This window comes from Carex rostrata, chromosome 9, assembly GCF_964058835.1.
Source record: "Carex rostrata chromosome 9, lpCarRost1.2, whole genome shotgun sequence".
NCBI lineage: Eukaryota > Viridiplantae > Streptophyta > Magnoliopsida > Poales > Cyperaceae > Carex > Carex rostrata.
Window position 1 is genome coordinate 8,026,286 of NC_135926.1, and position 144,179 is coordinate 8,170,464.

At 33.9% G+C, this 144,179-nt stretch overlaps 9 protein-coding genes and 1 non-coding gene across 21 annotated transcripts in view; 3 read left to right on the top strand and 7 right to left on the bottom strand.

Annotated features, from left to right (window-relative positions):
• The first annotated feature begins 12,499 nt into the window (after nucleotides 1–12,499).
• LOC144559935 (uncharacterized) lies at nucleotides 12,500–15,780 on the top strand. The gene is made up of 5 exons (XM_078309103.1): nucleotides 12,500–12,762; nucleotides 12,884–13,135; nucleotides 14,085–14,172; nucleotides 14,757–14,856; nucleotides 15,523–15,780. Exons 1-5 carry the CDS (start codon nucleotides 12,500–12,502, stop codon nucleotides 15,648–15,650), a joined length of 831 nt encoding a protein of 276 aa, XP_078165229.1. The 3' UTR covers nucleotides 15,651–15,780.
• A 25,948-nt stretch (nucleotides 15,781–41,728) lies between these two features.
• On the bottom strand, nucleotides 41,729–46,117 carry LOC144559904 (Serine/Threonine-kinase, putative (DUF1639)). 5 transcript variants are annotated; one of them, XR_013513286.1, is made up of 6 exons: nucleotides 45,828–46,117; nucleotides 44,620–45,072; nucleotides 42,899–43,223; nucleotides 42,735–42,812; nucleotides 42,356–42,488; nucleotides 41,729–42,202 (listed from the first exon to the last, which is right to left on the bottom strand). XR_013513286.1 is itself a non-coding variant. In XM_078309072.1 (6 exons), the coding sequence occupies exons 1-5, from the start codon at nucleotides 45,833–45,835 to the stop codon at nucleotides 42,450–42,452; spliced, it is 903 nt and encodes a 300-aa protein (XP_078165198.1). In that variant the 5' UTR covers nucleotides 45,836–46,117; the 3' UTR covers nucleotides 41,729–42,202; nucleotides 42,404–42,449. The 5 variants fall into 5 exon arrangements, 3 of the variants coding, with proteins under 3 accessions (XP_078165198.1, XP_078165199.1, XP_078165197.1); XR_013513285.1 differs by having other exon boundaries at nucleotides 42,351–42,488; nucleotides 45,828–46,116; XM_078309072.1 differs by having other exon boundaries at nucleotides 42,404–42,488.
• A 19,368-nt stretch (nucleotides 46,118–65,485) lies between these two features.
• LOC144559083 (Cytochrome b561/ferric reductase transmembrane with DOMON related domain-containing protein) lies at nucleotides 65,486–68,991 on the bottom strand. Of its 2 annotated transcripts, none has more exons than XM_078308019.1 (4): nucleotides 68,499–68,991; nucleotides 66,968–67,367; nucleotides 66,263–66,546; nucleotides 65,486–66,123 (listed from the first exon to the last, which is right to left on the bottom strand). In XM_078308019.1, the coding sequence occupies exons 1-4, from the start codon at nucleotides 68,667–68,669 to the stop codon at nucleotides 65,863–65,865; spliced, it is 1,116 nt and encodes a 371-aa protein (XP_078164145.1). In that variant the 5' UTR covers nucleotides 68,670–68,991; the 3' UTR covers nucleotides 65,486–65,862. The 2 variants fall into 2 exon arrangements, with proteins under 2 accessions (XP_078164145.1, XP_078164146.1); XM_078308020.1 differs by lacking the exon at nucleotides 68,499–68,991 and adding an exon at nucleotides 67,680–67,805.
• A 2,781-nt stretch (nucleotides 68,992–71,772) lies between these two features.
• TAF11 (TBP-associated factor 11) lies at nucleotides 71,773–75,231 on the bottom strand. Of its 3 annotated transcripts, none has more exons than XM_078308694.1 (5): nucleotides 74,857–75,231; nucleotides 74,155–74,242; nucleotides 73,575–73,674; nucleotides 72,641–72,779; nucleotides 71,773–72,195 (listed from the first exon to the last, which is right to left on the bottom strand). In XM_078308694.1, the coding sequence occupies exons 1-4, from the start codon at nucleotides 75,153–75,155 to the stop codon at nucleotides 72,652–72,654; spliced, it is 615 nt and encodes a 204-aa protein (XP_078164820.1). In that variant the 5' UTR covers nucleotides 75,156–75,231; the 3' UTR covers nucleotides 71,773–72,195; nucleotides 72,641–72,651. The 3 variants fall into 3 exon arrangements, with proteins under 3 accessions (XP_078164820.1, XP_078164822.1, XP_078164821.1); XM_078308696.1 differs by having other exon boundaries at nucleotides 71,773–72,176; nucleotides 74,857–75,223; XM_078308695.1 differs by having other exon boundaries at nucleotides 71,773–72,211; nucleotides 74,857–75,223.
• A 3,486-nt stretch (nucleotides 75,232–78,717) lies between these two features.
• Nucleotides 78,718–87,983, bottom strand: LOC144559902 (wax ester synthase/diacylglycerol acyltransferase 11-like). 3 transcript variants are annotated; one of them, XM_078309065.1, is made up of 7 exons: nucleotides 87,617–87,983; nucleotides 81,860–82,459; nucleotides 80,995–81,061; nucleotides 80,552–80,640; nucleotides 79,960–80,172; nucleotides 79,200–79,337; nucleotides 78,718–79,086 (listed from the first exon to the last, which is right to left on the bottom strand). In XM_078309065.1, the coding sequence occupies exons 1-7, from the start codon at nucleotides 87,881–87,883 to the stop codon at nucleotides 78,928–78,930; spliced, it is 1,533 nt and encodes a 510-aa protein (XP_078165191.1). In that variant the 5' UTR covers nucleotides 87,884–87,983; the 3' UTR covers nucleotides 78,718–78,927. The 3 variants fall into 3 exon arrangements, with proteins under 3 accessions (XP_078165191.1, XP_078165192.1, XP_078165194.1); XM_078309066.1 differs by having other exon boundaries at nucleotides 81,860–82,435; nucleotides 87,602–87,921; XM_078309068.1 differs by lacking the exon at nucleotides 79,200–79,337 and having other exon boundaries at nucleotides 78,830–79,086; nucleotides 87,617–87,930.
• LOC144559903 (wax ester synthase/diacylglycerol acyltransferase 11-like) lies at nucleotides 78,718–119,124 on the bottom strand. 3 transcript variants are annotated; one of them, XR_013513284.1, is made up of 8 exons: nucleotides 118,777–119,124; nucleotides 112,965–113,564; nucleotides 112,338–112,404; nucleotides 111,898–111,986; nucleotides 111,329–111,541; nucleotides 110,672–110,809; nucleotides 110,274–110,548; nucleotides 78,718–78,823 (listed from the first exon to the last, which is right to left on the bottom strand). XR_013513284.1 is itself a non-coding variant. In XM_078309069.1 (7 exons), the coding sequence occupies exons 1-7, from the start codon at nucleotides 119,038–119,040 to the stop codon at nucleotides 110,405–110,407; spliced, it is 1,515 nt and encodes a 504-aa protein (XP_078165195.1). In that variant the 5' UTR covers nucleotides 119,041–119,124; the 3' UTR covers nucleotides 110,232–110,404. The 3 variants fall into 3 exon arrangements, 2 of the variants coding, with proteins under 2 accessions (XP_078165195.1, XP_078165196.1); XM_078309069.1 differs by lacking the exon at nucleotides 78,718–78,823 and having other exon boundaries at nucleotides 110,232–110,548; XM_078309070.1 differs by lacking the exons at nucleotides 78,718–78,823; nucleotides 110,672–110,809 and having other exon boundaries at nucleotides 110,232–110,548.
• Nucleotides 88,858–91,883, bottom strand: LOC144560001 (uncharacterized). The gene is made up of 2 exons (XM_078309166.1): nucleotides 91,698–91,883; nucleotides 88,858–90,779 (listed from the first exon to the last, which is right to left on the bottom strand). Exon 2 carries the CDS (start codon nucleotides 90,754–90,756, stop codon nucleotides 89,179–89,181), a length of 1,578 nt encoding a protein of 525 aa, XP_078165292.1. The 5' UTR covers nucleotides 90,757–90,779; nucleotides 91,698–91,883; the 3' UTR covers nucleotides 88,858–89,178.
• Nucleotides 119,125–127,461: 8,337 nt separating the features above from the next.
• TRNAR-ACG (transfer RNA arginine (anticodon ACG)) lies at nucleotides 127,462–127,534 on the top strand. Its single transcript has one exon. It is a non-coding gene; the product is annotated as a tRNA-Arg (tRNA).
• A 6,072-nt stretch (nucleotides 127,535–133,606) lies between these two features.
• Nucleotides 133,607–141,527, top strand: LOC144558992 (dynamin-related protein 5A). The gene is made up of 16 exons (XM_078307879.1): nucleotides 133,607–133,955; nucleotides 134,391–134,454; nucleotides 134,760–134,864; nucleotides 135,258–135,359; nucleotides 135,716–135,766; nucleotides 136,150–136,211; nucleotides 136,497–136,587; nucleotides 137,089–137,153; nucleotides 137,467–137,661; nucleotides 138,109–138,228; nucleotides 138,575–138,645; nucleotides 139,064–139,289; nucleotides 139,830–139,880; nucleotides 140,143–140,371; nucleotides 140,489–140,628; nucleotides 141,139–141,527. The coding sequence occupies exons 1-16, from the start codon at nucleotides 133,827–133,829 to the stop codon at nucleotides 141,265–141,267; spliced, it is 1,830 nt and encodes a 609-aa protein (XP_078164005.1). The 5' UTR covers nucleotides 133,607–133,826; the 3' UTR covers nucleotides 141,268–141,527.
• Nucleotides 141,528–141,961: 434 nt separating this feature from the next.
• The window catches only part of LOC144558993 (uncharacterized), a 3,615-nt gene continuing 1,397 nt past the window's right edge, over nucleotides 141,962–144,179 (bottom strand). The window contains exons 3-5 of the mRNA XM_078307880.1: nucleotides 143,611–144,006; nucleotides 142,357–143,360; nucleotides 141,962–142,019 (exon numbers count right to left, since the gene is read on the bottom strand). Of these exons, the coding sequence (XP_078164006.1) occupies nucleotides 142,516–143,360; nucleotides 143,611–144,006 (1,241 nt within the window). The 3' untranslated portion in view covers nucleotides 141,962–142,019; nucleotides 142,357–142,515. The remainder of the gene's footprint in view (nucleotides 142,020–142,356; nucleotides 143,361–143,610; nucleotides 144,007–144,179) is intronic.

The following is a 144,179-nucleotide window of genomic DNA, read 5'->3' on the forward strand; positions in this document are numbered from 1 at the left end:
CAAAAATTATGTTTAACCGTACGGATTGAATATTGAATTTTTAAAATAAAGATATAGATTCGTTTTGATCCGTAATATGCATATTACGGTAGTCTCACTCTAATAAGAATAATTGTTTTTTAGTCCGGATTGATTACAATTTTTTAAGCTATATTTTAATCCAATACAAAATCTTATAAAAATATATTTTTGTTAATATTGTTTTACTGGAAATAAAATTCAAAATTTTCCCATATAATAATTATTAGCAGGCTCCGATATTAATTTATCTTTTGAACAAAAAATAATATCAATGTATCTTAAATTCTTGGTTCTTTCTCACGACACAAATAGAACAAACTCCCCAGTGGCATCTCTGGAAAAGTAACCTCCCAGGTACCGTAAAAGATTCCCCTCACTTTACAGTCTGAAATTAACTCCCAGGCACTTTGAGATTCGGGCTACCTGAAGGGGCAGTATTATTGAGCTTTGGGATTTGTGCCAAGTTAAAATAACGGTCCAGATCCAATAGTTATAAAAGATTCCGTATTACGGTACCGGGGAGGATCTGAATTCGGCATGTCTCGCTTACAAAAACAACAAAAAGCAAACTCAGTAACTCAGTCGCTCTACCTCGATCAGACGTCGAGAGAGCTTTAAGCGAACAATGTCGACATTCAAGGACCCCTTCGAGGAGGCCTTGCTGAAGGATCAGACGGTGGAGGTGGAGGCGGCGGCGGAAGAGTCGTTGCTGGTCTCTCCACGGCGACCTCACGATGCCCCACCTTCGATTCCCTCCTCCGCCCTACCATCTCCACCATCCGCCACCAATGCAGCATGATGGTTTTTTGATGATTAATTCGGACGAGGTTGCCAGGCTACGGTAAGAATAGTCCAGCTTAATTTCTTATAATGATTAATTAATAAAGCATTAAAGTATTATTGCTAATTATGACAGTCTAATATGCCAAGAATATGGTATGTTATTTTATTTCTAAGACACCCAACTGTTTATGTGTATTATTTTGACAGTTATTAGCTCTTTTATATAAAGGCCAGGAATCGTTTGCTATTATACAAATATTAAGTCTTCTAACAATGTTTAAAACACTTGTTGAACTGATCAAAATACATTTATTTTAGAATATTTCTTAATTGTGGAAAAGGATTTAGAGCTTTCCATTATAAATTTATAGATTTAGTCTCAAATTTACCATACTAGCAATTCAATTCCGCCGTATATTATATTGACTAGGTTGAGAGTAAAGATTTTAACATAACAGATTTGGCTTCAGAACCATATGCAGCGTTGTTTTAATTCTACAGTGATGCATTGCGTGAAGAAATAATTGATCTGTTAAAATCTTGAGAACATATCTAGTGTGCCCATAAAAAAAAAAATTCAAAATAGCTAATATCCATGAAAAAACCATAATATCTAATTTCCCCCACAAAAAAATGGCATTCTTTTTATTCTATCACCTTTTATATATCTAACTGTTTATTTAATTATTTTAAAAATTAAATAAACAAATATACCTATTCATTTCAAATCCTCCTCTCTTTCTCTTATTCACTGTATGCGCCACTTCATTTAAAAATTGATGCTTCTCGCATTATATATTTATTCTTTTAAAATTTGGCTCATTCCGGTGCCATCTAAAAAATTTTTATTAACTAGAATTTCAGGGTCACAGTCTGGATTGTCCAATTCATATTTTTTTTTTTTTTGTACATTTTTTTTCTTCATCTGGACTTCGTCAAGAAATTTGTAAAACTTTAGAAGAAGTAAGCGTTTCATATTTTAGATCATTCATCTCTATACTATCATTGCTGCAACCGTTATTCTTACATTGCTCACTTTCGGGCCTGTTCGGCAGTAACTCTGAGAGTTACTGTTCACGTGGGAAAAAAAAAATTCAATCAAACTGAATTTTTTTTTCCCACGTAAACAGTAACAAGCAGTGCAAAATTCGGCCCAACCCATACCCATTCCCATTCCTGCATTACTGCCGAACAGGCCCTAAATCTAAACAAGCCAAGAATAGAGAAAGTGGCCATCACCACAAAATTAAAAAAAAAAGGCTGAAAGGGAACAGTGAAGGAGACTGGAGAGATGAGGATTTGAAATTATAGGTATATTTATTAATTTAATTTTGAAAATAATTAAACAAACAATTAAATAAATAAAAATGATAAAAGAGAGAATATTAAATTTTTGCAGAGGTATTGAATTTTATGATGTTGTTATGGAAATATTAACGTACTATTTTAAATATGAAAACTTTTTCCGTATGCCCATAAAAACTTTTAAAATAGCCAATATCAATACTTCAAATTATTTCTTTTATTCTCTTTCTATTATTTCACTTTTTATTTAATTATTTTTAAAAACTAAATAGACAAATATATCCTACAATCTTTCATCCTCCCCTCTCTCCCATGTTTCTTCACAAATTTGCTATGGAAGATAAAACTTATTTTCTAAAACAGGGTCAAGACTTAGAGAGAGACAAACTTTGCTACCTACTTACCTCTAAGGTTACTATTATTGACCAAAGTTAACCATTTCTTACGATGATAATCATGATGACGTTTTCTATTATATCAGTACAAATCACTAGCGTTAGACAACCTCAAAATAAAAACCATTTGAGATTAGAACTGATGGGTTTGAAAATTATCAAAGCTTAAACCACTTAAACTGCCGCAAAGAAGAAAAGAAACTAATTTAGTTAGGGATTTACTCCAAATAAGGGATACAAGTTTATCGCAAAGAAGAGGATTTGCAACATAAATCCAGAGAGAGATAGAGAGCGAGAGGAAGACAAATAGACAGAGTAGTACAGTTGGGGTGAATATTATTGTTTATTTTGTGATGTTGCTAGTTTAACCATTTTGCACAATGAACTCGTGAAGAAACACTGGGAGAGAGGGGAGGAAGAAAGATTGAAGGGTATATTGGTCTATTCATTTTGTAAAATAATTAAATAAAAAGTGAAGTAATAGAAAGTGCATAGAAGAAAGAATTTGAAGTTTTGATGAGGATTTTGAATATTATAGTATTTTTATGAAAAAATTGGCTATTTTAAAAGTTTCTATGAGCACACTAGAAATAAATTTTTCCTTTAAATATTTGTATGGTACATTAGAAATTATCTCTAAAATCTTTATCCTAGATTGTGAGATTAAAACTTTTCATATATGGGATCTTTTACTGAAGGGCAATTGCTGCATATTTGATTAGCGTAAGATACTCTCGATTTAAAGTTGTAAATTTTTTTTTGTGGAGATAATGAAAGATACATTCCAAAGTTCAATTTGAAAGGCATAAGAAAATAAAATTGTATCATTATCGCAAACTTCCTTGACATCCCTGTCAAGATTTTTTTAAAAAATCATTATCGCAAACTTTGTTATTTTAATTAAATTGGCTACCCAAAATATCTTTTCTAAATTCTGTTACGAATGTTTGTGTTTCTTGTTTTTGTTCTTTTACTTTTCTTGGTCTCTTGGACTTATTACAATGCAGTTTACTTTAGATGTAGATTAACCTTAAAATTCGGTTAAATATCAAAAGAAATCATTTTTTTAATAAGAAGGGTTCAAATGTTTTTATTTTTTTATCTTTATCATGCCTCTATCTTTTTAATTTTCTAATAACAAAAAATTCTAAAATTTATATGTCAAAATAAAACCGTTAAATGTGATATATATTATTTTCTCTACATGTACATAAAATATTCTTATTTTTCAATTTTAATTTGATATGAATCAATAATTTGAAAATTTTATATTTAAAATTTATCCATATCAATATGCTCTTGATACTAATTAAAACAAAATCAAAATGTTTACAACCCAACACCTATTAACTCATCCCTTTCAGAAGCAATGATTTTGTTCTTTCACAAAATATCACTAGAAATTCAACAAAACAAAACTATCCTCATCAAATTTAAAGCAGATTCTTTAAAGTAAAGGCATAAAACTATGAAAGTGTTGCTTGTTAATTTAATTACGTTCTTATACTAAATTTAGTACTTAGATTTAGCGCCTTTAAAATTAGACCAAACTTATTCAAGAGTCTCAAGCAAATTTAGACGGACTATTTTAAATAAAATATATTTTGAATTTAAAATAAAAAAGTATCGTCCTACCAGTTCAAATTAATAATAAGGAATCGTAATGATAAGCTTAGTTGGAGATGGAAAACACATGAGAAGTTTACAATTAGCTTCATGTACAAAATTCTTAACTTTAGAGGCATTTTTCCTAGAAATGCAAAGATATGGTGGCAGATTCCAATACCTCTTAAGATTCAAATCTTTACGAGGCATTTGTCATATGCTCTTACACCAAAAAAAATGGTTCTATATGGGATCTTGCCAAAATGAAAGTATAAATTGGACTAGATTTGTAGATGTGATTAATTTTGCTAACCAATTACCTAATAAACATAGAACTGCTTTTCTATTAGTTTGCAGTGCCATATGCTGGACTATTTGAAAGCATCGTAACGAACTTTGCTTTGAAGAAGGTAAACAGAAATCAATCAGATAGCTAACTTTTCTAATCATCTCTCTTGTACGCTATTGAACAGGTCGGGTGACACAGCAGGTGGCTACTTCTACAGCACTTTGGCTCCCCTCTGACATGGATGTTCTTCCATTGGCAAGCTAGCATTCAGATGATGCGGTTGACTTATCCACTGCGGCTGAAGACCAAGGGAATCAGATGGTGATTTATGAAGAATAGATATTTATGAATAATAGATATCTCAACATGACTTTGGCTTTCATGCCTAATTTTGTAGTTGAATTTACTTTCCTCAGCCCCTTTGAGTGGCTTAGTAATATCCTTGTTTTGTGCTGTGCCTTGGGACCACAACCTAGCATAAGTACTAGACGGCTACTGTATGTTCTAGTTTTCTATAATAGTTGTGATTGTCCTGCAGAAATATTACTTTATTTTGTATTTTGTAAGGGTCTAATGTTGTGGAACTAGATAAATGAACTACTGTTAAAGGATGTAAGTTAACTATTTTTTTCAATGGAAGATGAGCTTTGATCTTTTTAATCAAAAAAAATTAGGAATTGTACATCATGTGTATCATAAGATTTAAAATTAATAGTTCAAATCTGTCTAAAGGGTTTAGAATAATTTTTATATACACTCATGAAACATTTAAATTATTTAAATGATACATTATTTATAATTTGCATAATTGGAAACGTATTATGTTCGATCTTGGTCAACTAATATTACATATTTTCATTTTTAATTTAATTACCGTTTTTTCATTAAATATTTTCATTATTTAATTTGAACTCTTAACAAGCCTCTTCCATTTTTTGCATTCTACAGCATTTCGTAATTTATTTTACAATATTTTTTGTGTGGTTACGACTCACGACGGATTTAAATACGGTAGACCTTTCTTAAAAGAATAAAGCGAACAATTCTAGAGGACTACCGTAGTATAATTTTATTGACTGTGACGTGAACTGTGTTGGTTCTGGACTTCTGGGGAGGTTTTACAAAGCAAATTTGATGTGAAATAAAGTGACCATTTAAAAGTTTGGGCAGAATAACCGTTGTTTGCTTGGATGAATTCGATTGCTTCAAGTAATGATAATGAAAGAGGCCATTATATGCCGACATTTTTATTTATATCTATTTTTTAATATATTTTATTAAAAATAATTAAGGTTTTAAATTTTTTTTTTTAAATACCCAAGCACAGGAAGAATAAGAGCCAAGTCGCAGAAAATTTCTGTGACTTAAATTTTTTTTTTTTACTTATTTTTTTGAAAACCTCAAATAAAAATAGAACATTTTTTAATTTAACAGCACAAAATCACCTTAATCTTATTATAAGTTTGCTTGAATGCATCAAACTCGGCCTTTCTCCGTACCAACGAGGTTCCTTCTTGTGATGTGTGCAATGAGACTGGTGTGAAGATACACCATTTTAGCTAATCTGCTATGTATTTATTGATTTTTTGTCATATTAGCATGAAAACCTTACTCTAATATCGGAAACATCAGTAAGCTACTAAAACCCAGGCAGAGCCAAGTGAATATAACTTAACTGCACCTGATCTTTTAAGTGAATGAGTATCTCTAATAACTCAACTAAATATGCATCAAAAATCCAGAATTCATTCAGGTTTAACAGTTGAGATCTTTCATTTTTCATTTCATACTTTTTTTTCCTCTTTTATTTTACAGGCCTCTGTTTGTCCAAAGGAAGGTTGTCTCGTCATAATACACGATTATTGTCTGCAGAAGAAATTTTCTAATAAAACGGAACCCGTTTTTTCATTCTAATTTTTTGTACCAAAATCATATTGCCAGATTATACTTTTATCTCTCAAATTGGCTAACTATTTTTGTGCTTGATCCTTCTTTTTACCCCGAATACCCATTTTAAGATTAACTTAGAGGAGACGGTTTCGATGAAATTGCTAAGTTCTCAAACTTGTATCTAATCAAAATAGTTCTCAACGCAAATTATCAAATAAAAGTTCTCAAACATTTATCTAATCAAAATAGTTCTCAACACATACAAATAAAGTTCATACAAACCTCAAATAAAAATAGTTCACAAACCTTCATCTAATTAAATAAGTTCTCAACACATAAAAATAGTAAAAAATATCTGCTTCTCGAAAAGCAGATGTGCCATTAAAGTTTACGAACGGGTGAGTCGCAGAATGGTCACTTGACAGCATATTTATTTCTTGCCTCAAATTGGGATGTGTATCATCTTCTTCATCATCAGGGTCCTAGGCTTCTTCCGCCCATTCATCCCCAGTTTGTAGAGTCTCCTTCGGAATTTCGTTAATATATTCAAAATCTGACTCGGTTGGATCTTCCTGTACTGGTGGCGGTCTAGGGTGAGGATTTGGTTCAGGCATAGGTAAGGATAAAAGACCCCCATACACGGATATAGGTGGGATAAAAGGTGGAGATTGTGATTGGGGTGAATTACTACATATTTTTTATTCTAATACGAAAAAAGGAGGGTGTGGTTCATATTTTTGTTGATTATTTGCCGCAACTTAATTTTGGGCTAAACTTCTAGCCCCTGGCTCTCTACGGCTTTTGCGGGCAAAAACTTCGAAGCCATCACCGCCGGACCTCACAACCCGCGCGATTTGGCCTCTCAATGCCCTATCATCTCTCAATACCTTCCTGCTTGGATATTTCGGCTTATTATTTCTAAGTCCCAATGATTTCTATTATAACCGCTCGCTTCGTAAATAAGCAATTTTAACTCCTCAAATGAGAAATTTTCCTCAACACAATAGATTTTTACTAGAGGTTTGGAGTAATGTACCACATACTTGTCTGTTATGAACTTCCCTCCAAAATATACTGAAATGGCAATAGATATAGCCAATAAACTACATTCGTAAATGGTAAATATTTTGTTAGTTTACTAATTTCAATTGTAACAGTTGCAAGAAAAAAATACCCGAAAATCGCCTCAGAAATCGCCTTCTCCTTCTCTCTTTCTCTTCCTATCTTTCTCCGAATGTTGAGTTCTGCTGAATTTGTGAGGGAGGAGAGAGAAACAACATTTTTATAGTGCAAAAAAGGAAAAAATAAAAATAAAAAAATACCCAAGTCATAGGAATTTCCTGCGACTTGGGGCTCTTATGCCAAGTCGCAGGAAATTCCTGTGACTTGAGTATTTTTTTTTTTTTTAAAACTCAAAACCTGATTATTTTTAATAAAATATATTAAAAAATGAATATAAATAATAATGCCGGCATTATATGCTTTTGCTATAAATCTCTAGATTGAAATAAAAAAAAATTCCATCTAAAATTCTAATGAGATACGAAATTCGTTATTTAACCAATCATTTGATCGGAATGATTAATAGAACGATTAATGATTTCATTAGCGCGATTTGAAGGAAATTTTACGATAAATTGGGATTGAAATTGAAAATTATTGAATATTTTTTTTAGAAGGTTGATAGAATGATAGTGGCTATCAAGAGTGCAAAATTTCCTTCTTTTTTTTTGGGCTGTGATTGTTAGATGTGTTTCATTTGAAAATAATTGAATATTTAGCAACGGGGTACAAGGGTTAGGGATAGGGGTGTAAACGGTAGCCTTACTCTCTCTCTCTCTATATATAGATGTGTGTGTGTGCAGAGTTTAAAAAATCATTAGCATGTATATATAATTTAATAATATATAGTACATTTGTTGTTGTTTAGGGATGTAAATAGTCAGATACAGATAGTTACGGATAGTTAAAAATCTTATCGTATTCTTATCCGTTCTAATTTTTCAAATACGGATCGAATAATTTAAGTAATTTTTCGAATTTAGATTCTGACGAAATCGGATAATATATGATCCATTTACACCTCTAGTCAGGGAGGTTCAATCATGCAATAACATAGGTGTTTCTTGTAATTTTAATTTTTTTTTAATTGTTTTAGAGTTGTGGAGTTGTAAGCACATTTAATTTCTTCAATCTGTCATTACCAAGTCTTTCAAAAAAAAATTTAATTGAATATTTAAACAAATTTACTATTGTTATCCCGACGTTTTTTGCTTTTTGTCACCGTAGTTTTAGAAATAGATGAAAAAAAAGGTATAAATGGTTTTTAAAAAACTATTCTTCCTTGCGAACTAATCATCCAATAAAAAAACTCGTAAAATAATCACTTTTAAGCTCTTGACAAATGAAAACAGTTGAACTCCTTGCAAAAAAACATGATTTGGATCATAGTGTAAAATTCTTAATTTTATCAGTATTTAAAACGTAACCCATTGTGTAAGCAAATATTGACAAATTGGCAATGAAATACAAAGTACATCGTGCCGTGTCGTGCTGTGATTAGATCTCTTGCGTGATGCATGTGTCGTGTTGTGCTAAGTTTTCAAAAGATAGTCACAGTACGCGAATAGTCACAGTACGAAACACGCGAGTCACAGTACGTAACCGACACGGATGCCCTACCGTTCTGTGACGGAGCAGACTCCAATGTGCTATTTTTTCCGGAACCAAATCTCCTGCACTCCTGGGGCAGGAAATTCCTGTCCCTAGAGTCACTGTCAATGGATCCGAAGTGAACCCCAGAACAAATATTTAAATGTTAACAGTGATCTCGGCTCCACCTGACAATAACTGTAGGAACACCCCGGAAGACAGGTGATCTCATTCCATTTTTTCCACTCTACCAGCACGAACTATATGTGAAGCCTTCTCTAACGTTACAAAATTAAAATCGGTCAAAGATACTTTATTAATGTGAAATGAATTTGGTGTAACCGCCATGACTTGAATGGCGCCATTTCCGCCTGTAACGCTTGCCATTTAAGTACTGCCTTAATTTCTGTTTTGACTGTACCACCATATAGAAGTGGAGAAAGGAATGTGGGTGAATAGCAAAATAGAGAAGAAGAAATCTTTAATTTTAGGAAATTAAATTGTAAGAAAGATTGCTTAAAAATCAAATAAACTATTCCACAGAGAGCAAAAGAGTCTGATGGACGTCGAACCAAATTCAGTTCACATTGGATCTGAACTCGAAAACGGTTGACGGAGGAGTTCCGTTACACATAACCCCATTATATTGCACATGAAAGAACCGCCATCTTCTCCCCCATTTAATCAGGTGAAAAGAATGCATCCTTGGCACTATAAAAGTAATAAAATAAAAAATTAGAAGCATGTCCATGGCAACTTCTTAAATTAGATATTTTCTCATTCAAATTTGAAAATTAAATTAATTGTTTCTCATCTAAACACACCAATTTTATTATTATTTCCATTTTCTAATTTAATCACTTAAAAATGAAAATTCATATTAATAAAAAATTAATTGGACAATTTTGCCCTAACTTGAAACTATAATGTATTACCAACCTCTCATTCTTTTTCCTTTTCTTTTTCTTTATCGGTATTATGTTGGAGGCACCATATTTGAGTACGCTTGACAAAACACATGCACGCGTAGATTTCGGAGATTTGATCGTTTTCTCTGTGTTTTATTCACTACACATGACCATCTAGTGAACCTTTCAAATAAGTCAAGATCTAAAATGAGGACCTGTTTTTGTAGGGCTTAAATAGCTCACAATTGTTTCCAATAAAATAGAATAAAAAGCTAAAAAGCATGTCACATAATATTGCTCTCACTATTTGCACGTGTTAAATTCTAAGTAGGTAGTTGAGCCATATCTTCGAACTATATGAGTCAAGCATAAATTGAGATCCAATCATGTAAAAAGTTTTATGGAGAATGAGAATCAATTTTATAATACCAAAATATTCTACTTAAAAATTATATTAAAAATCATACATAAATTTAATTTTTTTAAAAAAAATAGAATCAATTGACCCCTATTGCTCATAAGTCCGCTCTAGATAGTCTTCTTGATTGTGAATAGGTAGCTCCAAATCAAATTTTACTAATTTTCATACCTTAAACAATCGATCATCACATCTTTTCTCTTACTTATTGAGTCCAACTTTTTATGGGTCGTTATGTCTTCGTCTCTCAAAACATTTTCATCCAGATTAGTTTGTTAAGAACTGATTATCAATGAAGAAAATAGATTGATATTGTTTAAATCATCTTCCATGATATATAATTTTTGTGAGAGAAAGAAGAGAGGTAGAACTAGACGGAAGGGGAGGGATGGCACATGAGAAGGGGGCGAGTCGTGCGGAATGGAAGACATAGCGATACATAATTTTAAAAGGGTGCAAAATTGTCAATATAACTTTTAATCATTAATAATCTGTATTTAAAGAAAAAATTAGAAATAAACATTAATAAAATAAGTGAGTTTAAATGAAAAAATAACTCTTTAATTTGGATGGAGAAATATCTAAATTTCTCGAGAAAAAAAAAAATCTGTTCCTTGTTCCATTATTATGATATCATTATTTAGATTGGGAATATTTTAAATTGAATCGCAAATTATGAGTCGAAATAAAATCAGTGGCATTGCCAACCTTCCAAGGTTTCATCCTTCCCATGACACTAATTTAGTGGCAGCAATTTCATGTAAAAATTCCCCCAATTCTTATTAGGCCCATATAATTTTATATTGGAATCATAAGCGTGTAGATGTATACTATGAATAAGGTCAATTCCGCCTACTGGGCTTTTTTATGGAAACATCTATTTTGCTAGGACATAAGAAATGCTTGGTTTTGGGTCTTTGGGATCAATACTCATATATTGTTTGGATTCGACATGTATGGTTTTTGGGCCTATGGGTCAACCTCTCCTTGCGGTCCATAATATTTTACGCCGTCCGATCAGCATCATACGGCTGAAGCTGTCTGGAACCTCCCAATTGACCGGTCAATTGGCGGGGAACCGAACGGCCTAAGCAGGATAGTTTTTTTTTTTTTTTTAAATATATATTTTTACAAGAATGAGATTATAAGATGATTTACATATTAGAGTAGAACTAGGGCGTTCTTAAGCTCACCAAAGTGTTTGGTGAGCTTAACTTCAAAACTTATCAAATCAGTTTCAAATTATGAATTCGAACCGTTAGAATCCGCCTACTTTACGAATGATGCGTCTAGATGTGAAAATTTTAAACATTAGAATTAATTTAGTATAAAGTCAATCGGTCAAAAATAGAAGATTAATAAATTAATTTTAGTGCATTAATTTTTTGAACGTTTTTTTATCGCTTGACTTTATACTAAATTAATTCGAATGTTTAAAATTTTCACATGTAGACGCATCACTCGTAAGGTAGACGGATTTCAACGGTTCAGATTCGCCATTTGAAATCGATTTAATGAATTTTAGAGTTAAGCTCACCAAACACTTTGGTGAGCTTAAGAACACCCTAATTCTACTCTACATATTATATAGATTAATCTTTTTTTTTCTAATTTTAAAGTGTAAAACATGATTTTTGTATGAAAATATATTTACCAATCAAATTTTATATTTTAAAAAATATTTTACTATCTTTTAAATAGAAAATTATTAAATCGCTACTTTCATACTGTCGAGAAAGATGAGATAAATTGATTTTCTACCTATTTAAAAAATATGAAATTTAATTTCTAAGAATTTTCATACAAAAATTATGTTTAACCGGATCGAATATTTAAATTTTTAAAATAAAGATATGATCCGTAATACGCATAGTCTCACTCTAATAAGAATAATTGTTTTAGTCCGGATTGATTACAATTTTTTTACGCTATATTTTAATCCAATACAATTTCAATAAATATAAAATCTTCTATAATATATTTTTGTTAATATTGTTTTACTGGAAACTAAAGTCAAAATTTTCCGATGTAATAATTATTAGCAGGCTCCGATATTAATTTATCTTTTGAACCAAAAATAATATCAATGTATATTGAATTCTTGATTCTTTCTCACGACACAAATAGAACGAACTCGCCAGCGGCATCTCTCGCTTACAAAAACAACAAAAAGCGAACTCAGTAACTCAGTCGCTCTACCTCGATCAGACGTCGAGAGGGCTTTAAGCGAACAATGTCGACATTCAAGGACCCCTTCGAGGAGGCCTTGCTGAAGGATCAGACGGTGGAGGCGGAGGTGGTGGCGGAAGAATCGTCGCTGGCCTCTCCACGGCGACCTCACGATGCTCCACCTTCGATTCCCTCCTCCGCCGTACCATCTCCACCATCCGCCACCAATGGGGGTGGCGGAGATGACGATGAGGACAAGGAGCGCACGGAGGTGCAGCCTGATGGTTTTCCTTCTAGCGATGATTCGGACGAGCTTGCCAGGCTACGGTAAGTTACATGAAAAATAAAATATGTAGCTCCTTTTGTTCAGATATATCCCTGCAATAGTTAGATTTTACGATTGGATACATTATTAAATGGAATGTCTTCCTACTCACTGTAACCGAAGAATGATATTCAAGGACCCCTTTGAGGAGGCCTGGCTGAAGGATCAGACGGCGGAGGCGGAAGAGACGTTGCTGGGCTCTCCACGGCGACCTCGCGATGCTCCACCTTTTATTCCCTCCGCCGTACCGCCTCCGCCATCCGCTGCCAATGGGGGTGGCGGAGATGACGATGATCAGGAGGAGGAACGCACGGAGGTGAAGCATGCAGATTTTCCTTCCAGCAATCATTCGGACGAGTATTATGCCTGGCAACAGTAAGTTCCATGAAAAATAAAATATGGAGTTCCTTTTGTTCAGATATACCCCTGCAATAGTTAGGTTTTACGATTGGATACATTATTAAATGGAATTCTACCCACACACTTTAAACTTACCTTTTATAGAAACAATTTCAATATTAATAAAGGCGAAATTTGTATGTCATTGCACAAAGGGTCCTCACATTGTCAATAATTGCAAAGATCTGTTTTTTCATTAAACATATTGAAAGAAGTTTCTCTACTATAATATAGTTTTTGAGTACAGCTATTATTGCATAAATGGAATAGAGAAAAGGGTGGATTTTATTATCACTTATTGATACTTCTATAATATTGCAAAAATTGCAAGGCATGCCTAATTGCATTTGTGGATTTTAATGAAAAGCTCGGTTTACTTTAGGAGCTGTTGTCTGTTGCTAAAAATTAACAAAAAGATGGATTTAAATATCATGTATTACTTTTGTGGAATATTGCACAGAATTGTATAGTTTTCATAACTGCTTTAGTGGATTTTGATTAAAAGCTTTGTTTACTTCTAAAAGAGCTGTTGTCTTAGCTAACAACACTCTTGAAGTGATGTTGTGGCATTCTAAGCAAAAAAAAAAAAGAGAGAGAGACCTCTGTTTGAGACTTTCTAGAATGACTATTTTGCAATTATGGAAAAAGGAGGACCTTTCTGATTTTCAAAATGAGAAGGGGCTTTTATGCTCTCTGATAATTAGAAGGTCATTTTGTGCATGCAATTGTAAATCTCAAAATATCCTTATGTAGTTCTACTTTAATTTTTTTTTTTTTTTTGAAACACTGATAGAAGTACTTTAATTTTTTTTATGCAACATTTATCTAGTACTGGATTGATTTCTTTAACATGTGCTTATAGTAGAACACAAGCAATTTCCAACTTCAGTTTTGCTTGTTAACTTTTTTTTTTGTCTTTTGACAGAACAATTTTATCAAGTTTCACTAAGGAACAGATGAGCCGTTATGAAGCATTCAGGAGATCTGCTATCCCAAAAACTGAAATAAAAAAAGTAAGCACGTTAGCACCTACTGTATTATTTCGGCTTTTGTTAATGAGGAGGGATCACTTAACAATGGTTCTTTTGACAATCTTGATAATGATTTTTTCAAAAAAATAGCAAATAATATTGAAATTTTAAAAGTAAATTTATCGGTATGTTAATTTAGGACCGATATTTCAAGTCGCTTGATAAAGGATGAAATAATGGCATTATTTTTTATAGGCATGATATACGAATAATATAGATTGTGCATGTAATATTGGATTTCAAGTTTGAGCTTTATTTTTTAAGATTGTCAAAATAAATAATTGTCTGTTAATCCCCCATCTTTGTTATTATGTGCTAAAATATGTATGGGAACAGAGAGAGAAAATATGCACCCATGAGAGAAGAGGAAAATAAAAATAAATGTGCTTTGGGGTATCAGTATCTTGCCAGTGTAATTAATCCATAAGGTACAGTATGAGGTACTGTTACAAAACTCAAATGTTGCATTATTTCCAGCGACAATAGTTCAATGGGTGTTAACTTAGATTTAACTTTGTACTTCTCTCCTTATTTTTCATTATTTTTTATTTTTTTACAAATGACAGATATTGACAAGAATTATAGGAGTTCAGCAAGGAAATGCAGACATAAATATTGTGGTGTCTGCACTTGCTAAAATGTTTGTTGGAGACCTTGTTGAGACGGGTAAGTCTAAATAACATCTACTTTGTTTGAAATTTTATGCCTCTGATCCTCCTGCACATTTTTTATCAGACAAAAGCTTAGTTTTCCTGAAGTTTTATTTCAACTCAAAGCTTTCCCAGGTCAAAGCATTAGAAAAAAAAAATAACCATGCTGTATTGGTGTTCGTGACTGTGCTTAAAAAGACCTTGCAAGTTGCAATGCAGTTCATAAATGTGACCCTGATAAAAAATTGGTACAGTTCTATCAGATAAATGCATATTTGGATTATTATACTTGTTTTACTTTGCAACTAAATTATTCCCAAATTTATGGTTCAAAATTAATTTTAGATGAATTAAATTATGTGCAAATTTTGGATTCTTGAGCATTGTGTGATCTTTCTTAACCAAGGGTTGACTGTGAAAGTTGAGTGGATCAAGTTGTTTCGCTATTTTTTTATAGAACAGGTTGTTATTGTATAAATTTAATCAAGAAAACATGTAATTTAACTTGTATATTTTATTATTTTATTTCGACATTATCGTTATGTAAACCATTATCATCTTTTATGCTTCTGTGATCAATAAATTTCTGTTTGCATCACTTTTGTCAGGAATGTTGTTCCTTGTTGGTGGTTAGATCTTTCACATTTTTAATTTAAATTTGATAATGCAATCTCAAATGCAGCTAGAGTAGTTATGGCAGAGAGGAAAGATAGTGGGCCAATCAGACCTTGCCACATTAGAGAGTCATACAGACGCTTGAAGCTAGAGGGAAAGACATTCAAACGTACAGTTCCTAGGCTTTTCCACTAATCTTGTTTCCAAACATAATCAATCTAACTCGGGTTTAAAACACGGATGGGTATAGCTTTTGGTTTTGAATTGTGTCTGAGGCGAGAGGAGCTTCGGTTTTGCAGATAAGGCACTTGTTCATGACTTTTGTGCCATTGACCTCCTCTTTTTTTTCTTTTTCTCTGACATGTGGTTTTCTAAAGGACTGCTGTGCATCAAGTGATCTGGAAATACAGTTGCCTTCTTTGTGGTTCGATTGTCGTAATACTGGTGCCTGAAGAGTTTGGACTCAAATGAGACCCAAAATTAGGTTTCTGGCTAGTTTCCCTATATAATTGTTTGGATTTGCCAAATGATGCCCAATAGTGTTGGCCTGGAATGGTAGACGGGAATCGGTGTCAAGTGGATTGATTCGTATCGCATTCTCTTAAACTGAGTCCATGGAATTGTTAACGGACTTCAGATACCGATCCCTGGAAATTATCTATATGGGCCTTTAAAAGGGTCTAAATTAAGCCTAAATTGTACAATGTAAATTGCTATGCTAAATTTAACTAAATTAGGTTTTTCTAATTTGAATAACAAACCTGCCATACTTAAACTAACAGTGAAGAGCATCAGAAAAATATTCGGGCTATAACGACTAACGAGGTAGGTTTAAATGCCACTACTTAGTTTAATTATTTTTCTAATATCATGATTTACTATTTAAAATGGTAAAAATGCAGCAGGCCAAGTGGCCAAGTGCTAAATGGCTGATGGTCATTGAATATTTAATTTGCCATGCGGCGTGCATACAAACGCAGATCCCAAAGACATCCTGATAGTTTCAAATTGGAGTTCAATAAAGCAATAATGAAAAATTTGCTCATCTAAAGATAAACGTTGACCAACGTTTCTCCCAAACCTCATAATCCAAAAAGGGTGGCAAAATTTAGTGGAGGGGTGTTTCACCTCTTCAACGCTATAAGACGCGAATCCGCATCCTCTGCATTAATATACTGTTTGAGTTTTTTTCCTTTTAAACAATTTGAGTTAATGTAGAGGATACGGATCAGAAAAAAAAAAAAAAACATGATGAATATGTGGGCCCACGCCACATAGGTCATTTCTTAGACCAGAACCATATAATGAATGTTGAATACTTGAATTACATTTATTGCTAAACTTACCGAATTTATTATATAGTTACTTTGCAGCACCTAAGAGCAGGGTCAAGCTGTGTAAATCAATATTTACGAACGAACCATCCCGACCGTCCAGACAATTTATAGAGGAACTGAGGAAGGGATACGTAATAATAATAATAATAAAGTACAAATTGATAAGTCTATGCAAAATCTCAACCGTTCAAATACGTTCTGCACAAATCTCAAAGCTCAAATAATACTGGCACCCTACCTATCCCCGAATAGGCACCGGACACGTCGGTCATGCAAAATATGAGATATCTCAGGGGATACCCACTCGGTGTAGCATGCAGCACGTACTATCAGAGAATTTTACAAACTGTCCATCCTTCATAAAAGATCAAACAAAATACCCTCTTCATAAATTTCTTGATAAAATGCCCCTGGACTTCAAACTTCCCTTCCCTTCCTCTCCCTCTTCTCTCTCTCCACATTATTCTCATGTAGGTTTTTTAATTTGAATTTTTTTTCCTTTTAGAAAGTGTCAAATAAAGAAGGCTCCATTATTGTTAACTTTCTTATACAGCATTTAATTTCTTACACCATGTTTGGTTGTGGCCTAAAGGGTGGAATAAAGAGTTTAGACCTCGTTATTTCATCAAACGTGCCTTAATTGAGCCGGACTAAGATGGCATAAGTCGATCTTTAGGACGGCCTAAATTAAACCACCTCACATGGTGGTTTAATTTTTATTCCACCTCGTGGCCTAACTTGAATGATTATAATAATATTGTATTTGTATATAATTATTATATTATTGTTAATAATTATTATTAGTATATAATTATTTAATTAATATATTAAATAATAATTATTATAATATTATATAATTAATATCCTTTTATTAATAATTATTATTAATAAATAATTATGTAATAATTATGTTATATTGTTAATATATTAAATAATTATTATATAATATTGTAATATATTATAGTTATTATTAATATATTAATATTGTGTAATTAGTATTTTATTAACGATATATAACTATATAATTAATATGTTATATTGTTAATATATTAAATAATTATTATAATAATATTATAATATTTTATAGTCATTATTAATATATTAATATTATATAATTAGTATCTTATTATTAATAATTATTCTTAATATATAATTATATAATTAATATCCTATATTGTTAATATATTAAATAAATATTATAATAATATTATAATATATTAATATTATATAATTAATATTTTCTTATTCATAATTACTATTAATATGTAATTATATAATTAATATATTATATTGTTAATATATTAAATAATTATTATAATAATATTACAATATATTATAGTTGTTATTAATATATTAATATTATATAATTAGTATCTTATTATTAATCATTATTAATTTATAATTATATAATTAATAATTACTATTGTTAATATAGTAAATCATTATTATAATAATATTATAATATATTATAGCTGTTATTGATATATTAATATTATATAATTAGTATCTTTTTATTAATAATTATTATTAATTTATAATTATATAATTAGTATTTTATTATTAATATATAATTAATATTATATATTATTAACATATTAAATAAATTTTATAATAATATATAATATATTACAGTTATTATTAATATATTAATATTATATAATTAGTATCTTATTATAAATAATTAACCAATTTAGGCTTTCAAAACTTTAGTCCTCCACCAACTCTAACCAAATAAGGAATAGTTTAAGCTATGATTTAATTTTAGGCCTCAACCAAACATGAATAATTTAGACCGGCCTAAGTTGGAATAACCAATTTAGGCCTCCTTAGCTGTAGGCCACAACCAAACATGGGGTTAGGCATCATTTATTTTTAATAATATCAAATGAGTGTAATATTAGGCATATAATTCATTTTTATTATTTTAATTATATTATTAATTCATGTAGAAACCATAGGATAGTTGAATCAGTGGGTAGACTTTAATTTATAGAATAAATAATTTTTAGTTATTATAATAATTTAAATAAACTATTCCATTAGGTACTGGTTATTTTGGTATTGTACCAGTACCATCAGGTTTAATTACAAAAATAATAATGAAATATGTGAAAAAATAATGCACTGTTGTACTGAATTTTACTACATGTCATTTTTCTAATAGTGTATACTTGTATTTTCTTTTGTTATATTTATTGTTTCGACTTGTATGCACCTGCAAATGTAACTGGTAGTCGTGAGGACTTCATTTGCAACATTGTAGAAAATAATTTTATATGAAATTGTGGTCTATTATACGAATATATATGGAGTAGTTGTATATCGAGTGGTCTTATAAAAGTGGTATTCTGGTTTTTTGCTCTGTTAGCCCTTACGACTAAATTGGGTCAAAGTTAAACTAATTAAGCATAATTGTATCATATCAGATTAAGCCAACACCTACATTTACCTTGTTGGTACATTTATGCTAAGAACTTCTATCAGATCGAATATGGTTTCTGATATCTTATTAGATTAAAATTATATATAACTGATATTAAAACTACAGGAATGTAGCAAGGTCCACAGGATGAGAGAAATTATATTTCTAAAAAAAAAAAAAAAATTGCTTGTCCATATGAGGAAATATTTTTATCAGTTGAAGTTTCTATGCTCGATATGAGGGCTTGATGTTTTCATTTTTAGTCAGACATATGTAGGAATGTTGATGTGGTATATGTGCCTTTTGGTACAATGTTGTCTTCTTAGATTTCAATGTTTTTTCTAATTTGTTATGGTATGTTTTTATGTCGTTGACTTGCTGGTGATATAAAGGAATTTAGATAATTTCATAACTCAATTTAAATCTGCATGTAATTATGAGGCAATTGGTTTCCACATGAATTAATAATATAATTAAAATAATAAAAATGAATTATATGTTTAATATTAGACTCATTTGATGTTATTAAAAAAAAAATTCAAATTAAAGAGTCTACAGGAGAGTAACATGGGGAGAGAGAGAGAGAAGGGGAAAGAGGATTAGAGGAAGGGAAGGGAGGCAGGACATTTTGACAAAAAATTTATGGAAGGATTATTTTGTTTGATCTTTTATGAAGAATGGGCATTCCCCCGTACTATCCTTCTCTTAAGCCAATAAATCTTAACCATCATATTACATTAAGATTCGTACCGGATCAGGTCACAAAGAGAATCAAACGGCTGTGTTACATCGGGGAGACTGGAGATCCAACAATTCCAGGTACTGATTTGCCAGGTTCTACACCCACCATTCTAAAAAAGCAGAATCCTAGGCAAATAATTACAAGAGTTATACTCCTATAAAAAAAGAATGCAGCTTCCTGCGACCTGCGCCATTGAATTCTCAATTTCTCATGTATTTTTTTTTTCCTTCTTTATCACTCATCGTCTTCGATTTTCGTCGAGTGTATCTTTTTTTGTGTTTGCTGCTTGCTGTTTACATTATCGCCGTACTATTCGGATGAGGAAGGAAAATAGGTTATAATCTGAGGCTTCTGTTGTGATCCAATCGGAAAATTGAACAAGGTACAGGTGAATACCAACCAGATCTTATCTCTTCCATTAGGACCATTACACTATCACAGTACCTGCCGGGCACTATTTGGTATCTATTTTAGTAGTTAGGCCTTAGGCGTATTATCGGATCTGGATCTCGCAAATTGAGTTCGGTTTGGATTTTACTTGTATCAGTTCTTCAAAGGCTTACAACTTGCAAGTTGCAAATTACTTTTCATAGTTCGGCTGCTCTACAATTTTCTTTTTCTGGAATCTGGAATTAGTTCAGCCCGGCTTGAGCCAGTGTTGTAAAAAATGATCTTAACAGCCGACTAAACGCTCATTTAATCGTTAACGGTGGTTAAACCGTTACGAATACACTAATCGGAGGTCTATTTGTGGATTTTTTTGATTAATTGGCCGATTATTTCCGATTATTCTGTTTATTCCCGTTTAATCGTCTATTTATTTCTGTTTATTTCAATGAATGTTTTTTTTTCATATTGTTATTTTTTTCTGTGACTGCGTGTCAATAAATTTTATAAATTCTATATTGTAGTTTTATTTTGCTTGGACACACATCCAGTATTTTTTATATATGTTTTTTTTTCATTTTACTTATTTTGAAACTGATTGATTCTTCTATTATTTATATAATATTTATTTTTTTAATTACTGATGTATTTTTTTTCAATTAGTATGCCATGTTTGTATGTGAAATTAAGTTGTTATCATAAATTAATTTAGTAATTTTATATTGGAATGCTTCATTTCTTTCAAATAATATTTTATTAGTATTTAAAAAAAAATTCTCGAATTTATTTTTGCATTATAAATGTGTACTTGCGCATGTAAAGTACGTATGTGTTGTTAAAAAGAAATAAGGATAGTGTCATGTTATAATAATAGAATTAAGTTAAATTAAGTTTATTTGGTTAGTTTGATGAGTTAGATAAATCATTTATAATAAATTTTGAATATGTAGAAGTAATTTTAATAAAAATGATTAATCATCTACATAATTCTGATTAATTAGCTGTACACCAATTATTCGCTTAACAGTACCCATCTGTCCGACTGCATATCGTTATTTACAACACTGTTTTGAGCACAAGTTGGAAAGCCTGAGTCAAATTAATTGGAGGATCGGAGGCGACAGAAAACAACTGAGGCTCAATTAATTCAATAATTTATGTTTTATGTGCTGAATTTATATGGATATTATCCTCCCTCTTTATACATCAAACTGGATTATTGGATTCATAATTCCACAAGACACGTTGCATTCAATGTTAGTCACCATCGTTAAATCAACAAATTGTAACAATGCCGACCGACGAAATTTTTTTATAAACAATAAATAAAAAACTGAAATTTAAGGAACCAAATTGATTGATTGGTTTTTTTTTAAAAAAAAAGTATAAATTGTTGCATTCTGAAATTTTAAAACTTGATTAAATTGATAAATCGATCAATTGGCTTAAAAAAAAAAAAAAAAAAAGTTAATTAACTTAACGATCGTGCAGAAATTTTCTGACCGACTAAAACGAAACTAAAATTTCGAAATATAAAGGAAGTATGAAATTATGTATATTAAAATTTAGAGTTAAACATAAAACTGAAATTTAAGGAACCAAATTGATTGATTGGTTTTTTTTAAAAAAAAAATTATAAATACTTAATAGATTATTCAGTACCAACTATTTTTTTTTCCGGTGCCGAATAACCTATTCGGCAGTCGGCACTGAAGATTTTTACAAATTTTTACCACAAAATATGACACAAATAGTAAATAGTTTATATAACTAATCTATAGTTTGTGTAGAATAGATTATTCGGTACCGAAAAAAAAATAGTTGATGTCGAATAATTTATTCAGCATTTGTATTTTTGTAAAACAATCAAAATCAATTGGTTCTCTAAAATTTTATTTTTTTATTTATGATTTATAAAAAAATAATCCCGACACACCGTAAACCTATGAAAAGCTTTTTCGTTTTTTAATGAAATTTTAGTAGACACGTTGCCTACTACTACTAAAAAAAGAAATGGCAGCACGGTACGGATTTTGTTCTGAGAACAGTAGCTGTATGTTTAGAAATTAGAAGCCATGTTATGAGATATATTTGATAGATTTCGATGGCGGATTGGAATTAAGAGCATTCTACATTTCTACGGATACGAATATGCTGAAATCCGAGGTCGGTACTGTTCACCGTGAAATCCCTGCAATCCGAAACCAGTCATTGAACTGTTCCAAGATACGTGCAAGAAAAAATCAGCTGTTTTGAGATGCGTTCTTGAAAAAATTCGATAGCTGAATTTCAAATTGCAAGAATCTCAACGGGTAAGAAATGATTTGGATGAAAACATTTTCATACTATTATTTGTTATGTTAACAAATAAAAACTTTACTTTTATTTTTATTCGATAAGTTAAATGAAAATACAAAAGAATATTGTATCCGTCTTATCGGATATATATAAACCATACACTATGAAAAAAAACTATATCATATCATTCACTATCTCTATATAAATATATATAATTTTATAATTGTTATTTTTAAGTATTACCATATAGAATAACGGATATGGAATAATCTTCACCCGTACTTTTAATAATTATGTTAACGAAAAAACTGACAGGTTAGACGAAATAAAAACCATACACATACTCCCGATTTTTTTATTTATATCCAAAATTAAAATTAAATTTCAAAACATATGCGTTTCTTCCGTTTTTTTCCAAAAATACCCAATCTTGAAAAAAAATTTCCGGACTTAACCCCTGAAACCGGAAAAAAAAATTCCGGACTCTCTATTTTGTTTCCGGAAAAAAAATTCTGGTTTTAGAATCCGGAAATTTTTTTTTCGGAAACAGCAATTAAAAGTCCCGAAATTTTTTTTCGAAATCGCAGTGAATTCATTTATAAAAACCACGGAGTGTCGTCTCTCGCTTTCACTCAGCGTGTTTTCAGAGCTCTCTCACAGTAAGTTATTTAATTTATAATTTATAATTTAAATATATAATTATTTAAATTTTATATATTTAATTTTAGAAGTATTTAATTTTTAATTATTTAAATTTTGAATATTGCCATATTAATTAAAAAAATTCAAAATGGTGTAGAATAATTCAAAAATTTTAAAAATAGTCTAAAATAATTTCATTAATTCTAAAATGATTTAGAATTGTTTTAGGAACCTTTTTCCTTTTCGGATCCCTTACAGAGTTCTAACTGCCTGATCGATCGGTTCTTCGATTGAGGTAATTTTATTTTCTTTATGTTATTTTTCATTTAATTTATAATTAATAAGTTCATTCCAAATGATTTTTTTTTATAATATTGTCCAGAAAATTTATAATTTTTTACAACCTTCCAAAATGGTTTAGAATAATTAAAAAAAATTCTAAAATAGTTTAGAATGTTGCCCTATTAATTTATGAAATTCCAAAATAGTGTAGAATAATTATATAATATCCAAAATTGTCTAGAATATTTTTTAGAGGCAACACAATTTTTAATTACTTATATGCTGTTATTTTTGAAATTGCCAGACCAATCATAATTAAAAATGACAACTATTTATGTGAAAATTTATATTGGAGGGGAAATCCAATACAATGATGACGGGGTCTATTACAGTACTCGAGCTAAATACTCATTACCGCTAACCGTGAACCACAGTTTTAATTATCTTCTGAATGAGATTTATAAATTAGTTGGGTACAATTCTAGCCATGCAAATTTGGAGATCCAGGCCAGGTTTAACATGTCCACCGATGGCCAACGTGACTACCAATTAGTACCGGTAATTTAATTGACTTGTCAGTAAGAAATAAATATATATATATTTGAATTAGTTAATACGTGTCATCTCTCCGAAGGGAAGATGAAAAGTGTGCGTCTCCGGACGCCACCGCTCGACAATTCCGTGAATGAGGGCCGCATCGAGGGCGATATCGGACAATGTCGCGATCTGATATAAGCTCATTCTAATTAAAAACGGTACGTACTTCTCGTCATACTCGCATTTGTGCCGGTAGTGTCTCACGGTTAAAATATCCTTACTCTAAAGTAGGAAAAAAAGTCAATTACAATATAATTTGATTACTTACAGAGTTATGAAAAATGAAATAAGTAAATGTTTACCTCCTTAGACGCCTCAGATACCCTATGATTGCCGTGAGCTATCCACAACAAGGGGCTAAATTTATGCTTAAGTACTTCGTCTGCCATACTACAAAATTCGAACAATATTGTAAATCATCTTAAATTTTTCTATATTATTCTATAATATTTTGGTATTTTCTAAATTATTGTAGACCATTTTGATATTTTCTAAATTATTCTACACCATTTTGTTATTAATCAAATAATTTTTCTAAATTAATAGGGCAATTTTTTGGACCATTTTGGTATTTTCTAAATTATTGTAGACTATTTTGGTATTTTCTAAATTATTATACACATTTTATTATTTTCTAAATTATTCTACACCATTTGAGAATTTTCTAAATTATTATACACCATTTTGGTATTTTCTACATTATTCTACACTATTTTGGTATTTTCTAAATTATTCTACACCATTTTAGTATTTTCTAAATTAATAAGACAATATTCTAAACCATTTGAAATGAACTAATTAATTATATTTTAAATTAAAATTAAAACAATACAAATATAAAAACCTGAATCGCAGATCCGATCGATCAAACAGTCAGAGCTCCAAAAGGGACCCGAAAAGAAAAGAGATTCCTAAAAAAATTCTAAATTAATCGAATAATTTTCTACATTAATAACATAATTTTCTACACCATTTGGTATTTTCTAAACTGTTCTAGGCCATTTTGGTATTTTCTAAATTATTGTAGACTATTTTGTTATTTTTCTAAATTATTCTAGACTATTTGGTATTTTCTAAACTATTCTAGATCATTTTGGTATTTTCTAAATTATTCTTCACTATTTTGATATTTTCTAAATTATTCTACACCATTTTGGTATTTTCTACATTATTCTACACCATTTCGGTATTTTCTAAATTATTGTAAATCATTTTGGTATTTTCTAAATTATTGTAGACTATTTTGATATTTTGTAAATTATTCTACACCATTTGGTATTTTCTAAACTATTCTAGACCATTTGATATGTTCTAAACTATTCTGCACTATTTCGGTATTTTCTAAATTATTGTACATCATTTTGGTATTTTCCAAATTATTTTAAACCATTTTGGTATTTTCTAAATTATTCTACACCATTTTTGTATTTTTGAAAATTTTTGAAACAATTATTCTACACCATTTTGGTATTTTCCAAAAAAAAATTCGGTTTTAGGAGTTTATTCCGGAAAAAAAAAAATTCAGATTGGGTATTTTTGAAAAAAAAAAACGGAAGAAACAGATATGTTTGAAATTTTATTTTAATTTTGAATATAAATAAAAAAATCGGCACATACTCATCTCATCGAATATTGTATATATCAGATAAACAGATCATAAACATGTGTCATTGACACCTATCTACGCCCCCACGGTTAAACAGATAAAAGTGTGTCATTGACACCTATCTACGGCCCACATCACAAATATCCCATGACACAATTTTTAATAAATGATGTATCATAAATATGTCATGTTGAAAAAATGTAATTTATGCCAACCGATAGATAAAATGGAATCGTTCAAAATACGAATCAAATTTAAAAAAAAAAAAAATTCTGAAAAATTAAGGCGCAATTTTGAGTCGTCAAAACAGCATCTTCGTGTTTGCAATCCATTATAGTATTAATCATGATATGACCTCAATATCTTAAAAAAAAAAAATTGAATAGGTAATTTTATAATAGTAAATTATACATCCTACAATTGATGTTGTAATTGGCATGTTGTACTTGATATTTAGTTGTGACATGAGATGTTCTAAAAGATAATTAAATTATTTTTTATGGCATCAAATGTGATTATGTTTATATATACAAATGTGATTATGTCAGTGGTAGAGTGTATGTTTCATTTTAAATTTAACTTTTACATTTGTTTTTATTCTTGTATTTTGAGACTTTGTAACCAATGACATCTCTGATGTCCTTATTAATTAAATTTGAAGGCGTGATCTTCATTTAAAAAAAAAAATAGAAGTGTTTCACACTTTTGTTCATAAGTGCAAAATCTTAGCAAATTCAAATTTAAACAGGATTATTGTAACACTGTGAACTTTTAAAATTCAGATTTAATTAAAATAATAAGTGGTTAAATCGAATTATATATATATATACGTATATACGAAATTAGTGACGTGGATGGTGAACAATAATTATACGATTAATTGTGTTAAGAAAGAGGAACAATAGGTGTTATATAAATCATTTAAACAATATCGAACAAGTGGAGGGTTTATTTTGCAAAAAGACCACTTACAAGTGGGGGCCCCTTGTCATTCTTCTCTCTTCCCCTCCTTCCTTTCTTTTCCTGCGCCCCCCCCCCCTTTTCCTTTGCTTCCGCCAAGAGAGACAGAGAACGAGAGAGTGAGAGACAGATCTAAACCCCCCGGTGACCGTATTTCACGAAAACGGAGATTTAGGAAGAGGAGCTCAAATCTCGTACATCCATCCGTTCCATCGGTAATTCCCCTTTCTATTTCTCTCTCATTTCGTGATTCCTTGTTTTTAGGGTTTCGGTGAAAACCCGTAGAATCATACCAAATTGATTATTCCGTGTCTTTGTTGTTTCTAAAGTGTAAATTGATTGATTTCGTGTTCCAAAGTGCAACCAAATTTCCAAATTACGGATTTTCCCAAAAATTGATTAGGGTTTAAATTGTAAAAGTGCCGGAATTTAATAAATTGACCTATGGATAGATCCTAACGAGCACGGCTAGCGGGATTGACGAGCTTACCGAGTCACGAGATCACGGACCCTCTACGTGCCCTACATAACCAGGTGCGGGGGTTCACGGGATCTGTTTTGGGGTTTATTCGTAGAACTAAATAACGGTGCATATTATTATATTTATGTTGATTGCTTGATTTAAATAAACTGTGCATAGCATGTTGAATCTCTGATTGAAAGCATTTGTTGCCGCATTGCATTAATTGTGATATTAGGGTAATTGAATTGTATAACTGTTATGATTCTCATGTTGGTACGGTTTATCGATTGTTGATCTGTCGTTTTGAATAAGTGAGTGGAACCACAGTATGACTTGGATTGATTGTGTGAAGTGAACAGTGTATCATAGTGGAAAGTCTAGCTAGCTACTAGACTTTCATCCAGGACCCTTATGCGCATCTGGAGAATGGCCCTAGTGAACCCAGTACCGGTTGGGTAAGGGAAGTGCAGTGTAATTTTAGGTAGAACTGTGATTCAGTGGTTCAGTGACTCAGTGAAAGTGTCAGTGATTTCTTTTTGAGAAAAGTGATATTCTGTTGCATATTCGCGGAATATGCTCGTGTATATTTTAAGTGATGAATTGATGAGATTGTATGACTTGAAACCAGAAAATAGAACTGTTAAGCCGGAGGTGATCGATAGTTGATATCTGTACCTCATAACCAGACTTATATATATATTATATCTGTGAAACCAAATCTTTCTGGAAATTCGTTGATTGATGTTGATTTTTGTGAATTGAAATCCGTTTGAATCTATTCCCGGTACATGTGCATTTATTATTGGTGAATAAGTAAATAGATGCCTTATCGCTAGTGTATTTAGTTCTGGTGATGGATTTCTCACAAATCCAGTAGCCCTTTTAAATTCCGCACTGAGAAAATGGATGACAGGTTTTCTCACCCCCTCCCTTCGGGGAATTTTTCCCTTTGAACTGATATGTGCAGGTAAACGCGAGTGAAGTGGGACTCGGGCTCGACACGTGAGTATAGGCCGAGCTAATAGGTTATGCCAAACCCCTTTTATGCCCATTTTGAATGTGTAGTTGAACCCGTAGTCGGTTATTTTGATGTATAGGTTATTATCGAACCGTATTATGTTATAAAACCCTAACGGTGTGTTTGAAATTGTTATTATGACTTAAATCTTGAAATTGCATGTTAAATGTCATTAAAATTTCTAGTGAATGGGGAATAATTGTATAATTATACGGGGATTTGATCGGGTTTGAAAACGGGGTGAAATTTCACGAAAATGGGCAAAGGAATGAAAAACAGTACCCTTATTGCGGGCCGCAATGAGAGTAGACAGAGAAAAATTCGCAGCCTAAAAATCCAACCAGGTCATTGTGGGCCGCAATGAATGGAGGCAGAAGCGCTTTGCAGAGGCTGGGAATTTTGGAATTTGTTGCGGGCCGCAATAAATTCATTGCGGGCCGCAATGAATGGAGGCAGAAGCGCTTTGCAGAGGCTGGGAATTTTGGAATTTGTTGCGGGCCGCAATGAATGGAGACAGAGGCAAATTTCAAAGGCTGGAAATTTTGGGAAGTGTTGCGGGCCGCAACAGCCCTATTGCGGGCCGCAATGGGGATTCTGAAAAATGCTGTTTTGAGTATAACTTAGCCAAATTAAATCGGATTTGAACCAAACTTGTTTTAAATCAAATCATATGATAATTTGACTAATCTGGACCGTCGGTTAAAGGATTTTCATGCAATTTGACTTCTCCAAAATAAAATTTTCCGGGCTCTATTGAGCGGTGCTTCGTAACCTCAGACAACGCTCGCAGGGGGCTGCCGCCCCCCTGCCACCCCCCGCATACTCCTAGAAGCGGGCCCACACACATAAACATAACAATTTATTTATGTATATATAAATCTACATGAACAAAACCGCATTTTAAAACAAAACTGCGCGACCCCCTGTTCCGGGGTGTGACAATTATACTTGATATAAAGTTTGTACATCTACTGGTAGCTGAATAAATTTGATAACCGTTTGCTAATTTTTATAAAGTTTGTTCGTAAATTTGATAATTATGACATGCCATGAAATCCCATATATAAGTTAAATTTAGAGAAATTGACGAATTCTAACCTATGCTTTTGGATTGGATAATTTTAACGTACATTCAATTTTTATGGTATATTCAATTTCAAAGGTACATATTTTAAAAAAATATTTAAATTACAAAATTATAATTGTAAATTCTTTCCAATTGAAATTCAGATGTGTGCCCTTAAAAACTGAAAAAAATTAATTGTTTGATATATATATAATGAATATTGAATGTACCAATATACATCAGAATTAATTAACCAATCAAAGATAAACAAAGTTACACGAAAGAATGTAAAAAAAAAAAAAAGTTGCTCATATTTAGAAGTAACGTTGACATTGAAATTTACTATCTTTTGTTTGATACACCAGGTAAATTATAACTTTGCTGGTAAAGTGGTAAACCTTTATTTACCAGTACAGACGGTATTGCGTCTCCGAATCAAGAAAAATCAAGAAAAATGTGGGTTTGAGGAAAAAGAAAATTTCTTATCAAATTATTTTTGCTGAATTCATAGTTCGGATTTAATCCAAACGGACAGCTCATGTGATAAGTTCAGCCATTATAATTTTAGATCTACCCTTGTTTCGACCGTTACTGATTTAGATTCAAATTGGCTTCAGGCGAGATATTTATTCATTGACCCCTATATAATTTTCATTTGATTTTCAACGCAATTAAACTACGCATTCGATCAATTCGAGGTGTATTTTTTGCTCTTCAAAAAATAGGATTGAATAAAATGATTGCATAATTAATTAATTAGTCATTCATTTTCTAGGTTACATTACCGTAAAAAAAACTTTTTAAGTTGCCAAGCTGATTAAAGCACACTACACAAAACATGATTTATTTATTTTTTCTTAATATTTGATTTTTCTATATAAAACACAACATCACAGAATATATTTCAGAAGAACTTAACAATGGAAGTAGGGACCACTATCAAGTATCAACCACCTTGTTCATGAAAATTGCATTTTTTACTGAGTATTAAAATTTCCTTACGATCACCTATGAATCGATTCGTGTAAAAATTATCGGAGGTTTGACATCCTTAAGATATGATTGTACCAGATCAGATGATTCCGAGGATAGATTAACCAAATGAGGGTATGGTCAATATTTTGTTTTTTTAGAGAATCTGTTTTTTTTTCTAGTTGCAAAGAAAATGTTTTTCGAGAAAAAGATAACAGGTTTAGCATGATCTTCAAATAAAAATGTATTTGGATATCAATTTGTTTTTTAAATAAATAAAAAGTAACTACTTTGCAGATGCTCAAAATTTATAGATCAGCTGATTTTCTATCTATCTACAAAATATAAAAAAAATTCTAAAAAAAAATGTAATATTTAGTCTTCAAGTGCTTTTCTATATGAATTATGATGAATATTTTGGATCAATTGTCTAATCTTTGTAGACGGAGATACTAATTCATAGCACGGACCGTTTCAAATTTTACAAGAAATGTAGCCTCAATCTTAAAGTTATTGAACGCAATAATTAGGACGAAATTCATAGAAAATTAATTATGATGCATCAAACTACTTCGTAATTGCAACAAATTAATATCAATAGTTAACGATGAATTCCCTTGGAAATAATCTAAATTGGCTAACTTATGATCGTTAAAAATGATAGAATTTGTAGCGAATTTTATTAGTTCACACACCATGACAAAATAGAATTACATATAGCCCGTTTTTTTATTAACGGAAACCAACATTTGGCTTATAATTAGGAAAAAAAACAAATTATAGACCATCCACATTCCAACAACTCAAATAAATTTTTAAATGACTGTTAATTACTTTTTAAAAATTAAGGCCTTTAAAGTTTTTAACCCTCGCATTTCTGAAATTAATTTTAGAGTTTCTATTGAGCTACATCAGCAATAAATTAAAAGAGAATAAATAATTTGAGCTAATCGTTTGATCAATATAGAGTTATAAATAGTTTGTAATAAAAAACTTTACTGTATAAGTTTTAAATAAAAAAAGCATTACATATTTCTGAAACTAAATTAAAAAATATTATATCAGATTAAAAACTCTAACAAACAATATTAGAGACGTAGATGCCCGATTTTTTTAAAAATACCCAAATAATAAATAAAATTAATAAAAATAACCAGAATATCAAGAAATTTCTAAAACCCGCGGATAATATCCGCGCCCCGGAATATTAATTCCCCCCCGCGGATATTATCCGCGCCCCGGACTGTAAATTACCCCCCGCGGCACACGAATCTTGAAGCAAACCCGCGGCTCCGAATTTTTGCTTCCAAGCGCGGATATTATCCGCGGGCCGACCCCTTTATTTTCAGATCCGAAACACAGATCTTGAAGCACTCTTTCTTCTCCAAACCCTGACCTGACCTCTGTCCGCGCGTTGGCCCCTTGCTCCGCCGAATCCCACCCGCCAGCACTCCCTTCCTCCGCCAAAACCTACCTGTTGCTCTCTTCTTGCTCCGCCCTACTCCATTGTTGGTCCGGCCCGATCGATTCTTCCCTTCCTCTCTACATTGCAAGGTGGCAGTGGTGGCCGGTGAACCAGCAGAGGCGGCTGATCAGAGTCTCGATTTTCGATTGTTAATTTGTTAGTTTCCTCTTTCAATTAGTTTAGTTTGATTTTCCTCTTAATTAGTTAGTTTAGTTTGAATTTTGATTGCAATAAAAAAATTAGTGGTTTGAGGTTGAAAATATTGTAGAATTAGATGTAGGAGGTATTGCATTTTTGTATAGTTTGTAGGAATTTAAATGACCAAGGTTTAATTTATGAGAAATTTTAGAATGTAGGTGTTCGGTAAATTTATGAAAAATTTGTTAGGAGGTATGTTTTTTTTTTTTTTTTTTAAAAGACGTAATATTACAAGTAAACTATATTAAGTATATGAATACTAATAATTGATTATGATTAATATAATTTTTTTTGGAGAGAAGAAGCATATTATATTATTGATGTTTTTGGAGTCTTTTGAAATGCAAGTGACTTTATTTGAAAATTGTTTTTGGAGAAAAGAAGCATAGAATCCGAAATTATTTTTTAGTGTCATGATAAGTTTCTTGATGTTTATGATGTGTTCATGTGACATATTATATATTATTTAATCATTTATTAAACATATGTAGGTTTTAATAAATTTAGTTTTTAGTTGTTTTGAAATAAACAATCAAATAAAATTAAGGACTAATGCTATAATTAATGATGTACCTTGTACAATTTACAATTTTAGATCACTTATTATGTAGACCAAAAATTTAGAGCACTTGCTATAAATATCAAAGGAAGTTGGAAAAGTAATTATTCAAATATTCAATTTTTGTCCAATACAGAGTTTTTTTTAACTAGGAAAAAAAATCAATTATGTATATTTGAAAAGTGAATCCAGCATAAATTTGGAGTATGTTAGAATAAGAAATAGATGTATGTAAGAATTTTTAAAAGAATGCAATGGTTGGAGACTTGGAGATTAAATTTGGAGTTATGTGCATAATGTAAAACCATAATTTGTTTGTATTTTAGGGAACATGAGTATGTAATTTTTTTTTTTAATAGCTTCTTATATTAGAGAATTTTTAAACTTGTGTAATTATAAGATTCGTATCTATTGCTCTGCAGCATTATTTGTTTGTTTGTGAAGAATTACAATGTTGTATTTGTCCATTTCTGTTATGAATCTCCTTTGTTAGTTAAACACTAGTACACTACCAAAATTGTAGTTATTGTTTGCATAGAGTAATTTCAATAGGACAAAAGGTTGGTTTTTGCTAATGAGCAAAAGGAAAAAAAATGATACTTTCTTACCTTTTACAGAGTATCTTTTTTCCTTGTCTTGGTAAAGTTTTAGTAAATATTCTTGTACAACAATATTAGATCTTTTTTAAAATTAGGACCATGATTTTTTTTTACGTTTTGGGTATTTTTAAAATTAGTTGAATTGTTTGCATTAGTTGAATTGTATATATAATATAATGTAATATATGTATTGTGATTAATTAGTTGAATTGTTTGCATTGGTCCAATTTCATGAATTGTGAGAATTGTGATTAATTAGTTGAATTTCTTTATTTCTTACATGTTACGGTAAAATACTAAAATTATGTTGTTGAGTAATTATTTTTAAGAGAATTTGTTGTGATCTTATTAAGTGTAAGATTAATTAAAATGACTTCTAATTTATTATATAGTTACAAATATTTATATCCTAACCGTGTGACTGTATATATATAAACCATTGTAATAGTTAACTAATAAATTAAAATACAATAACAAATACAATAACTCTTTAACATTTTATTTAATAATAGTTAGGAATAAAATGACCCATATTAAATGGCAACACATATTTCAGTGATAAAGCATTTCTATTAGTTATGTAATTATACTAGATTTAATTATTTTATTATAAATAATGAATTAATGTAGCTTTCACTTTCATATAGAAAATTCATTTGAGTTTATTTTACCCGAATAATCCAATTTTTTGCATATTAGTCTAATTTAGCAAATTTTTACCGCAATTAGTGAATTGTACCCAATTGTAGCATGTCTAATTTTTTTTTAACGTAGGATGGCGGCTAGGGGACGGGGACGGCCTAGGAGAGTACCACCACCGGACCCTGATCTTGAGCCAATTCCCGATAACAGCACGGAACATTTCAGTCCTCTGTTATGGATGACTCACGCAGAGCACCGAGTTTCACTGGCGTCTATTGAGGTACTTGATTACTTTTTTAAGTTTAAATTTTGTGGAGTTGTCGTATTTTCAGTTTTTTATGTTATTTACTTCTTTCAACACAGAGTGAGGACACTGTAGATGCCAGGAGTCGGCATCCTAGTATACAGTACCACCCGTTGATGGACCAGTATCTGCAGAATTTGGGATTGCATCATTTGGTCGATATTATGGAGACGGAGACTAAGGCCATTAATGGGTCCCTCATTGCAGGACTAGTAGAGCGATGGCGCCCTGAGACTCAGACGTTCCACCTACCGTTCGGAGAGATGACAGTGACTCTCCAGGACGTTAGTGTCCTATGGGGGCTGCCCATCCAGGGTGAGCCTGTTGGTGGCATATCTGACCCCCTTGAGCAGGATGATGACATGATCAATGTCAGACTCGCAGAGCTGTTGGGAGCTGAAGGAGATATACGGGATTATAATGGGAAGTCGAGATACGCTATCAAGAAGACGAAGCTGCGAGCTCTGTTTGCGGGAGGTCTGGATCGGCATGCCACGGAGCTCGAGATTCAGAGGTACTCAAAAAACTATCAGGAAATAAATTTAAATTGTACTATAATTAATGTCGAAAAATGAGTTGCCTTCTAATTTTAATATTACAGATATACACGGGCCTTCCTGATGGACCTATTTGGTTGTATTATGTTCCCTGATTCGAGCGGTGATACTGTCCCGCTGATGTATCTGGAGCTGGTGCGGGACCTTGAGCCGGATAAAAAGTACAACTGGGGTGGGGCAGTCCTGGCACATCTTTACTTCAACTTGTACCAAAGTTGTCAGGTCAGTAAGTTCTTCTTATCTTATTTTAAATTTTTGAACATCTATGTGATGGCTAATATTCTTCAAATTACAGAAGAAACAGAAGGTTATGTACGGGCCAGTAATTTTACTGCAGCACTGGGCATGGTCACGGATACCGGTGGGGGTACCTGTGCTGAATGAATCGCCAGAATGGGGAGTTCCCACGAATGAAGACTGTCATGCATTTGGCAAGAAATTTTATGGACATCACCTGTACAAGAACCAGCCTCACGGAAAACCAGTAGGTATCAGGCTGGTCCGAGGACAGATTCAGAGCCTGGGTGACACGCAGGTGACCTGGACTCCGTACCAGGAGCTATACAGTGAGGGGAGGCTGCCGCAGACTGTAGCAGATGATTCGGCGGTGTGGCTATACAGGGGTCCACTGGTGTGCTTCTGGATAGTGGAGTTCCACTATCCGGACCGGGTGCTCCGTCAGTTTGGATATCCTCCACTCATCCCCACAGATCCAGACGTCCCGAGATCTGAGATCAGGAGGCTACACGGGTAAGTTATGTTATTCTATTATTTAGTAGTGAATATTGGTTACTGACTTTGCAACTAACATATTAATTACAGGATGACGCACGGCAATCACCCCGGCAGAGATTGGAGTATGTTTTACGAAATACACTACGGAATGGCCAGAAATATGATTGCCAACTTGTGGCACATGCCGGAGGATGGGGTGCAGTTCCAGGGAGATCCTCTACTGAGATACGAGGCTTGGTACGTACGTGTCTGCATGGCCTCGGTTTATCTAGAGGGAGATTACGGCAATTTTCTTCGCGGGAAGATATTCTCAGATGATGGTTATACCCCCACTGGCCGGAAAGGTGCTCGTCAGGTAATGCATAATTTTGAGAAATATGAACTATTTTGCTTAATTTTTACTAAATCTAGCCTTGTTTTTTTTTAGCTGCTGGTAGCGCTTAAAGGTGCCGCGCGTTCAATCGTCTGTCTTGGAAAAGTAGGCTACAGAGCAGTCGGGCATGCGATGTTGAACTTGGTTGCCCCTTGTATTGAGGACAACGGCCACGAGGCAAAGCTGGTCACTATGCTACGAGACGCTGGAGAGAATATTGATTGGCGCAAGATAAAATCGGATGAGCCTGATGCGCCACCTGTTCAAACCAGTGAGATGCCACCGACCCCGACAGAGCAGCCAGGGTGGGACTATCATCATTTCGTACTTATTATGACCGGTTGGCACGCCTACCGTGACGAGCATGGACGTCCAGTTCTTCCCCCGGTATATGATACTTTATTTTATTTATTTCTTTATTTTAGGTAAAGATTCAGTAAAATTTTACTATGTTATTGGTATCCTTGTACCATGCGTCCTTCCCACAGGCCTGGACAAGGTTATCAGCAACGTGTTGGATACAATACCTGTGCACAAAATTATCACTGTCCCATCCGTATTCAGGTTTCAATGCAGCTTTTATCCCCTTGTGTTGGTCTGATATAACACATACGAATCTATTAACACCAATCACATTAATCCTAAGCCAATGTAAGAGCCATCCCCAATTATCTTCATTCTCCTTTTGCACAATTGCAAATGCTAGGGGTAGCAATTGGTTCTCGGCATCATAGCCGCAAGCCATCAAAAGTCTTCCCTCATACCGCCCAGAAAGGAAGGCTGCATCTATACTGATCACCGGCCTTAGGTAACCAAATGCGGTGATGCATGGTCCGTAAGCCCATGCCACGGCCACGAATTCCACAACACCTTGCTTGACCAGTCCTGTATCTTTATCGAAGCTCGGCTTGGTCCGAAATAGGTGCCTCGAGCCAGGATTCTTGTCACATATCCCGAGAAGTAATAGTTTCATAAAGTTGTACGACTCCTCCCAACTCCCAAATTGCCGGGCTACTGCAAGCTCGCGACCTCTCCAAAGTTTGTTGTACTTCGGGGTTATACTGCCAAACCTAACTTTCACGCAGTGTGCCACACTCCGGATGCTCATAGTGGGGTTTTCCTTAATGTTAGGCCCGATGATATCTGCGATAATTGATGCCGTCAATTGTGCATGGTCGATCCTGGTGTACTCAGATGTGCATGTGTGAGCCGTGTCTTGCTCAGTTATCTTCCATGTATCTCCAATTTTTGTTGCTCTTGCCTTCAGTTTAAAACGACAACCCGAAGTGCGGCATCTAATTTCTAGCTTGGATGTGTCACTTCTCTTCGTATATATCTCTTGGTTCTTGTCAACATGGTACTCTCTGATCTTTTTCGTCAGTTGCTTTTTGTTGGCGAAGAATTGGCCTGCTGCGAGCTCACTCTTGTATTCAATCCGATGACCGTAGTAAGAAACATCTGCTTCTTGAAAAGCAGATGTGTCATTGAAGTTTAGGAACGGGTGAGTCTCAAAACGGCCACATAACGGCATATCTCTATTTTGCCTCACAGTTGGCTGTGTGTATTCTTCTTCATCTTCTTCATCTTCCTCATCTACCTCATCATCCAAGTCTCCTTCCCCCCATTCATCCCCAGTTTGCAGATTCTCATCCGGTACCTCGTTCATAAATTCAAATTCTGACTCGTTTGGATCTTCATGTACTGGTGGCGGTCTGGGGTGAGGATTTGGTTCAGGTCCAGGTAAGGATGGAGAACCTACGGATATAGGTGGGATAAAAGGTGGACATTGTGGTTGGGGTTGGATAAAAGGTGGAGATTGGGGTGAATTACTGTATATTTCTGGTTCTGGTTCTAGTACTGGCATTGGTTCGGGTACGAATAGAGGAGTGTGTGGTTCATAATTTGGTTGATAATTTTCTACAGCCAAATTTTGGGATGAACATCTAGCTCCTGACTCTCTGTTAATTCGGCATGCAAAAACTTCCAACAGAGGATCACCGGACCTCACAACCTTCCTAAGCAGGCCTCTAAATGCTCCTTCATCTCGCAATGTGATTCTGAGATACTTTCCTGCTTGGAGCATACGGGCCTGTATTTCTAATTTCCAGTGATTCCTATTGTAGCCGCTCGCTTCATAAATAAGCGAATGCAACTCCTCGAATGAGAAATTTTCTTCAACCCAATACGTATTTACTGGAGGTTTGGAGTAACGTACACCATACTGATCATTTATGAATTTCCCTCCAAAATGTAATGAAATTCCAATAGACATTGCCAATGAACTACATTCGTAAATGTCAAATATTTGGTCAGTTTACTAATTTCAATTGTCAACAGTATTTAGGAACGGTATATATGAACAGTATTTAAACAGTGATTGAACAGTGCATATGAACAGTAACTCTACAGTACATATGAACAGTATTTGGGAACAGTAATTCTACAGTGTTTGCACAGTACATATGAACAGTAATTCTACAGTGTTTGAACAGTACATATGAACAGTGAACAAACAGGTGTGAATAGTGCATAAACAGTGCGTGAACAGTAAATACGTATACGTACATTATAAAAACAGTGCATGAAAAGAAAATACACATAAATAGTAAATACGTGAACAGTGCATACCTGAGTTACGATGCCTTTTCCTTCTCTCCCTCTTCTTCTCCTCTCTTTCTCTTTCTGAAATCTTTCTCCTTCTCCTTCTCTCTCTCTCTCTAAGGAGAGAATTTATAAGAAAAAATTGCAGCAAAAAAAAAAAAAATATTAAACGGCCCGGAGCGCGGATATTATCCGCGGGGGGGAATTAATATTCCGGGGCGCGGATATTATCCGCGGGGGGGGGGTATTTTTAGAAATTTCTTGATATTCTGGTTATTTTTATTAATTTTATTTATTAAATGGGTATTTTTAAAAAAATCGGCGTAGATGCTCTCGCTGACTCCAATATATCCATTCGATATTGTCTTCATTTGTTGGCGATGTGGAATGTGGAAGCAAATCAATCAACCATATCAAGTAGAGGTTTGCCTTATTTGAGCCTCAACCAAGCAAGCTTATTTTATTTTATTTTTCCTAAAGTCAAATATCTATTTTTAAAATAATATTAAAAATCTCTCCTTGGTTCAATTTTGAATTCTAATTTGGATTTTAAGAAACAAACTATATAATTTAAGGGTCTGTTCGGCTGCACAGTGGGAATGAGAATGGAAATAGGAATAGGAAATTTTTGAACTGAAATTTACTGTTCACGTGGGAAAAAAAAATTCAGTCTGAGTGAATTTTATTTTTCCCACGTGAACAGTATTTTGTGGGAAGCAGCCGAACAGGCTCTAAAAGAGTTCATAATTTTTTATATTCAGTCCATAAGATTCTATTTAGAATCTCCTCTACTTAAAATTATTTACATTAATGAAATAAAAAAAAATCAAATCTTATAAAATTTCGACTCCGATCATAGTATCCGTATTAAGATTGATGATTCGTTCGAAATATGTATTGATGTGATTACAAATAAATAACCATTAGAACATCTTTATTGACTTCATTGATATTGCTAGGTAATTTTTTTAGTAAAAGTTGGAAATCAAATCATCTAATTATTTAATATTTATAAGAAAAAGTTCATTCGAATTTCAAATTTGCAACCTTCTACATGGAGATGATTTTTTTTATTGCTAGATCAAATGTTGGTTTTCTATTACTTCGACTGAAAGCTTAATGTGGTAATTATGATTTAAATTTTCAATTTCAAGGTTTGTGACACGGACGACGCGAGGCTGTTATTATTCGTACAACAATGCCTTTTTCTTATTGGAGGAATTTTATGTATATGTCACAAAAAAATTCGAAATTATGTATTTTCCACTTTAAAATTCATAATATCATATTTAGCCTTCAAAATTTCAAACAACTCGCAAATTTATTCAATATGCTGACTTTTCTATTCAAACTCGTTTTAAATTTATAAAATACATGTTTTTATTATTTATTAAAAAAAACATGTAGTTTTTTTAAGAAAAATATTGTTTTCTAATTGGTCGGTTATGAGAGCAAATGGTTCACGTTTTTACTTGTGACATACACACAAAAGTATATGCCAAAATGACATTTGTATGTATCACAAGTAAAAGAAATGAACTATTTGTCTTACAACCGATCGGTTAGAATATGGAATATGTTTTCTTACACGAACTACATTTTTTTTAATGAAGAGAAAAATAAATACTTTATAAATTTAAAATTAGTTTATTTAATTGAGTGAAATTGAGAGTTTTTTATTTTAATTTAGAAGGATAAATAAGATATTAACTAATTTTAGAGAAGAAAATACGTAATTTTGAGATATGTGAGGGATATACATGGAAATTCCTCTTTTCTTATTAATATTTATGTGTATAATCAAAATTATTATTATCTCGCAAACAATTTAATTTTAAACACCTCACTATCGTAACTGTACTATCGGCGAAACCGACAAAATATAGAAACTCATTGAATTTACGAATTCGCATTCTCTGAGATATCTAATATATTGCGTGACTTATTGAAAAATCTGAACCGTTTAAATACGTTCTGCACGAATCTTGAAGCTCAAATAATACTGGGCCCCTGCGCTACCCCCAAATAGGCACTGGACATGTCGGTCACGCAAAAGTTGAGATATCTCAGAGGACACGTACTCTTGAATTACCTCTTCAAATGCAAGGAAACACAATACACCTACGGGTCTTTCCTTAAAAAAAAAAAAAAGACACACAATAAATTAATTTAGATTAGTTTGAAATGCACGACCAAGATCTTGCCACGTAAGTCGGCAGACTTATAGATGTTCCGTAAGTTACTGGTCAAGATTGATAGACTTGATTTCTACTTGATTCATTTATTAAATGATTCAAATCAGTTCGAGATTTTGTTAGGATTTTTAAGAGTTAACTCTGTGTAAGTTCTCAATTTGTGTTCGGAACCTTTCATATTTGCTCAACACAACACAATTCGGTCCACAGAGAAACACCACAAAAGATCGGCGTTATCTTTCAGCAGGTGTCCAGGTCCAGGTCCAGGACTCCTGGTTTCTAGCAACAAAACCGCCGACAAAACCGTCTTAACGAAAACCAGGGGCGCCCCTGGTTTTTGGAGATGCAAAGGTACGTAACCACGCATCTTCCCTCACATAAACAATAAGAAAAATCTTTCTAAAATGATGAAACCCTTGCGTACCTCTCCCCACCAATACCTCCTGAATCCAGATCTGAGCTCCTTGCCTCTCCACCCCCTCTCTTTTTATCTTCTCCTCTTCGATGCTGTTCAGATCTGACGATGGCTGTTCCAAGAACAAGATTTTGAAGGAAACCGGTAGATCTGGCCCCACAGTTCAGCGGCCCGGCCAATTAAGCTTGCTTCTTACGGAAGTTATTATGGAGCAAGAGACGTCGTTGCTGTTCCTTGCTTCTGAGATTATGTTTCACAACTTGTGAAGAGTTTAGAAACAAACGCCGAGATTTCAAGATTCTTTTCTGAGCGTTTAGCCGTTGATTTCACTAGCAGACAAATATGGTAGTAGATATTCTTCAATCTGGACAGAAATTATAAAAATCAAAAAGAAAATTCCTGTTGCAAATATTGCAATGTGTAAAACCAAAATTGCAAATATTTACGGGTCAGACGCCATGCCAATTGCCAACTTGGCACTATGTCAGGCATCGGGGCAGGCGCAACTGGACAACAATACTCTCGGTGTATTAAGTTCAGCATATACGCCAATCTGAAATGTGGGGTCTTACATTCTGATTTAGTGAATACGTGGGTATCCCGAATCGTACGTGATACATTAATGGCGCAATAAAGGTCTATATTAAATACCAATTACTTGAAATTGCGCGGTAATTCAGTTCAAAGAGAGAATATCAGAATAATTTGTTGCTTGTACACGAAGGAAAATTGCCAACTTGGCATTGATTGCTTTGTTAGCAAAGAAAAAAAAATAAATCATCATCATATACAATTTGCATCCCTTCATTGGTCTGTTGCTTAATATAAAGGAAAAGTCTTTGCTTAAAAAATAATTAAATAAAAGCATCATCAGAGTCCTGATAATTTTCACATATCATCGGTGTTTTTACTAACAAAAAGAACAGAAGTCAAAAACAAAGAAAAAAAAATGGAGAAGCAAAGACGGCCAAGGCAGTGTTGTCCCAATCCCTATCCTTATCCCTATCCCAACCAACCAATGCCAAAATACAAGAGGCCCGAAGCCGGAGGAGAGAAACCCCAGCAAACCAAAAACAGAAATCCCTTCTCTTCCACAAGAGGGCCTGGTTAGATATCCTTTCTACAAGGAGCAAAAGAAACTGTCATCCATCTCTGATCTTTCTTTCTTCTCCAAGGAGAACTTCAAAATGACCTCTTTGATTTCCTCCTGCCGTTCGGCCTAAAGCTCTGCTGCGGCGATCTTTCCTTCAGTACCAGCAAATTACTCTGAATCACTGTCCATGCTTTCCATTCCTTTCAAGCCTCTCCTCTTCTGCAACCATAGAAAACACCAACATATTATAATTAGGAGCTTTGAATAGATGCACTTATCAAATGTAAGATGCAACTACTATGCCGCAGATAAACTCAAAACTTCAAAAAAATAAGGATTGAGCGAATTGATAACGTCCATCAATAACCTCACCACATATCACGGAGCAGCGGGGCCCACATTTGAATAAGAAAAGCCAACCTGTTACTTTCACTCCTATCTTTAAATCAAAGACATCTCTCCATTTTTAGCTATACTGGAGATTTCCTTTTCTTTGCCACATCAGCTGAAGATATACCCAGTATAAATCATAACTTCACAAGATACAACAGCTTATTCCAGCTTCCATAAAAAAATGGAGAGGAATCAAACATTGTTTTCTATATCAATTTTGAATGTGAATTATCCGTGGTCTGTTTTTTCGAGTGGTTCCGCATGAATTATTAAAAAAAACAAATATGATAATGCATTTTAATAATTAAAGATATAAAAAAAATCTAAGAATGAACAAGATATATTTTCTTCAAATTACCTTCTTCACACATTTCTTCTCCCTCACTTCATACCGTCCCTTGGTCAGATCAGAGAGCCACATCCCAGGAAAAACATACTGAAATATACAATAATTAATCAGAATTAAAACAACCAATTTTAGACCAGAAAAATTATTTGGCCTTAGATTAGAGAAGTATATACCTGGAGGGTCTTGTCGACATTTTTTGCTCTCTTCTTCGGCCGCTGCGGGAGCTTTGTACCTTTCATGGCAAGAAAATCATCCTCTTTTTCCTTCCGGGACAGGGAGATGTAGATCCGCGGCCACTCAAAGTGCTCCAGCCCACCCTTATCTCCTCCAGTCCCGTTGCTGGTGGCCATCAGATCGTGATCTGACGGCTGGTGCTGCTTAGCGTCGGTCAGTATCGTGCCTGCCTCGGAGTGGTGGTGACCATTTGACTTGTGGTGGTTCTTCTCGGACTGCTGGGATCTCTTCTCACCCCGGGATCGGTGGTGCTCTTCAACGGCCCTGATCATTTTAGATTGACACGTGGCAGATTAGAATTGGAGGTGGAGTAGTTGAGGGGAGGAAAAAGGAAAAGTGTTGAGAGAACAATAACAAGGGACCCCAAGAGAGGCGAGATGGTAGTGCTTGTACCACACTAAACAAAAGATAATTAAAGAGAAAGTGGCTCTCTACTTATAAAAGCCCCCCACACTTGTACCTTACAGCTATGTAAATATGCCTATAGGAAAACAGAGGGGGAAGAGAGTGGTACAAAGATGGGTGTGTACATATCAAGACGGATAAAGTATTGCCATGTCAAAGGTTATTTAAGATTTTCTACCAAAAAATTCTTTTTTTTCCCAAATAACTATAATATTTTTTTAAATATTACGGAAATAAATAACGAGGTGATTTTTTTGAGAATCTTCTGAGTTAACACAGATCTAAAAAAAGAGAAAATAATTATCAATTCTCAGAGAATTTTCAAGAACAGGAACAGCAGGGAAATTTTCTACAATCGACTCCTTGCTTAAGAATCACATAGAAATAGCACATTTTTCAAATAAAAAAAAGGTTGAAATGTCAATAATAATGAACACAACTGGTTAATACTCATCATATACACGTGTATGCAAGAACCAACATTTAAAACTACATAATAGAGAAATCGAAAACCGGATATACCTGATTCTGACTACAATCCAACTACCAAAAATAACAACAGCTTAAAAATAGAATATAGGACCAATAATACAATATTGTCGTATTGACAAATATTTCGAAGTATATATTTTTTTTAAATAACAGAAAATTAATTGAAGGAAAAAGAATAAAGAAGAGAAGAGGAAGAAGAGAGGATCTTATCTAACCCCATCAATTTCCACAAGGACAAACCCCTGGCAGCTCACCAGAGAAACAAAAGCAAATAAAAAATATCAATAGCTGCTCCCACCACCATCACACCCCATCCAAACGACTAAACCAAATGACCAAGGGCATAAAAGTCAAATCACTGTAAGACCAATCTATAAGAATTTTAGGGCACACTAAAATGACCAATGCAAGGGCTTTTCTTACGAAATTTGAAATTACATACTGAAGCTCTATCGGTATAAAAAGAGATTTTGAATTTCAAACTGGAACGAACACGATTAGCTGTTCAGAAAGGTAAAGGCGAATCCCGGTAATTTTTAATAAAAAAATAAAGAAAGAGACTAAACAACCTAAAAGGACTTCAATAAAAAGAAAAGAGCACTGGGGACTGATCCGAAAATATTGACGCAACCCTCGAAAGAAATTAGGACCAAAACAACCTACCTTCCCCCAAATTCTAAACAGACTAACGGAGGTAAGCATCTCTCCCAAAAATAAAAAAAATAAAAAGGCAAAAAAAAAAGACGAAACAAAGAGAAATTACCTATGATGGTTAGGCAAAGAGACAGCGGACCTGAGATTGGCGCCTCTGGTGTAGGATCCGACAGGAAGTTGTGGCGGAGGCATCAATTTCTCTGCAGCGGTGGTACTCCCAGAAGATCGGCGCTGGATCTTAGCTGACCGCATGTGGGATGACGCTGAATCATCCCCGGCTTGGCCAGTCCGGGGACCACGTGTCCGCTTGTTGTGGCCCCACTGGAGCAGTAGATCCCCGCCACTGATTTCCCCATGATTTGCTGAAGTGGAAGTAGATGGAGCATCCGATGTCAATCTACCACCGCGTGACTTGGCATCTGAGTTGGGAGAGACCCGACCTTGGTTAGCGTTTGGGTTGGAGTTTGAAACAGGTGTTGGGTTCAGATTGGGAGTAAGTTCGGATTTTCTTCCTGTGGTTGCTGTGGGAAGCGGAAGGCAATCCGGGCTTAGTCTCTGGTATCTGCGAGAAAACAAAAATAAGCACAATGAGTTCAAAATTCATGCGAATCGTGCTGAATTTCAGGACAATTTTGACACATAAAGTTGCATTTTGTGAAAATTTCAAGAAAAAAGAATTCAGGTCGACCGGATTCAATCCACACAAAATTGTGACAGGAAATCAGGTAAACATATGAATCCATTAAATTTATCTGTTTGACTGAACACATGAGAAATCAGTCTGGGAGAAATTTTGTAGCCAAACCAAAAACAATCGGTAGATAAGATATGCTGCTTTATAAAATTTCTAGGAGATATCGAGAATGAATGTAAAAACCACAACGATATTGAAAGTAACGAAGAAAATAACTTGAACAACGCTTTCTCCTTTGCTAGATGAAAATCCAAAAAAGTAGGCTGAACAACTAAAGTAGACACAATACATATATAATGCAGGCAATCGAAGCTCCACGGATAACACTTTTGAGAACACAATTGATCAAAAACCAATTAAAATCGGAATTAGTACAAAACACTTGCATCTTCTAAAAAGGTTGAAAACATGTGTTTAGTTAAGTCCGATCAAATAGGAGTCCAAAAATCCACAAATAACTAAATCGACACTGAGATATCAGAAATAAACAATTTCAGCAGCCAAGATCAAAAAGGGAGAAAGAAACTACAAACACACTCGATCTGAGATAAATCAAACAAATCCAGGTAAAGAAAACAACATAGTGGTGTAGAGAGTGAGTTTAGCAGGGATCTGAAAGAAACCTCATCATATCAAATGCTGTGGAGATTGAAGGAACGCCTTCTTCAAATTGCAACCGTCAGACAAGCTCGCATCAATGGCGCTTTGGCGGCTCCAAAAGTGGATGAACTGGGACGTTCTTTGTTTTTCTCGCTAATACGAACTGAGCAAGAAACTTAATCGTTTAATTTCTCAAGAATGTCTAGAGAAATTGAAAGTAAGAGATGAAAGAAAGAAACAGAGAGGAGAGAGCCAGCAGCAGCAATGGCGATTGAAGCAAAACGAGAGAGAGAGGGGGAGAGAAGGGAGGTCCTAATAAGCGCTTTATCGCACGCGTTATTCCTATACTACCCCCGCAACTCTGCTTTATTACGGCAAATACCTTATCATTTATTTTCCCAAACTGCTCCTCCTGCGGGTCTTCTAGCAAAAAAATGCAATTCTTGGGTCTGTTTTCCAAAATCTAGCAGAGCCAAGCCCGAGTGCCTTCATGCGTCCTGATTCTATCAATGCATCTACATCCACACCGTCCATTTTCAATCAAAGAATTAATATTTCAAGTAAAAATTGTTCGTACGTACGGCCGGATTCATCCAATCTAACCAGCGCGCAGCGGTCCAGATGTTGCTGGATTATCAAATTCTATCCGTTCATTTTCCTAAATAAAAATAATTTTGTTTGTAAACTGGACACGTGTCACGTAGTTACAGGTCACCGGCTGCCTTACGCTCCAAGCACAGCTTCGGGTCCCACGAGTCATGCTTTCTTCCGCTCTTAACTTGAGCAACACCGGGTGTATACAGGGTAGCAACAACACCGGTCCTCAATTTGACTAGATTTGCACGGACTTGGTACATTGATGCGTGTCTAGAACGCTTTTCTTATGTTGAAGAGTTAATTAGGAGGTATGGATTTGAATGATTAAATCTCTTGAGCCAAGATCAAAAGGATATATGCGTTCGTGACGCTGTTATGGTCACGTCTCGGGGATTCAGATTCCAGATCAACGGATGCCATTTGATCTAGAAAATTTCAACCGTAGATTTGAGTTTTCGGTGTGCGCAACTAAATTTACAAGGCAGACACGCAGACGCAGGTGGTTATTATTATACACGGCTCCTCGAGTGAGTCTAGTTTCTCTGAGGATGCTAATTCTGTAGATTTTGTGTAGCGAGTAGATACCCTCTAAGAAGGTACATTTGCAACATCCAACAGTTTTGCACATAATGCCCATTGGGTTCGAATAAAAATAATCTTGTTGCTATTAGCTCCTACCGTTAAATTGGGTCTCCCGTATCGATTTCTATAATTTGGTGTGTTCGTGAGTTTTAACGACAATCTCTTTGAGAATTTAGTCGGCTTGACTGTAATTCGGGATCTGAACAACAACTCTGCGAGGCGGTTTGAGCGCGTGACTCGCTATACGGGGTACTTTTATGTAAGGCCTTTCTGAACAGCTTTTTATTATTAAAATCTAAATTTTGAAGGTGCATCCAGTCCGTTTCTTCCCAAAACTTCCAAGTGGTTCATGAGAAGAGTAGTTCCGAATTTCCGACCATCTCCTGTTTGCCAAAGCCGGACACATCCATTGACTGCCTATCGGTTGAGGATACAACATACCAAAGTAAAGAGGCTATTAATGGAAAAAAAAAAATTGTGAAAGTTCCATGGTGAGTAATTTTTTTTTTTTTTTTTGCTTCTAGTACTTCAATTTTTAATGCTCGTTTTAACTCGTCGCTTAATTGCACTGGAGCTGTCATATATGTTTAAATTCATTCATGTTTAATTTTCAAATGTTACCTTTACCTTTTTGCACCAAATAGAACCGTTTTATTTTTGTTGACATTTTAATTGGCAGCGCTTTGAAAAAAAAATATTAATACTGCTCAAGACTGATACACATGCTAAAATCTGCACATTTTTATATTATTTTAATATGTAAAAAGGGAAAAAAATATACGTTTATTAGAAATTGAACCCAAGACTGCACAAATACAAACTAAAACTCTAATCACTAGACTAAAACTACATATTTGTAATTTTATGAGGAGGACTAAACTAGGACTGGCAAAAAAACTCGTGGCTCGTGGCCCGCTTGGTATTCGCTCGTGACTCGATCGGTAACAACTCGTTCGTTAGTGGATCGAGTTAAAATTAGCTCGCTCGCTACATACTCGAGCCAGAATTAATGAGTTTGAGTTTGGCCTGGCTCGGCACGAGCCAGCTCGGTCGTTAACGAGCTATATATTTAATATACATAATTTAATAGTTTAATCGGATCCGTTCACATCAGATTGGGGATATTATGGTCTATGAATATTATAGCCAGTGTTATGGCAATTGCACTTTGGACTGTGGTTAAGTTGATTGGTAATTTTATATGGAATATGTGTGAATTAATTATAAGCAATTAAGTTAATTTGTATGAATTTGTTTGATTTGGTATGCATTAATTTATTCTGTGAATATATTTGTATGAATTTAGAATTTTGATATATTTGTATGTATGAATTTAGCTGTAAACTTAATTTATAGTAGTTGATTTGCTTAATTACAATTGAATTAAGAGCATTCTTCGGTAATTAGTCATATAAATATTATTTTGTTTTAGCCATAATTAATAAGATGTGTTATGAAAATTTAAGATATAGCAGGAAAGAAAATATACAAATTTATAAATTTGTCAAGCTAATCACGAGCTAGCTCGGCTCGCTCGGACAAGCCACGAATTGGTCTTGAGCAATAGTTTTAGCTCGGGACCTAAAATCTAAACTCGCTCACTCAGCTTGATACACTAACAAGCCGAGTACGAGTGTGACCTAGCTCGCTCTTTAACAGCTCGTTGCCACCCCTAGACTAAACTATATAAAATCTTTAAACAAAATAAATTTAATTAAATTTCAATATACATAATTAAAATTTTAAAATAATAAGGATGACTTAATCACCTTTGACTAAACTTTAGATCCGCCTCTACAAGTAGAGACTAAGTATGTTTTCCAAATCAAGATTTTTCTACAAGTGTATAAAGTATTGCTACGTCAGTGCTATTTTGTGATGATACATCAATGCATCACTAACGAGATTAATCGTGACACAAAACATTGGCGTGTCATCGAAGTTTTTGCAGGAAAATGCTTATGTATTGTTTGAATAAAACATCGCTAATGGGTCTATATTGTTTTTGAAATTTTAAACAGACGTAACTTTTGATAAGAAAATATGATTTCAGAGTATGACTACTTTTTAAAAAGACCGTGAAGAGATCTACAATCAATTTTTTTATTCCACTCAAAAAAAATTTCACCGCCAAAAAATGTCATTTAGTGTTTCAAAACTTGACTTTAATTTCTAATCATTGACAATTGTGTAATTTTTTATTTCAAATAGAAATTTTCGAGAAAATTTAATTTGAAAATAAATAACATTCTAAAATTGAGTAATAATATCATAAAAAAAATTCTTATGTCTACACAGACCTTGTCTGGTGGCACGCAGAGTTAGTTTACGTATGCTCCGTGAGGGGTGCGCACACAAGGTCTGCTTTTTAGGTAACATGGAATTTTTTTCTCGAAGTGTTGCTAATTTTGAATTTTGATTATTTAAAATGCTAATTAAAAAAATGACAAATAGAATTGCAGATTATCGAATATAGTGAACATATTATACCAAATAAGTTGGACATGATTTTTAGTTGGAAAAATGAAATTTTCTTTATTATTTTTAGCTGGGAGTGGGGAAGTAAATGAATTCGTTCAAACAAGCAAACTTTTCTGTTTATTAAATATGTACATCTCAATATTTTTTATATATTTTTTTACGAAAATTGAATTTACAACTCACTGTACTAAGTTCGTAGTTCTCAAATAAGTAAACTTATGAAATTAGATAGATATTGGATAGATACGCAACTTTTTTTTCTTTCCGAGGAATAGAAACTAGGTTTTGACCTATGCTATGTACTTTTTATGTTGTTTGAAATTTATAAATTTTATTCTGATTGAAAATTTATCATGCGAAATCTTGTAGTTTAAACATTTTATTATTTTTTAATAAGGATTCATGTTAATCCCGGCATTCATTTTTTTAGGTATCTCTTACATGAGTTTTCTCCGGATAGAAGTCAAACTCATCATTTTGAGAGGCCTATAATCCATTAATATATTGATTTTTTTCTTACTTTTGTGTTTTTCTTTATTGACATTTTCAATTAGTATATATATATAACTAATTTTGTTCTACCTGTACAGGATTGCATAAATAAACTATAATAATAAATCAACAAGGAAGCTGTATTGGTAATTGCCTACAGTTCCTAACATTAATTAGACTTTTACATCTAGCACTACTCAATTTATATTTCAGTGATGTTGACGAACAAATTAAAATAGACAGACAATAATTACTTTTTCTCTATTTGGATACTATGCTATTTTAATTTCACTTACTGCCAAACATGCATCCCTTTGTATGCATTTTTATCCAGGTCTCTCTCCAATAAAAGTTAAATAATACTATTAGAAGATGTATATTTTGGCACATATTTGTTGTCTAATCTAGATGTGTCGAAATTTTTATTTATACTATATTATTAAAAAGGAAGCAGCTAACAGTTTCCGGCCCTCAGTCCTCCGAAAATCTCCGGACTTTTTACACTAATCCTGTAAACATGTTCATTAGATCCTGTAATACTATGAAAACAATCATATAAACAAGTTCAATGGATGTTCTGCAGATGAAACCGCGTGGTCCCAGATGAAAACGCGTGAAAGTTGTTAAAAACGCGTGACAGTTGTTGAAAACGCGTGACAGTTGTTGAAAACGCGTGACAGCTGTTGGGGACCACCTTCTGTGAACATACACATAGTATCCTGTGAACATACACATATTATCCTGTGAACATACACATATTATCCTGTAAACATACACATATTATCCTGTGAACATACATATTGTACTTGAAATTATGGCAGTTGAAAGCGCGTCGGAACTAAGCTAAAAAGGAAGGCTTTTATACACAGAGATTTTTGAGAAACTGTAGCCCGGGGAACGTTACCTTTTCTCTATTAAAAATAAATAAAACACTTCAAGTTAGGGGGATTTCCATTAATATTCAGTCCGCCAAACTGTTTTGTAGCCCCATTCTTGAGGGGTTGCATATTGGTTTGGAGGTCCCTCAAAAACCTAAATATATTAAATATCACAGTGTTCTTTTGGATTTTTAGGGGTCTCCAAACTAGTATGCGGCCCTCCAATAATAGAGCTGCATAATGATTTGGCGGCCTGTCACACCCCGATCCGGAGGTGCAACAGTTCTATTGCGTCTATTTACCATTCAATATACGCAACATAAGGCATGAATTTTTTTATGCATTGCCAATAGCATTCATTATTTTTGCCACATCCCGAATTGATTAACAAGGATTACCTGACATTTATAGTGGATGATGCTAGAGATATACTCTCTACACCCTATCAGATATAATAAACTCAAATCCTGTACCTTTAGGTGACTCTATTGTCAATAATAACCTGGAAGAGTTTCTCTGACTTCGCATAATGAACTTGTAACCCACAAGAGAAAATGAGTGAGAAATAATTTATTATTTCTTAGTGTTGATTGCCACTCAGATTATTGGATTCCAAGAAAATCCATATTCAGAATGAAATCACCGCACGAGAAACAAACAGTTCATTTCATAATGACGAATGCAAATGCTCAATGACAATATCCAATTGAACAACAAAAATTACATAAATAAATCATAACTCTAGGAATCTTATCAGAAAAATGGTTTGGGTCAAAATGTTTAAACCATAAAGTCTGATAACGTTTGCGACCTAATCTTTACAATCGCTAAGTTTGATAACGTTTGATTTCTTAACTTTATAATTTCTAGTTTGTAACACTGACAGATACCATAACTTGTATCTGTCGTGTCAGGGCGTATACCGTTCTAACTATCCTGACAATTTGTTAGCACAACCAATACAAAAATAATATTACAATACTATCATTATCGGAAAGAAAATCAATGATAAAATAGTTATCACAGTTCATTAGTCTTACAGTCACAATTCACATTTACTTAGTATCCCCTACCCAACTGGTATTGGGTTCAGTTGGGCCATTCACGATATGAAATATCACATTTACTTAGTATCCCCTACCCAATTGGTATTGGGTTCAGTTCAGTTGCTAGCAAGACTTTACGATATATTAATCTTTTTTCTCCACTATATGAAGATTCAATAATTATAGTATTCAATATTCAATCAATTCAAACACTATGATTTCAAGCAATCATTTACAATAAGAATCAACAAATCGATAAGCAATATCAATATGACAGTCAATAAACTTACCTGTAATTCAGTTACAATTGTATTGGGCTATTCATATGATGCAACAGTTCAATTAATGCAGTTAATCAAATATTCAAAATGCACAGCGAGTTACGATTTAATTCCTAGTCATGAATCTCAGACTAATCCAATAATCTCGCACCTGATATCGTAGGGCAACAGGTGAGGTTGCTAACAGTATATTCTTCATGATCATGCTGTCTCATCAATCTTTCTCATAATTATGCTTACGTTAACAATAATATATACATTTTAATTAATAATATATACATTTTAATCACATCGTGTTATTCTTCAATTTTATTTCTTCTTTATAATTTACAAGTGCACACCTTTTAACCCAAAGCCTATTTAAATTCCTATAGTTCTTTATTTTTGCAATTTAGGCCCTCTAACAAGGAGATATTACCAAAGCATTCATATTTAACATATTTGACCTTTATTTATTTATGTTATTACAAATAAATTCCTAGAACAATCAACAGTAAGCACAATAAATTTGTATCACTATTTAGGAGGGTAAAGGATCTAATACCATCTCGGTATATCACTATAAAGGTGGTCAGTAGCAAGATATGTCAATCATGGTTAACGAATTCATACCCAATAAAGAAAATAAAGGAAAACGGAAGAAGATTATTCAATCAAACAACTCGTTTACCTCGATTCATAATATAGTAAGCCTTGCTTACTTGTTTATCAGAAGTTACCAAGCTCTAATCGAATCGGAGATCAAACAGACAAGAGGAAACAAATATACCTCATAGCTGCACAATACAGGCTGAGGAAGAAAGAGGCACATACAACCATCGATTCAATCACATCAGTCAACAAGAGAGAGAGAAAAACTCTTATATTTTTATTTTATTTATTTTCCTCTTTTTTTTACTTTTCTTTTTTTCTTTTCTCGTTTTATCCGGTTCTCTATTTTCTTCTTGTTTCTTATTTTTGTTTTCTTTCATTTACGGGAGAGAGAGTGTGGCCCCTATTTAGGAGAAAATAAGGTGAGGTGTAACACCATAATGGACCACGTGGCCTTAGTGCCATGGTGGTCATGTTTTTTTTTTTTTCTTTCTTTTTTTCTTAACTCTGCACTTTTATAAACTAACCTTTAAATTTTCAAAAATTGCATCTTAGTTCCAAAATCAATTATAAAAGAATAACATATTATCAAGTATTACTTTTTATTATTTATTATATATTTACTAAAAAATGTATAATTATCTCAATTGATATATTGCTATCTCTTAAATCTTTCAGTTAGATTTTGTGGAACTTAATATGTTTCAAAGCATCAAGTTATTATTTCGATTAAATATAGTTTCAAATGATTTGTTTGTTCCACTTAAAATGATATTAACACAAGTATATTTTTCATCCTTTCAGACAATTACTATTTGCCCCTTAAATATTACCTAATTTTATTGAAAAATATCTTCAAGCATTTTGTATATTAACTTCAGTCATTAATTTCATTTATATATTTTGCATAGTGTTACACGGCCTGAATATTTCTAAAAATCTCCAATAATCATAGTTTATTGGTATAAATAAAAATTTCCTATATATTAGATGTGCAGCCATAATTAATATTACATTTCAAGTCGAGTAATTATTCTTTCAAATTTTATGAAATCGTCCAATCAAAACCAAATGGTCAAGTTTTGACAACTATGTTATCAATTCTGTTTGAAATAAATCTTACATGTTATTCGGATCCCAACCGTTTGATCTTCATTGAAATTTCTGCATGAAAAAATTTGAACGGTTAGAACCGGAATAATAGGTTCTTGTAATTCCTTTAGAATAACAGCAGCTTTATTTCCATTATGTTTATAAATGGAGTTTAAGTCCAAATAACGTAATGCTAGTTAGGGTATGTTCGGCCGTTTAAAGAGAACAGAAATGAAAATTTTTGAATGGCCGAAATACTATGCGTGTAGGCTGATTTTCGCGAAGTCTAAGTAAATATTTTTTTACCACGCGCACAGTAAACGACCGAACAGGCCCTTGTTCTCTGACGATTTTGAGAACCGCAAGTCCACAATAAGGGCATATTTTTTATTTATAGAAATTACATTAATTATATATGATTTTAGAAATTTTAATCTTGTAGAAGGAATCATTTTTTTTAATTCCTTTTAAAGAGAATTTGGACTTCTTTCAGTTCTTTTAAGAACCGTATATCATTTTTTTTTCTGCGCAGTAGAAGATCTTGTCCTTTAAGAGAAGCACGGAGTGTGTGGATCTGAATTAGCTCAAAGGAACAAAAATAAAATTTTGGGTACATGCTCTTTTATGGTATGTGAGAAAGTGATATACTGTACGGTTTCTAAGGGCGTGTTCAGAATTTACTATTCACCTGAGAAAAAAAAAATTCACTCAAACTGAATTTTTTTTTCTCACATGAACAGTAAAAATTAGTTTAAAAATTTCACAATCTCATTCTTATTCTTATTCCTCTCCGTCTGCTGAACACGCCTTAAGGTTATGCTCCACAAACACAAGGTAAAACCTCATTAATGTAAGGAGAAGGGAGGAGACAGGGAATAGAAGCCCCCCTCTACACAATAATCTCACATTCTGAATTGGGAGTGAAGATTTTCATTAAAAATCAACACAATGCTAACCTTACCTTCCCTCTGCACATTATTTGTTCACCTCTGCCCCCTCTCTGCTTTTTCTCTTCTGGAGTAGGTGAAATCGTCATTCAACTTCGGTCCTAGGTGAGGCTCATCTCCGCACAATGTTTTTCTCTTCTTCTCCCTAAGAATTCTCCTAATTGAAGCAGAGTCTAAAGGGACCGAGAAAAAAATATTGCGTAGCTTTTTGAAGGGATCGATTTTTTTTTTTTCAGTTCCTTGTAAGGAATCAAAATTTTAAAAACAGTCTGTCTAATATCTTATATTATTTTAATATAATTTCTACAAATAAAAAATTCTTATTGCAATAAGGCCACAAGGAACCTCCATTTCTCACATGGATACCCTTTTCCATTTGTATGATTGATACAAGTTTTAGCATTGTTTTGGTAATTCTAAAATTTTCCTATATTTGAAAGGCCGTTGCCAAACATTGCCTTTTAGCATGAATTGGGACCAGTGTAACAAAATGCGGTCTATGCGGTTCCGAACCGCATAGAAAATTAATATGCGGTTCCGCATATGCGGCCGCATATTCGGCCGCATAATTTTTGACCGCATACCGCATATGATCCGCATATGAACCGCATATACCGCATATGAACCGCATATGAACCGCATATGAACCGCATATGATCCGCATATGAACCGCATATGAACCGCATATGATCCGCATATGAACCGCATATGAACCGCATATGATCCGCATATGATATTGTTATTGTGTATTCTTATATATGTATGTTGCTTTTATATTAGAGAATAATGGATATAAAATAGTTCTACAAATATGTATATTCTTATTCTAGTTGTGAGATTATGCTTCCAAATATATATGAATTTTTATTTTAAAATCCGCATATGCGGCCGTATACCGTATATGCGGTATGCAGTGACTTTCCGCATACCGCGTAGAAACCGCATTTTATAACACTGATTGGGACAAAGAAGATGGCAATCTAATTTAGGTCTCTTACGGAGGGAAATAAATCTGATGTTATTCTCAAGGAAAAATTTAGTTAGTTAATTTTTGTTACGATTTGCATATGAAAAACTTATTTTGTTGAGATTTGTGTATCAAAAAGTTTGAAAATAACATGTTCTTGTTATTCCTTTTGGATTAACAACATATTTATTTATGTTGCGCAGTGTTAATCAACGCGTGCATGTCGTCGCGTAGATCTACTCTTATCAATAGAGTGGAGTAGATCCGATTGGTTTTAAAACCGTTCGATCTTTTTTAAGACTTGCGCGGATGAAAATTAAAGCGTAACACACAAATTTTAAAATGGATCAAACAGCCTAGTGCCCATCAAACTAAAGTAAGTTTGATGTCCATTGATCCTACTCTGCTCCACTCTTTACGGTCTTACCAAATGATAGAACTAATAGATAAATAATTAATAAAACATATAGCGATTAATGGAGATATAGAATAAAGAACCGCAATTAGTGAAGATTGTGCACATAAGTTTTCATTTATTTTTGTAATTTTATAATTGATATTTCATAAAGAATATTAAATTTGTAATTTTTTATTTATGCCGCATCATTTATATTATTTTTCGTCCGATTAATTTTTCTCTCTCTTGATTTCTTAATTGGATGACTCATGAATTATGAGTCTGTTCTTCATTTAAAAGATATATATTTTGTGCATGAGATGCAATAATATTAAAGACTATATTTTTTTTTGTTTTGCTGTTAAATTATCGCACGGTTAATCGTGTTGGTTATTATTGTATATTTTTAAAGTTTCCAAAAAAGTATTTATTATGTTCAAATTTTTCTAAATGCAATTCATTTTTCACAAAAACTTTAATTTTAAAACTAATGTTTATTTAACACATATATTTTTTTCCCCAGACAAAATCTGAAAAACAATCCTTGAAAGAAGAACCACACACTTAGTTCAATTAGTTTTTTTTTTTTGAAAGAAGTGATATAGTCACCGATTTTCATAGAACAAAATACCATATAATATTCAACTGACTGGTATCAGATACATCAACAAAACATACGACAATAAATAATAAACCTAATACATCATAGCAATAACCAAAAGCAAGACACTTAGCTCAATTAGTTAAGATAATATTTATTTATGAATGCATTCAGTATCTAATTTTTTAAACATATATACAATATGTTGAATATTTAATTATTTATCCTTAACAATGAACTAGTTATTTTTCACAATAGCGATAGAATGATCCGATTTTTTTATTTATATAAAAAAATAAAAAAAAATAATCAAAGAGGAACTGTATTTTTAAAACTACCCGAATTGGAATATTTTTTTCCGAAAACTCATGTCTAAAACCGAAATTTTTTTCCGAAAATGGGATTTCCCGGTCTCCAATTTTTTTTAATAAACTCATTTACATATATACATATACATATATTATATTATATTATATGGAACCTGCTAGCATGCTACGTGTAGCATAGAGGGCCTCCGTGCAATGGCTCAATATTCGACTTTCCAAAATCATAACGGTCGATCCGAACCGTTCATCTTGTTGTCTATATTAATATGTGTTTGGAGACCAAATTTTACATTTTTTGAAATTTTTTTACTATTTTTTTAGATTTATTGAAAATGTTGTTTTCTTATGGTCCAAATTTGTTGAAAACAACGATTCTCGATAAATCTAAAAAAATAGTAAACAAATTCTAAAAAAATGTAAAATTTGGTCTCCAAATACATGTTAATATGGACAACAAGATGAATGGTTCGGATCGACGGTTAGGATTTTGAAAAATCGAATATTGAGCCGTTGCACGAAAGCCCTCTATGCTACGCGTAGCATGCTAGCATATTCCATATTATATATACATATACATATATTATATTATATATACATATATTATACATATATTATAAAAAAACAAACCCAAACGACGTTTATAAACAAAATATCGATCGTTGTATGCCTACCATTAAACAAAAACTTAAACTGAATTTTTGAGGCACTAAACGACGTTTTTTTGTAATTCTGATGGTTCGGATGTCCGGGGATTTCCTCGAGCAAAATTTGGATTCGTCTCGTCCCCATCTTTCAGAAAAGTGGTAATATGCCCAAATCTGACTTTCCTAGCCAAATTTATGGTTGTTTAAAGTTTTTCGAAACCTCAACTTTGGAAATTCATAACTAACTGTAGAAAATCCAAAAAAAAATGAAATTTGTATCAATTCTGTGTATTTTTGAATGCTCTACATGCTGATGTAATCATTTTTGCAGTTTGGTCCTTGTATCAGTCCAAACTTGCTGATTACCAGCAGATGTCAAATTTGATATACATATACATATATTATACATATAAATTTTTTATTTATATCCATTTGTTTTTTAAAATAACCAAATATGGACTGGAATTTCAAAAGTATCCAAACCGGCAAAAAAATTTTCGGTCTTCACACCAATTACTGGAAAAATTTATATGTATATTATATGTATAATATATGTACATATAATACATATAAAAAAATGAGTTTATAAAAAAAAAAATTGAACATCGGGAAATCCCATTTTCGGAAATCTTTTTTGTGGTTTTGGGACTAAAAACCAGAATTTTTTTTCCGAAATTGGGATACTGGATTTTTTTTTTCCGATTTTAGACATGAGTTTCCGGAAAATTTTTTTCAGATAATTGTTGCTAAAACCGGAAAAAAAAATCCGATTTGAGTACTTTTGAAAATACAGCCCCCTCTTTGGTTATTTTTTATTTTTTTGGATATAAATAAAAAAATCGGTAAAATGATCATATAACATATGAGATCGTGTTTCTATCGTGTTTCTAACATTAATTTTTAGTTCTAACAAGAATACTGTTCTTGTAAATTCTTAATTACTTTTATTTAAGATCTCTTTGTTCCGTTTAACGCATATTCACAATTCTCACGATATTGATAATGATAGGAAAGCATAATGATGACATCCTTATGACTTTCGTACCATCACTAGGCACACTTTGAGCTGAAATTTTTATTTATACTATTTTAAGAAAAAACAAAACACCTTTGAAACTGGGGAATTTCAAAAATATTTGGGCCGCCAATTCAGTTTGTGGCTTCATTTTTGGAGGGCTGCAGATTGAATTGAAGGCCTCCTGAAAATCAAAATATCAATATATTACAATGCATTTTTTGATTTTTGAGGAGCCTCTAATTTAATGTGTCCCCTCAAAAATGAGACCGCAGATTGAATTGGCGGTCTGGTTATTTTTAAAATTCTCCAAAAAAACGTGGTTTTTTAGCTTTTCTTTTTTAGAATATGGTATGAATAAAAATTTCGGCGAGGATTAAAAGAGAGATGAAAGTGCGTAACTAGTTCTTTTAAAACATATACTTGAGATTTTTTTTAAAAAAAGAGAGAGATGAAAGTCTCTGTCTTCACATCTTATTTTTGTTATTACAAATAATTTTTCTATTTTAATTTCGAACCTGCAACATTTCACTTTTAATACACAAATCGGTTCTAAATTGAGATTGTTAAATTAAAAAATTACAAGGACTCTGTCTTTATGTAAAGAAAAGTACACTTTTACATAAAGTATCTAAAAATGGAAAAAGAAAACACTAATAAACACACTCCTTTTGAAAATCTAAAATGGAAAGTATGTCGTGTCCACATCTTTTACGTAAAAGTTGAGAGAGCCAAGCAATGCTCACAATTAATTATTGGTCACATATAATTAATTTTTTCTCTAAAAAAAATAATTTTTAATAGCAATCGGCTCAAAAATATACACTCAACAAAGTTCATGTGATAAACGATAAAATTAAATTTGCAATCAAGGTATTCAACATAAAATGTCAAGAAACTCGTTCTACAATTTTGATACAATATACTTCATTCTAATAATATCGTTAAAAATGGATTTTAAAATTTTACCTTATAAAGCTAAAGACACTTTTAAAATTGTATAAATATCAATAAGAAAATAAATAACACGTGTAAAATTTAATATTTTAAAAAAGGTTGAAATTTCAACCCTTTCTATATCAATATTTCTAAAGATGAAGATTCTAATTGCACACATTTTAGTCATGACAGGTTGTCACAACCTTATCTTTTGAATTAATATTCTAAAACCTGAAATTCAAACCTACTAATACAATCCAAAAATCTTGGCCGTCTTCACAACATACACATTCATGTAAAATTCAATTTTCTTTGAATTTCTCTTTATAAAATTAACATCTCAAATTCTCAATAGACGAACTCACTAATTCTGGTCTAATACGGTAAAATTTCTTCATTCATTGTATTAAAAAAGTTACATAAATATCTTCATTATGAAGAAGATAAAAATCTATTGTTTTAATTGATTCATTTAATTCCGAACTTTAAATATTAAATAAAAATACCGTTATAAATTCCCACCTTTAAATATCCCCGACATAATTTAGTTACTTTCAGAAAAAGTTAAATAGATAAGGATATATTTTCAAAAAATCAAACGTAAAATTCGGTATCATAAATAAGTGTATATTTTCGTTTGATTCGGTATCATAAACAAGTGTATATTTTTAAAAATGATTTGAATGGTCAAATATGAACTTTTGAAAAGAAAACTTTAACAATTCATGACAGTGAAGTTCACGGCACCGAATCTCTCCTCGATTTTATAGTGTGCTTCGGAAGGAATTTGTATTTTCTGTATGAACTAAAAAAAGAATTTTCTGAGTTAACTCAAAAAAGAATTTTCTGAGTTAATCCATCTGAACCATTCTATTTATTTTAAGATTTGTACGGACTAGATCTACATTAACAATGAAGGCCTCTGAATTATAGACTGTGACTTGATTGGTTCTATTTAAAATCAAACGGCTGAGATATGTTAGTTCAAAAGATGTTTTTTTAAATTAATGCAGACGATGCAGACTTCTTCAAAAAGGGAGGGAAAGAAAAGAAAAAAGAATAGAGATAGTGTAAAGAGTTATTTCTTTTTACATTATGATTTGGAGTTTTAAAATTTGAATAATTTATATATAGAATTGATTTTCTCTACCTTATAAATTATGTTCAAAAGTAAACATGGTATGATAAAATTTGGTCACCTCTCCTTTCTGAGTCTGCATCTGCTGAAATGATTTTAGCGACCCTGCAATCTCTCTCCTCTCTCTTCTTTCTCTCTCCTGAAATGATTGCAGGGCCATTGAAATCCTCTCAGGATTTTAGCCGATATGAATTCCTCCCTTCTCCGGAGTCCGTGTCCTATCAAGTATCTGAGATAAAATTTTAAAAAATGAACGGTCCAGATTAACCCAGCTATACCAAACTCAATTCGAAATCAGTTGGGACTTTAGAGAGTCTGCTTTGAAATTCGTACCTGAGGTGATATGGATTCCTTTCTCCGTCCCTCCACTCCAGAATCAGATCTCCTGTCCCCTGGGGTGCAGGAAATTCCTGTCCCCAGAGTCACTGCGGGGTGGGCCCGGTTACTGTTAAAGGGTTTAGGGTTAAAATGGTTTAGGATTTAGAGTTAAATGGGGGTCCACTCTGCAGTGATTCTGAAGGCAGAAACAAAGGAGCAGACAATTCGGTTCCCTCCACTCCTATACTTCATTATTAAATGCAAATACAGTGCAATACCTGACCGTACAGAATAAGACTTGTCTATTTCAATCTGGCAATAATTTCAAAACAAACCCTCTTTTTATATATAATATCTTTGAGTACGAATAGAAATTATGCTTGTATTTTATTAACCACAATTAATTACATTATATAGTTGAAGTTTCGAGAAGTAACTCTAGGTGAATGAATTCAAAGGATGGGCTGTGAAAAAACAGTCCAAACACCAAATTCATCTGATGTCACAACACCTTTCTTTGTGTTGTTCAATTCCCTTCCCTGAATCATCAATGATTAGAGATTGATATGCAGTTGGTATGTATGCAAAAATTGACAGACAACAAAGGAACCGATTTATTGTCTACAAATCCACGGACATGTCACGAAATTCTCCAAATCCAAATTCAAATCCAACACCTGTGTCGGTGTTAACTGTTACATGATCTTTTGTGAGTATCCATAAAAGAGGGCAACAACATGCCCTTACTTGATAGGTTGTATCTGCCTAAGGGCTTCAACTTAAAATAAAAACAAGAAGAAGAAGAAGATAGGTTATATCTTGATTTGGCAAATTCTGACTCCAATCAACCAATTTGATTATATTCAGATCGAAATTAGGATTAAAAAAATAATAATTTGAACCCGGATATGATTTGAAACCTAAAAATATATAAATATTATGAATTGAAAATTATCAGCCTCTGCTAGGATTTCAAAAAAGAAGAAGAAGAAGAAAAAGATGTAAAAGTGGGGATTTGATAATAATACTACAAATGTCAACGGATCAACTTGTGCTATGGAATTATATCTCTGTTTTTAAAATTCAAACAGTCAAACTACTTAACATAATCTGCTTGTGAAAATATATTTAGATATCAAATTTAACATTTTTTTTATAATTTTTTAACTATTGCTTTAATATAGGCTGAACTTGACTATCTAAAAATAGTGATTTTCTATTTTTCTCAAAAATAGTTAAACAAATCTAAAACTATAAAATTTGATATTTAAGTATATTTTTATATGCAGATTTTCAAATCAATTGTACAAACTTTGAAAGAGAATATATGTTAAAACTTTGAAAACAAAAATATGAATCCATAACCTCTCGTAAGAGATGAATCCAAACTATTTGAAATTTTGATCAGCATTTTAGTACAGAGGGAACGCTGCCCGCGGAATTTTTAAAGTAGTGTGCAAAAAATAAATGAGAATTGACAGAAAAAGTTTATAAAAAATGAAGGTCTCTGCAGTAATAAATAAAATCTCGATCGTCTTTAATTTTCTTTCTTCTTTTTTTTAAAAAAAAAAAAAAATGTAGAAGTCAACTTCTCAAATTCCATTCTTTATTTTCTAACTGCCTCAAATCTCTAGAGTCACTTATCTTTTAAAAATTAAAGTATAAAAGAAATAAGAACCTGAGACTTATTTTTCTTTAAAAAAAACTATTTGAGAATCGAAAATTTCGAATTTGAGATGATTCAAATCCTAAACAATCTGAATAAAAATGACCTGTATTTTGAAATATCCGAATCTGAAAGAACATGATGGTTGACCAAATCTTAACCTGAACCAAAACTAATCCTTACTTAAATATAACCCGGTATGAAAATAATTTTCATGATTTTGTAAAATATATCAGATGCTGCATGAAATTTTTATGCTGACCTATATTACTCAAAACTCAGATCCGAAAAAATGTATAAATCGATCAATAATAACTAAATTGAACTTAAAATATACAACACGAACATTTGTTCGATTATATAAAAAATTAGTCCACTGAAATATAATTATACGTTAGTTTTAATCTTTTTCGTGTTGTATGTTCGCTCAACAGTACTTTATATCCAACAATATTGTCCAGTCCGAATTTGATAACATTGATTTGTTTACAGTATTTTGCAAAAGCGGATGGAGCAATTAGAAATTTTCAATTATATATTATATGGTAGCCAATATGAAGGGTTTCGGATAGGTTATATGTGCAATAATTTGAATCAGTTCATAATTTGTTCACTACTTGAAAATCAAAATTTATGTATAAAACTAAAATATGCAGTCAAACTCTTCTTTTTTGCACTTTAGTCTCTCTCTATTTCATCCCACTATTCCATGATAGAGGTGAAATTGGAGAATAGAGACTTTTTCACACCTGAAAATTAGCTCAATTTCACTTTTCCACTATCTCAAACATGCTGAACATGATGTATATAATTGTATGAAATTAAAACCTCTTCTCTTTTGTATTCTTTCACTATTCCATACATTTACCGAACATACCCTTAAAAATGAGTTTTCAACTTTTCAAACTTTTCAAGAACTTTTAAAAGTAGCAGCATTTTAAGCACAACTACATTCTCCAACGAGTATCCTCTTAGATATCCTAAATGAGACTCACAACTTTACGGTTCAGATTTACCTTCAACCAGATCAAAATCAATCCGATCCGATAGTTATCTAGATGTAGAGTTCTTTTCTAAAATTCTTGTCAGTTTAAAAGAACGGTCCGAAATCACTGATTCTATCGAACACCATCCTTACTGTACCTCGGAGAATCCGAATTCTACATTCTCTGGTTTCCTCTTTTGCTGATATATTTTATCCCCTAATTACATCATCTCTCGGTACTAATGAAACATAGACCACATGTTTTTAAGCTACCGAACAAATTGGTCACGAGTCCCTACCCATTATTCAAAACGGGTCCGGATCTCCTAGATTAATCAAAATTTGAATTTGAATCCGGTCCGAAGTTGATATTAAGGATCTCTTTAACATTCATGCAGATTTTAATCGGGCAGTCCCATCAATGGCCTGTCCTAGAAATTAAACAGGATAATCGCCTGTTGTGAATGAATTCGGATCCCATAAATTAATGCAATAATAGCTGTTTGATCCGTGATACAAAAAATTACTTCGTGGTCCGAAATTTTTATTTATACTCTAATCACAAAAAAATAAAAAAAATAAATCAAATCACCTCAGATTAATGGGAATTCGAGAAATACCTATGCCGTCAAACCATTATGTAGCCCTAAAGACTGGAGGCCGCCATATGCCCCTACGGCTCTAGTTTAGAAGCCTCTAAATAGTTCTAGCCAGTGTTATCAGAATCGGACCAGACCGGCCGGTTCGGCCGGAAAAAACCGGAATCGGCCACCTGTCCGGTTCGGTCCTTTCAATTACTGCTTTTGTTGTTGTATCGGTTAAAAGTGGTTTTATTGGCCGGTTCATGTCAAAAATTCGCTAGAGAAAACCGGGTTAAACCACAGTTCAAATCATATCTTCCTATTTCGCTAGATTCATCCTCTTGCAGAAGCGATAATTTTGATCAAGTGGAGATGGAGCGTGATACTTTTAGTGATCTGTTGTGGATACCTCAGAACCATCATAGGGTGTGTCTGGCTTCTGGGGAGGTAAATATTTAGTTATTTTCTATGTTTTCAAGTTCAAACAATCGATCTAAACCATTCAACATGATCCTTATACGTACTTGTAGATCAAATTTTACATTTTTCACAATTATTTTATTATTATTTCGATAGATAGAAAATCACATGATTAAAAATTCTAAACCATTTAAAAGTAGTGATTTTGCACCTATCTAAAAGTTGGTACAAAAAAAATAATGTAAAATTTAGTCTGTAAGTACATTTTCGTAAAGTGATTATGTTGAACAGTTTAAATTAATTATTTGAATTTTGAAAACAAAGATATCGATCCATAATATAGTACAGACCAATCTACAATATGCACAGTATCATTGTTTGTTATGGTTTCTATTAAATTTGAAAACAGTGAGCCATTTAAAAACACCTCCAGGCACAACATTTATTTTTCTTTCTAATTTGTTGGCACATCTTTAGTCAAGTCATGTACTCATGCTGATGCTGACTTCACTTCGCACCGAAGAAAGTGGCATGTGTGTTTGCTTCGGCCTTTTCCTAATCATGTCCCTGCAACATTAAATTTAGGTCCAGACAAGCTAAGCAAAACAAATAGCAAGCAAGAGAACGTAATGCACTTTACCGATCAAAGAGTTACTTAATTGGTGTTTTAAAGTTAATACCATACCCAAATTTAATCAAAAATTTAAATCATAATCATAATCAAGGTCGTTTTAAAAAACAGATATTTACAACAAATTTGCTCGGGAAAATACTCAAAAAGACCAAAAAAATAATGCTTTCCATACAATCAAGCTACAGATGTAACATAACAGTGCTACAATACTATGCAAATACATCACTTGCTAATTAACAAATACAAAATCATGTTCTCGCCAAAGACAGAACCAAAAAACTGAATTTTTCTAGCTACTAAAAATTTAATACAAGTCGGAGATCAAAGTAATAACAAAACAATCGGTGGAGAAATAAAAAACCTTTTTTCTTTTTTCACACAATTCTTCCCTGCTTACTCCAGTGATGACGATATGTTGACATTTCCCATCATGTTGCATTTTAGTATGTCGGGGGATTGACTGTTTGCTCCTTCCATCTCGTGCAGAGAAGGATTTCTAAAACTATGGTTGTGACAAGAAGAAGAGACAAAACAACACCGTAGCCAGCTCTCCATGAAGTACCAGCATCAGCAAGACGGATTCCATACACGATATTGACAGCAGCAAAGAATAGGGTTAGTCGGCCAGCCCATTGGTGGTACCAGTTCCAGTACTTGCGTATCTTTGAGTCTTTATCGGGCCTCACAAAGAAAGATAGTGTCTGCATAGTGGGAACTTATTTGAGCATTTTGAATTTTGTACAAAAAATAAAATGATAATTTTATCATTTTTGTTGGTAATTTCTGAATGTAAGTTCCTTGCCATAACTAACATGTGGGGGCAGTCGAGGTATTTCATACCTGAAGGATACCTAAGACAAGGACGAAAATGCCAATCCCTCTGTGCGCAACAATGTTGGCATGCAGCTTGCCGTATAGAGCAACACCAGCCACAACAGCAGCTAAACCGATGATAAAGGCAACAAATTGAATGCCTACGTGAAGGTAAAACCACATTGGGTCCCACCTCTTGCAATATCTTGCAATAATAGCACCGATTGGTGCTAGCACACCCCATCCAAACATGGCTAGAGCACCGTGGGACCTTTTAAGTTTGTATGGGTAGGCCCCTCCTGCTTTGCTACCTGAAGAAAAGAGAGCAACTTTTTGTTTTATTAAGTGAAATAAAAGAAATCAAGACTCTTCCTCAGGTTTTACCATCGATTATAGGAATAGTTTTTAAAAAAATATGCAGGCTACTAACCAACCATAGTTACTGAATTTACTTATCTTTCCTCCTAACCAAGGATTTACTCAGTACCTAACACCCATACTAGACCAAATGTAGGCCATTGTTGGCCTTTTTGTCAACTAAAATAGAAAAAAAACTACTTAGTATATTGACAGTTGGTTTCGTTATTGCAACGCCATCAAATACATTACTTTAACAAGTCCCTAGCTCAATTGATAAACTAAAGCAAGCATTCCCTAGCTCAATTGGAATCTGGTTTTGCGATGCCATCAAATGATTTACTTTAACAATTCATGAGGGGAAAAAAATGAAACCTGTAGAGAAATCAAATTCCATAGACGTCTTATCCACGTGTTTTTTCAACTTGTTCTCCACCGGGATATCCGTCCCAAAAGCAAACAAAATCTGCTGTTTTGTGACTTTATCAGGGAACTTCAGCTTGAAAGCCAGATAAATTTTCGCCTCATCAACAACCACCATGGGTTCTGAACTGGTAGACATCAACAAATTACCCTCGTTGACGTCCACTTGAGAACTGGTCCGACCTTTGAGGAAGAACTGCTTGATGTGGGGCTTCCCGGTTTTACCGATCCACCCAACCATGGCGCTCGATCCCACCATCATGCCATCCTTCGAGAATCCCATGCCAACCCATCCCGTCGTATAAATGGTCGAGACGACAATGCTCAGTTCATGGTCTTTGTTCTGGGAGTACTGCAGTATAGAAATAATTGATATTTAGTGCTAGGGTAGGTGTAATTTGGGCAAGATCTTAAGATTTTCTATAGCAGATGCGAATATACCAGCTAACTATTGCTATCTGGGAACCAAGTTGATTAGGCGTACCAGTTGTATCAATACAGTACAGGAGTAACAAAAACTTAGAATAGTAATATTATAATTGATTCTTAGCATGACATGCTTCTAATTAAATAGGCTTGGAACTCATTAGTTAATTTAGCCCTTACTATGACAAAAATACACTTCTTCATTATTCGTTGGATAGTAGCCTAAAAATAATCTTACCATCTAGATGAACTCTTTTTTTTTTACACTTGTAATCACTATGCATCTCTTGTGGAATCTGATTGATTGCCAACCTTACAAGAAAACCAATGAGAAATCACCTAACATATATCTTGTACAATAAGCAGCTCACCAACCCATTATCTCACATTTCTAAATACTAGCCACAATTATTTGCTCAAACAAAGGCAGCACTGCAGCACATGCAAAACTGAGGTAATAACTAAGCTTTTCCAATGTATTTCAGATCTGACCTCGATGTAACAAAACAACTCATCTAATAACTTGCTCCTTAAACAAGACACACCATCAATTATTGAGAAACAGCTATTGATCTATCAATACCATTCAAAAGTTCTTTAATTTTCCTATGGTAGCTTGATACTTAAAAATAAAAACACGAGAAAAGTCACTGAATAATAAGGTAATGTAAGTTTGGTTTACCATCACTATCACCTACCGACAATTTACTGTACTGTCCCAGCGTCCCTTTCCTACATAATAAACCTTTAAAACTTACCAAATAGAAAAATAAATAAATAAATAAGACTTGATTTTGAATCTTTTGATTTATGTCAATCACACTACACTGTAGGTCCGCAATTACTAGATTTGGAGCGCAAATTATTAGAAATACAAAATTAGTTTCCTTTTCCTTTACTAAATGGAAAAATAAGATGTTCAATAACTTCAAAAAAGTTTCATTCACAGTGGCTAAACCAGCAATCAGATTACGAAATCGGACTAAAAGATAGAGAACAATGTAAACTACAGATATCGAATCAATTCAATAAAATCAAATAAATTGCACTGACTTACCCTCAGAACAAAAGTATTCCACAAAATGGTGCATTCGAGGCCTGAGTAATTCCCGGCAATCGCAGATGGCAGCTCGGCGAAGCAGCCGTTAAACGTTGTCTGCGCATCGACTGCGGCAATAGCAGCAGTCGTTAGGCAGAGAAACAGTAGAAGAAAGGAATCTCGGCCCATTAGCCTAGACCAGAGTCTAGAATTCTACAAAATCTAGATTTGCAATGCCAGACGCAGAAATGGGGAGCTTTTTGGGAGAGAGAGGTTAAGAGGTTGCATCAGAGATCGAGAGTAGCTCAAGTGTCTTTTGGGAGAGTGAGAGAGAGAGAGAGGGCCAGAGAGACAGGTGGGTGGGGTAGTGGTTGGTCAGTCTTTTCTATTATATTTTTTTCGATTATCTCGTGTAACTACTTGCTTTTGTTTATCTGAAGATACACTGCTACTTGCAAGTTGCAAAACTTGTTACTTAGATCTGTGTTACAGCGAGATTACGCGAGAGAGAGGAGAGCCCAAATCTCTGGGAGTACGTAATATCTCATATTTTGCGTGACCGACGTGTCCGGTGTCTATTCGGGGGTGACGTAGGGGCCAGTATTATTTGAGCTTTGAGATTCGCGCAGAACGTATTGCAACGGTTGAGATTTTCCAAAAAATCACGCAAAATATGAGATATCTCAGAGGATGTGAATTCAATATCTGGAGAGTGCGTATCCTCTGAGATATCTCAACTTTTGCGTGACCGACGTGTCCGGTGCCTATTCGGAGGTGATGTAGGGGATCAGTATTATGTTTGCTTTGAGATTCGTACAGAACGTATTTAAACGGTTGGGATTTTCCATAAAGTCGCGCAAAGTTTGAGATTATCTCCGAGGATACGAATTCATATCTGGACTGGGATCAATGGATCATATAAAAGTAAACTTCAACAAAGACAAAATCAGAAAGTAATTAATTGTATATGTACATACTACACGGAAGCCACAGATGATCGTATGCAGCCAATCATGTGATCGCCGAAATCAGAAAACGCAACCGCATGCGATCATTATTTCAAGCGAGAATTTACCATCTTATGAAATTACCAATAAAATACAATATTACATACAGTACGCAGTACTGCTATGATATTAATATCATGCGATACTAATTTTAAAATTAATTGAATAGAATTCAAACAACTAGTTTAAATTGTTCAAACTGATTTACTTCAAACGACTAACTTTAAATTTGATTAAATAGACTTCAAACGACTAATTTAAACCGTTCAAACCGATTCACTTTATGAGTGATGCGTATACATGAATTTTTTTTTTTTATATATTCCAGTTATTTTATTATCAAATCAAGCGATAAAAATGTTGAAAAATGAATGTATTAAAATTAATTTAAAAACTCACACATTTGACCACTTGACTTGGTACTAAATAAATTTGAAAAATTATAAATTTTGCATGTAAATGCACAACTAATGAAGTAGATCGGTTTGAACGGTTTTAATTCACTATTTAAAGTTAATTCAATAAATTATGTATTTGATATTATGACACTGATCTTATACTAGCCAGATTTTACCGTAGGTTTTGGAGATTAATAGTAATTTGACTGAAATACCATCGTTGTTACAGTAGTCAAACTCAGATATACATCAAACAATAATTTATGTTTCAAGGTTCGTCGGATAAAACGATAATTCTTTTTTTCTAGGTTCAAGTTTCATTGTCCAGATTTTCTTCAGAACTTGACCGTATAAATTCAAAAGAGTGAGCTTTCAAAAAAATAAATAAATTCAAAAGAGTGATTTCTGTGCCGACAATTCTAGCATTGGAGAAACTCAACATGGGAAATGCAACGAACAAAACTGAGTTTAGAAACTGGGTACATCCTTGATCCTTATCAAAGAAGTCATTGTCAAGTTGCCAACAAATTAAATATACTTACATGATGACAAAAAAGACTTTCTCGAGTATAATTATAAATTTTGATACAATAATATAGTATAAGAGATATTTGTTATAGGGATACAACACGACAAATACTAAATAGTTAAGCTAGCAGTTTTAATCTCCCTAACACGCCAACATATCAAAATTTCCTTTAGTAACCGATCATTTTCTTTTTAGGCCATATATTGGTTATAACACAAAATACAACAAAAATTAATCAGGTACACTCCGTTGTGACAATTAAATTCCCACTGCATATATTGGTCAAAACATACGGCGAATATATTCCCACTATATTAACTCCCTAATTCAACCGAATATCTACAATTATATATTTTATTTGTCTGCAATAAATACAATAATAAATACTAAAGCTCAGAGATTTTCATATTATTGTAAGTACCTGATATTTTTCTGGGTAAGAAAGGCAATTTATGCAGCAGTCTGCCAACTTGTTATCTACTTTATCTTTAGTTGCATAGAACAAAACTAACAAATGATCATAACTGACCAGATCCCAGGTGGTAAAGAAGTGATATATTAAAATTGAGAAATTTAGTCTTCATTTTTATCTCCAAAAAAAAAAAAATTGTAATGTTTTGGAAAATGAAGTTGATAATATTTCTTTCCAGGCGAAAAATGAGTTTTTAGAACAGTAGGCGAAAAACCTGTTACGATAGATATCACAGATAAAAATAAATTTAATTGTCTACTTAATGACTCCATAAAGCTCCCAAATTGGTTGAAATGTTACCTACTGAAATTAACTAATGTTTTACCAAATCTTTCTATTTGCTTTGCTGTTTTCGGTTGTTTTAACAAACATGTTCTTCAATTATAAGCTAACTAGCTGCCTTTATATTAATTAGCTCGCAATAAATACATCAGAATGACCTCCCCTTTAGCAATAATGGTGTTATTGTGAGATGCACTAATTTCTGACATGAAATCTAAGACCTTGCAGATTAGTGATAGTATTATGGTATAGCCACTTAAAAGCGAGAAATAAATATGAAACGTCATTTGGCTTTCTTTTATTGATTAGTTTTCTTTCCGATTTGTGTTGCTAGTTCTTTGCTCTTGATCCTGTTTAACTGATACATTAAATGTCTACAAGCCCCATATTAAAATGAAATAAAAAAAAAATATTTAAAACCTTAAGAAGATCTTGCATTTGTGACCTGTGATAACTTAATTTTAACAAGCTAATAATGGTCCACAACCGCATATTTAGATGCACGCATAATTGCCATTCTATTATTTCTAGTCTAAATAATGATAAAGGCAGAGAAAGACAAAAGATCCATATTAAATGCAAGAGAACACTTGCAGCCAAGGAATAAACAGTGGCAAAAGGAAGCTATTGTTCAGTAGTCTAGTCAGATACCAACTAATACAACGTTTCAACTTTGTGCACAGCATATAAATTCACAAGGAACACAGAGCCATGACAAGTGTTACTTAATCAGAAAATCGCACAACACAGCACAAGGGGTGTCAATTGTAAATTAGTAATGTATCATTATGATATTACAACGGCATTGATGATACAAAGGTGCACATGGTAGAATATTTAGATAAGGCAATACCGATAATAATACAACAGAAAGCCTACCACAGAGAGATTTCCCACTGGAGCTTCAATTAACTTAATCCTACTTAATGGAAACATCTCAGAGTGCTTCGGAAGAACTTATTGCTCTTGAATAGGTGCATATGAAGAGGCACCAGCAATGCATTCATCCTAGTTCACAAGAAAAGACCTGATAACAAATAAGACTTTCAAAAAACATTAGTAAGCTGTAATTGGCACTACAACCAATTTTTGCAAAACAAGAATAGCTCTTTTGCCATTTGTCTTATTAGAATAGCCAAATCCAACATTTTGTAAGAATAGGCTATTCTAACAAGACAAAAAGTTTTGGATTTCCTATTCTAGCTATTCAACGCCAACCAAACATAGAACAAGCTATTCCAACAATAGCCTATTCTCACTCCAACCAACCACCCTAAGTCTATTAACTAATTTTATATTCAAATTACCCATAATCCTCCAAAAGTGAAATTTGTACCCAAAACACACAGAAACACCATTCTGTGGTCATTTGTTTGGTATTTGAGATAATTAGGTCATAGGTCAAAAGGAAACCTTGAAATAAAATATCCTATTTTTTTGTGAAATAAAAAATGTAATAAAAGAATCCTTACCTTAAAATAAGCTACCGAAAAAGACGAGGAACAGAGCGCCTAGGTATTTTTCCTTCCAGCTTCAGTCGTCTGTATGATTCCCTTATGTGGCAAGGCCTGATTGGTCCACTCTCATTTCTTTCACTCATAACTACCCTTGCTGAAATTTCAGTATTAAATTGAGAGTGAGTTAACAGATGCAAAGATAATATCAGCAACAGATGCACAAGTTACATCACAGTTGGTAAAACACATAAATCATAATCAACCACTGCATGTTGAAATTGCTCAAGTCATTTTGCAGTGGGTTAGGATGTTCATTTACAACGCCAGATTTTAAGTGAGGCAGAAAAACACTGACAAAGGAATCAAATAATGCTATGTTATAGAATTTGTACGTATCCGACAACACAAACTTTTTGTGAGATGCTTTTATTAGCTCACAATTTTTTAGGCTTAAGTAGACTTCATATGGCAAATTCATAGACAAAAAAAAATCCCAAGGATGCTGCAAAAAATAGAAAAGTCTGTTGCTGTGCATAGAGGGCCTCCTTTTGACTTCTGGGACAAATTGCCCTGTAGCTTGTACGGATTCAGAAAACAAAACAAAAAAGTAGTTGTCGCGACTTCTTACAACTAATCAACATCAGTTAGTGATTCCCATTTAATGACCAAGTCTATTTCGCAGCATAAGTAATGGTTTCCTAATTATCAAAATACATTTTTTTTCAAATTTTATTCTCACAGTTCCTTATCTACCATGCTGCATAAATCCACAGTATATATTTTTGAACTACTACTTCCCTAATTGGTGCAAATATATTTTCCAATTATTACTTTGCCTGTCCCAACAAATTGTGGACACAAATATTCCTTGTGAAGCTTCGTGGCAATATATTCGGCAACTACAATGCAAATAATATGCTTAAAAAGCAAATAAAGAGTATATGCTTGCCTGTCTCAACAAGCTCTCCAACAAACAATTTAGCAATTCCTGACACCACAATATTGGTTGGTACCGATATCTTTTGAGTCCCCATTATGTTTGACAAAAGCTGCGGAAACACATCCATACAGAAAACAAGAAACAAAGCATAAGAGAGCAATATTATAATCTCATCTTACCAAGTGAAATTCAAAAGATAACTTTTGAGGTTTACCTAACTTCCAAAAAATTTAGAAGCAGTGTACCTAAATGATCTTGGTAAACGATAGATTACTATCTACAAGGAAAGATTTCAACTGCACTAATCATGAGTTGTTCTGGCACCGCAGTTGCAATAGAGCGTTACATGCATTCAAGTGCTCAATAATCAATGATCATGGGTTATTCTAAATGTTCTTTAATTTTGATTTAAAAGCTCTTGGACCTTCGCAATGAAGTGTGCTACATATATTTTTAACATTTTCATGTTACTGCTTTTGAAAGAAGGGTCACCAGCCTTGTGTGTTAGAGGCAAAATCAATAGCTTCTAGTTGAAGTTAGATGCTTGATTAATTTACTTAGGTAGAACCAAGGTAGATTATTACAATACCTTCTTCATATTAGACTTCTGAAATCCAGACCTTCGAAATGACTCATACCGGTTCATCTGTTGCTCAGAAAACTGAGATAAAATTGCCCTAAGAAATCAAATAACATTAACAAACTGATTTTTGAGAAATGTAGCTTATAACGCTTCATACAAATGCTTAATTTCATCCATTTTTAATTGTCAGAGCTTTCCAAAATAACTCTTAGGAAACTACAAGATGATGTTGGTATAAGCTTTGTCTTGGTGTTGGTTGAAATTTAATGTCAGTAAAATAACTCATTGCAGCATATTCTAATGAATTAATCTCCTTGGATCATCCATACTTCCACAATGTCTAGGTCAGCACGTAAAATAAAATTCAGGGACAAAACAATTTACTAACAATTCTCTTATGCCAGGAATTTGAACAACTAACCACAGTCAACAACGCCTCTATGTCAATCACCTAAGTTCTAATTTGTCAACTTATATCGTCTTCATTCAACATGATCAATACGACAATACCTAATTGCACCTTAATGATCAAGACCAAGCCAAAACACACTATCCATATGATAATCTCAAAATTTAGAACATCAGAAGGCTTGTCAAATTGGGTGAAATAAACTGCTTTCCTCTAGATGAAGCTTACACCTATTATCGCACTGGCATTAAAAAAAATAGGAGCAGAAAAAAAGAAAATCCCGGAGAAATTGTACTAACTGCATCTTGGCGAGCTTGTCGGGATCACCACCAGGAGGAAGTTTGTCGAGATCGACCTCCATGTGCTCCTCGTCCTCCTCCTCTTCGTCCTCCTTACCTCTCGCCCCCGCCGCCGCTCCACTACCAGAGGCGGGAGCGGCGGATTGCTTGGCTGCGGTTGAGGTAGAAGGTTGAGCGGCGGCACCTGCCACGTCATCGTCGGGTTCCACAGCTGGGTTGAATTCCTCCTCCGCCTCTGCCGTGGGAGATTCCGGCGGCGACTCCTGCTCCTCTGCTGCCGCTTCGAACGGATCCTTCATTGCCGGGAAAGGCGGTGTTCCTTATTTTCGTTTTCGTTCGTTTACTCTGAGATTATTGAGTACTTGTTATACCATACGACTGTATATATATTTTGTGACAACTTGTACTAAGGTCGGCGAACAAATTTTTTTTTTTTTTTTTTTTTTTTTTGCTGAGGATGTAAATTGATCGGGCTGGATTGCGTCTAAACATATGGATTTTACAATCTTCATTGACACAAAATTAATAAAAAAAAATGAGGGTTCAATTTTTTTTTTTTTTTTATGTCTCATTATGTGATAATACAAATTTAAAATTCACATTTCAAGATTTTTTTTTTTTTTTGGATAAAAGACATAAAGTCCGTTTCATGTTAATGAAATAAAAAAGTTGAGTTACATAAGGGTCCATTGCAAAGTATTAGGTGTTAAACAAAATAGCACCACAGATGTGCTAAACACCACCATATATCCAAGCAAATCATAAAGACGAGTAGATGTCCAAATTAACAGATCATATGCTAAGCCTCTATCTAAAGGGCTAAAGATAGTAGTAAACACTAGCAGCAAAAGGAGACATTCATGCATCTTCAACATAAGCAATTCTGGGCACTTCTAGAAATCCCTCAGCAGGTTTTGCATCTGGTGCCAAAGTCTGTAATGATATAGCATCCACAGTATGTAATCAAGGAAATGATGAGCAAAATCACATTTTTTAGCTGTCTTAAGTGGAATATGATTGAAGCAGATGTCATTTCTATATTTTCATAAAGTCCAACATAAAGCACTATATACTATCAGGAAATCTGTTCTATATTGGAAAGGGTACTTGCAAACTAAAGAATATCACTACAGGTTGACCATGTCTTGACTTGCCTAATCAAAATCATACTTGTTGAGTAAAAGGACAATTTAGGAATAGATGGTTTATGATTTCAACTGCAGAAGCCATCCTTATTTTAGCTAACCTAGACTTTGTCAAAAGCTTATTAGAACTAAGTAACAACATGAAAATTCTAATTTTAGGTGGAACAGGCAAGGACCACCGGATCATTGGGTGTTTAGCAACTATGCCACTATAATTAAGCATGGAGTATAAGGATTTAGTAGTAAACTTCCTTTAGTATCCCATCTCCAAGATATTTTGTCTTAAAGGTTAGTGAATGAAACATTTCTAATGATACATAGCAATTCACATTTCAAGATAAAATCATTACACGTGATGTTAATAGTTTTTTTCTCTCTCTTTATATATATAAATCATCACCCTTAGTTTTAGTTTTATATAAATCAATAATTTGAAAATTCAACACCTAACTAAAAGTCATCAACGTAACATTAGTACATTTGCAAATTCTTCATACCAATCAAAATAAGATTGAAATATCATGATTTATTTTTTTCAGTTTTTCAAAAAAAAAAAAACTTCAAAGCGGACTGGCCAGCCTGGCCGGAATAAATCAAAATTGTATTAATTACGGTTTGATTTATTATTAAGACCGGATATGTAAATCAACCGGAAAAATATAATTATCCCGGCTGTTTATTTTAAAAAAAAAGCCGGATTCAGTGGACCATAAACCAACCGTTCATTATGATTATGAAAATATGACAGCATTCTTATTTGAGCAACTTAATGCAAATTAAAAGAAACAATTAAAGAAGGGCACATAATCTTCTAATATAATCTAATTTAAACCGTTTTCCTTTGTACATAGATTCCCAAAAAAGTAATCCGCAAATCAAGATCTAATTTATATTTTAGTTCCTTCATGTGTAGGATCTGTTGCTAAAAAAATTGTGAACATTATTTATTCAAGAGGGAAATATATGTGCATTGTCCGTGTGCTTAAAAAAATGTATTTTACTGGGCACACTGCCATATCAACAATTATTTTATAAAAGATATATGCGCATTGTCCGTGTGCTGGCATGATTCTCGACGCGTGGAAAAAAATGAATCAAATACATTTTTCGGTATGAACTTTTAGTGAACAGAAATATCCTTGTACAAATCGTGCTTGATGAAATTAAAGTGATTTTTTTAAGAGTGATATTAACCATCGCTCAAATTTGGTAGCCGAGTCTATCAAGAAAACAAAAATAATAGAAAATCAGTATTTTATTTAGTGTTTAAGGCAATGCTTTCTGTGTGAGAGATCGTATGTTCGAAATTCGGAAGGAACACTATGATATTACTGACAAAAAAAATTAAAAATAGACTAAAAAAAAGTTAAAGACTGAGTTGTAGAAAGTCGAATCCGAAGTAGACAGAAAAATGAATTTTTAGATATACAAAAAGTGTGTGAATTTAGACTTAATTTTCAATATCAAAGATTTATTTTAAATTCAAAAATATATGACTGTCTACCCTATCCAAATGCGTCTGTCTTGTTATTAATTTACCAGAGAGTAACGACAGTGCTCTGCGTCAGACACAACAAAATTCCTCATTCTTTCATATTTGGCTGATCAATATTTCAATTTTCAAGGGCTCATCAATAATAGTTACTACAGTGTATAGCAAAATTAAACTATAACTTAGGTTGGACAAAATAGGGTAAGGCTAAGGTGCTGTGGGTTGCATAGAGATTAGAGACCTACGGTGATACGGCTCAATATTTGAGTTTTTAAAATTCAAACAGTCGATTCGAACTATTCATCTTGTTCTCCATATTAATATGTGTTTGGAGACCAAATTTTATATTTTTTGGAAATTTTTTACTATTTTTTTTAGATAGATAGAAAATCAGTTGATCTAAAAAATTCTGCACCATTCAGATATTTGATTTTCTACCTATCTAAAAAAATAGTAAACAAATTCAAAAAAAATGTAAAATTTGGTCTCCAAACACATATTAATATGGAGAACAAGATGAACGGTTCAGATCGACAATTTGGATTTTGAAAACTCGAATATTGAGCCGTAGTACCGTAGGTCTCTTTGCAATCCATAGCACCTTAGCCTTACCCGACAAAATAATACATAAACATGGAAAATTCTTATAGATGATTTAATTCTTCATCAATGAGAAAGTTACATCTGATATTTGGCCCCAGTGCTGTCTATTTAGGGTGGGTTTGGATAGAGCAAGAATAGCACTATTTTTTTGAACTATTCGATGTTTGAATGAAGCAAAAATAACACTAATCCGAGAGTAATATTATTCTTTTGAGCTATTGAATGTTTGAATGAAACAAGAATAACACTAATCCATTATTCTTTATTTGTCTTATATGAGTTAGCTCACTATTTTACTAATCCAATCAAAAATTAAGTTAGCTACTTTTCTCAAACTTGAAATTAACTCTATTATCAAACTGGGCAGAGACTCGATAAAGTATGTACCTATAAACTGGTTATTGGTCCGCACATTTGCTCGTTGTCTTGTCCCCTTTGCATTATGTATTTATGTGATTCTTATGTAGCATCTTATGAAAAGCGAAGGAATTTTTTAATATGTAAAAGAAGAAATGAAACAAATGTATCATCAAATTGCAACATAATGTTTCTTGACCCACAATATTTGCAGCCTGCCTTTGGAAATTTCTAGTGTAAAGTTTTACCACATCAAATTGTAAATGTTGGGGAGAGAGAAAACCGGGTCGCTTTATACAATGCAATCTATCATAGTAATGAACAATAATTTAACTATCAAGTCAATGATCAATTCAATCATCCTATCTATCTCAATGTAATCAAAATAATGAATATCCTGCGCCATAACCCAGCAATACCATCCATTGTTTCTTTCTCTACAGCCTGTGGGTAATCATAAAAGATTTGGCTGTTTTAATTCTTCTTCGACAATTTTTCAGCTGCAGTTCTGATAACGCTGAGAGATTCTACAAAATCATCCAAAAGTTGGTGTGAATCTGAGATTACTGAGTCATCTACTGCCATTACAACCTTCATCGTGTTCATGTAACTTTGGTAATGAAGTGTTAGAGCCTGTCAAGAAGTTAAAATTTGATAACTTAGCTTATTTGGGTTTCCTGTAACTAACATCTATGCATCTCTTTGTGTGTAATGGATGGGAGGGGTATTTATAGAGGAAAACTCACGTGTGGGTGGCCATACACACTAGGAGCAATGTAGACTATAGGATAACCATAGAAGCATATCTGCTCAAGCGGCCCCACGAGATTTGAGAAGGACAAGGTCGTGTTCATAAGTACTTTATTTGTCAGTGCACATGCAACCTGTTAAAAATAATTCATCTTAAAAATTCAATCTTTTTCGTAATCTTAAAACATTGTGCCTTGCAATAAATATAACAAATAATGATTTGATCCTTATTTTTCCTCAAATATAAGTTCAATCTTTTCCAGGAAGAAACATGAAATAAAAAATGGTGACTGGCAAGTTGGTAATTCAACCAAGGCTTTTATTCTGGTAACAAGCTGCCTGCTCAAGAACTGATAGTTCATTAACATGGAGAGTTGGACCAGCTGGGTGCCTGAAAACTCTGTAGTTCAGCCTTTTCAGTACCTTCCTCTTATGTTTTAATTTCTTCTCCTATTTGGTGCTTAATTAACCTATATGTAGGAAACTGCTTTCATTGACTTGTTGGCACTAAGGTCTCTAGCAACAGAATTTTTAACAAAAATGTATGGCCTGAGAAGTATATGTTTCCATGCTATGTATACCCATGATACAAGATGGCAAAATTTTAACCTCAATGGACTTGAGGGAATTTTATGCTCATGTTTAAACAAAGAGGAAAATAACTTAAGATCCGATCAGCACCAGCCGGTATAGGTTAATACTTAGTACAAGTGGCAAGTGACAACTATGAGCATATTTCAGAAGTAAGATGGAAACCTTAGTGCCAAAGAGCTTCACAATCAGTTTTGCATTGAAATAAGATGCTATAGCTTCGAGTGAGTTTTTCTTCCTTGCAGCAATGGCCGTTCCTTGGCGTACATAATCTAAAGGATCTTCGTGGATTACAATAGGGAACTGAAGCATCATGTATCCTATGCGATTTCCATATTTTGCATCAGTTTTTCCTTCTTCCATCATCTCAGCTAAAGCCTGCTTGTTAGGAAAATAATCACAGAACTTATTCTAAATTTCTATTATGTCACATAATCATAATTGAGAATTTGAGATATTTTCATTCATTTTATACTGCAACGCCTATTTTGGAACACAAATCATAACAGAATGAAATTATGAATCACTCCTTGGCAGCTCATTCTCCCTGCAGGGGCAATGGTCTGATTAATCTGTTATTAACAGCTTCTGATTTTGCTCTTTGTTTTTTTCTACTGATAATTTCAAATTAGTTTCCTCCTCTGAACTATAAGTTTGGTTCAGTGACTCACTTGTTATGTTTTAACCATTACGAGCTTGTGCAAAAAACCACATTAAGGCTTTAACAAGAACTTTCTAATTATAAAATGACACTAACATGTATTCCAGGTGTCGGTCGTATGTTCACAAGAAGTGTTGATCTTACACGGGTATTCCTGGGAAACTTCTTTTCATCTTTTGTCTCACCTGAAAATTTCAATTTATAGAAAAAAAATTATTGATTATTCTCTGAGAAAAAAAATCAGAAATGTGCAGTTCAAGATCATACAGAATTATCAGGTTCTTATAATAAACAATAAAAGCGCCATATCACCTTTATTGTTGTTATTATTATATTATGGCTTGCTTGGCAATTAGTTGATCCTCAGGCATAAATTTAGCACTCACCAAGTCTTAACCATATACTGCTATAGTACCGTCAAAGAAACATATTTTTATCAGACTTGTCAGTATATGGTTTGGTAGTTTACCAGTCAAGTCCAATATCAGCATGTATTGATAGACAAGAAACTAATATTTAATCCAGGTGTGATTACTTACAGTGTTTCCTATAAAGATATCGAGAAAGAGCTGCTGATGTCACCCCCACCAATACATCATTTACAGTCTATGAAACAAATTAGAATTAGTGTAATTTTGGCAATTTATCTCATCATCTTTCTCTTTAATTAATCCTAAAAAGAAATTGAGAAAAAAGAGGTTTTTGTGAGATGGGGCGGTAGCACAGTTGGCTAGGAAAAATAGTCCTAGTACTGTGTTTACCCAAAGGTCGACAGTTCGAGCCTCGCTCACGACTTCACAGTTTTTGCGAAGCTTTTAAAAAAAGCAGAGAAAAAAAGAGGTTTTACATGAAAGAAAACAAAAACAATCTCTTTGGAACCTTGAATTGGTAAAAAGAATTCGAAGGGTTGTCAATGTTCAACAGTTGATACTAGTTAGTAATTGCCTAAGAGCTACTTTGTTACAGTTGTGGTGTTGCTATTAGAAACTGTTATACAAGTGAATGTTTTTTTTATCCCTGCTAACAAGTCAATAAATAAGGAAGCTGATTACTGATAAGAAATAAATTAAAGCAAGAAGTTCATCTCCCTTCCAAGATGACACAAATGCATGTTGTCATGTTCTCTTGAACATATAACTAACCAAACCTCGGAAGAGTCACAAACTTTCTAGCAAGACGTAACAGAAGTAATGTTTAATAACATCTTTTTACTTTTTAGCATTGCCAGTCATGAAAGATCCATTAGATTAAAGGAACAAAGAAAAAGTTAAATGCATTCACTGCATAAGGACTAATAAATCTATCGGAACTTTCCAAAGAGTAACTAGGTCGAAAGTATATCATACTTTGTACACTGCAAAATTAGAATGCAATCATAAAAAGATGCAATAAAGTGACACTTACGCAGCCCATGGCATTTTTAACACTCTTGACATCATCAAGCCGTATTGTTCGGTGCACAAACTGTTTCTTGGCACACTCCATCCCTTTGTGTCCTTTCAATGGTGTCTCTGTATCCCTTAAAAACAGAGTAGTAGCCACAAACAATACCACATCGACCAACGTGTGCCAAAATAATACTACAAAGGAGAAGATCCACAACAGAAAAGCACAAATCCCCTCCTCCGGCCTTGGCAACACATAGAGTGGTCCAGCACGGTGTGGTGGCAGTGAAGGAAGCTTGGTTGGGTCATCAGATTGTCTAGTGCTTGCTAGTAGGAGGGAGATGAGAGACATGCCATCACCAAGCGAGTGGTGACCACGAAACACCGCGGTTGCTGCGCACTCAGTGGTAGGGATGTTGATGATGTGGAACTCCCAGAGTGGCCGGCTGCGGTCCATAGTTGTCAGAGAAAGAGAGGACACGTAGTCCTCAACTAGCTGGTCATTGGAGGAAGGAGAGGTGGGCTCCGAGGGCAGAGAAGGGATGATGATGTGATCTTTCATGTTTACTTCTACTGGTCTCCATCTAAGCACTTTCTTACTGCCTGATTCGTCAAGCACCTGTAACAGTAAGAGATAATGAGAAAACTCAGAAAAGTATTCACAATTACTGTCAAATTTTATGGCACAAGTATGAATTAGTATGTCGTAACTAGTATAATACCAATTGTCCTATATATCGATAATACTAATTATATAGGGTACACATATCCACTATTTAGGATTTTTAGCATAGTCAGGTTTCATAGGGTACTACTAGTATTAGGATTTCAGCATGGTCTACGGGCATTTTGAGAAGCAAAAAGAATATACAGATTTTTCTACTAATGAGTAGCATGTCAAAAAGAAAGGAAATATAATAAACAACAACTAAAAATAAGTTCAGTATTATGATCAGTTTCATACTTCGAAAATAAAGTCTAAGGTCAGTTCTAGAACTGTCATCTTTCTATTCAGTCTCTATCGTGCCACATACTGGTGCTCCTATGCCTGTGTGGAGATGGATGGAGCACGGTACATTTACGACCTCATCCGCGTATGCACGATTGCATGACAGAGGTGAAGTTAACAAGGTCAATCTGATTTTGTGGTCAATCAAAGTACCAATGAAGGTTAAGGTGTTTTTATGGGTGGCAATGCAGGATAGGCTCCTAACACAGCACATGCTCCGTGACAGAGGTTGCAATGTGCAAGCTGGCTGCCATCTATGCGGTGACAAGAATGTTGAAACAACTGAGCATTTGCTATTCTCCGGTACGTATGCGGCAAACTTTTGGAGGGAGCTTCTGAGTGGGTGGTATGCAGTGCTAGGCAGGACCCCAAATGCACCTTCCTGGGACCTATGGTGCTCCACGAGACCTAATGTACTGCCACATCTCAAGAACTTATGGGATTCCCTTTGGGCGGTAGGCTGCTGGGCCCTTTGGAGGGAGCGAAACAGGAGACTGTTTACGCAGAAGCGTATGAGAATGCGGTACCTGGCCGCTCAGGCCACACACGAGGCATTTAATTGGTACCAAGTACTTGGGACCGCGGAGACAGGGGTGGCCTACTGATTAGTTAATTTAATCGAGATGTAATTACATGTAGATATACTGGATAGATGTAGAGATTAGGAATACTTTGTAAATTACTTTTTTCTATCAATGAAATTGACAGTGTTCTCACTGTCCTTCAGTAAAATATCTCTAATGGATAAGAAAATAAACCAACAACAAAATTAAAATGCTAAAAGCTAGAATTCTAAAGCTAAGTAAAATGCCACTCAGTAATTGTTTAAACGATTACCAGACTAATCTCTCTATGTTATCAGTTATTGGCAATCATTGGCAACCGCACTGGAGGCACTGCTCTCACCTAAAGTTCTATTTTGGTTTGGACATTTCATCAAACACTTAAAAGGCATGCATCGATGTAATAAAATTAACTCAAAGATTCAAGCCTTTCATGCATGTTACAAATTCGAATTTAGTGATTAAATAAACTTACAGTACTTACGTTGGCAATTTCTTTTGTGATTTCGTTTCAAGCTAATCTTGAGAATGATAGTGCGCCACAGTGGAATATCAAGAATATTGAAGGACACAACAAATTGAGAATTGAGAGGTCGTAGGAGGAAATTCTCAGTGCTTTCCATCTTAGCGATTTGAGAAAAGACAAAAAATTGGAGTATAGTGGGAGATATACTCATATACGTGATTTCTGCAAGATATGAGAACTCAGTTTGGAACCGGGTTTTTACATCGGTGTAGTTTGACGGTTTTATAAAAAACCCAGCCGATTTCAATTCGATTAAATCGGTTGTACTGTACAGGTTTTGAATATTATTAAAGAAAGTCCAAAACTGCCTGGTTTTTCTAATCCGCTCGCTCACTTTATTAAACTGTTTGAAGCCCAAAACTGAATTTTAATTATTTGAAAAATATTAACGGGCCAACTGCCAAGCTACCGAATTTGAGTCAGAGAGGGAGCTACCGAATTTGTTTAATCCAGTTTTGGGCTAGCTTGGCAGTTGGCCCGTTACACTTACAAGGATCAAAAGAAAACAAATTCATGAAAACAAGCTCATTCATAACGCACTATCGGAAAAAGAAAACAAAATGGATGCAAACGACAATCCAGAATCCTACATGCTCTACAAGTTTATTAAGGACTCTCTTTTGTAGTTTGCTATAAGCAATCAAACAACAAACAATATGAGTTAAAGAATGAAGTTCAATCTGTTGTGTAGTAAATACTGTAGTTTAGTTTTATTTTAGTTACGAAAGTAGTTTTTCCAGCATAAGAATATACAAGGCATTGAACTTAATATATATTAAGAAAATCTATCTGAATCCAACATACAAAATAATGTAATAACGGGCCAACATACAAAATCTATTAGAATTAAAAATTAAAGTTATAGGTATATAATTCAACATACAAAATAATGTAATAATCAAATTTTATATAATTAAGTATTTTTCGATGATACATCAAGTATCATAAATTTTGACATAAAAATTTCATTGACATTATAAGTGGACAATATAAATTATATCTATAATATTAATATTAATATTAATTTATTTTTTATTTTTTAAGATTACAAAAAAAAAGTGTCCAGTGACCAGATCTTTTAACTTAAAATTGGAATATGCTTTCTCAAATAAAGTAACAGAGGGATTCAAAATGGAAATGGAAGGAATATTGGAATAGCAAATGAAGCGGCCATTTTTATTAATACTCTAAAAAAAAAGTTAATTTTAAAACTGTCTTTATGTTTGGTTTTTTTTTTAAATGCCCCGACCGTCAAGCCCACGGGCGGCCCATTCTCCATAGCGGACCGCCTGGCCCATGGACGGTCCTCTAGAGACCAACCACCCCCTACGGGCGGTCCGCTATTTTTTATTATTATTATTTTTAGATATTTGATCTTAATATTTTCATTTGTGAAGTTTTAGTTTTTTTTTTTGTTTAGGGTGTATGCCAAAAAAAATAAGACATTTGATATATTTATGAGTGATGTCATAACTCTTTATAACTTTGATTTGATTTGTCAGTTGGATATCATAAGTCTAAAAATAACACTAATTAAGGACTTGGCCTTGATTCAAAAATTTTTAAGCTCTGACAACTTGTTAATCTTCATCTCTTTATTTCTAGTACTAAAACAGTATAGAGCTACTAAATTATGTTCAAACCTCAAATTAGATCTTTGTCCATACACAAAGCACCCTAGACTGACCTCTGGTATGGTACCAAGTCCAAACTCAGCAGCCAAGTACTAAGTAAAATCCACTGGTATAGTGCAATGTACTAAAAACATCAAATTTGATCTCTGCTGGTAAATCAGCAAGTCTAAACTGATACAGGGACCAAACTGCAAAAGTGATTACACCAGCATGTGAGCATTCAAAAATACACTGAATTGACACAAATTTCAATTTATTTGAATTTTTCTGCAGTTAGTTATGAATTTCCAAAGTTCAGCTTTCGAAAAGGGAAAAACAAGACGGATCTGAATTTTGCCCCAGGGAGAACCTCTGGGCATCTGAAGCATCAAAATTTCAAAAAAAAAGTCGTTTAGTGTCTCAAAAATGCAGTTTAAGTTTTTGTTCAACGATCGGTATTTTGTTTAGTCAAAATCCTAAGTGATTATTCAAGAATTATCCATATAATTATTTTAAAATGTATTTACTATTTATTGTGTTTGTTTGCCTATCTCCGAGCAAATGATATATGTTGACAATAATCAAATTATTCTCGCTCTCTAAAAAAAAAAGGGTAAATTTTGCTGTAGGTCACTAAACTTTGTTATTTGTCACGAATTGGTCACTCAAGTTTGATTTGTCCTTTTTGAGTGACTCAACTTTGTTATTTGACCCAATCAAGTCCCTCTATACTTTTCCATCCAAAATTTTAATGGAATATTCCTATTCCGTCCAAAAAAATAACGGAATATATTCATTTCATCCAAAATATTAACAGAATGAGCATATTCCATCCAAAATACTAACGGAATTAGCATATTCCATTAAAATTTTGGATGGAAAAATATAGAGGGACTTGATTGGGACAAATAATAAAGTTGAGTGACTCAAAATGGACAAATCAAACTTGAGTGATCAATTTGTGACAAATAACAAAGTTTAGTGACCTATAGCGAAATTTACCCAAAAAAAAAATTTGACACCATTGATGTAATCTAATCATATTTCCTTGTGTATATTTGAATAAAATATATTATTAAGAATTAAGGCCAAGTTCTTAATTAGTGTTATCTTTAGACTTGTGATATTCAACTAACAAATTAAATCAAAGTTATAAAGAGTTACGACACCTCACTCATAAATATATCAAATGTCTTATTTTTTTGGCATACACTTTAAACACACAAAAAAAAAAATGGCCGCCCATGGGCCAGGCGGTCTGCTATGGAGAATGAGCCGTCCATGGACCTGGCGGTCAGAGCATTTTTAAAAAATAAAAACCAAACATGATGGCAATTTTAAAATTAATTTTTTTTTAAAGGTATTAATAAAAACGGCCGCTCTATTATGCACAGTGTCGATGCTACAACAATACAACATACGCCTACAGGCTTGTCCTTAAAAAAAAAGAAAAAATAGATGCTACCAACACAATTATGCACATTTTAGATGCTACAACATACGCCTACGGGCTTGTTCTAAAAAAAAAAAAATAGATGCTATCAACACAATTAAAGCCTAAAATCTCTGAACGATGACCAGTTGAAAGTTCGTGGACGATACCAACGTGGAACCAGTGTCAGTGATGGAAATTAAATCTTCTAATTTATTCCCTACTCTCTATTCTTAACTAAAAAATTATATAAATTCTCTTTGAAATAAATAGTTTACTCAAAATGCATATAACCCGCTCCTAACGTGGTCAATTGAAGCCAAAAGTTAGGATCACTATTCACAACACATGATAGAGAGAATAAAATATAATATAAAGATGCTTCATCAAAAGCTGGACAGATCGAGAGGAGATTAGGGGAAGGTAAATTAATCACTAATTGAACACCACAAAGCTGACTTTTTAAGGCACAAGATGTGGAAACGCAACTTTCGGAGGATGCAAGTGCAAAGTGCAAACCAAAACAGTGGCGATGTATAGACCAAGCAAATTATTTATGTAAAGGGCTGTGTGTATCATGCCTATGCCAACATTATAATAAAAATAGATTATAAAGACGTATATATTTCTCACCGGTATACTCGAGAAGCGGGGATGTCTAACGAGAGTTGCCTGGAGACCTTCGATGACGGCATCGACATTATTAATCGGTATGCCAAGTCCAAAGATAGAAATTATATGACAATTGAAGCTTGGTTCATGAAATAACTGCCCAGCCGGGCTCACCGGCTCGCCTTCCCATTTTGTTGTGCCCGTGGCGGTTTTCTCCTCTGCGGTTGTTTTGGTGTTTATCTTCCGTAGTCGTTTTCTCATGTGCAGTTCATCAGGGGAACCCGCCATGAAAGGAGAGTTCTGAAAAAAAAATCTTGCGGGATCTAGTTTGTATTATTTGCTGCTGCTGCTTTTTTTTCAATAGAGAGTTGGGGTTGACAAATGGGTGGAGGTTGTAGGAAGAGAAAGATCGACTACAAAAGAACCGACGACTGGGAAGAGATGAGTGGTGAACAGTTATAATTATAATATGCTGATTGTGGTCACCGCCAACCTTCCCAAAAAAAAAAAAAAAATACGCTGATTGTGTGTATTAATTACTGATATTCGTTTTCCTCAAAAAAAAAAAAAAAAAATACTGATTTGCACTTACAGGTTTGAATATCCAGAAGTTGACCCGACTCTATCCAAACATAAACAACTTGAAACCCAAGTCGGCCCAAATAATATAGAAATCGAAACTTAACCCAACCTGTACCTGAATGATCCGAATTTGAAATGACTCGAACTGATCATGACCAGAACTCGAAATAACCGCAACCTAAAATGATCCGAATCAGCTCAACAGGATCCTAACTCAACTTCAATCCAGCTCGAAATCTGACCCAACCAAACCGAAACCTGACAGTTATCTAAAGCCTAATAATGCTCACCCGAAATTTATCCAACCTAGCTTCTCTTTTCACGTGATTCATGCAATAAAAAGCGTAAATTACATGTTTTATTTTTATAACCTATAGAAGTCTTGTAGATGTGCTGCTGTGCTAGAAATGTGAAATTGAGAACACCAGTGATTGTTTATTAGGTTCCTTATTTTCTAAGTTGTATGGATTGAAGTACTTGTTAGCTGCATCTCCTTTTATTATGATTGAAATATATTGTTCTTGATGATCAGAAGTTTTTAATATCTTATAATCCTTTCTAGTTTAATTGAGTTCTTTTAGTATTGTTGTTTTCAATAATTCTGCTGCACGTTGATTAGTTACTGTACTAGACCTGACAGGAACCACTCGTTACTTATCAGTATTTTCATTCAGTGCCAGCTATCTTAAATTACGCTAAGGTACTAAATCAGTGGCTTGTACTAATTCCCTTTTTTTTTTTGAAAACTTGGTAGTAGCTATTAATTCTCAGCGGTGGATCATCTCTATTATATAATTTATTAATATCCTCACTGTTGATCATAAAGGTTACCCTTAATTGTTGCACTGCTAGATCTAGCTTTAATTGAATAAAAATTATATCTTACTCACAAAAAAAAAAAAATGTGCAACACCAATCAATCGAGAAGCTAAGCTCATAATTTCAGCCGACATACCCAAAATCTTGCAAAATTTGCATGCCACAAAATTGTGTATAATTCACTAATCGCACACAATTATAGAACAAAGTGCCTTATCAGCTGCACCACTAACCGTTGCATCTTGCTTCTGAGCATCCAACAAGTAGGTTAAGGCATCCTCTGTTATAACCTCACCTGGAATAAGCAACGGAATACCTGGTGGATATGTGCAAATTAATTCACCACATATCTCACCAATGCTATCTGCTATGCTCACTGTCCTCTTCTTAGCAAAGAATGCATCTCTAGGAGTCAATTCCATTTGTTTACTCTCAAATGGTTCAAATGAACCATCTCTTTCATTAAATATTATCTTAGAGTTCTCATGAAAGAATTTATCCGACAAATGCTTTAACCCTAGAACAAGCCTTTCTACATCCATACGCCGGGTCCCTACGTTAAAAGCAAAGGTCAAAGACCAGGTTCCGACAAGCTCTGGAACTATCTTATAGTATTCGTATAATATATTGTCTGAATCATGACCCAATAACCCAAGACTTAAGGTCCCAACGGTGATACGCAAAGGATCCATTTTGCAGAAATTTAACCCAAAAGCAGATAAATCCAGCAAAGTAATACCCGGTATTTCTCGAATTAGTTTTCTAGCCTCTGAAGCCAAATCCAAGGTTTGGTCAAATATATGCATGTCATCACCTAACTGAGCCCTAGCAGCATCTAAAGAGGCAAGAAGGAGATAACTAGGGCTTGAGCTTTGGAGCAATTGAAGACATCTGCTAACCCGAACCGGATCAACTAAATCACCTGATAAATGAAGCATCGAAGATTGGGTCAAGGAAGAAAGAACCTTATGTGTGGATTGCACTGTTAAATCAGCACCTTGTTCTAAAGCTGATCTCGGAAAAGCCTTGTTAAACCGAAAGTGGGCCCCGTGAGCCTCATCAGCAATTACCGGGATACCCAAACTGTGGCTTATCCTCACAATTTCTTCCAAATTACTACAGATGCCATGATATGTAGGAGTGGTCACTAAAACAGCTCCTACTTTATGTCCTTCTCTCTCTACTTCTTGTACTGCCCTTTGTACCTCTGACGCACTGACCCCACCATCAATATCCCAATCAGAGTTATAAATTGGCATGATATATTTTGGTATTGCGCCAGTGAGCACCATACCGGAGGTGGCTGACAGGTGTGAGTTTCGAGGTAGGATAAGAGTATCGCCTGGGTTACATGTAGCCATTATAGCTGCATGGACCCCACAGGTGCTCCCATTCACGAGAAACCAAGTGTTGCTGGCCCCAAAAAGCTGAGAAGCCAGATTCTGTGCCTCTAGTATCCGTCCTTGAGGTGAGAAGAGGTCATCCAGCTCTGGCAATTCAGGTAGGTCATGGACAAATGGACGCGAACCAATAAGAGACAAAAGGGAAGGTGGTGCTGCCTTACCACGGTTGTGGCCGGGAAAGTGGAAGCATGTGACTTGTTCAGTGGCAGTAGTTTTTAGAGCTTCAACTAATGGGATATCTATGGATTGGTTGGATATTGGTAGACAATCCAAGCGGGTTCGGTCCGGCTTTGTAATCTGATGTGGTTTTGAAGAAGCAATGCACAATGGCTTTGTAGTAGGGTAGACAAATTTCATTCTATGAGATACTAAGTACCAATCTGGATATTTTTTGTGTTACAGGAAATAAACAAATAATTATTTACTGTACCACATTACATATATGGTGGTTCATCATGGTACAAAATTGAAGGTTTACCGAGTATCCCTCATGGCTCATGACTCCCTCTTTTGATATACCCTTTAAAAACCTTAAAATTATGTAATTTAGATAAGGAACTCTTGCCTTTCTTCCCTTTAAACTAATATCATACTTACCCTTCTAAATTTGCAAAAATGAAAAAGAAACCATAACTTTTCTTCACTATGTCAATCTGTCAAACACCTTATGAGCATCAAAAAATAAAGAATTAAACACCTTATTAGCATCAAAAAAAGAAAGTTATAAGTCCCTATGCTTATTCCTTTTGCATAAAAACAAATAATTACCAATATATTAGCTAATATATTGGTAATTATTTACAGTTTCTTCTTAAGATACTAAATACCTATATAAAACATGATATAGAATTTTTTCAATTTTTTGCATAAAAACAAATAATTTCAAGTTTTGAGGGGCAAATTGCTTCTCCACAGCCAAAGAGAACATTGACTTCAATAGAATCATATTACCACAGTCAAAGAGAACTTTGATACTGATTTTTTTTGTTTCCATTTGAAATCTTTCTAACTAAAAAAAAACCAACAATTTCAACTTTTGAGGGGCAAATTGCTTCAATCGACAACTCTAAACCCTGTACCATATATCCCAATTCCTAAACCTTCTATCATAAGCCCTAAATCAATGATTTTTTTAGCAACATTACCAAAGAAAAAAATCTAAAGCAACGAAAAAGTCAAATAAATCAGTTTATCGCAAACCCTATATCACAAAACCTAAATCAATTAATTTTTGGCAACATCATCAAACAAAAATCTAAAGCAACGAAAAAGTAAAAGAAATCAGTTTGAAATGTTACCTGGAGAAGGAGAAGAAGATATCACAGAAGAGACGCGGACTCGGCAGTTGATCTCAATCGGAGAGCAGAGGTAGAGTTGGTCCAATTTGGGAGAGGAGAAGAGGATCGCATATGAATGAGAGAGAGATGGCGGAAGAGAGGAGAGGCCGAAAGGAAGGTGGAGCCGTGGAGGCGGACCGCTGAAGAGGCGAATTTGTGAACTTTCGAGAGAAATGAAGATTTAGAGAATATTAGCAAACAGATCTGACCGTCGGATGGAAATGAGACAGGTCTAACCATTAGTTATGGATCATACGAAGGAGAGACAGGAGGGTACTGTAGAGCTGCATAAACCGACTCCATCCAAGATTAGATTATACTAGCATATGCGCGTGCGTACTGAACGGTCTTGCGTGGGTGTGAGGGAATACTCATTACTGAATCATTATAAACCGGTGGAATAAACTATCATGTTATGCATAGCATAGAGCCCCTCCGTGCAACGCTTTGAATTTTGACTTTTCGAAATTCTAACGGTCGATCCGAACTGTTCATCTTGTTCTTCATATTAATATATGTTTGGGAACCAAAATTTATATTTTTTGGAATTTTTTTACTATTTCATTAGATTTATTGAAAATCGCTGTTTTCAGCAAATCTTGACCATAAAAAAACAGCGATTTTCAATAAATCTAAAGAAATAGTAAAAAAATTTCAAAAAATGTAAAATTTGGTCCCCAAACACATATTAATATAGAGAACAAGATGAACGGTTCGGATCGACCGTTAGGATTTTGAAAAGTCAAAATCCAAGGCGTTGCATGGAGGGGCTCTATGCTATGCATAGCATGCTAGCATATTTCATAAACCGGTAGTGTATTGAAAACGGGTCGGATCAGGCGCGTATAGGTCAAACCAGCACGGGTACAGATTGTTCTTTTTCGTTGCTTTAGATTTTTTTTCTTTGGTAATGTTGCTTTAGATTATAAATAGACATATTTGTGCACCCAGGTCAAACCAGCACGGGTGGGAGCTCGGATAGAGTAGCATGGGTTTATTTTCAAAAATCCTACCCGGCTCGGCTCAACCCACCGGTAGCATGGGTTCGCGGGTTGCTCGGTCCGGTCCTGTCCGGACTGTTTTTTTTCTTTTTAAACCAATAAAATATAAATCAAAATTTATTTGACATAATTGCATATTTGAACTCAATAATTTTTGTTATAATAAAATAAAAATAAAAATTACGAATTATTTTAAAACAAAATTACAAATTTTGGAAATAAAACCGTTTTTTTTTTATTTGAATTTTTTGGGGGTCCGGGCAGGTACGGGCGGGTAGGCGGGTACGGTCCGAGCGGGTACGGGTTTGGCACGGTTCGGATTATCATGGATTTTTTTTTCCAAAAAACCGGTCCCAGTTTGTTTTAACCCTTACTTGAGTTACCTATGTACCCGTTCCAAACTCGGCCACGGGTACAATCCGGTCCAGATCCGACCTGGACGGGTTATTTCAATACACTATAAACCGGTCGGTTCTCGGTATAGTCATTTTTTTTAAAATCTAAACTGAACCTAACCATTTAAACCGATGTAATTCAAAATTTCAACCAAATCGAACCATTTAAACCGGAATTTTTCGATTTAGTTAAAAACCAAATAAATTGAACCATTTGAACACCCCTAGCTGAAGGACAACCAGAGGATCCAATGACTGAATTGCCGAAAAAATTGAATCCAGCGAAAATTTTGAAATCCAATCAATATGATCTGCATAATTTTTGAAGTACATCTAATAGTCTGAAATACAAAGTAAAAATAACCTTTTGGAATTTACTGCATGATAGCCCACACACACACATACAGAGGCATTGCGTTCTTGTATTCATTTCTTGTCTGTTTTGTTTCCAATTGTAATCTTCAATTATACCAAAGCCGCCACAAAGTCTGTTTTGTAATCCCTTGGGAAAAAAAAAATTCATTTCATTGCGTCCATGTGTTCTGACTAATTAACATTGATCAAGAGAGAAGGAAAATGGTAGCAGTACAAAGTTGTATGGGCTATGGTGCCCACGTACTATTGCAGAGCCACATTTAATCAGAAGTAGGTAAGTGTGGACTAGTCCTGGAAGTAGGCAAGTGTCAACTAGTTCTGAATTTTCAAAACTAAGTATATGTCTATTTATAATCAAGTTGTTGTGTACCTTTTAAAAAGAATTATCTATCCTTGAACAGTCTTCGGTCTATATTGGAATTATTTATAAATAACTTTATTGATATGTTAATTCACAACCGCTAGTTATATCTGTACAAAAATTTACCTATCTTATAAAATTCTGGCTACGCCCCTAAGTGCACAACTTTACCACACATCAAATGCAATGCATGAGTACAGCGGTGAGAGCATGATGTAAGAAGAGCTGTACTCCGGTGCTAAGGCATATCTCAGTGCTATGTGCCTACACCGTGCCCGGAGACTTAATTGGCAGTAAATTTTTTTAATCAAAATTTCTATAAGTTAACAAATAATTTTACCTTTTTCTAGTAAAATCTTAATAATTTTCTCTATATAAGTTCAACATATGTCACAAAAATAGTAGTAGTACAATATATATTTTTAAGTTGCATTCATTACTTTTGACAACTTATCAAGCATCATTAAGCTCATATACTAATAGGCCTGCTAATGAGCGGTAACTCGCTCAAAATTCGGTCCGGCCCATTCATTTTTTCATTAAAATCCGACTCGGCTCGGCTCAACTTTGAAGAATAAAGCCCGACTCAGCTCGGTCCATTAGGCTCTTTAGGCTCGTTCCGAACTCGGCTCGGTCCATTGGACTCTTTAGGCTCGGTCCGAACTCGGCTCAAACTCGGCTCGAACTTGGCCTGAACTCAAAACTCGGCTCAAACTCAATTATATACACTTTTCAAACACAAAACTTGGCTCAAACTCGGCTCTTGTGAAGTATATGTTTTTTTTTGTGGCTTTTGAAATTGAAATTTCGTATAATATTATTTCTTTGTAAATGTTTAAATCTTTTGGACTCTTTTCAAACATAAATTTCACAAACTTTCTTTTCATGCATAACTGCAGCAAAATTAATTGAGTTTTAAATGAAACAAGAGGTAGATTTAAAGAAAAATAATTTCCAGCCCAAGGTAACCAATTATGGGCCTAACGATTTGCAACGAGTCGAATTCAAGTGAGCTAATTTAAATTCTGGTTTGATTTGATTACAAGTTAAAAACCGAGTTAAGCTTGAACTGAAAATTAACCGAGTTATCGAACTCGAGCTATTCTGAATCAATCAAACTTTACATTGTAATTTGTCCATTAAAGGCACGCGCATATAAAAAAAAAGAGAGAAAATAATTGACCAGAAAAGAAACATCCAAACTCTCAGAGTCTCAGTCTACTGCAAAATTTCTCAAAATATTTTAACATATAAAAAAAAGCATATCACACCTTCTCCAGATTAGAAAAAAAGAACTCAGTTTCTGTTGCTTGTCTGGCTAGAGATCTTATGACCTTAGCGGTTTGCTCTGTAGTCGTTGAATCGACTGTGGTCTGATTGAACTCCAATCTAAATTGTATGAATCAATACATTAGCAACAGAAGCATAGCATGCCATTTTATAATAAAAATCATACCACTTAGGTACAGGTGGAAACTGGAAAGTTATTTCCTTCTTTTCTTTACAAGTCGAGCACTTCTTGTGAAACTTCAAGGTTTTATGGGTTATAAGCAGCTCAAAGAGAGAGAGAGATGAGAGGAGAGGAGAGAGAGAGCACCTGAGAGAAGAGAGAAGATGGAAACTGGAGAGCGACGGAGCGAGAGATCAGATGGAAGCTGGAGATCCAAACAACTTCACCTCCTCAAGAGGTATCAGAATCTAAGGCCTTGAGACCCTGTTCAGTGCGTGCCTCTCTACTGCCACAAAATACAAATCTGTCAAACAAATCATAAATTCAATTATTAATATAAATGATTTGGTGAACTAATTAGATATTTATTTTTCAAAGAGTAATAGTGTCATTGCAAAAACCGTACCAGTAAACAAAGACTACTAGAAAATTCAACAACTTCACAATTTTACTAAGTTCTTCACGCTGGTAAAGAACCGTATCAGTAACCTGTAACTGAAAGGGGTTCAGCCCACACGCCATTACAAGGCATAAACAAAGAGAACAATGGATAAAACACAACTTGGTTTGGTACATGGAAGTTCTGGCACTTCATTCAATGAGTATAAAATGAACTGAGAAATTGCATGTATTAAGAGCCACACAGTATTAACGAATTGTACCTTTGTAAAGAATGATTCAATAACTGCAACGACAGAAACTAGATCAAGCTGGAGCCCAATCTCTTCCTTTGCCTCTCTAATTGCCGTCTCCTTCTCATCCTTATCCCCTTCTTCTGCTTTTCCTCCTGGCAATGACACCTCGCCTGAATTTAACAATTCCAGTATTAGAAAATAGCAAGATAATCAATATAGAAAAACATGATTACTTCTATTTTTACTATTTTAACATACTAATTAACATACAAGTATGCTCTCTCTCTCACTCTTTCCATTACAAATGCAATTTCACTATTTTAACATGCATATTGGAAGAATAATAATGATGCTATTCAAGTGGCAGAGAATAAACATTCATATTAGAAGCATAATAATGATGCATATTAGAAGCATAATAATGATTCTATTCACTATTATACACATAAATACATTCATACTTCAAGAGGCATAGACGAAAATATGATGCTATTCATGTGGCAGAGAATAAACACACACAGACTGATCTGTACTAACTGGTAACATGCAATGGGTATATAAGAATGACTTCTACCTTGTATAAATGCCAAGACTAACCAATTTTGTTTCCTTAAAAAACCTTGTTTTTCATACAAGTACTTCATTCGGTAATCAACTTATACTTTCAGAATGAGCTTTCAGTGGACCAATCATGGAAACTAAGTACAAATTAAGTTAACTAGTGATAATGGATAGGTCAAATATCCATTCCTCAAGTAATAATGGATAGGTCAATCTCCATTACCAGTATCATGGATACCAGTACCAGTATCACAGAGAGATAGAATCGGACTGGTACTTGATACTCAGAGAGAGAGAGAGAGAGAGAGAGGAGAGGAGAGAAGAGGAGAGCGAGAGCGAGTGTAACAACTCAAAAATTTAAGCTTTTATTAATTAATAAAATTATACTTGTAAGGTTCTTTCATAAATAATTTAATAATTTATGTTCATTTAATATATCTTCAACGTGATTGATTAAATCATAGACTGAAATTTATATTTGTCATTTACTTGAAAATTAAGAGAATTTAATTAATTGCTTAAAATGAGCGGATTTTATTTTCTTTATTAGATCATTTAATTAAGGATGAAATGGTCTTGAGAAATTTTGTAAAGAAATATATATATATAACCGACGTGGCATTTAATTTTTATAAGCGGATTTAATGTATCCATCTATAACTGATCTAATCCTATTGAAAGGGCACAACCCCTAGCCGACCTATATCCTATTAAAAGGACAATATCTCTCTGCGGAGAGAAAAACAAACATAAGTATATAAAAGAAAAGTTAGCGTAAAATAAAAGAGAATTTTGTAATATGTCCAATTGGAATTTCCATCCTACGTCGCAGATGATCTTTTTGTATAATCTGACTTCAGTTTCGGAAACATCTCGCTATCAGATAACCAGACTTCTCTATAATCTGTGTTTCGTTTTGTATAGTTGATTTGGATATTGGTATTGCATATTGGATTATGATGGCATATTTAACGGGATAGCGGGTCTGAGGTTAGAATTTGATTTGTCCGATACACGAGGGCTGCTAGTCATAGTCGGGACCGATATGCGGGGAATGCTAGTCGCAGTCGGGTTCGATGGTTGAAAATGATATGACTTGTTTTACGGATAACCTAGACCAACGTGCTATCGCCGATGAAATATGCGTGCATAATTTGATGTGAATTTGTGTGGATTAATCCGGTCTATTTGAATGGTTGTTAAATTAAGCCAATTATAGAGAAGCGCGTCATTAAATAACCTGTTACTGAGTTTTGTAGTTGACTTCGTTTTGTTGTTTTGTTTTCATTTCTGTTGGCGACGTAGGTTGACAGGCCAAGGAAAAGTGTGAAGATGCTTATATAATCACCCTCCGGATGGTAAAAATCTGGGATGTGACAGCGAGAGAGCACCTGAGAAAAGAGCGAAGATCGAAACTGGAGAGCGACGGAGCAAGAGAGCAGATGGAGAGCGACGGAGTGAGAGAGCGAGAGCTCAGCTGTTCGACATAGAGAAGCGAAGGAACTAGGAAGGAATGGTTCGATTCAGTGGGTAGCTAGACTCGACTCGGATCAAATCGACTCGCTAAGGGAAACAGAGATTTATTTCGAGTTCAAGCCGAGTTCAGGCTAACCTCGAATTGAGCTCAGCTCAATTTGACCCATTCAAGAGTCCAGCTCAAAGCCCATGAGCCAGCCCGGCTCGTTTAGCAGGCCTATATACTAACTTAACTCACCAATATGCGATTATAAAATACAAATAAATGGGGGGAAAAGAATATAATTAGCTATTATTTGTCACACCCCAAACCAGGAATTATGGATTAAGGTGTGATCACCCTCGCCTTGTGCTTAATTAATCATTAAGCACGCAAGGCTAATCATAAATAATAAATCAAACAGCAGCGGAAGCAAAATAATATAAATATCAAGCATCAGTCACATAACAAATAAATAAACATACACATACATAACATATAATTCGATCCATCTCGGATCCAAATAACATCATCTATAGAAGGGGATACATGATCTATCGAGCATATATATATAACACAGGAAATATGGGACTCGTAAACCTAATCAAAAGCCTAACCCTAACTAGGTCAAGTGGTGTGGCCCTCTGGGATAGCTCCTGACATCTCCTGCTGCGGACCGCCAGAACCTGTACCTAAAACCCACGAAACAACTTGTGGGTGAGCGACGAATCGCCCAGTATGTGACCCAGAATTATCCCCTCAGGGATGCTCTACGGTCAAAGCACTTTTATTTATAAAATGAATACAATTAAAAAATGCACATGTGTGAACCTATATTAATATCTAATAGAATTTATAATACTTTTGAATGATGTAATGATGCGATTATTCTATTATGTCAACATGCAGAATAAACCCAAAATAAAATCAAGGTGTAATATCGGATATAAATCAAGTCGGAATCCAGTACTCCTTGCACTGTGTGCCCAAATATAATAATAATAATATGGATAAAGTAAATCACCCCGAGCTGTGCCAATAGGATCAAAAGATCCAAACAATATAATCCAAGGACTGTGATCAGAGTGCAATGATACACGTTGCCTAGTGACATCGAGCATTGCCCACAAGATAATAGCACACTAGCCGATGGTTATATCAAAATCCGGTGTGTGATCTCACCTAACGATTCATCACCCAAACATATCCAATATGAGAAATCATACAATGCAAGTCGTAAAAAGTTAATCTCTTCCCTCATGAGCAGGAGAGAACTCTACCGTCCGGCCAGACCAATAGGAATCAAGGGCTCGACCCCGTGCATCAAGGCTCGCCGACCTTATGCACTTGCACTTCATTCCTCAATACCCGCATTGGGGCTTGGGAACTTCCATTCTAGGCAAAGTAGCTCCTAATGTAGGGAAGGAATAAATTCCCGAATCGTATCGTGCCACGGAACTCGAGATCGGAACTGCTCACGTCAAATAGTAAAATGATCGAAAATGATACATAATCAAGTTTATACATATAATATAAATCCTAAAGCCATCCAAGGATCAAGTGACCCTCAGCTCAGTGGCTGTCGGGCCGTCCCATGCCAAGTGACACCAAGACGGAACGAAGTCACTCGACTCTGCTCAACTCTCACCAATGCATGCGTATGCACGTATTATAAAAATAATATATTGTCTTCCACGAGAAGGAGACAACTAATAACCTAATATTCTAATAATATATTTATAATATTATTTAATTATTCTACTCCTAAAATATAGTAAATTTAGGTTTTTCAGGGTTTATGCAATTCTACCTACAGTGCAGAAAGGATAAACATGCTCTAAAGTTTTAATGCAACTACTTAAAAGTAAAGTGCGGATGTCAGGTCAGATGGATCGACTGGTAAGAGTACGCCCACGAAAGAAAATAATTCAGATATCCCACACCTGAGGGGGCTGGAGTCTCTGTCGCTAAAAATCAGCGTGCTCCGCGTATGCTCCGAACTGTGGATCAGTTTGATCGGCCCATGAGTCGGACTCGTACGGAGTTGACTGATCTGTGATCACGTAATTTAAACTAATTAAAATCTACGCTAAATTATTCTAACCCTCGCCCCAGTTAATGTGTAAGTTAAATTCTCGATTATTTTGATTTTATAAATATTATCGATTCAGTCAGTCTGACTGATCCGATTAGTCAGATATTAATTATTGCTTTCATGCCATCGAGCTTAGCATTAATCTTAATTTATAAGTTCGTCAGATATTGATCATTCACTTTGATTTTAAGTTATCTTAATTTTAATTCGAAATAATTTATAGTTTTAATAATTTAATTTGAAGATATATTGCTTGTAAAAATTATAATATCGAAATATTCACAAAAATAATTATTCGCGAGCTACGGTAATTTTTAAACGTGTCTTATCCATTTATTATATCCTAATCACTTATCTATTTGATTTATTTTAACTTGTCTATAATTATTTTAATCGATCGAAATGTAGTTTTGAAAGTTAGTTTGTTATTAAAAATGTCTAATGTTACTATTTTTATAAAGTGCATAAATTTTATAGTCATTGCTAAACAAGTAGTATAATATGTTTTTAGTTATTTATAATTTAGATATGTAATTTGATTTGCAAAATTTTAGAAAATGATTGTTTACCTATTTTAAGTGTTTTCTAATTATTTCTAAGTCGAGCAATTCATCATTTTATAACTACTCTAATTCTACGTGTAATTAGTCGTTTCGAATCTAAGTCAAAAATATATATTTTTTGTTGCTAATTAATTGTTCTTTATTAATTTAACAACGAGTTTTCATATAAGTTCGAAAACATTTAAATGTTATAAACTTTAAAATTTGTTAATTATACTTTTATTTTATTATGTGTTGGATGTTTTAATTTGGTTTTATTCGATTGCTTAGTTTAAAACCTAAATTTTAAAGCCGCATTTTAATCCGACAAATTACGCATTTTGAAAAATCCAAATTCCATAATTTTAATTCAATTCTTTTGTATTTTCAAGTTGGGCCTAATTATTCACATGTACATATTTTAATCTTACGTTTCTATTATCACCTACTGTTTTACATATTTTAATCTTACGAATCTCAAAGAACAAATAATATCGGCTCCTGTACTATCTCCGAATAGGTACCGTACGTGTTGAATTAATCTTCGTTTCAATTTGCTTGAGTCAGGTAACTGCGAGGATTCTGATTCGTTCAATCAAAAGTTGAAACAAATAAAAGAGCGCCATCTCCCATCTGTCTCTTGTTAAACTCTAATTACAATTAGAACCAGAGAAATTATATTAATCTGATAAAATTGAAGCACTATAATTTTCGTTGGGAATCCCTTTTCGCTTGTCAGACAACTTAAACATGCAAAGTATACCCGAATTTAATTCCATACCCCTGAATAACAAAGTTTCTCGTATCAAAAGAATTGAACCTTAAAAAAAAAATTAAGTTCTTACAAAAAAGGAGTACCTTAACAGATCTTCGGAGGAGAGCTGGAAAAGTGGAGCAAGGACGCGAGGTGGCTGGAGTCGCGATTTAGGGTTAGGACACGAGGTGGCGTTGGGGAAGAAAACGCATGAGACTCATAATAAACTACTTACCAAAAAAAATATGGCAAAACGAGGTTGGTCCGGCTATACCAAATGCCACTTCTGTACCCAAGAGGAAACTCATAACCATTTTTTTCTGAAATGTAGATTTACTCAACAAATTTGGTATTAGATGGGTATTAGTCACCAATTTTACCAGAATTGGCATTCCATCAAGGATGTTCTTGCATTTTCATTTACATTACCGAATGGCCAACAACAATCATTTCTTATTGTATTCAGTGCTCTATGCTGGACTTTATGGAAAATTAGAAATGAAATATGTTTTCAACAATTAACACCAAAATCTTTTAAGACTACTATTTTACTCATTATCTCACTGGTTTCTTATTGGCTAGGTAACACTTTGAAGAAGTTCAAATCCTTTACAGCTCTATGGCTCCCGGGTGAGTTGGATGCAATTCCCCTACAGGCTCTGGCACCTGAACAGGACACACAACTGGACATATTCGCTGGGCAAGGCTCAGCCGTGGATCCACAGGAAGAAGATGGATAGTAATCCTTGATTTACATGAATTAGCTAGAGATTAAATAAAGGGGCTTTATTAATAGATCTATATTTTGGCTCTGTCAACCTTGTTTTTTACTACCTTTGGACTATGGCAGCATGTTGATGTCGATGGCTCTGTTAATTTGGTTTTGGATTAATTGTGACTCTTGGTTGTACTTGTTTCATTTTAATGGAACGGGCTTTTAGCCTTTTTTTCAAAAAAAAAAAAAACGCGTGAGACAGAGGAGAGGAGCGGGAGGAGGCGGGGTTAGAGTTTACTGGTGGTGCAGCGGTGAGGTGCGCGCTGAGAGAGGAGAGGAGAGGAAGGCGGTGCGGTGCGCGCTGAGAAGGGCGATCGTGAGAGAGGGAGAGAAAGAGCGTAGCACGTAGGGGGCTTTACTGGAGGGGTCCAGTTAAGTGATTCACTGCATTTGAAATTTTTCTGAAAATTTTCAGATCTGATCAATCTGATCTGCGCGAATTTTAAAGAAATCGAACGGTTTAAAAGTTTATTTCTCTACAGCCCAGGAAAAATCGATTTGAGCATAGCCACTCTCTTTCTACAATGAGAAAAATTATCTCTTTTCCTTTGCATTTTCATCCTCTTCTTTCTACAGCTTTTTATCGCTTCTCCTTTACTTGCCTTTTCTTGCCTTTTCATCCTTTACTTTCTACAGGATCTAGAGAGGGGTCAATTAATAAATATAGGAGTCAATATAAGTTGTTCATTTTAACTTCTTGTTTGGATGAATTATTAACTTCTTGGTAGACAAGAAAAAGGGACATTTTTGGTTGACGCGTGTTGTATATGAGTCAACATTTGAATAATTATCTATGCATGACCAATTAACCATGACAGACTGACTGACATATTACTTTCTAATGAAATGTGCAACTTCATATGCACACTTCCAACAATATATGCATATCGATCGTGCTTAACACAAAAAGCACATATAGCAAGCCCAGTTCAGATTCAGGCCAAGTTCTCGGCCCAAAACCAGCAGTCCATATTTGTCGCGTGTTGCTCGATGTTGCCAAGTAAAACACACAAGCAGTCCTAATGGATTTAGTCACTGTTTATCTATTTGTCTTGACTTTGCGGATTTGACTAGGATGCTGTGAATTCGTTCATTTTTCGTAATATCATGACTATATATGAATAATATACGTGTTTTTATGGTTGTTGCCGATGACAACGATGCTAAGATATTGTCTCCTTCTCTTTCAACTGCTTTCAAGTTTCTTTTTTGACTTTCATACTGACGGTTCTCTCTCTCTGAGAGATGACTATCCCAGTCCCGATTGATTTAGTGTCTTCTAGTGTAATATCCCAAAAAATTAAGTTATAATTATTTATGCTTACAAAAAAAAATTCATAATATATATTAAAGATTATAAATCTTTTGGTAACATATTTTATTGAAAAAATATATTACTTAAAAAAAACAGAGAGATGATATCGTAAAAATTATTATTTCTTTTGTTTTATTTCCTAAAATTATTGATTTGGTCAAATTTATTTCTATTTGCCGTACTTAAAATTATTGATTTGGTCAAATTATTAATCTCCTAATCATTAATTTGCCGTACTTAATTCTATTTAATTTTATTTAGAAAGAAATGCTAATGTGGCAATAGTCAGGTGGCTCCATTTCTTAATTGTCTCCTCTGATTCCTTAACACGATATACATGCTTTATGATAAATTTCGTATAAATCTAATATGAATTCCTCTCCTTAATTAATTACCCTAAACAATAAAGAAAAATTAAAATTAAAAAAAAAACGATGCAGTTATGCATGGCAACACCCCCCCCCCCCCCCCCACCAGGGCACACCCCTGCTGCCTAGACGGTACTCCACCTGCACTTGTGTTCTTTCGTTAGGCCCTCTAGCCCCTTTGTCCAGACGTCGACAATGTTCTCTCCACCACTATAATAGATGTCGAAATGTGCCATCAGTTCGGTCCAGAATCTAATTGCATAGGCACAGTTCCACAATAAGTGGTCCCTTGTCTCAATCCTAGTTGCGCCACACATTTCACAACCCTGTTGTATATTACATCCTCGAAACATGAGGACATCCTGTGTTAATATCTTCCTTTCTAGCATTAGCCAGATGAATACTGTGTCCTTCATTGGGATCCTCATTCTCCAGAGTTTCTTTTGTGTCGCACATAGAACACCGCTGTTGTGTAGGTATCTGTATGCTGATGCGCATGAAAATTGTTTCGTCTCTGTCCAACGCCATGATGTCGTGGTCACCACAACTGATGATTTGAAGAAGGGACCAGGATTGCTAGGTCCTTCATGAAGAAAGATCCCGTGTTGATTAGTCGCTGGAAGTGTCCGGCTACCGTTATGTCATGCAATTCCCTAACCGTCGATGCCCACAAGCTGTCTGGGTTTTTGAGTACCAGCCAGAGCCATTTTGTCAGTAGGGCAGCATTCTGGACCGATCAATTATTCCCAAACCTCCATTGATTTTTAGCGCACAGACCTTTTCCCAATTAAGCAGGAAATTTATCCCTTTGCACGGGTCCCTTCCCTTCCACGGGAAGCTTCTTCTCATCCTATCAATATGTTTTATAATCTCCATCGGAATTTTTAAGGCCTGCATATAGTGTAGCGGCATGGCGGATAGTACTGATTTTACCAAGGTGATTCTGCCTCCATATGACAAGAAATTTGAAGTCCAGCCCTCTAATTTTGACTTTACTGCCGTTAACATTGGTTGGTATTCAATTTTCCTTGGTTTCTTGATCGATGGCGGAAGTCCCAAGTATCTGATCGGTAATTTAGAAACCGGCGAGCCAAGAATTCGTTGAATTGTTGGTACTACTGCAAGCGGAACTTCGATCGGTATAATTGTGCTTTTATCATGATTTATTTTTAGGCCCGATAGGTCTGCGAAAATTTTCAGTACCTTTCGAATTATCTTCAGTGTTGTTGGGTGTGCCTCTGAGATAATCAGCGTATCATCCGCAAATTGGATTGATTTCGGCTGCCTATATACCGGTACCGGCATTGCTCCTTGAGCCTTTTCCATAAATCTTGAGAAAGAATCCGCCACCAGCATGAACAACATATGTGACAATGAGTCACCCTGACGCAATCCCCTCTTGTGCTTGAAAAACTCCGTGATGTTCCCATTGACTTTAATTGCCGATGAGGATGAGCGAAGTATATTTAGCACTGTTGCTGTCCACTTCGGTGGAAAGGCTCTCTCAATAAGGATGTTAATCAAGAAGCACCAATCGGCTGTGTCAAAAGCCTTCTCGAAATCAACCTTGTATAGGACCGTGGGTATTTTCTTTTTATCCGCAAATGCTAGAAACTCTCTGGCTGATATTCAATAGAGTGTTGGTGTTGACAAATGGGTGGAGCTTGGACTTTGGAGGAAGAAAAAGATCGACTACAAAAGAACAAGTTCGTATCCTCTTAGGTATTGAGGATTACTCTCACTTTACAGTTTGAGATTAAATCTCAACCGGTTTGGAATTCGGGTCACCATAGGGGCAGTATTATTGGACTTTGAGATTCGTGCTAAGTTAAAAAGAACAGTCCAAATCTAGTAAATGTAAAATATTCCCTTATCAAGTATTGGAGAGGATGTGAATTCCAAAAGAACCGACGACTGGGAAGAGATGAGTGGTGAACAGTTATAATTACATATGTTGATTGTGGTCATCGCCAACCTTCCAAAAAAATAAAAGATATGCTGATTGTGTGTATTAATTACTGATAATGGTTTAAATAGCGATTATAGCGGTATAGCGGGACGGTTAAAAAAATTAAGCGATTGCACTAACTAGCTAGCTATATATCATCCATAGCGCCATAGCTTTTAAGGTCCGAAAAAGCTATAGTGCAGCTATAGCTAGCTATTTAGAACTGATATGCGTTTTCCTCAAACAAAAAATATATATATATACTGATTTGCACTTGCGACTTTATAGGAGCGCGGAGCACCTGTTTGAAGTGCTAGGGAAATAAATATATTTTTATTCCAATCTCAATGAATAACAGGTTTGTGTTACTCCGATTTCAACCGTCTAAAAATTTTCATGTGTGAATCTTAAAGAAGAAATTTATTTATACGGACATATGAACGAAGATCAACAGTTGGAATCTAAATAAAAGGTTCTTGTTATTGTACTGTATCGTCACATTCTTTACTGCACCATAAGGCAGTGCTCCACACAAAAAAAAAAAAAAAAAAAACAAAACAAAACAAAACAAAACAAAACAAAACAAAAAACAAAGAAAAAAGACAGAATATAGAGTTATCTTCTTCTACATTCAGATTTAAAATTATACAATTTAAATATTTTTCTATATAGAATTCACCTCCTCTCCTGCTCTCTTTCTCTAAAAAATTAATATGCTGGAACAGGAAAAGTAAAAAAATTAACGATCCGAATCTAAGCTCAATTTTTAGTTACATCTGGGGATTTGGACCCCAATTTATGGATGTTGTATTCTATATTTGGGCCCAGTATTATCCAATTCCAGATGAGAAAAGTATATGCACACCAGTTATTGGACCGCTCGTTGCTTGTTCCCTGTGCATCATGCCGAAATTTTTTTTCTTACCGCCCTCAAAAATCAGAATTAAATAAATACCATCCGTTTATTTAGATTTAAAATTCTACCACGAGTGAATCGAATAGGTTTTCTAATTGTTTTAAGTGCTGTTACATGGTCTCTTTGGAAAAATAGAAATGAAATGTGTTTTAATAATACTCCAGCTAAAACAGCTAGAACAATGATTATGCTGATAAAATATTTATGCTTGTATTGGATAGGTATGCTGAAGAAGAAGACCAAAGAATCGGTTGAAGAGTGGCTCCCCATCGTTGAGGATGCCATTCCAATTAGTCAGTTCATGCCTCTCTCCATGGTAGTGCTCCAACCTCCTGCTGAGGGCTCCGAGGCCACTTGATGGCAGATGAAGACAGATTCACCATTTTGCTCTACTTATCTAGTTTACCTTAGCCCCCTTATGAATGGCTTAGTTTTAGCTAATCTGAAATATTTTTGGACTTTAGATCTAGTTTTATTATGGTTGTTGTATGAACTATTTGTTGTTTTTGTGACTTGATATTTTCTACTCTCGGTTGAGGTGTTCCCTGTTTGAAGGGCACACTAAAACTAATTTTGTAATTATCCAATTTCAGTAATATGAAATGGGCTTCTGCCTTTTTAAAAAAAAAAAAAAAAAAAAAATTCTACCACGAACTCGAACTGGATCTGCAGACGGATCCCCAATCCGTTCGCATACTGAGCCTGCGGACCGATCTGCTCGCGTACTGGACCTATACACGCATCCGTGCACGTACTAAATCGATGCACTGACCCGTTTGCATCCCTGATTGGCGTTCTTGTTAGAAACACATAAAACAATTTGCGTGCGCGTACTGGGCCTGGAAATATAAAAAGTTTACTAAACTTACGGACAAAAGAATTCAACTAGTCGATGACGTGTCTTCATGTGAAAGGTTCCGTGTGAGATCTGTCCGTGTCATGGTGGAACAAGCGCCTGGTACGTGCATCGAGGAATGCTTTCGTGTCAAAAGAGGTCCTGTCGTAACGGAATCTTAAATCTGAATAAACAGGCAGTATTTATTTAATTCTGATTTTTGAGGGTGATAAGAAAAAAAATTTCGGTGCATCATGTGCCGCAATTTTTATATATAAGAAAATTGAAAAACAAAATATTAAAAACGAGAACGGGTCTGTGAAAATTTTAAAAACAGGAAGGGGTACACGACCCATGGCGTCCCTGAGGGACGTCATACCAAATTCAAGTCCGACGAAAAAAAAAAAAAAATTTGAAAAACCAGGGACGCCATGGCATACCCCAATCCAAGAATTTCAGCAAAAAAATAAATAAATTCCAGGGACACCATGGCATATTCAGTCCCATATACAAAAGCTGAAAATAAAACTTTACTTAGCGTTTTTCAGCTGAAATTTGACTTAGCGTTTTTCGTGAGATTTGTATATGGAACTAGATATGCCATGGCGTCCCTAGAATTTAATTAATTTTTTTTTTGGGCTGGGGTATGTCATGGCGTCCCTGGTTTTTCAAATTTTTTTTTTTTTTTCGTCGAACTTGAATTTGGTATGGCGTCCCTCAGGGACGCCATGAGTCGTGTACCCCTTCCTGTTTTTAAAATTTTCACAGACCCATTCTCGTTTTTAATATTTTGTTTTTCAATTTTCTTATATATAAAAATTGCGGCATCATGTGCTTCTCATAACATCTTGTTTCTTGACCTACAGTATTTGCGCCGTGATTTTTATATATAAGAAAATTGAAAAACAAAATATTAAAAACGAGAATGGGTCTGTGAAAATTTTAAAAACAGGAAGGGGTACACGACTCATGGCGTCCCTGAGGGACGCCATACCAAATTCACCGCAATTTTTATATATAAGAAAATTGAAAAACAAAATATTAAAAACGAGAATGGGTCTGTGAAAATTTTAAAAACAGGAAGGGGTACACGACCCATGGCGTCCCTGAGGGACGCCATACCAAATTCAAGTCCGACGAAAAAAAAAAAAAATTTGAAAAACCAGGGACGTCATGGCATACCCAGCCCAAGAATTTCAGCAAAAAAAAAAAAATAAATAAATAAATTCCAGAGACGCCATGGCATATCCAGTCCCATATATAAAAGCTGAAAATAAAACTTTACTTAGCGTTTTTCAGCTGAAATTTGACTTAGCGTTTTTCATGAGATTTGTATATGGGACTAGATATGCCATGGCGTCCCTGGAATTTAATTTTTTTTTTTTTGGGCTGGGGTATGCCATGGCGTCCCTGGTTTTTCAAATTTTTTTTTTTTTTCGTCGGACTTGAATTTGGTATGGCGTCCCTCAGGGACGCTATGAGTCGTGTACCCCTTCCTGTTTTTAAAATTTTCACAGATCCATTCTCGTTTTTAATATTTTGTTTTTCAATTTTCTTATATATAAAAATCACGGCCAAATTCAAGTTCAACGAAAAAAAAAAAAATTTTGAAAAACCAGGGACGCAATGGCATACCCCAGCCCAAAAAAAAATAATAATAATTAAATTTCAGGGACGCCATGGCATATCTAGTCCCATATACAAATCTCACGAAAAACGCCAAGTCAAATTTCAGCTGAAAAACGCTAAGTAAAGTTTTATTTTCAGCTTTTGTATATGGGACTGGATATACCATGGCGTCCCTGGAATTTAATTTTTTTTTTTTTTTTTTTTTGCTGAAATTCTTTGGCTGGGGTATGCCATGGCGTCCCTGGTTTTTCAAAAAAAAAAAAAATTTCCGTCGGACTTGAATTTGGTATGGCGTCCCTCAGGGACGCCATGGGTCGTGTACCCCTTCCTGTTTTGAAAATTTTCACAGACCCATTCTCGTTTTTAATATTTTGTTTTTCAATTTTCTTATATATAAAAATTGCGGGTATTTGCGGCCTTCCTTTCTATCAAATACTAATTGCTTGGGAGAGAAGACCTGGTCAATCGCTTTATACAATGTAATCTACCGCAATTTTTATATATAAGAAAATTGAAAAACAAAATATTAAAAACGAGAATGGGTCTGTGAAAATTTTAAAAACAGGAAGGGGTACACGACGCATGGCGTCCCTGAGGGACGCCATACCAAATTCAAGTCCGACGAAAAAAAAAAAAATTTTTGAAAAACCAGTGACGCCATGGCATACCCCAACCCAGAAAAAAAAAAAAAAAAAAAAATTCCAGGGACGCCATGGCATATCCAGTCCCATATACAAAAGCTGAAAATAAAACTTTACTTAGCGTTTTTCAACTGAAATTTGACTTAGCGTTTTTCGTGAGATTTGTATATGGGACTAGATATGCCATGGCGTCCCTGGAATTTAATTTTTTTTTTTTTTTTTTTTTGGGCTGAGGTATGCCATGGCGTCCCTGGTTTTTCAAAAAAAAAAAAAAAATTTCGTCGAACTTGAATTTGGTATGGCATCCCTCAGGGACGCCATGAGTCGTGTACCCCTTCCTGTTTTTAAAATTTTCACAGACTCATTCTTGTTTTTAATATTTTGTTTTTCAATTTTCTTATATATAAAAATCACGGTGTAATCTATCATAGTATGTACAACAATTTAACTACCAAGTATATGCTCAATTCAATCATCCTATTTACAATTTCTCTCCAATGTAATCAGAATAATGAAGACCCTACGCCACAACCCAGCAATACGATCCATAGTTTCTTTCTCTACTGCTTTTGGGAAATTATACAAGGTTTGGCTGTTTTAATTCTTCTTCGACAATTTAATTTTCAGCTGCAATTCTGATAATGCTGAGAGATTCTACAAAATCATCCAAAAGTTGGTGTGAATCTGAGATGACTGAGTCATCTACTGCCATAACAACCTTCATCGTGTTCATGTAACTCTGGTAATGAAGTGTTAGAGCCTGTCAAGAAATTAATATTTGAATAATTAGCTTATTTGGGTTTCCAGCATACTAACATATGCATCCTTTTGTGTGTACATGTGTGTGTTGGGAGGGGGCGTTATTTTATTGAGGAAAACTCACCTGTGGGTGGCCATACACACTAGGAGCAATGTAGACAATAGGATGACCAAAGAAGCATATCTGCTCAAGCGGCCCCATGAGATTTGAGAAGGACAAGGTGGTGTTCATAAGTACTTTATGTGACAGTGCACATGCAACCTATTAAAAAATTTCATCTTAAAAATTCTATCTTTTCCAGAAAGAAACAGGAATTAAAAATGGCAAGTTGGTAATTTCAACCAAAGCCTTTATTCTGGTAACAAGATGCCTGCTCAGAAACTGTAGATTCATTAACATGAAGTCTAATAGTTGTATCAGCTGGGTGCCTGAGAACTCTGTAGTTCAGCATTTTTCAGTACTTATGTTCTTCTTGTCCTATTAGGTGCTTAATTAAACATAAATGCAGGGAACAGCTATCATTGACCTGTTAGCCCTAATGCCTGGAACAACAAAATCGTACAATAGGGGCGCAACAATTCAGGTCTGTGATCATCTAATGTGAGAAGTATATGCATGGTACCCATGGTACAAGATGGCAAATTAAAACCTCAATGGACCAAGGGAATTTTAGCCTCAAGTTGAACCAAAGAGAAAATTAACTTAAGATCCAATCAGCACTGACAGGTATAGGTTACTAAAAGCTTCATCATGAGCATATCTCAAAAGTAAGATGGAAACCTTAATGCCAAAGAGCTTCAGGATCAGTTTTCCACTGAAATAAGTTGATACAGCTTCGAGTGAGTTTTTCTTCCTTGCAGCAATGGCCTTTCCTTGGCGTACATAATCTAAAGGATCTTCATGGATTACAATAGGGAACCGAAGCATCATGTATCCTATGAGATTTCCATATTTTGCATTATTTTTACCTCCTTCCATCATCTCAGCTAAATCCTGCTTGTTAGGAAAATAATCACAAAACAAATCCTAATTTCTATTTTGTGACATAATCATAATTGAGGTTTTTTTCCTCCATTTTATATTGTGATACCTATTTTGGAACAAACAAAAAATAACATAACAAAATCACTCCTTGGCAGCTTATTCTCCTTGCAGGGCAATATTTTCATTAATTAGTTATTAACAACTTCTGATTTTTTTCTCTGCTGCAAATTTCACAATTGTTGCTCCTCTGAACTATATAGGTTTGGTTCACTGGTTCGCTTATTAAGTTTTGACCATTACGAGCTTGTGCCAATAACTACATTATGGCTCACACAAGAACTTTTTAATTATAAAATAAGACTAACATGTATTCCAGGTGTCGGCCGTATGTTCACAAGAAGTGTTGATCTTACACGGGTGTTCCTGGGAAACTTCTTTTCATCATTTGTCTCACCTGAAAAATATAATTTAGAGAAAAAATTATTCATTGATAATTCTCTTAGAGAAAAACCAAAAATGTGCAGTTCAACATCTAACTGAATTATCAGGTGATTATAATAAACAATCATAGCGCCCGATCACTTTTACTGTTATTATTATTTTGGCTTGCTTAGCAATTACTTGATGCTCCAGCATAAATTTAGCACTTGCCAAGTCTCAATCATAGATTGCTAGTGTACCAGCAAAGAAACAACTTTTTACCAGGCTTGTAAGTATATATAGTAGTGTAGAAGTGAAGTCCAATATTAGCATGTATTGATATACAAAAATTGAATCAACATTTGATCCAGGTGTGATTACTTACAGTGTTTTCTATAAAGATATCGAGAAAGAGCTGCTGATGTGACCCCCACCAAAACATCATTTACAGTCTGTGAATACAAATTAGCATTAGTGTAATTTTGGGCTTTTCTGCTATCATCTATCTCTTTAATTAATCCTAAAAAGAAATTGAGAAAAAAAGAGGTTTTACATGAAAGAGAACAAAAGCAATCTCTTTTGAACCCTGAATTGGTAAAAAGAATTCTCAGGGGCGTCTATGTTCAAGAGTTGATACTTGTTAAAGTTGTGGTGTTGTTATTAGAAACTATTATACTAATGTTTTTTATCCCTGCTTACAAGATATAAATAAAGTAAAAAGTTCATCTCCCTTCCTAGATGACACAAATGCTGTCATGTTCACATAAGAGATAACTAACTAAGCCTAGGAAGAGTAGCAAACTTCCTTGCAGAATGTAACAAAAGTAATATTAAATATCATTTTTACTTTTTAGTATTGGCAGCCATGAAAATCCCATTAGTTTAAAGGAATAAAGAAAAAATTTAATGCACTTGCAGCAAAAGGCCTAATAAAAGCTATCCATCATATATAACATTGTACACTGTAAAATTAGGATGCAATCATAAAAAGATGAAAGAAAGTGACACTTACGCAGCCCATGGCATTTTTAACAATCTTGACATCATCGAGCCGTATTGTTCGGTGCACAAACCGTTTCCTGGCATACTCCACCCCTTTGTGTCCCTTCAGTGGCGTCTCAGTATCCCTCAAAAACAGCATGCTAGCCACAAACAATAGCATATCAACAAAGGTGTGCCACAAAAGAACTACAAAGGAGAAGATCCACAACAGAAAAGCCCAAATCCCCGTCTCCGGCCTTGGCCCGGCATAGAGTGATCCAGCACGGCGTGGCGGCAGTGAAGGAGGCTTGGTTGGGTCATCAGATTGTCTAGTGCATGCTAGTAGAAGGGAGGTGAGGGACATACCATCACCAAGTGAGTGGTGGCCTCGAAACACTGCAGCCGAAGCCGACTCATGGGAAGGGATGTTTATGATGTGGAACTCCCAGAGTGGCCTGCTGTGGTCCACAGTTGTCAGAGAGAGAGAGGACACGTAGTCCTCAACTAGCTGGTCGTTGGAGGAAGGAGAGGTGGGGTCCGAGGACAGAGAAGGAATGATGATGTGATCTTTCACGTTTACTTCTACCGGTCTCCATCTAAGCACTTTCTTACAGTTTGATTCATCAAGCACCTATAACAGTAAGAGATAATGAGAAAAATATTCACAGTTACTGTCAAATTTTATCGCACAAGTATGAAATTAGTATGTCAAAACGAGTATCATACCAATTGACGTATCAATAATACAAACTTATGTACGTGTAAACATCAAAGCTGAGTATAGAACGCTTATGTAGTGTTAAGTGTTTGGAACAATTCAGAATTCGTACAGTCGTGACGAGCAAAATAACAAAATAAGTCTGTATTATATATACTTTTCTGGTGAATTCAGTATTGTTTTAGATTTATTTTTATTTAGCCCCCACAGAATCTTGTTTGCGAAAGATGGATCTTCCTTTGTCCTAGCTTAGCACTATGCCAGAAAAAAATCATGCGAATTATATCAATTTGACTATTGCTGAATCGTACCTTTTAGTCCAAAGAAGCAAGAGAGACACAAGCCTTTTGATTTTAGTAGGACTTAAAGTTTCCCAATTACAGAGAATCCACACGTCGCAACCCCAAATCGAGCGTGGCAGAGACATGCAGACCGAGCGAGAGAGGTGAGAGGCGCGACGAACTGGATGTCTCCAATCTGAACCATCGCTGGAGCGTGACACGTTGCTCATCGCGATTGTCACACGAACAAAGAGAAGCCTATTAATTTCGTGGAGAAAGAGACGAGCGCAAAAGAATTAATTTTGTGAAGAGACAAGCGGCAGGCAGAATTTTTTATTTATAGGAATATTATCAAAAGCTTTTTAAGAACTGAATGCAAAATTCGGTGCTGTTAAGAAATGTGATTGTCAATTTGGGTCATTTCTATCATCACCAACTTATAAATCCGTTTTTTGCTACAGAAAATCGACTCATCTCTTCCCTTTCTCTTAAACTTTTTATGTAGCTATTTATATGACGTGTGGGGAGTGGAAATTGACCCAAACTGACAAACTCGGTTTCTTAAAAAAACACTGAATTTTAAATTCTGTACTTTCTACCAAATCGGAATATAACCGCAATTTATCTAAAACTATATAATATTTCTATATGAAAAAAAAAAAGTATGAGCGGCAAGGGCCAGAATGAAATAAGAAAGATGAATAAAAAATTATAAATAAAAGACTAGCGCGCGAGTTTTATTCGGCAATAGTGCAACAGATAATATTCAATTTATAAACAATTTGTTACATGCTTGATCTAATGATTTTTTTGTTGTTGCAATAATTGAATGCAAAATTGTTGCCGCCATCTTATGTTGTAGGGATTTAATGCAGTCTACGCACTTAGGCGCACAAGCCTTAATTTAATTGCCTGATCAAGAAAAACAACATGACAAGAAAGAAGCATTGTCATAATTATATTTAGAGTAAGGCAACGGTGCTATCAGTTGCATAGAGGACTACGGTGCTACGGTTCAATATTTGAGCTTTCAAAATTCTAGCAGTCGATCTGAACCGTTCATCTTGTTCTCCATATTAATATGTGTTTGGAGACCAAATTTTATATTTTTTGAAAAAAATTTACTATTTTTTTAGATAGGTAGAAAATCAAATATGTGAATGGTGCAGAATTTTTAGATCAAGTGATTTTCTACCTATCTAAAACAATAGTAAAAAAAAAATTTCAAAAATGTAAAATTTGGTTTCCAAACACATATTAATACGGAGAACAAGATGAATGGTTTAAATCGATTGTTAGGATTTTGAAAACTCAAATATTGAGCCATAGCACCGTAACCCTCTATGCAACCCATAGCACCGTAGCCTTACTCTTATATTTACGTGTGTATATATTAATGGTATATCCAAATGCTCTTCCTATTTATATGTCTCCAAAATTAGAGTTAGTCCAACAAGTAAGAATCAGAATTTAATGATGACAAATTCACAGTAATTTTAACGTTCCAAAACAATTGAAAATTATGAACTATTTATTCGGTTAATGTTCGTTTAATTAATTATTTTTGTTATCAATATTGTTAAACAAAACACCTTAATACTTATCCGGTCAACATAATATGATTTTAAGGAATATTATACATTTTATTCATTGCGGTTTTTTAAAATAAAGATTAAGTTTTTATCATTCAAATTAATTAAATAATTTGTATTCAAATTTCGAGTCCGCAACCTTTCATCTGGAAGACAATTGTCACTAACTCGAAGGTTGTCTCTCTCTGTTCATAGTTGTTTAACTTATAGCTTTTAATGGTTATCATATAAAATTAAATCAAAAATATCTTATCAGAACCAATTATATGTTTATCAAAGCAGTGACTTTACTTTTGGCTTTGAAACTTGTATTGGATTAATCTGAAAGTACTTATAAAATGTTAAAATAAATTTATCGATAAAAAATAACATGCTGACTAATAATTACATGGGTAATAATATTAGAAATTCTTTTGCACTTAGAAAAACCTACGTCTACTACTTGATAATTGATATTCACAAGTCACAACTAGATGTCTCCAGCACAGTAGCTATCAGTAGCGGTAATATATCGCTACCAAAAGAATCTGTACAGGATAATTAACTCGGTGTCAGCATCTTATCGCCGTATTGGTTAAGTAATTGGAAAAGTGAAACATGCAAAATGGCCGTGAAATGAAACGGTGAAAGAGACTCCTCCAGTAAATATCAGGGTAAAGATTTTAACAGAGCAGTTTTGGGTTCATACAGCGCACGAACAACATGCCTGACTGTTTTGATTCTATAATCCGTGCACTGCATGAAGCCAAAACTACTCTGTTAAAATCTTTACTCTAAATATCAGATTGGATAAAAACAGAGAAAGCAACAATCAATGCGGACCTTCGAGTGACGAATAAAGGAACATAATAGATAGACAAGAAAGCAGCATTGACAAATTTGGTTGCACTTATTACTTTCCGGATTTTATCTCATAAATGATAAATCACCCAAGACAAGACATGAAGACGGTATATTAGATAAAAATATCGCCAGAGTCAGGAGTGAAGTAACTATGGAGGTCAAAAATATATATGGAGATTAATTATATAAAAATTTTATGTGAAGAACGAAGGTCAGTTTAACTATTTTATAATATTTTAATGTAAATTATATATGTGTGTGTATTATACATTAATACAAAACATTTAAAAAAATAGAAGTTAATTGACTCTCATATTACCTTACTACATCTACCTTTGAATAGAGTTACTTTGATTTCATAAAACGCACGATTAACCAGTACAGAATTAAAAATATATAACTCATCCGTGAAGCTATTATGCACATTTTAAAATAAAGAATGGTGCAAAGTGATCATTTTTTCTTCCAACAGAAATTAAAATATGCTTTGCCAAGTAAAGTAACAGGACGATTTAAATGCAAGGAATATTGGAATAGCAAATGAAGCTATCAATCTATTATGCAGTTTTTATATGCTACGGAATGCCTATCATCTGCATTAACTCAAAAGAAAATATTTTGAGTTAATGAATCTCAATTATTTAATTTTAAATGGAACAAATTCAGCTCTGGCTTATAACATAGAGATTTTTTAATATTAGTGTGGATCTAGTCTGTACAAATTTTAGAACAGATGGGATGGTTGAGATACATTAACTCATGTCATGGTGCCGTTCGGCAAGGGTCTCCTTAAGCCTCCTTAAGGCTAAAGGAGCCTCATTTAGCTTCCTTAGCCGCTTAATCTTTCCGAACACCAGTTCCTTAGTTCGAATTAAGATAATCTCCTTTAGCCTCCTTTTATCCGGATCTTAATCCTCTGTCCCTTCCTTAAGGCACCTCTCCCCCTTCCTTTAGCTTTAGCTTTCTTAATCATTTGCCCCTTACTTTAGCTTACCGAACAACTCCTCCTTAGCGCGGATTATTATTTAATCCACCATGTGTAGCTGAACAACCCCAAAATATTATTTTTGAGTTAACGCGAAGGATACGAATTCCCCAATTAAAACCTAAGGTACAGAATTAATATCTTGTGCATTAGCTCAAAAGGGAATCTTTTGAGTTAATGAATCTCAACCATTCGATTTATTTCAAAATTCATGTAAACTAGATCTGCACTAATATTAAAAGACCCTTATATTATAAGCAGAAGCTGAATTTGCTCCATTCAAAATCAAACGGTTGAGATTCATTAATTCAAAAGATTATATTTTGAGTTAATGCAGAGGATACGCATTCTAAGGTACAACCTCTGATTCTCTGAAAGATGAGCAGTTGAAACTTTCGGGTACGCAACAACTGTGGAACCAAAAGACAGAGACAACGATCAGTACCTCTGAGGCTCTGACGGAATTAAATGATTAAGTCTTTCTTTTATCCCCAACTCTCTATTTTCAAATAAACAAAAAATTAACTCAAGATACATATAACCCGCTCCTACGTAATTAAGCCGAGAAAAAAAAAAATCTTGTAGATATAAACAAGATCTTTCATGAAAGTGCGTATATATGATTAAAAAGTAAAAGCTGTATATGTCGTTTCCTTAACCATCCAAAGAACTTGTGCCCCTAGATGGCTAGATCCCCCTTTCTTTTGAACACAATTCTCTTATTAGAAATTAATTAACCTTTCTCCAAAATGCTGGTACAACTTGTAACAACTTTGTCATAAGCTCAATGATTTACAGTTTTACCTTGACAGTTGTCACTTCAACAAAAAAGCAGCAAAATATAAATAAAACTTCAATTTTATAACCGTGTTGACGTCAAAAATGACTAGCCTTAATTTGCAAATTGCAGTAGGATATAGATGTAATTTTTGACACTTCGAGGAAATTGAGATATATACTGATCAGAGATAGTGGGGGTTAGCTGGAAGCAACCTTAGTACAGTCATATTACTGTTAATATACCATGTTCTCTGTGCCAATAAATACTTAAAAAGTACAGTACCAGTATCTTCAGTATATTTTAATGAATATGTAAAGAAGAAGCATGGAAGCAAGGAAAGGGTTGGCGCGGACGGCTGCTTTGATATTCAACGGCTTTTGTGGAAATAACTTCGACAACCCAAAAATATATTTGACGAACGAGATTATGAAAAGATAAAGTAATCACTGATTGGACAGCACAATCCACAAATCTGACTTTTTAGGGCCTAAGATGTAAACCGCAACTTTTTGAGGACGCAAGTGCAAACCAAAACAGTGACGATGAAGATCAAGCAAACTACTATATACAACTAAATTAATTATTATACCCATATTAAATGAAGTAAAAAAAATTATGTAAAGGGCTGCAAGGTATGTCTCACCGGTATACTCGAGAAGCGGGGATGTCTGACGAGTGTCGCCTCGAGACCTTCGATGAAGGTGTCGACATTAACCGGCGTGCCAAATCCAAAGATAGAAATTATATGACAATTGAAGGTTGGCTGATGAAATAGCCGCCCGGCCGGACTCACCGGCTCGCCTTCCCATTTGGTTGCGCTCGTGGCGGTTTCCTCCTCTGGGGTTGTTTTGGTGTTTATCTTCAGCGGTCGTTTTCTCAGGTGCAGTTCGTCAGGGGAACCCGCCATGAGAGGAGAGTTTCGAAGATTTATCCCGCGGGGAGCAAGTTTGTAGCTTGAGAAATGGTATTAACAAATGGGTGGAGGTTGGTTTTGACAAATGGGAGGAGGTTAGTTGGACTTTGGAGGAAGACAAAGATGTCGCTACAAAGTAACCAACAAGTGGGAAGAGATGAGTGGTGAGCAGTATAATTATATTGTATTATCGATTTGCCCTTGGCGACTTTATAAGAGAGAGGACTGCGGAGAGCCTCTTTGCGGGAGTCGGATCGATCGTCCGATTAAAATCCGAATCAATTCGGTCTGCGGTGGAATGCACCGTGTTTTTTTAATATCGTGTCACAGGTCGGAAAATTTGAATCCAGACTTAAAATTTGAGGTCCTTTAGATAATACGAATTCACGTTGTAGTGCTCTTCTAGATGTACTAAATTTGAGAATGATTTGTGTATAATTCAGAATCATTTGAATTAGTAATCTCAGTCTTATAAAGAAGCAAAAAAAAAAAAAGTTCACGAATAATTCATAAAATTTTCAAAAACTTTGTAAAATTCGCGAATAATTCGGTGTTTAGTTTGTCATCACCAGAAAAAAAAAATTTAATTCGCAAATAATTCACGAATTAAACACCAATCTTGTGACTACGGTAGCTGAAATTTTTATTAATATTAAAAAAGTTTCAAAATTTGCAAATCTACACCCATTTCAACTTATTTCCAGATCTGTCCGATTTGGATAATTATTTTCCGAATTTAGCGTCTCTTTCCAAAAAATAATTCTCTGAATCCAAAGGTCTCTTTTCGAAGGATAATTTTTCGGATTTGGATTTCCGGACAATTATTCTTTAGATTTTTTTTTAAATTAAATAGGAAATGTTATGATTTATTTATTTTTTGTTTTGAAATATTAGAAATGTTTTTATATTTCTTCTAAAATAGATGGAATACTATATAATTGTGCAACAATTATCCGGATCAATAATTTTAAGACTGGATTTTTTGCGATTGTAAAAAAAATTAAAATATTTATTTGTGTGTTGTTGGCAAAAAAATAAAAATATTTTGGATCTTATTTATTGATTCCGATTCAAAAGTTACTTGTGAGTAAAAAAAAGAAAATATTGTGGTCCATCTAGTACATTTAAATTATAAGATACCGTATTTTTCAAAATGATCTTAAATCATTCGCTTGACAATATGTCATATTGTTTGTCATATTGTTTTTTTTTAAATAGAAGGACCACAATATTTTTTTAACTTTTGAACCGGTATCAATAGCTCAGATTCAAAAAAAATTTATTTTTTCAGTAACACACACAAAAATATTTTAATTTTTCTTACAACTGCAAAAAATCTAGACTAAAAAATGTCGATCCAGATTATTTATCGCAGTCTTTCTAGTAAATAAAATTATATAGTATTCCATCTAGGGGTGGCAAGGAATCAAACTGAATCGAACTTACCCTAGTTTGAGTTTGAGTTTGAGTTTGAATAAGATTCGAATCGAATTGGGTTTAATTTGTTTCGAATTGAATTAATTTTGAATCAAATTAATTGCGAACTACACATTTTTCGAATCCAAGTCAATCGAATTACGAGCTACAAATTTTTTTGGCAACCCTAGTTATACCGGTAGTTTATGCATTAGTTTTCTTCTCGCGGACCGAAATTCACACGGTTTCCTTTACCTTTCACGAATTCACACTAATGGATTATCGGCCAGTTCAAGATTTTCTTACCTTTTACGCTGCTGGATTGATTAAAATTACGACATGAACCTAGTCAAATGGAACTTATTCCATTATTAATTTGTTACGCTGCTGAAATATTTTTCCTATTATAAGTTACCATTATATTAACAATTTTGAGCTGTGATATAAGTTTGGTTCTTGCATTATTAAAGATTAATAGTTGAATCCATTAGTTGTATTATTTGAGATTCGAACTAAATAGTTCGTGAATCAATTTCGAACGAATTATATCCAGTTTGAGTTTGATTTGAATAAGATTCGAACCGAACTAGTTTGATTTGTTTCAAAACAAACTAATTTTGAATCGAACTAAACTTAAATCAAATCACGAACTACGATTTTTTTTTGCCACCCCTAATTTCATCTATTTTTAAAGAATATAAAAATATTTCTAATATTTCAATACAAAAAAAAATAAAAAAATCATAATATTTTCTATTTAACTAAAAAAACCCAAATCTGGATAATAGTTCTCCGGAACTTCAAATCCGGAGAATAATTCTTTGAAAAAGACTGAATCAGGAGAATTATTATCCGGACATATTTGAAAATCACTAGAAAATAAATGCAGATTTTGAAATTTTATAATAACAAAAATTTCGGGTAGTATCCAGTTGAGTTCGGATCGAGTTATATTAGTTTTTTTTTTTCCATAGTAAATTGCTAGTACATTTAGGAGCATCTCAATTTTTAAAATTGTAAAAGATATTTTTTTTGTGAATAAGTAATTTTAATGATTATTTCTTTATATATTTATATTATTTTTAAAGTCCAGCTACTATATATATCAACATTAGCACTTCAGTCTAATTAAGTGTCAACATATTTCAAATATAGATTTTAAATGATAAATTCAAATTGATCTAAAATTAACTTAAAAACCTTAAATTTTTATCATTTTACTTGATACTAAATAAATTCAAAATTTTATAAATCTTGTATGTAAATACATCACTCGTGAAGTATATTATTTTGAACGGTTTGATTCATCGTTTGAGACCTATTTGATAGGTTTTGAAGACCGTTGGCACTTATGCTATAATGTCGTCATTGGCATAGTGTCCGAACTCTTATTTTTTATATAAAATTTCAGTTTTTTAAAATAATTGTATACTTTTTACGAACTGATATTGTATTTTCAAATGGACTGCTAACAAGATTACTATATAAATAAAAAAATATTCTTCATAACTATATCTGAAATTATAATTATCATCTAACCATCTGCAATTATCTTGCAAGCGAAATAAAATACTCTAATTATCTTCTTCTTTTTGTTGAAAAGGGCTTTTAGGCATATCATTGATCAGTGGATTTATTACATCTTACAAAGTGCGTAGCACCTGATAACAATAAGAAAGGTACCTATACATCTAACAAAGATTAGATAAGGGAGGATAAGTAAAAAAACCTAGATACGAGATTATTTCCGAAATTTGACCAAACTGAATTTTTTTGAACGGTTTAAAGCCTACATTCCGAAAATAAAATTATCAGTTTTAAATCTTTCCGAACCGAAGATAAATTTACCGGTTTCTATAACCGGTGATATTATTGCCGGCCAAACTATCTGATCGGCGAATGGTAATGCAAAATAGGGTGAGTAAATTGCTCATAACTCGTGAGCCGCTCATAACTCGCTCATTAAATGCTCACTTAAACTCGCTCATTAAATGCTAACTTAAACTCGCTCATTTAATAAATGAGCGAGCATGAGCATGCCCCAACTCGCTCATAACTCGCTCATTTAGAATTTACCATATCTAATCCCTGCCACATTCAATCCTAAATAAATTTCTGCCACATCAATCTTGCCTTATTAAATTTTGTGTAATATTCATAGTTTTATCATACATTCAAATTTCTCCCACAACATCTCTTAAACGACACATTAAAACTTGTTCTAAAATTAAAAGGGCACTAGGTAGAAATCAAGGTCTTCTTAAATTCGAACATGATAGTATTATACTTGATGTGAACCCGATTGGGTGTTATGATCAATTGAAGTGTAGAGAAATAATTGCTAAGTTGATCATAGCTCACGAGTTACCTTTTACATTTGTTGATTTTTATAATATGATTCTATTTTTGTTGGATTTTTATTCTATTTTATTTAAATGAATGATGACAATTTATTAAATTTTAGTACTCATAATTTGTGAGTCGCTCATAACTCGTTCATTTTCGACTCGCTCATTTATCAACTCATTTAAATTCGCTCATTTACCAACTCACTCATTCACTAAATGAGCGAGCATAAGCATACTCTAACTCGCTCATGCTCGCTCATTAATCACCCCTTGCAAATGATGGATTTTGACAATTCTTTCACCGTTTCACGTGATGCTAAGCTGCCCTCTTGGCTCTTTTTCTAATCCTCTGTGGTGTACCATACTGTGACAAATTATAGAACTAGAAGAAAAACATGATAAAACTTTGAACGAGTTGGTAGAGTGGTATAATCACAGAAGATCAACAACCTTTGAACGAGCATCCAATCCCACTTCTCCAAATTATACCTCAGTCTCAGGGGTAGAACTAGGGTGTTCATAAGTTCATCACGCTTTTTGGTGAACTCAAATCTAAAATCTGTCAAATTGGCTCTAAATGACAAATATGAACCGTTGAAGCCTGCTTATCTTATGAGTGATATGTCTATATGTAAAAAATTAATTTTAATATTAATTTTGCATAGAGTCAAAAGGTCAAAAAAAATTTCAAAAAATGAATGCATTAAAATTAATTTATTAACCTTCTAATTTTGATTGCTTGACTTTCTACTAAATTAATGTGAATGTTTAAAATTTTTATATGTAAATGCATCACTCATAAGATAGGCGAGTTTCAACGGTTCGGATTCGTCATTTCAAGTTGGTTCGACGGGTTTTAGGCTTGAGTTCACTAAGAGGCTTGGTGAACTTAAGAACACCCTAGTTCTACTCCAGTCTCGGTATTTAACAAACAACTTCAATTGCTGGTAAAAATAAATTTGTTTTAACGGCAATAATATTACCGGTTATAGAAACTGGTAAATTTATTTTTGGTTCTAAAAGACTTGAAAGCGGTAAAAAAAATTCCGATTTGGTAAGATTTCGAAATCCAACGAATAGAAGGATAATTTTTGAAATAATTTTTTTTTTTGGATATTAATAAAATTTTCGGAGATTATTTATACCTCCCTAGGATCAACCATTTGTACAAGTAACTGTGAATCCGAGTAGAAGACAAAGATGGTAATGTGCAAAATGTTCAAAATGTTGAAGATGCTTCACTTCTAGAAGACAAAGATGCTTCATTTTTATATTAGGAGTTGAGCTAGGGTAGTGTTCTTAAGAAAAATTATCTGATGAGCATCAAATGATGAATCCAAACAGTTGAAATCGATCTCCTTCACAAGTGATGAATTTATATACAATTTTTAATTTTTCTAATTAATTTAGTATACATGATCAAGCGGACAAAAAATGGTCAAAATGTGTTTAAAAAAATAAATGCACTAAAATTTATTAAATAGTCAAGCAGTTAAAGTTATAAGATTTATAGTTTATAAACTTTATAATTTTGACCAATTGACTTTATACTAAATTGATTCAAAATTTCAAAAACCGTACAAGTAAATGTATAATTCGTGAAGTAGATCGGTTTCACCGATTTAATTGAATTTGTAGTTTGAAACCAATTCGATAAATTTTAAAGTTAAACTCACCAAGCAACCTGATGAGCTTAAAAACACCCTAGTTCTATTTATTAATTAGTATGTAATGAGGCCAAAAATATTTACTTTTCCCATTTCTGAAAAAAAGAAATCAAATAACTCTATTCTTTTTAAAATTCAATTTTTGATCAATTCATTTTTATTTATTTCATTGTATATACTTTGGTCTAGGGCTGGCAAAAAAATTCGAGGTTCGTAATTCGATTCGGGTTTGATTCGGGTTTGATTCGAGTTTAATTCGATTCGAAATGGGTTCGAATTGAAACGAATCAAACCAGATTCGGTTCGGAATTAATTCAAACCAAACTCAAGCCTAGCTTGGTTCGATCGAAATAGGTCCGTGATTTTTTTGTGGTTCGAATCTCATAAAATCGAAAAGATAAATCGAACTTTTAAAACTCATAAAATAGACCATATTTATAGTTTATATGGTACCAGTTACCGATTATGTAAATACAAATATATTAAAGATCCAAAAGCTTATCCCTCTAGAATGGCTGGGTCCACGAATTCATCTGTAATACAGATTCTGTATGCAATATTCGGTCCAAAAGCTAATCATTCAATTCACATCTTTCTGCTCGGCCCAAAAGCAATGCGAAGATGACAGCTGGAGACAACTCATCCGGTATAATCTAACTTCTTTAGTCCCACTTCGTTTAAACAAAATAAATGAAGCGCTCCACAGCCTATAAAAGCAGGCAGCAGTCGGATACCATGGTAAATCACTCAACTGGATTTCGGATGAGTGGAACTGGGTTTCTGTTATTACTGATACCCGGACCATTTCACTGTTTCGAACCTACTTCGAACCAAACCGAACCAGTTCGAATATGTACCGAACCAAATCCGAACTGGTCTATGAGGTTTGAAATCAGATTCAATTTCGAACCAGTTTGGTTCGAAATTATTTCGAATCCGAACCCGAACCTGGGTTAGGTTTGGTTTGGTTTGGTTCGTTGCCAGCCCTACTTTGGTCCGTAGTTTTCAATTCGATTTTACCCAATTTTACAAGCTGACCAACCTAGTTGTCTCATTTTATAAGCGTCCATTCGATTTTATCCAATTTTCAAACAACCCCCAAAAGAAAAAGAATTGGTTAAATCGAATTTTCAGTATTTATTTTTATTTTTTTTAGAGATAATAACAATAAAAGTTACGGATACTGAGAATATTAAAATATCTCTTTGTTCTTTGACTCTTCACGATTTGGTGGCTTGGTGCAAAGAGTACAGCATAGAGATAAATGAACGGTGTAGTTAGTTTGTCTCTTCGCTCTTTGATTCTTCCCAATTTGGTGGGAGATTAATGCATGGCAGCAGGTGACAATGATCGAGAAAATGACTTGTACTGTGCATTAATGAAAACTCCTAGATGTAGGTCTGTTGTATTCAGCATTCGCATTCCCGAAATTTTTATTAACATAAAAAAATATTAAATTTCAAAACAATTTTTTTGTTTACTTTTTTGTGTTGATTCTATAATTGGTATAATTGATGAAGTTATAAGTTCAAAACAATTATTATTGTTTATATCACATGTTATGATGTTTTGGTATTTCTCTTTGTTGTTGTTTTTGTTTTGAACAACTGTAAAGACTTGCTGTATTTGATTTGGTACTAATTTTAGGTATCAGATCAGATATGCTATGGTTTCTGATTTTAATGAAATCGGTGGAATATATCACTATTTTTCAAAAAAAAAATTATTGCTTATATTATTTTATTTAAAAAATAATTGAAAATTATAAAAAAAAAAAAAGTTAGAATTTGCAATCAAATAAAATTAAATTATCTGGAGATATGGGTTAGTTTCAGTCAAATTAAGCTAGTATAAATGTCAACTCATTTCATTTTAGTCCCGCTCAATTAAACAACGTTTGATGAAATAATTGAGGCTAAAACTCTTATTTCACTGTTTAGTCCATAACCAAACATCACCCATAAAGATCCTTCGTACTTCTTAGCTTCTTAATACGTCCGAACAATATCTCTTGGTAATAATTAAGTTTTGCTGGTAAATTTCTAAGTTTTAAGTCCTTACTCAAATTCTTAAGACACCATTTCTCTTAGATACAGTCTCCTTATCACCTTTTGTTTTTTCCTTAATACCTTTTGTTAATCCAATTCTACCTAACACTAACTCTTTGATCCTACTTAAAATTTAATCCCTCTTCTTTTGTTAGACAACCTCTAAGATAAATTCCTTAATGCAACAAACTTGAGAGGTAAGTGTGACAGGTCGGCAGCAGGGAAGGCGCACCCACATTTATATGACATGTAAGAGATCTCTTTATTTTAAGTATGAATATAGTTTGTTCATTATATAGAGGAGGTTCAAATGCATCCAAATTTTTGTGCACCCAAATGCATCTTATCTTTTTTTCTCTGTTTTCAAAGTCCGAATAGTCAATCCGAACCGTTAGATGCGATCTATATATTAAGATGTGCTTGGAGACCAAATTTTATATTTTTTGGAATTTTTTTACTATTTATTAAGCCACTTTAAAAATCGCTGATTCAATGGTCCAGAAAATGCAAAATCAGCGATTTTCAAAGTGGCTTAATAAATAGTAAAAAAATTCCAAAAAATATAAATTTTGGTCTCCAAGCACGTCTTAATATATAGATCGCATCTAACGGTTTAGATTGACTATTTAGACTTTAAAAACGGAGAAAAATGATTTGAAAGATAGAGTGTATTTGAATGCATTTGAACCCTCCATTATATATCAGCATAAATTTAAAAAGAGACACCGTGTATTACATGTTTGAACCGAATCTGTTCATATTCTAATCGGCCGGTCCGGATTGAATATCTAACGGTTCATTACTATACAGAGTACATGGATGACTTCATCTCTAAAAAACATAAACAGTATTTGATTTTCAAGAAAATTTCAATATACAGATAGTTAGATATGAGAAATAGTATTAAATAGTAGTATAGATCTGTCATTCCATAATGACTCCGTGGCCCAATGGATAAGGCGCTGGTCTACGGAACCAGAGATTCTGGGTTCGATCCCCAGCGGAGTCGTTTCCTATGTTTTGAACTTTTTATCCCAACTTTACACAAAATTAATTATAAATTTTGTACGATCCCATTGGAGTTGTTTCTTAGCTTATGAATTTCTTATTTTAACTCTACATAAAATTAATTAAGAAAATTATAGTTTCTTAGCTAATAAATTTCCTATGTTTTGAACTTTTTATCCCAACTTTACACAAAATTAATTATAAATTTTGTACGATCCCATCGGAGTCGTTTCTTAGCTTATAAATTTTTTATTTTAACTTTAGATAAAATTAATTAAGAAAATTATAGCTTCTTCGCTAATAAATTTCTTATTCCAACTTTAATATAAATAATTAAAAATATATAAATTTTGTCCACAAACAAGTTATTTGTAAAATAGTTCAATTTGAACAAGTTTATTTGTCATTTAAACTAATTTGGTAAATTAAAAAAAATATATATCAAGTTTCTTTATTAAGCATATAGTACATCCTCATTTCACTCTAAATCTATTCCTGATAAATACATAAAAATATCAATCCTGATAGCTAAAGTTGAAGTTGAGAAACACGACAAAAACTCAAAAGTAAGGTTCAGATTATGAAAAATCAGGGATAACAACTGGAGAGAGATGATTCTATGTCAACTACCGAACGTATACACCTACGCTCTTGATACAAACATCTCCCTCCAGCAAGTGATACATACCCCCTCTTTATTCTCATTATTCAGTACTGAGCTTTCTGACATTGCACAAGCTGAATTGGTATGGTTACAACATATTGTTGGGTTTTGACGGTTCAAACCCATTGATTAAGTATGTTGGAGTTTTGACGGTTCAAACCCATTTATTTGCTTAAGGTGCGGAAAGAGTAAAACAAAAATTTTACATCTACCTTAAGCTACGGATTAAATGAATCAAGAAGATCCGTTTAATCCTATTTACAGATCTACTCCATAATTGATTTTCTAAAGCTTTTAAATCTATTTACCAATTAAATAGATTAATATAACAATTTATACCTTGTTTCCAAATCACAGTTGGAATGCAGACCGAGCGAGAAGAGCTACACCAGGGAAGAAATCGACTCGGAGTATCACACGTGTGATACCTCTATTGGTTATCCACCAGGACTAACCGGAGAGCGGTTTATTTCTTTTGTCAGAAATATTATAAACCGCAATTTTCTGCAAAAATACTATTCACCGAAACTTTCGTTTAATCAGATTCACTAATAAACCAAATCTGAAATACCGCGAAATTCGATAAAACACTATTCACCGATCCGAAAAACCGTAAACAGAGAAATAGAGAAATTCCAATTAACGAAGTAATCAGATTAACACGTGAATTAGTGAGTTTTCTCTTTTACCTATGCCCCTCTATTTATAGGCATTTGAGGAGGTTCGCAAAAGACCGAAATACCCCCAAAGTTGCAAAAATTACCAAAATGCCCTTTTGGCATTCAAATTTGATTTTGCAACTTCATATTGGTTAGATTAGTTTAATGGATTCTAAACTCATTAACCCAAACCCATTATGAATAGTAAATATCCAAATCAAATATGTATAATTGTCATGTACAATTATATTCGTCTGCGGTTTTCGTTTGGTAATTTTTATACAACATGTCAAACACGTTTATAAACTAACCTGTGTTTCTGTTTGTCATTCTAAATGACGTACAATTAATTATAATTAATTATACCAAGTATAACTAATTATAACCATTAGTTTTTGCTTTGTCATTTTTAACATGACAAATATAATTTAATTATAATACGTATAATTAATTATAACTATCTTAATATTAATTACAATCAATTTATAATTAATCAGTAAGATTCTCCGAATAGCTCCTATATGGTGTGACCCAATAGGATCTGTGTTATGTTGGTAAATAGAGTTAAAACTGTTTTAACTTCTATAATCATAGGAGGCATCTGGCAGTATACACTATGACCATCCAATTACACAGATGATGATGTACTGTACAATATCACGATCCAGTAAACAATTTACTTGTGTCTGTTCTTCTGTCTCATAGCTATCATATCAGTTTCAAGGTAGATGTGTGTCATCCTTGCTAACTGAATCTTTTCTTGATCTTGAGCAGATTATCAAATATAATTACTCTTGCAATTATACCGCATGCATATAATCTAACTCTACCAAGGGGCCTAGTGATGCTATAGCTCGTATAGAGATACGAGGGACAAATAGTATTCTCGGCAGACTATCACTTCCTCAGCTAGGCTATACATATGGAAATGCTACCGTTATGACTGCTTTTTACGGACAGCGTTAGATAACACTCACACACACATATTTCTTAGTAGGAACGATAAATACCTCATACTGTAGAACTTGACATTGAATGAAAACATAAATGACACAAACATAATTCTATTTAATGTTTCATTCGGGGTCTGTCAAATACCATGTTCCTAGAACATGTATCTATGTGATTAAAATGACATCTCGTGTCAAGTGGTTTGTAAAACTTAACCATCTTTTAATCCACATGCTAACCTTATCGTGGTAATTAGTATTCCTGCTAATTACCTTGGTCAGTGACTTTTAAGAGTATATATTATCTATATTATGGAGTTTCACAATTTCAGTCATGAACTCGAAATGATCCATAAATTCAATAATACTCAAGGCAACAAAATGATATATAAATAAACATTCAATTCATGAACAAAACTTTATGATAATTTATCGTATTATTGACTTCTAGATTATTACAAACTAACACATATGTTATCGGGTCTATCACTGAACTTGTTAAGTCAAGATGACATCACCTGGTGCTGAAGTGATCAATCCGATATATACACTATCCGAGGAGACTATGGTGCAATGGAAAACACACCTAGAATTCAAAGTGGGGCACGCAAGATTTGGAAATTACACATACCGACTAGGATGAAAGGTTTCGGATGGTTGGTGTTGCTAAATAAACTTTTCACAACTGACAATCTAAATAAAAGGGGTTGGCCAATAGTGAACGGATGTGTTCTTTGTGAGGCGCAAAGTGAATCAGTTAAGGGATGACAACATTTTCTCAAAATAAGTATACTACGAGCTGGCAAGAGCTATGCTTTATAGGATGCCACCCCTGGTTACGGATAATATTTCAACACAAATACTAACATGTTCCACAATTCCGAAGATTCAAAAAGGTACAATGCTGGTAGCTCAATTATGTATTTTGAGAGAACATTGCACTTGAACCTTCACAGTGGAAAGCAAAGAGGTTAAGGACCCAAAAGACGAAGTAGTGTGGCAATTACAATTCATCTCAGCAGGAACAAAAATAAAAAAGGAGTGATCATTCAAAACTTTGATCGAGCATTTTCTTTCTTTCTTCCAATTTCTCTATTTTTTCTGTTCTATGTTTTGTTCACTTTCATTTGTTTTTAATTTTTTAATTTTTACTATTCAATCTGTAGACTTAATTTTCTCTTTCATGTAGTTAATTACGTCACTAATATAATATAACATCTCATTTTGAAACTGTGGAACACGTTAGTATTTGAGGTTAATATGACTGTCGTTTCTTAGCTTATAGACCTTTTTTTTTTTCCAACTTTACACAAAATTAATCAAAAAATTAAAAAAAATGTACGCAAACATGTTATTTGTAAAATAGTTCAATTTCAGCAGTTTATTTGTCAATTAAAACTAATTTGATAAAACTTAAAAGAAAATACATCAAACTTCTTTATAAACATAGAGACACTCGCTGTACTCTAAATCTATTTCAGATAAATACATAAAACTATCAAACCTGATGGATAAAGTCGAGAAACACGGTAAGAACATAAAAATAAGGCCCAAACTATAAAAAATTTGTCGTTGATTGTTCTTATTTTGAGGTTAATATGACTTTGTATCGATGAAAATAATCATACAATCTAATTGAATAAGCTATATTATCTGTGAAGTAGTTAAATTTTAACAGTTAAATACTTAAAACTAATTTGATACATTTTTAAAAAAAGTATATCAAACTTCTTTATAAACTTAGTATATAATTGTCATTTCTTAATTTAGAAACTTGATACAAGAATTATATAATTATCTTACTCTACACTTCTTTATGATAAAATACAATAAAATATCAAGCCTAGTAGCTAAAATTGAGAAATTCACAACAAAAACTCAAAATTAAGGTCTAAACTACGAAAGTTTAGTCGTTGGTAGTCTTTGTTTTTGTTGAGTTCCAGATATGACAGTTCAGTTGCAATTCAGTTAATTGTAGGAGCAATCATCTTCTTCTTTCCGTTCTTGTGTCAGATGTACACAACAACAATAACTGCGTGTCTACCAGTATCCACACAAATATATTTAACAAACAATTGTCAATTAGCACGCTAGTACCAAACGAACAAATATTATTATTTAATTATTTTTTAATATATTTGATATATCATATAATTATGTTGAGTAAATATGTGAATTTTTACAGATGTGAAGGATAAATATGGTATCTCAAGAATGAGGAGAAAATACAAAGTATTAAAGATTTTGAAGGGGATACATGAAATTCCCCCCATATTTTTTAAATAAAAAGAGATAAATATGATACAAAAGATCTATCTGATTTAAGATAAAAAAAAAACCCAATTAGATCATACGGACAAAACAAAATAATTAATAATGTAATATCAGCAAAGCAAGTGTGTATAATTTTAAAAATTTATTGGATTAGCTTCACATAACGAATTCAAACTTGTTAGGGCTTGTTTGGCTGCCACTGTGCCCGTGGGAAAAAAAAATCACTCAAAGTGAATTTTTTTTCCCATGTGCACAGTGTTTCGGCTATTCAAATTGGATCCAAACCCAAGTTCATTCCCATTCCCGTCTGGTAGCCGAACATGCCCTTGATCAATTTACTTAATGAGTGATGCGTGTACATATATTTTAAAAATTTCGAATTTATTTAGTACAAAATCAAGCAGTAAAAAAAATGAACTCTTTATAAGTTATTTATGCATTCATTTTTATCATTTTTTTAACCGCTCGACACTGTATTAAATGAATTCAAAACTTTCAAAATTATGTTTTACACGCATCACTTATAAAGTAGATTAACTTCAACGGTTTGATTTTGTCATTTAAAGTCAATTTGATAATTTTTTAAAGTAATACTCACTATTTTTTTTAATAAACATAATACACACTAGCTTTATTCGATAATATTATTAAATTTTTAAAGATCTAATAAAATTTATCGAGTGAGGTTACCGTGTGTCAGGTCACCAAAAAGGCTTGCTAAATTTAACCCCAAAATCAGTCTTATTAGCTTCAAAGAGGTTAAAATCGATCAGCTTAACTAGGGATGCACAAAAAATTTGTAGTTCATGATTTGATTCGAGTTTGATTCAAAAAGGTTTGTAAAAAAATCGATTCGAAATAGTTCGAAATTAATTCAAACTGGATCTGGTTCGTTCGAAATAGGTTCGCAAACTATTATAGTTCGAAATTCAAAGTAACGTGAACCGTTCATTTCCGTTAATGACTTAAAAGTTAAAACATAAGGCTGCTCAGCCGTAAGTCATAACTCGTAAGTTATAATTCTCGCTCTTAGTTCTAAAATCTTAGACGACTTTCATCTCTCGATTTTGGTGACTACGATCACTCTTCTCTATCGTAAAAAAGTTCATAAAAAATTCAAATTAAATTTAAAATGAATAAATTCGATTCGGTTGGATTCCTTTGCAGCCCTAGCTGCTTGATGATGTAAAATATAAATTAAATAAATTCGATGTGAATCAAGCTAAAGTAAACGTTGGAGCGGAGTGGGACCCTTCAAAGCTACTCGTTTTATCGTCTATGTTTACTTCTTTAGCTTGACGGTGACGTGAATGTAATAATATAACGACTGACATCTGGGATCCATTAACTAATTACTCTAAACAGAAGTCTAGAATGCCCTGCACAGAGTCAGAGACATGCAACACCTTATGACATGGCCGCATCTTCTCTAGAGAATCAGAACTCCACAAATAAAGTCTCGAGTCTCGACTCGACTCTCCGGAGTTTGAGTTCAATTTCAAAATTGAATTTTGAAAAAAATATATCCTCACGGACTCAGAACTTGTCCCAGGAACCGTCTAAGCTCGGTCCTTACACGCGGTTGGTTCGCAAATCGCCTTCACTTCTCCTCGTCTCCTTCTCTCTCTCTCTCGTAGAAGACCAGCAAACAGCTCCGATCTCTCTCTCTCTCTCTGTCTTCCCTTCTTCCTTTCTCTATCTGAAAGCCAGATCTGATCTAGATCCGAAAATCTAGATTCATAAACGATGGAGAGTCTGATCTCTCTGGTTAACAAGCTCCAGAGAGCTTGTACGGCTCTCGGCGACCATGGCGAGGATAGCGCGCTCCCTACTCTTTGGGATTCTCTTCCCTCGATTGCCGTGGTCGGAGGCCAGGTAACTGATCCTTCCTTTCACCATACATCTTTTGGCTATCTACTGCTATATCTCAGATCTGGTTCTCGCTTTGGCCCGGATTGAAAATTTTGACTCTACTACTTGCAACACGATTTATTCGTTGTCTTACCAAATATATTTTCTGCGAACTATATGTTTCAGCATGGTCCCCTGGATGAGGAAATAATACTAGAATTTGAAATATTACATCTATTTGTATATTTGTTGTTCTAATTTTGGTAGGGTTGTTCTTGTTAATTGTATATTCCTAAGTTGTGTGAATGTGTCATGTTGTCCTGTTCTCCCCATATTTCTTCCCATATAATGGAGTGAGGAGGTTTAAGTGTAAAATTGATCCAATTTTACAACGTAACTCAAATTCAAAAACATATAAAACTGAAGTACTCAACGCATTTTTACCTTGTAATTGTGCAGAGTTCTGGTAAATCTTCTGTGCTGGAGAGTGTAGTTGGAAAGGATTTCCTTCCGAGGGGTTCAGGTAATCTCACAAGGAATATGTCTCAGTAAAGTAAAATTTGGCCTTCACTTCTGCAAATTGTGAAAAACACAATGTCTGCCCTCAATAAGGAAAAAACTCTAATACCTTAAAACACACTATAGGGTTTTCTAAATAAATCAAAAGAGGGAGATTTATGTGGCATTTTCCTGCTGTCCAGATGAACATTTTATCCACTTCTTTTATTATATGGGTATACTGGAAACTCTTTCAAGTAGAAAGCATAAACAAATTTCCTGTGATTGAAATAATGAATTAATGAAAGATGTTTTGATCAATGTTTTCAGGTATCGTCACAAGACGTCCCCTAGTGTTGCAACTTCATAGGTTAGATGAAGGGAGAGAATATGCAGAGTTCATGCATCTTCCAAGAAAGAGGTTCACCGATTTTGGTACATACCCATCATCTCATACCGTTCGAAGATTAATTCTAGCTTACAAAGAATGCAATGAATTCATAAGCTTTATTAATATATGCAAAACATGATTCTATTCAGAATTGCACTTAGGTGCTGCATGCTATGAAGCCTCTTGTTGTGAATAGTGCATAGATATTGTTCCAGTTAGATCCAGTTACTTGTATAATTGGATAGTACCAGATTGGTCCTGGGTGAAATTTGTATGGTACTTTGTTTTTCACACTGCAAGGCCTTTCTTAGGGTTATAATATGTGCAGTAACTTTTATCTTAGTGCAAGATGTACTACCTGTTTTAATGATGTAATTTTTATTTTTCTGACCTCTTTGTTGACCTTATTTATTTTTTATATATCTTATTTGATTTAGCTGCTGTGAGAAAAGAAATTCAAGATGAGACTGATAGAGAGACTGGTCGAACCAAAGGAATCTCTCCAATTCCAATTCATTTAAGTGTATACTCTCCACATGGTAAAGTGCAACACATTTAATATTATAGAGAGTTTTTATAAGATTAATGAGTAGTGGACATGCATGTATCTTATTAATGAATGAAAAGAAAAGACACAGAATTGAGATTTAACAGGTTATGTTTATTGAGTAGTTAACAATCCAAATCGGTACATGCCAATGTACTGTTACTGTATCCATCTCAGACCCAATTTGCAGGCATACTTGTTCTCATCAGTTTGATTATTTGTTACTGAAAATTTCTCGATTATAGTTAAAATGATTCCCACTTTGGCAATGAGAATTAGTTTTTGTTTGTGTATAAATCAAAGCTTATTACATCATGTATGATAATATTTTTTTTCAAACAATGGCAGTTGTGAATCTGACGCTTATTGATCTTCCTGGGCTTACAAAGGTTGCGGTTGGTGAGTTTATTTTCCTTATTTAATATTGAAACTTGGGTTTTCTGGTTTTGAACTTTTTTTTTTTTTAAGGTTAGCGACAAAGCTTGCCACCAACAATATATTGATAAAAAAGTTACATTTACATTTTTACATTCATAAAATAAGAAAACTCTGCACCTGCACCCCTGACTAACGGAGATTGCCGCAAGCATTGTACAAAAGTCTATCACAAAGGTTACAGATCTAAATATTGGCAGTCCAAAAGAATACATCAAGAGTCGTATCATTTATTAATAAAGACACCAGTCATCTCTTGTTGGAGAAAAATCTCCTATTTCGCTCCCTCCACAGGGCCCATAGGTTTCGAACTTGTTGCTGACAAATATTTTCCTATGCTTTTCTAGAGGGTCAGGCTGAAAGTGTTGTGCAAGATATCGAAAACATGGTTCGTGCATATATTGAGAAGGTAATGTTTGCACTCCTCTTATACTCCCAAGCTATTTAATTTAATGGTTGTACTTAACTGTGTAAATCTTAGCTGTACGTTTGGCATTATTGAGACCATTAATAATATAATTGTTGCTTTTGCTATCACCTGGCACTTCCCTTGTTCTCCCTTTACAACTTAGATATGCACATTCTGAACCTTATGGATAGAAATATAGCAGACAGATCCAAAGCCTTCGGTCATATGAGTGTTGGCAAGGAAATTTGGTTGACTTTTTTTTAAAAAAAAAAAAAATCTTTTCAGCCAAACTGTGTCATTCTGGCTGTTTCTCCAGCAAATCAGGATCTTGCTACATCTGATGCTATCAAGATTTCTCGTGAAGTTGACCCAAAAGGTACACTATTTTACAATGCAGGATGTTAGCTGACAACTATTAACTAAAACTCATGATATAATTGCTGTTTAATACTATAAATTGTTATTGCTATCTTAAGAACCAGCACAACCTACACCCTAGTTTAGTCCAATTAATCCCCACTTAACCCTAAATTATGCAACTAAACTTCATTTTTGTCAACACCATCATCTGCGCAATGTTAAAGAGGAAAGCAATGGAAACAGTATGATACAGAAAGTGTGGTCAGCATCTACCTGTATGCTGGTATAAACTGTACTGTAATCTGGTAAATATATATTCTTGGCGGTGTGTTATTGTTGGTATGGTATCATAACAATTCCTTTATTTTGTCTGTGAAAATGTTGATGTTCATCACAAGAACTGATGGTGCTTTAAATCTGTCGTCTTTTTTCTGTGATGATGAGAATACATTTTTATGACTAATGAATATAATTGCCTACTTTGTCATATTAAGCGGTTTTTGTTTGTTGAGTGTAGGTGAAAGAACAATTGGTGTTCTTACTAAGATTGATCTCATGGACAAGGGTACTGATGCAGTTGATGTAAGTCACTTCTGTTACTATTCAGGAATTAAGCTTCCAATTAAAGAGGACTTGCTTGACTTTTATTCTCCTTCCTTGAATAAGTGAAATCTTTTAAACAATCACTGACAACTTGATGGTTATGGATTACTATTTTTTGCCAAAACATAATATTTGAGCTTTGGGTATGAATAAATGTGGCCGCAAAACACTTTTAAGGGGAAAAAGAACATAGACGATGCTTAGACTTGATTCTAGGTCCCAATAGGGCTGTGCAAGCATGTGCTGGTAGTGACCTGTATGTCCTTTGTACCTAACTCTCTCTCTCTCTCAGATACTGGAAGGAAAAGCGTACAAACTACAGTTCCCATGGATTGGTGTTGTTAATCGTTCCCAAGCCGACATTAATAAAAATGTAGACATGGTTGCAGCTAGGCGCAAGGAAAAAGAGTATTTTGCTAATTCACCAGATTACAAGCACCTTGCTCATAGAATGGGGTCTGAGCATTTGGCAAAAGTGCTTTCTAAGGTTTGTGCAAGACTTTTGTTTTTAAAGGGGCTTTCTTGTTTATGTGCAAGGGCTAAGAATAACAAGCTTATTAGATGCCAGTACACTGTTCTGATTGCATATTAGCATTCCACAAAAAGGCTAACCTTATATTTGATTACTATGATTTATGCTATATTGGTCATTCCGAGTTTTTTCAAAATGAGTATATGATATCGAGGAAAAATTGATGCACCTTTGGCTTTTAATTTGCTAGTAGGGTTTTTTCTAATAGTTCAACATCTGAGGTAGAAACGACCTCAGTTTTTCCATTATAATCTATATGTTAAATTGTCTGTACAGAAGGTTCTGAGAGTTTGTGTTACTTGAAATCTGCTCTCAGAATCATACCTTTTGGTGTAGCAGCATTACTATTGTATTGTATGTAGTGGATGCAGAAGGTTTATTACTTCATTTTGGTTTCTGTAGCATTTGGAACAAGTTATCAAGTCTAGAATCCCCGGGATCCAGTCTCTCATCAGCAAGACTCTTAATGAACTTGAAACAGAACTGAACCGACTGGGAAAACCAATTGCTTCAGATGCTGGTGTAAGTGTTTTTTATAGTTTTATTTTGTTTTCCTTGCAATGTTTATTTTTGAGAAATAAAAATAGACAAGTTTCTGAAATGGTTGAATTTTGATATCATCTTAATACCATAAGTATACCTGTACCTTTTACTTGGTGTTAATGATGAACAATTTGTTTTGATATTCTTTGTGCCATCATAGGTATTGCCATAAATTATACTTCCTTTTACCACCATGTGATGACAATAGAGTTTATGCTAGTAGGTGCCATCTATAGTAACTACAGTTTTTAACTTACATTCGTTCTTATATTATTTTATCTTTTGGCATCATTTATACAAAGGCTACTTTATCTTTCATTTACAGGGGAAGCTTTACACCATAATGGAGATATGCCGTATTTTTGATGGAATCTACAAGGAACATCTGGATGGCATGTATGTTTCAGACTCTTTTTATACCTTTAGCTGGATTATCCACCTAATATCTCAGCCCCTTTTATATTAAGCTATTCTTATCTATATAAAGTTCCTACTGAAATTCTGTAAACATCATCTAATTTGTTGAAATGATTTCAAGTTTTGTATTACCAAATCAATCAAATCATTTTCTATTGCAATATCAGCAGTTTCTTATCACTTACCAGGTCAAACTTAACAGTACTGGGCTCAATATGTACCAGTCTGGTAAATGGAACTGATGTGAATCTTTTGTTGTTTTTCACATGAAATTTGAGTTAAGCATCTGCAGTAGAGTCAAAGTATCTTGTTGGTTGAGCCTCTAGATTCCAGACCAAATTTGGCACTCACTAGTTGCTGTTGTTAGAATTAATTATTACATCTGATTATCTCTCAGACGGGCTGGTGGTGAGAAGATATACAACGTGTTTGACAACAATTTCCCGGCTGCTCTAAAACGGTTGCAATTTGACAAGCATCTTTCAATGGAGAATGTTAGGAAGCTTATTACTGAGGCTGATGGCTACCAGCCTCACTTGATTGCTCCTGAGCAGGGGTACCGCCGCCTCATCGAATCTTGCCTTGTTAATATCAGAGGTCCAGCTGAAGCAGCTGTTGATGCTGTATGTAATTTACTCCTCTCTCTCTCTCTCTCTCTACAAAACATTTAGTAACATAGGATGAATTTATCAGTATGTTATTTTAGCCACTGGCCCAACATAGAACAAGGTTAGTGGCTTGGTACTGGTCCATTAGGTGCAATAAATTTTAGTGTTGTTAGATGATTCAGTACATCAAGGGAGGTAGTCTTTGAATTTTGTAGCATGCTGGTGGGTAGTGATGATTCGGTAATGAAGGGCTACTTCATAGTGGTTTCATGGTAGAGATTCCTGCCAAATGTTCTTAAGACTGGGATTGTCTAATTATGTTTGAACTATAATTTGAGGCTTGAATATAAAAGTTTAAACTAGAAAGTGACCATGAACATGGGAGATGATGAAAGTGATATATATATATATTTATTATACAGTGCAATGCTTACTACAAGGATTTGATTTGAATGGGGCTATTACTTTAATGGAGTATGCGCATTTTTTTTTTTAACTTTGTTTCTTTTGTCTCTCTCTCTCTCTGTTTTTTTCTTTTTTAAAAAATATTTACAGGTTCATGGCATACTAAAAGAGTTGGTCCACAAGGCAATTAACGAAACAGCTGTAAGTTCCATTTTAAATCTCATGTTTGTTGATCATTGGATGATACATTGTACACCTTGTTTGAAGTACTGAAAAGTTGTACATGCTTCATGTTGTACAATAACTCCTATAAAAAAGCAGGATGTATGATACCCCCAAAACAAATAATTTGTTGCATAAACTACACCCTCAAATTTGTTTTGACTTGATTTCAGTAGGCATGTACTGGAATAGGGCTGATAAGAAGCCTGAGCTAATCCTTGTATCTCTCTCTTGCATACAGGAATTGAAGCAATTCCCTACTCTACGAGTGGAGGTTAGCAGCGCTGCATTTGATTCACTGGAGAGGATGAGAGAAGAAAGCAAGAAGGCAACCCTTAAGCTGGTAGACATGGAATGCAGTTACTTGACTGTTGATTTCTTCAGAAAACTACCACAGGATGTTGAGAAGGGTGGTAACCCTACTCACTCCATCTTTGACCGGTACAATGATTCTTACCTCAGAAGGATCGGTACGTTCTTTTTTTTTTTCCACACAATCGGGGAGCTAGTATCTGGTTGATGGGTGCTCTTGCTTTCATGCTTCATATATTATGACATTTTATTTTATTATTTTTTTGTATGAACAGGAACTACTGTACTGGCATATGTTAATATGGTGTGTGCAACCTTGAGGAACTCCATCCCAAAATCAATCGTGTACGGTCAAGTCCGTGAGGCCAAGCGCTCTTTGCTTGATCACTTCTTCACCGAGTTGGGTGCTAGAGAGGTGAGAATTTTAAATTACTTTTTTTCCCCTTCTAAGGTTTGAAAACTTGGTACCAAGAAAACACTTGCTCTGGCTGGAACACCATGTATAGTTCAAAGTTGGTAGCCCTGGTAGCCAAGTGCATATAAATTGAAATTTTATGGTTCAAATAAAAAAAATAATCCTACCATTTTTGTATGCACATGGAAATCATATTTTGATTATTTTGAATTGTTTTGAGTCAATAAAATAGTTATTCAAAAAAACAAAAGTCGATAAAATAGACCAGGAGTTTGATTGCTTCCATTACTTTATTTCTTGCATCTTCTTAATATCCAATAAAATGTTTCCATGTTTGTTGGTCTTTAATAGAAACAACAGAGATGGTACAAAACATATTCTACAGTTTGGGTTTGTCATTTTAAACACTGATTTTGAACAAAATTAGTGGGCTATCTGATGCCTTGGGATCACCATAAGTATGTAAATTGGAGAAATTTTAACCATATCTCTGAACCTCTGCATTTACAGATGAAGCAGCTATCAAAGTTGCTAGACGAAGACCCGGCAGTTATGGAGCGCCGAGCTAACCTCGCAAAAAGACTTGAACTGTACCGAAGCGCTCAAGCTGAGATAGATGCAGTTGCATGGGCGAAATAGAGAGAGAACTTAGGGCATTACCGTGCCTGTGTTCTTTTATCCAATGGGCTTGTGTTTCTATTTTTGCTCTGCTCCTGAGATATATAGGTTGATATATATTGGTTTTTTAGTTTCTTGGTAGATGGATTACATTACAGCTCAGGGGTTTTGGGAATTTGTTTCTCTTTTCATTTCTTTGTTGGACCTAAGACATGAGAACAACCTGCTGATACTGGCCTTATATCACATAGTTGTGCTGTTTTGATTTTCTCTGTCATAAACTATTTCAGTTGGACCTCAGGTAGCCATGCCAGTCCTGGAGATTTGCGAGGCAGTTCAAAAATTAAATTTTTTTATTAATATCCACATCCTAATATATTAGGATACAAGTACAGATACTGATATTTCTCGAGTACATAGAGAAGGATTTAGAAATTACCACTTAAAAGCGCATAAACATACAGATCTGAATTTAGATATTTGTATTTGAATATTAATAGAAGTTCGAATAACCGAATATGACAATTTGCAACTTGCTCATTATAATTAAAGGAATACTATTTAGATGTCTGGGCATGCAATTGGATGTTTTTCACGAAAGTGTACGAGGTCCGAATTTCCTTACATATTATTGTTTAAAACTATAATAATCTTATAGTCATGCATGAAATATAAATATGTAGTCCATAAGATATCTACATGCGGGGATCGCATCTTTTAGCGTGGATTATTTTTAAGTTCTGCAAATCCCTTAAACAATGACAGGCCAACTTCTTAGGGTCATGTTTGGTTGTGGAATAAATCCCTTACCTCACACTTGAGCAGTTGAGCTGTCAAATAAGGAGTAAAAGAGGAGTAACGTGATGTCAAACAAGGAGTTAAAGAGGAGTAATGTGAAGAGGTCAGTTCGAGAAGTAAGATGTATGGTTATTCCGAAGTAAGTTAAGACCTACTGTCATAGGCAAAATTTTATTTTTCAATATCTTATTCCTCTAAACGGATTGCTTTAAATCATGAGTTAAATTACCAAAAATGAGATGTAAAATTTTATCAGTAAGATGGAGTAAGCAATTTAATTCTCATTGACTTTACTTCACAATCAAACATGACCCAGGAGAATTAGAACCATTCATGAACTCATTTCATAAAATAAAATTCTAGAACTAAATGCAAGATCATTCCATCCATAACCACATATCAGAATGAAAGTTTTCTTGCCAAAAGTTTAAGTCTCCACTTAAAACTGTAATTTTAAACCTACCAAATATTTTAGCTCATCATTGTAGCAAGAAGAGCTTCTGCTTCCATTGACAGTTTTTGCTTCCTCTCTTCAAGGATCTTCTCTGAAATGCATAGCACTTCAGTTGTGTGATTTTCTTCAGCCAATGATAAATCACGTCGACACCCCTCGAATGTCATGACATCCCCAACATAGTCCCTCAAATATTTTCTTCTCCTTTTTCTTTTGTTCATACAATTCCTCAGAACACAATCCAACCTTTCAGCAACTCTACAGAGATCCAGCAGTATATCTCTAAACCTCTCCTTTGAACGCCTTGATATTTCACATGCTTTAATAGTCTTTTTAAGAGACAGGTGCAGGTCTTTCTTCGCATATTTCACAGCATCCTTAAATTTCTCAATATTTCTCTGATAGATAAGTTCGGCCTCGGACACACAATCATGGGCCTGAAAGTTTTTTATTCTAGAGACAAAATTAGAGACACCTTCTATCCACTCTCGCAGCTTGGCACCAAAATACATGTCAAATTCGAGCGTTAAAATTCCTTGAATGATCTTTAGTGAGCTTTCGGAACCAATCAGCGCGGCTTCATCGAAGGGGCATTTGAGAAACATGAAAATAGCTTTTGATACTGCTTTCAAAATGGATAGTTGCAAGTCTAGTGAAATTCTGTCCTTTGCTGGCACATTTTCTGCTATAACCAAATTAGAAAAAGGCTCTATCAGTGGCTCTTTATGTACAGTGTTATTGACTGAACTATCTGAGTTGGGGGTGGGTAATACAACAGCTTCGCCACCAGTATGTGCCGCATTATCATCCAAAGGCGACGGGGCTGCATGGGTTGGAATCTTTGATGTGGATTGAGTTTGCTCTGCACGACATTAAGAAACAAATAAGTTGGATAGTGAATTTAAAATCAGTTTTGTCTCAATTGATTTTCTAAGCTAACAAAAACTGTCAGGAAGAAAAGTCAAAAGAAAAAACCAAGGACATAAGTATTCTCTCAACCATACAGGGTTCATACTTGTTGGCACATGTTAGTTCATATTTTAAACTGACTGCCTGATTATACCATCCTTGGTTAGTATCAGCATCTGAGAATGATAGAGAAATGATTATACCAGATTCCTGATTCGATTGGCTAGCTGTAATTACTTCAGTGATATCTTTGACAGAAGAGTCAGGTGACGCAATCTTTTCTGGAATTGTGTTATTCTGACCAGAGATCAAATAATCACTCAAATCCTTGTCACAATCATCATCTTCAATTTCAATTGGGCTCGAGGTCTTTACTGTTTCAGGTTGCAAAGAATCACTCAAACCCTTGTCACCATCATCATCTTCAATTTCAATTGGGCTCGAGGTCTTTACTGTTTCACGTTGCAGCCTTAGCCGTCGCAAGGTCACCTCAAGCTTCTCTATAAGATGCCATAAGTCCTCACTCTCCAGGATTTCAGAACCACTTTCTAGGGTTTGCATAGCCATATTCAACACTAAGGCCACATGATTTGCCGGACCTAATTAGAATTCATCTAAATGTCATCACCAAAAGAATTAGGTTATGTGGTGAACTTTTAGGTTTTTTTATTCAATAACTACAAACTGGGCGGTAATTCTAGTGAAAACCAAACCTTACAAAATCCCAAATAGCACTAAATGAAATTCCTGGACCTGTAAAAGATCTGAAGCA

Bases quoted from the DNA above. Each gene is read 5' to 3' on its own strand.
- LOC144559935 (XM_078309103.1), top strand. From the start codon at position 12,500: ATGTCGACATTCAAGGACCCCTTCGAGGAGGCCTTGCTGAAGGATCAG. The intron at 12,763-12,883 runs GTAAGTTACATG...CTGTAACCGAAG, and splicing joins GACGAGCTTGCCAGGCTACG to AATGATATTCAAGGACCCCT. The intron at 13,136-14,084 runs GTAAGTTCCATG...GTCTTTTGACAG, and splicing joins GAGTATTATGCCTGGCAACA to AACAATTTTATCAAGTTTCA.
- LOC144559904 (XM_078309071.1), bottom strand. The intron at 43,224-44,619 runs GTAATTTCTCTT...TAAAATGATCAG, and splicing joins TCTTTGCCTAACCATCATAG to GGCCGTTGAAGAGCACCACC. The intron at 42,813-42,898 runs GTATATACTTCT...TGTATATTTCAG, and splicing joins ATGTCGACAAGACCCTCCAG to TATGTTTTTCCTGGGATGTG.
- LOC144559083 (XM_078308019.1), bottom strand. From the start codon at position 68,669: ATGGGCCGAGATTCCTTTCTTCTACTGTTTCTCTGCCTAACGACTGCT. The intron at 67,368-68,498 runs GTAAGTCAGTGC...TCTATACTGCAG, and splicing joins GGAATACTTTTGTTCTGAGG to TACTCCCAGAACAAAGACCA. The intron at 66,124-66,262 runs GTATGAAATACC...CCCACTATGCAG, and splicing joins TTGTCTTAGGTATCCTTCAG to ACACTATCTTTCTTTGTGAG.
- TAF11 (XM_078308694.1), bottom strand. From the start codon at position 75,155: ATGAAGGATCCGTTCGAAGCGGCAGCAGAGGAGCAGGAGTCGCCGCCG. The intron at 73,675-74,154 runs GTATTGTAATAA...GTGTTTCCGCAG, and splicing joins AGAAGTCTAATATGAAGAAG to CTTTTGTCAAACATAATGGG. The intron at 72,780-73,574 runs GCAAGCATATAC...CTGAAATTTCAG, and splicing joins TGGAGAGCTTGTTGAGACAG to CAAGGGTAGTTATGAGTGAA.
- LOC144559902 (XM_078309065.1), bottom strand. From the start codon at position 87,883: ATGGCGGGTTCCCCTGATGAACTGCACATGAGAAAACGACTACGGAAG. The intron at 82,460-87,616 runs GTGAGAAATATA...TTACTGTTACAG, and splicing joins CCCGCTTCTCGAGTATACCG to GTGCTTGACGAATCAGGCAG. The intron at 80,173-80,551 runs GTTAGTGTCATT...CCTAACAAGCAG, and splicing joins GACCGACACCTGGAATACAT to GCTTTAGCTGAGATGATGGA.
- LOC144560001 (XM_078309166.1), bottom strand. From the start codon at position 90,756: ATGAAATTTGTCTACCCTACTACAAAGCCATTGTGCATTGCTTCTTCA.
- LOC144559903 (XM_078309069.1), bottom strand. From the start codon at position 119,040: ATGGCGGGTTCCCCTGACGAACTGCACCTGAGAAAACGACCGCTGAAG. The intron at 113,565-118,776 runs GTGAGACATACC...TTACTGTTATAG, and splicing joins CCCGCTTCTCGAGTATACCG to GTGCTTGATGAATCAAACTG. The intron at 110,810-111,328 runs GTTTCCATCTTA...ATTTTTTAATAG, and splicing joins TGAAGCTCTTTGGCATTAAG to GTTGCATGTGCACTGTCACA.
- LOC144558992 (XM_078307879.1), top strand. From the start codon at position 133,827: ATGGAGAGTCTGATCTCTCTGGTTAACAAGCTCCAGAGAGCTTGTACG. The intron at 136,588-137,088 runs GTACACTATTTT...TGTTGAGTGTAG, and splicing joins TCGTGAAGTTGACCCAAAAG to GTGAAAGAACAATTGGTGTT. The intron at 140,629-141,138 runs GTGAGAATTTTA...CTGCATTTACAG, and splicing joins CCGAGTTGGGTGCTAGAGAG to ATGAAGCAGCTATCAAAGTT.